Genomic DNA, 144179 nt, shown 5'->3' with positions numbered 1-144179 from the left:
CGTTTTGGGGTAACCCCGACTTTTAGTCCCTATGGGGGTCACCCAGGGAAGTTGCTGGTGCCTCTCTCCCCTTCGTTTTGGCCCGTTTGCTTGTAGCCTGGACCAGGACACTCCGGCAGCTTGCCTCCTGTGAACTATGGGCCCTAACTGTGGCTACGTGGCTGCGGACTCTGTAGTGTGGTCTTGGGGGTGTGAAGTGCCCCCTCAAGCAGGTTTGGCAGAAGAAAGCTGGATCTATCTCCGCACTGGGACCTGCTACCCGTTTGGGCCTGGTAACTCCCTGGCAGTCTCCTTACTTCCCACTCCGTTGCTCTCTCTTTAGCTGTGTGTGGATTTCGGGTAGCACTACTAGGTGACCGTTCTCCCCCGTCGGTAGTCACTGCGCGGACGCTGTTAGACTGCAACAGCTCCAGGGTCTGCTCCTCACGTCTGCTTTCCCTGAGCTGCACACTAAACTGACTCACTGTTCCCTCCTCTCCTGTTCTTGCCTACGTCACCTAGCAACCAGGCTCTCTACCACACCCCTTGAGTGGAGATGGAGGCTTCGCACCGGCTTCGCCCCCTCCTGGGATCCCCAGGGGTCCTCCCAAAGGTACATGTGTGAGACCTGATCACTATGCGCCTGTGTAGTCACACCTCGGTCAGCCTTCTGGATTACCTGTTTGTACTGTCCCCAGCATGGGTGCAGTACTCAGTGGTGCCTGACCAGGTCAGGGGCGCCACAGTAGCACCACCGCTGCTTAATACGGGGATCCCGGGGATGGTGATGTGGAGCAGCCAGGTGTTGTGTTGCCCCTCCGTGGGTAGGGGTTGGTAATCCCGGGGCCCGGTGATGGCTTGTGAGGTGCAGGGCCTGGTGGGCGCAGGGACGCGGGGGCAGCGCTGTGCCTTGCGGCACTGTGGTACTCACTCAGCCTGAGACGTGGACACAGTTTGTACGGTAAACCAAACGGCTGGTAGGACGGTCCCACAGACGGCTGCTTTGCTTTCCCGGTAGGTGACGGTGATGTCCCTCTTCCTTGCACCTGTATGTACGGTTGGTTGCGATGGGTCCCCACCGGTAACCCGCTCCCCGGCTTCAAGCTGGGCCGGAGGAGCACTACACTTTGCCCGCAGGCGCTGGCCCTCAGAGACTGGTGCCCTGGCGGTGGCGGTGCCTCTGTTGTACGGGTTGGGCTGTTGCCTTCAATCGGGACTTGGTTGTTGGGGGAATCTACGTCCCCTTCACTGACGGATTCGGCAAATTTGGCGACTCCTAGCCTTGCCGGGGTCCGAGAGGCCCCTGCCCTGGTGCTGACTGTCCTTCGGAACACTGCTCCAGACCACCGGGCACACAGCCAACGGGGTCCTTCCAGGAACTTCCAAACGGTCCCCCTCCAGACAGTCACCGCCGTCGCTGACCTTGCTGTTCTGGCCCTACACAAAGCTGGGCTCTCAGGCTTGTACACTCTCTGCTCTGTCACCACTTCTTGCTTTCCTCCTTTTCCACTTTGCTTTCCTTCACTTTCACTTCTCTGTTGTTTACTCTAGCCCTTCACTGGACTTCACTCTTCCCCTGCCCGGGGCTATCTGCCTGGTTTTCCCGCCTCCAGAGTTGTGAGCTCCTCAGTGGGCGGAGCCAACCGCCTGGCCCACCCCCTGGTGTGCATCATCAGACTCCTGGAGGAAGGCAACAAGGATTTTTGGTTCAGCTTAGGTGTGCCTACCTGGGATGTGGGGTGTGGTGGTGTTGTGACCTGTGACCCCTGGCTTGCCCAGGGCGACACATTCCCCCTTAGCAAAATGCAGACCGTCCGCGGGCTGCCGTCCTACACCGGTTTTATTTTTCTGAAAAAGGGGTAACAAGGTTAAACAAACATAAGCATTTTTAATAACTTCTTCCCAAGACGGGAGGCACATTTTCCTTTTAACGTTTCAACGGTATACGGTTACGGTTTCCGCTCTCTCCCACCCAAGTAACCTGGCCCTGATGCTGCCCCTAAAGCCCAGGCAGCACCCCTTGACCCACAGTCCAGCACACGGTACCCGAGCGGGATCTGTCCTGCCCTCCAGAGGGTAGCCACCGGTTCCTTTGGCGGCTGGGCCCTGGCCTGCTCTGCTCAGGGCCCTCCCTCCAACCTGCCTCTCCGGAGGCGGCCTGCGGAAACGGTAACGGTAACCAACATATTTACAAGCCACTAACGTCTGTGGTTGCCCTGCAAGTTCACGGGCTTGTCCATGGATAGTTCCCATGCTTAACTTTTTAAACGGTCCCCACGGGGACAACGGTGCCGGCTCCAGCCGGTTGCAAATCAACAAACAAATCTGGTTACTGTTCGGTAATCATTTTTCTTCTTATCATTCAGCTTTTAAACTTTTCAACACAAACAAGCACTCTTTACATTCCCTGACCCCTTTTACTCACAGAACGGTCTCCCTGTACCTAAGTGGAGGTCTACCTAGGTTGGAACGGGTGGACCTTCGGGGCCCGGTGTCAGTGGTGCTAGACAGTGGGGTAGAGGGAACAATCGGTTCCTCCTCCCGGCTATAGTGTGGAGCAGGCAGGGTCGTAGGGGAGCTGGGTACAGGTTCATCCCTGGGCACTGGCACTGGTTCTGGCTCACGGTTAACCACTTCCACTACTCCTTCATCCACGGGTTGTGGGAACAGTATCACTGGAAGAATCACCGCGCCGTTCTGTGTAGGCCAGTTTGCTGGGAAGTCACCCATTACCGTGTGGATTACCTCTGCTGCCTTCTCCGCTGGTGGAGGAACCGGTACTTCAGCCTCTGCCCTCAACGCTGGAGGGCACCTTTTTAGATGGTCCCGGGAAACTGTGGCCAGGGTGCCCCCTTGGTCACGACTGATCTGGTAGGCCTTCCCATCTTCCCATTCTGTGGGTTGTATGACGTAAGGGACTTGCTCCCACTGGTCATCCAGCTTGTGGGCTTTCCTCTTCCGTTTCAGCACTACATCTCCTGGCTGGAAAGGATCTGCGGACGCCTTCTGATTGAACCGGTGCTCCTGCTGTTCTCGACTTCGACTGAGGTTTTTCTCCACATACTCCTGGATTTGCCGGTATTGTGCTCTCCTCCGGCTTTCCCACTCCACCGTCGAAGGGAGTGCTTCGGGGGCCTCCAACCCCATCTCCAGATCCACCGGCAAGCGGCCGGGCCGAGCCCTCATCAGATACGCTGGGGTGCACTTCGTCGAGCTAGATGGGATATTATTGTACATGTCGACCAGGTCGGGTAGCTTTTCCGGCCACAAGTTCCGTTCCTCCAGTGGTAACGTCTTGAGAAGCCCCAGGACCAAGTGGTTCATTTTCTCGCACATGCCATTGGTTTGGGCGTGGTACGGAGTGGTCCGGATTTTCTTGCAGCCGTACAACTGAATTCGTGGAACACCTCTGCTTCAAAGGCCGGGCCCTGGTCAGTCAGCACCTTTTCAGGGTACCCATGGGGTCGGCAAAAATAAGCCTGGAACGCTCGAGCAGCGGTTCGACCAGTCAGGTCCTTAACGGGGACTACCACCATAAATCTTGAGTAGTGGTCCACAATGGTCAATGCATAGGTGTACCCACTTCGGCTAGGGGTGAGCTTGACATGGTCTAAGGCGACCAATTCCAGCGGCTGATGGGTGACTATTGGATGTAAGGGTGCCCTCTGGCTAGTCTCGTCCTTTCTCCTTAGCGTACAAGGACCGCACTCCTGGCACCAGGCTTCCACCGATTCACGCATCCCACTCCAATAGAACCGCTCCCTCAACAGCATCTCCAGCTTCTTCCACCCGAAGTGGCCAGCACCATCATGGTATGCCCGCAGGACAGTGGCGACGTCAGCTTGAGGAATGACCAACTGGCATATTTTCTCATGGGTCTTCGGGTTGATCAGCTCACGGTACAGCCTCCCCTGGTGTAGGTAAAGCCGTTTCCGTTCCTTCCACAAGCGTTGGGCTTCGGCTGGGGCGGCAGGGTCTATTCCCGTAGCACCTTGTTCCACCAGAGTATTGACAAGGCGAACAGCCGGCGCTTGATCCTGAGCTTCCTGCCACTCTTGACTGGGCCGTGGGTCCAGATCCACTCGTTGCTGATGTACCTGTACCCTCTCAGTAGGCGGCTGGTGAAACGCAGGCAACTCAATCTCCTCGAGGTCGTCATCCTCGCACCCCTCTTCTGACAAATGGGGCATCCGGGAGAGTGCATCCGCATTGATGTTGACGCGACCGGCCCGGTACTTTATGGTGAAATCATAATTGGCTAGCCGGGCTACCCACCGCTGCTCCAGCGCGCCCAACTTGGCCATGTTCAGGTGAGTCAGCGGATTGTTGTCCGTAAACGCAGTGAATGTTGCTGCCGCCAAGTAGTGGCGGAACCGCTCCGTAATAGCCCACACCAATGCCAATAGCTCGAGCTTGAAGGAGCTATAGTTCTCAGGGTTCCTTTCGGTCGGCCGGAGTTTTCGGCTAGCATAGGCGATCACCTTCTCCTTTCCATTCTGGACCTGGGATAGGACCGCTCCTAGCCCCACGTTACTGGCGTCCGTGTGGAGGATGAACGGGCGCCCATAATCAGGGTATGCCAGGACCTCTTCTCCGGTCAAGGCCGCCTTCAGCTGGCAAAAGGACTCCTCATGCTTGTCCCCCCACGACAGTGGGGCTCCAACAGGTCTACCACCTTTGGTTTGTCCCACGAGGAGGTCTTGCATGGGGGCCGCCATCTTCGTGTATCCCTTGATAAAGCGCCGGTAGTACCCCACCAGGCCCAAGAACTGCCTTACTTCCCTCACCGTGGTTGGCCTCGGCCAGCTCTGGATGGCAGTAATCTTCTCAGGGTCAGGGGCAACACCATCTGCACTCACCACGTGCCCCAGGTACTGCACTCTGGGTTTCAGCAGGTGACACTTAGAGGGCTTCAATTTCATCCCATACTTGGCAAGGGACGCGAACACCTCGGCCAGGTGCTCCAGATGGGCTTCGTACGTCTGGGAATAAACAATCACATCATCCAAGTACAACAGGACGGTCTCGAAGTTTAGATGTCCCAGACAGCACTCCATCAGCCGTTGGAAGGTTCCTGGGGCGTTGCACAGCCCGAACGGCATACTATTGAATTCGCAGAGCCCCATCGGGGTGGTGAAGGCGGTTTTCTCCCGATCTTCTGGGGCCACGGCCACTTGCCAGTATCCGCTGGTGAGGTCAAGGGTCGAGAAGTAGTTTGCAGTTCTCAGCGCAGCCAAAGACTCTTCAATCCGAGGTAATGGATAGGCATCTTTATGGGTTATCTGGTTGATCTTCCGGTAGTCCACACACATCCGCATGGTACCATCCTTCTTCTTGACCAGTACCAACGGAGCGGCCCAGGGACTACAGCTGTCCCGAATAACCCCTGCCTCCTTCATATTCCTCAACATATCCTTGGCACACTGGTAATGTGCAGGGGGGATAGGTCTATACCTCTCTTTGATAGGGGGATGTTCACCGGTGGGGATGTGGTGTTGGACCCCCTTAATCTGCCCAAAGTCTAGGGGGTGCTTACTAAAAACCTGTTCATACTCCTGCACCACCCTGTATACCCCTGCCCTGTGATGTGTAGGGGTGTCATCAGTGCCTACATGTAGCTGTTGATGCCACTCCTTTGTATCCCCCTGGTGTGGGGAAGTGCTGGTGGTAGGTGGGAGTGTAGATGGACTGGCTTCATGGATAGTGTGAGGGTCCAGGGTGAGCAGCTTGGCAATGGTGGCATACCGGGGAAGCCTGACTTCTTCCTCTCTACAGTTCAGCACTCTCACAGGCACTCTCCCTTTCTTCACATCCACCACCCCTCGGGCGGCCATTACAGTGGGCCAGTGCTCGGAAGGCAGGGGCTCCATCATTGCAGGGTAGTCACGTCCCTGAGACCCTACTGCTGCCCTACACCAGATCATCATCTCACTCCTAGGGGGCACAGTCAATGGAGCAACATCCATCACTCTCACTCCACCAATCTCCCCTCCTGTTGAGCTTACATGCTGGCGGTACATCAAGGCTCGGATCTCACGCTGCACAGCCCTCTGCCGGCTCCCTGCCGCTGTGGCGGCCAGCTGTTGCAATAGGGACAACACATCAGTCATACAGTGCTCCATCACATTGGTTCCCAGCACTATTTTTGGGTTATGATCACTGGGCTCGTTCATAATCACAATCATACCCTGGTGTTGCAGTTCGGCTTGCCCCACTGTCATAGCCACTTGCTTATACCCCACCTGGGTCAATGGGAGTCCATTAGCGGCAATCAATGTTATACTATTGTCTGGGGGCGCCAGTTCGTCTACGGCCCAATACCGCTGGTACAACGTGTACGGTATGGTAGTTACCTGTGATCCAGTGTCCAAGAGAGCCATCACTGGTATGCCGTCCACAGCCACGGGGATGATAGGGCGGGCCCCGATATATCGGTCCCGCCAGTCCGGGGGGCCACGATGTTCTACTCCTGAGGATTGGCCCGGGGCCTCAGGGGTTGCTCGTTTAACGGGCACTGTCGGTAGTAATGACCCGGCTTACGGCACTTGTAGCAGATTGGGGGTCTGCTCCGCGGGTTGTTAGCACTCTTCCGCTGCATCCAGGGAACATCCTCGGGACTGTCAGCAAGCTGGTTCTGTGCTGGAGGCTGAGGTCTGGTCAGAGGTTGTAGTGCAGCCAGGATTTTGGCAAGGTCTCCGTCCATGCGACGGACCTGGGCTGCCAGTTCCTCCACTGTGCTGCTCGGGGCTGCAGATGTTGGAGAGGTTGATTTGGCTGAGGCTGCCACAACGGGAGCCGTCTCAACGGGCCACGGGGCGGGTTCCAGACCTTTGGTTGCTGGGGGCTGTAGTGCTTTAATGGCCCGCTCCTTTAACACAGCAAAGTCCACATCAGGGTGTTCTAGGGCCCACAGCCGGAGTTGTTTACGATCCTCAGGGGACCTCATCCCCTGCGCAAATTGCTCCACTAACATCTTGTTGCTATCCGCCTCCTTGATAGGACTCGCCCGCTTCAGCGTGCGGAGGGCGGTCTGCAGACGTAGAGCATAGTCCCGAATGCTATCCCCAGCTCGTTGCCGGCACTGGTAAAACTGCATCCTCAGCTCAGCTTCAGTCCGGGTCTCGAAGGCAGTCTGTAGCTTCTCAAAGATGGTGGCTACAGAGAGCCGGTCCCCCTCGGCCCAGGTCTCCGCTTCCTGCTCCGCCGCCCCGGTTAACTGGCCTAGCACTATCGCTGCACGTTGCTTATCAGTCAGGGGGTACAGCTCTAGCAACGGGTTAAGCTTTTTCCGGAAGGCCTGTAGGGCATCCGGTTTCCCGTCATACTGCGGTAGCCAGGCAGCTCCGGGCGCATAGGGCAAGGAAAACGGCATGACCTGAGCGAGCGTGGGGGCTGCGGCACCTCCCGCCGGTACGGCCGGGACCTGGGCAGGTCCATTCCCATCCGCGGGTGCCGCTGCGGCTGCGACCACCGCTCCTCCAGCGGCTCCGTCGGGCGCAGACATCTTGTTTCCGTCCCCCTTAGCTCTTTCCGGCCCCTCCTCTCTCGGGGCGGGGTTTTGGCCTTCGCGCCTCTACTGCTCGAGAAGACGCTCGAGCGGGAACTTATCGCGCCAAAGATGGCGGCTTCTGAAATTTTTCTGCCGGATACCTCCGGCGGTAACAAGGCGCACCTCTACCAGACGGCAGAGCGGTAAGATCCTGTTCGTGACACCAAGTTGTCGCGGGCGGGGAGGAGGGTGTCAGCACACCGCGCTCACCCCTTCTGCTCGGGTCCGGCAGCGGCTCAGTGGTGGCTCGAGCGGTGGACCGGATCCCGGGGGTTTCTCGAGCGGCGCTCCTCGCCCGTGAGTGAAAGGGGGGTTGTTTGGGGTGTTGGGATAATGTCCGTGACGCCACCCACGGTTGTGGTGATTGGTAGCACCACCGCTGCTTAATACGGGGATCCCGGGGATGGTGATGTGGAGCAGCCAGGTGTTGTGTTGCCCCTCCGTGGGTAGGGGTTGGTGATCCCGGGGCCCGGTGATGGCTTGTGAGGTGCAGGGCCTGGTGGGCGCAGGGACGCGGGGGCAGCGCTGTGCCTTGCGGCACTGTGGTACTCACTCAGCCTGAGACGTGGACACAGTTTGTACGGTAAACCAAACGGCTGGTAGGACGGTCCCACAGACGGCTGCTTTGCTTTCCCGGTAGGTGACGGTGATGTCCCTCTTCCTTGCACCTGTATGTATGGTTGGTTGCGATGGGTCCCCACCGGTAACCCGCTCCCCGGCTTCAAGCTGGGCCGGAGGAGCACTACACTTTGCCCGCAGGCGCTGGCCCTCAGAGACTGGTGCCCTGGTGGTGGCGGTGCCTCTGTTGTACGGGTTGGGCTGTTGCCTTCAATCGGGACTTGGTTGTTGGGGGATTCTACGTCCCCTTCACTGACGGATTCGGCAAATTTGGCGACTCCTAGCCTTGCCGGGGTCCGAGAGGCCCCTGCCCTGGTGCTGACTGTCCTTCGGAACACTGCTCCAGACCACCGGGCACACAGCCAACGGGGTCCTTCCAGGAACTTCCAAACGGTCCCCCTCCAGACAGTCACCGCCGTCGCTGACCTTGCTGTTCTGGCCCTACACAAAGCTGGGCTCTCAGGCTTGTACACTCTCTGCTCTGTCACCACTTCTTGCTTTCCTCCTTTTCCACTTTGCTTTCCTTCACTTTCACTTCTCTGTTGTTTACTCTAGCCCTTCACTGGACTTCACTCTTCCCCTGCCCGGGGCTATCTGCCTGGTTTTCCCGCCTCCAGAGTTGTGAGCTCCTCGGTGGGCGGAGCCAACCGCCTGGCCCACCCCCTGGTGTGCATCATCAGACTCCTGGAGGAAGGCAACAAGGATTTTTGGTTCAGCTTAGGTGTGCCTACCTGGGATGTGGGGTGTGGTGGTGTTGTGACCTGTGACCCCTGGCTTGCCCAGGGCGACACACCTACACCGCTTAGCGCTGGCTCCTTGCACCGTAACCAGGGTAAATATCGGGTAACCAACCAAAGCTGGTGACGTGTGCAGGGAGCCAGAGAGCATGCGCAGCGAAATCCGACGGATCGCGCTGCTCAAAAAAACGTTACATGCTTCATTCCTCCCGCCCGGCGGTCAGTCGTTCCACAACTGATCAGTCGGGCGGAGGGTGCAACGCAGCATCATCAGTCACAATCCGCTGCTCATACAAGTCTATGGGAGCAACGGAATCCGCTAAACGGATTCCGTTGTTTACAAGAGCAGCAGATTGTGACTGATATATTTTAGCGGAAATGTGAACTTAGCCTAAGGAGGAGAGGGGCAAAGACTGTGAGGGCATAGGTGAACATGGTGGGAGTAAGGTGTTAAGTATGGGATTTAACAAATAAATTGTGACAGTGGCGAACTCAGAAAGAGTAAAATTTTACCTTCTGGTCACTTCTGGGACATTTCTGGTATATTTCTGACACTCCACTTAATAGATCCCACTTATGAGATCACACCAGACCAGGCACTATAGGTGGTTTAATTGCGTAGCGCATGGCTACTTTACTATACCTAGACACCACTTCTATGCCTATAGCTGTCATCGTTCTCAAGTTAATGGCGGTGGACAGGATATGGGTGGACACACTGTATGATGAAATGGTGCTGAGGACAAGAGACCCAAACCCAGTTTGTGCAGTGCAGTCCGAGGCAGGACCAATTTACACAGACATCTGCATGAGCTACAGTTCATTGAGAGCTCTGCTCCTTCTAATCAGTTCTGCACATCTTCCCCTAGTGCTTCATCAAGACTGGTGTGTATAATTCCAATGATAATGAGTCAGGCCCCTATTGTCTGTAGATCCCTATGCGGCATAGGAGAGGCGTACAGTTAAGTCAACTTACTATATTGCAATTGTACAAGTGATAGCAGGTATTAAATAAAAAAAATAATTATATATTATTCCTGTTTAGGCATTTGTTGTACCCAACTGTTACATACCGAGCAATAATATTTTTTTTTGGTTATTGTATTTTCTGGATGAAGAGTGGAGGGTGGAATACACATATTATAATAAATAAATTTGCAAATAAGAACTTTTTAGTCACTTTGCCTAGAAAAAAAAACAAAAAAACAGAAAGTCTTAAAGCCCACCAACTTTAATGAAACCTACAGCTCATACTGCCCAAAAAAAAATAAAAACAAGCCCCGATACGCCAACTACCACTTTTAATAATAAATGAAATTATATAATGTTATATACATACACACAGTGTGTATATAATATAATATAAATATATATATATATATATATATATATCTATATGTATAATTGCCTTATTCTGTCTGTCTGTCTGTCATGCTCCAAAATTGTGTCCTTATGGTGACACAAAGCTGATTGACCGCTGGGCTCGCCATGGCCCCGCCCCCCCCCCACGGATTGGCCTCTCGCCCCGGCTGTCTGCAGGCCCCGCCCCCCTCACGCAATGCACGCTCGCTCTGGCCCAACTGACACGGAGCTCCGACTCCCAGGTGAGTACACACACACACATCAGATCACACTCACTCTCACACACACCTCACACATCACATCCACACACTCACAACATCCTGGGATATCGCTTGCTTCTACACCGGCTCCGTCACGATCCCAGCAGCACCAGACATAACCTTGCGCTGCTGGGATCGTGACGGAGCCGGTGAACGCTGGTAACCATTATACACATCGGGTAACTAAGGTCCCTTGGTTACCCGATGTGTATCATAGTTACCAGTGTACACCGGCTCCGTCACGATCCCAGCAGCGCCAGACATAACCTTGCGATGCTGGGATCTTGACGGAGGCCGTGAACGCTGGTAACCATTATACACATAGGGTAACTAAGGTCCCTTAGTTACCCGATGTGTATCATAGTTACCAGTGTACACCGGCTCCCGGTACACATGTGCAGGGAGCCGGCATTATACTCCTCTCCCCCCAGGACTACTCCTCCTATTACAGTCCTCCTATTATACTCCTCTCTGAGTATAATAGGAGAACTATTATAGCATGGGGGATGTAGCACGATGGGGGGTGCGCAGCATGGGGGATGTAGCACGATGGGGTGCGCAGCATGGGGGATGTAGGACGATGGGGAGTGCGCAGCATGGGGGATGTAGCACGATGGGGAGTGCGCAGCATGGGGGATGTAGCACGATGGGGAGTGCGCAGCATGGGGGATGTAGCACGATGGGGAATGGTTTTTTCTAGTCTTAAGGCTGCAATTCACATGCTTTATGTTGCATGTTTACTGAACATTGTTTCAGCTCAGGTTTTTGTGTTTTTTGTATGGTATCTTGCTTTATTGCAAGTTGGGGGTGCAGCCCTCCTAATACTGAGACTGAACAACTGATTGCGTCTCACTTTGCTGTGTATTTAATCTGGGACACAGCTGACCACTTGCCACCATCCATATTGGAGTTTTGACATGACACAAGTCAGGTATTGATAATGTTTTTAACTTCAGTAGGTTAGGGACTGTCTCAGATGGGTACACCGTGACGAGGTGAGACAGCTTTTTACCTTTTTGCAAAAATGTATACACTAAGTACCCTGTTATTAAGCACTTGCAATTTATTTATTTATAGTCAGGGTATTTTTCATACAATTTTTCTCTTTGTTTTTTTTCTAGTCTTAAGGCTGCAATTCACATGCTTTATGTTGCATGTTTACTGAACATTGTTTCAGCTCAGGTTTTTGTGTTTTACGATGGGGAATGCGCAGCATAGGGGATGGGGCACGATGGGGGGTGCGCAGCATGGGGGATGGGGCACGATGGGGGGTGCGCAGCATGGGGGATGGAGCACGATGGGAGGTGCACACCTCCCCCCAACACACACACACACACACACACACAGGGAACTACAAACACCGCCATACACAGACACCCACACACACAGACAATGCTGCACACACACAACACCCAACACACAAACACCGCGGCATACATAAATATACGCACATACCGCACAACACACACATTGCACAAAACATACCTCCCCCCAAAACACACCACACCCACACAAACCGCGCAACACACACACACACAACGCGACAGACACACAGCGCTCCACAAACAACGCAACACACATACAACATCGCTCTCACCCCCCGCCACACCCAGACAACACCCAGAACATGTACAGCGCCCTACACAAACACTAGGTAACTACACACAACAACATATATATATATATATATATATATATATATATATATATATATATATATATATATATATATATATATATATATATATATATCTCTATATCTATATCTATAACAAAAATCATACATGAACTACACAATACGTAAATGCTAGAATACCCGATGCGTAGAATCGGGCCACCTTCTAGTATATATATATATATATATATATATATATATATATATATATATATATATATATATATATATATATATATATATATATATATATATATAAATTAAAAAAAAATTCAAAAATTATAAATAGGACGACGCTGGGACTTGGCACACGTTGCAATCTCCTGATCAAAGCAGAGGGGAGATGCCTCGTGTTTTCCATCATAACTTGTGGCAATGCCAGGGAGACTATTTTCAATCAGATCTTCAGGTTTTGCTTGTTTTTCAGAAGTTCCAGCATTAGACAGCCCCTAATTCTGCACCCAACGCCCACAAGAAATCACCTTGCATCCTTTGAGACACAACCAAACAATGGCAATTACGTCAATAGAATATAGCCGCTTCCTATGCCCACGCCCTCCGCCTCCAGAATTCCCCTACTGCGTCTTGACCTGCTCTTTGGAGGCGATGGTTCCTGGCATTGGTGATATCATGCATGCATTGTTTAGTGCAATAGCTATAGTTCGCCTTCAATACAGCTCACTAGCGGCCTCTTATGTCTGTTGGTGAGCACTGCAATCTGCATTTGGACCTCACAACTATCGTTTCCTTTTGATATAAAAAAAAAGAAGTGGAAATAAAATGCTAAAAAGGTTAAAATTGAAGAAGGACATCTCAGAAAATGACACTTACGTGCAGACATAGGGTTAAGTGCTGCCCGGTCTCCTGACTACTTGGTGAAAATGAACTTATTTCCTCCTGGGAGCCGCCAGCTTTCAGTCACAGGGGTGGTGCTGGGAACGGCGGCTTTAGACACGCCCCAGCACTTTGACAGATTGCTCCTTAGAGGTGCTCTGCAGTGCCGCTGTCAAAGTGGTGGCGCTCTCTGTACATACCCATCTATAAAAGCTGGGAAGAAATGAATTATTTTCTCCGGTAGCCTCACATGTTGCCAAGAAGGCCCAGTCTTAGGCCTCGCTCACATATCCGTGCAAAACACACATTTTGCACAGCCATGTTGAAGGTGTGTATGGCAATCTGTGTGCCATGATTTTGGCACACGTGTGTTCTCCTTGTCCCGCTGGAAAAACCAGTCCTCAGAGTTGGGGAACATTGCCCGAGCAGAAGGAAGCAACTGTTTTTCCATGATAACCTTGCATGCGGCTTGATTTATATGTCCTTCTCAAACATTAACCTGCCCAATTCCAGCCTTGCTGAAGCATCCCCAGATCATCACCGATCCTCCACCAAATTTCACAGTGGGTGCAAGAGACTATGGCTTGTACGCCTCTCCAGGTCTCAGTCTAACCATTAGACCACCAGGTGTTGGGCAAAGCTTAAAATTAGACTCTTAGACGATTACCTTACTCCAGAAATTGCGCAGATTAAACTTTGCGAAGGACGTATGAATTAAGCCGCATACAGGGTTATCCTGGAAAAACAGTTGCTTCCTTCTGATCAGGCAATATTCCCCAACTCTGAGGACTGGTTTTTCCAGCAGGACAATGCACCATGCCACACAGCTAGGTCAATCAATGTGTGGATGAAGGACCACCACATCAACACCCTGTCATATCCAGCCCAATCCCCAGACCTGAACCCCACTGAAAACCTCTGGATTGTAATAAAGAGGAAGATGGATAGTCACAAGCCATCAAAGAAAAACTGCTTATATTTTTGCACCAGGAGTGGCATAAGGTCACCCAAAGCAGTGTGAAAGCTGTGATTACAAATCATGGTTATTCCCCAAAAAAGAGAATTTTGTTTACTTACCGTAAATTTTTTCTTATAGTTCCGTCTTGGGAGACCCAGACCTTGGGTGTTTAGCTTCTGCCTCCGGAGGACACACAAAGTACTACACTTAAAAGTGTAGCTCCTCCCTCTGAGCTTATACACCCCCTGGTGAGCAGGCCCAGCCAGTTTAGTGCAAAAGCTGAAGGAGAATAGCCACCCACAAGTAGAACAGAGCAAGAGCCGGAACAACCGGAGACTCTGTCCACGACAACAGCCGGTGAAAACACGCGGAACAAGGAAATTGCCAACAGGCAACAGGGAGGGTGCTGGGTCTCCCAAGACGGAACTATAAGAAAAAGAATTTACGGTAAGTAAACAAAATTCTCTTTTTCTTTATGATTCCTTTGGGAGACCCAGACCTTGGGACGTTCCAAAGCAGTCCCTGGGTGGGAAATAAACAGAAAAACTAAGAAGTAGGCAGAACCTAACTTCACAAATGGGCGACCGCCGCCTGAAGGATGCATCTGCCCAAGCTCGCATCTGCCGAAGCATGAGCATGCACATGGTAGTGCTTCGAGAAGGTATGCAGGCTAGCCCAAGCGGCAGCCTGACAGACTTGTTGAGCCGTAGCCTGGTGCCTAAAAGCCCAAGAGGCACCGACAGCTCTGGTCGAGTGTACTTTGATCCCCGGCGGGGGAGGCGCCTGCATACTCTGATAGGCGTCCGAAATGGTCGACCTAATCCAACAGGCTAAGGACGACTTAGAAGCAGGGAGGCCCTTGCGCCGACCTGTGGTTAGCACAAAAAGAGAGGTGCACCGCCTAAGCGCAGCGGTGCGAGACACATAGATCCGGAGAGCACGCACCAGATCTAGAGTATGTAGAGCTTTTTCAAAGCGATGAACAGGGGCCGGACAGAAGGAAGGTAAGGTAATGTCCTGGTTAAGGTGGAAGGGAGAGACCACCTTAGGAAGAAAGTCCGGAGTCGGACGGAGAACCACCTTGTCTTGATGAAAGACTAAAAAAGGTGACTCCGAGGAGAGCGCAGCCAAATCAGAGACTCTCCTGAGAGAAGTTATGGCAACCAGAAAGGCCACTTTCTGTGAAAGACGATACAAAGAAACCTCCCTAAGAGGCTCAAAGGGGGGTTTCTGCAAGACCGTGAGAACCAAGTTAAGGTCCCAGGGGTCCAAGGGCCGCCGGTAAGGCGGAATGATGTGAGACGCGCCCTGCATGTGTCGCGGGCGGGGAGGAGGGTGTCGGCACACTACGCTCACCCCTTCTGCTCGGGTCCGGCAGCTGCTCAGTGGTGGCTCGAGCTGTGGGCCGGATCCCGGGGTTCCTCGAGCGACACTCCTCGCCCGTGAGTGAAAGGGGATTTGTGGTTGGGTGTGGGGATTGTTATAGTTCGTGACGCCACCCACGGTTGTGGTGATTGCACCACCGCTGCTCTGGACGGGGATCCCGGGGATGGTGATGGGGAGCAGCCAGGTGTTGTGTTGCCCCTCCGTGGGTAGGGGTTGGTGATCCCGGGGCCCGGTGATGGTTTGTGAGGTGCGGGGCCTGGTGGGCGCAGGGACGCGGGGGCAGCGCTGTGCCTTGCGGCACTGTGGTACTCACTCAGCCTGAGACTTGGACACAGTTTGTACGGTAAACCAAACGGCTGGTAGGACGGTCCCACAGACGGCTGCACCTGCTCTCCCGGTAGGTGACGGTGATGTCCCTCTTCCTTGCACCTATGTTTGACTGATGGTAGCGGTGGATTCCCTCCGGTTACCCGCTCCCCGACTGCAATCTGGGCCGGAGGAGCTCTACACTTTGCCCGCAGGCGCTGGCCCTGAGAAACTGGTGCCTTGGCGGTGGCGGTGTCTCTCTGCTTCAGGTTGGGCTGTTGCCGTCAATCGGGACTTGGTTGCTGGGGGATCTACGTCCCCTTCACTGACGGATTCGGCAAATTTGGCGACTCCTAGCCTTGCCGGGGTCCGAGAGGCCCCTGCCCTGGTGCTGACTGTCCTTCGGAACACTGCTCCAGACCACCGGGCACACAGCCAACGGGGTCCTTCCAGGAACTTCCAAACGGTCCCCCTCCAGACAGTCACCGCCGTCGCTGACCTTGCTGTTCTGGCCCTCCACAAAGCTGGACCCTTCAGGCTTTGCACACTCTCTGCTCTGCCACCACTTCTTGCTTTCCTCCTTTACTACTCTTCTTTCCTCCACTTTCACTTCTCTGTTGTTTACTCAAGCCCTGCCTGGGCTACTCTGCTGTTTACTCAAGCTCGTCCCTGAGCTGACTGCCTGGTTTCTCCCGCCTCCAGAGCTGTGATATCCTTGGTGGGCGGAGCCAACCGCCTGGCCCAACCCCTGGTGTGAATCATCAGCCTCTGGAGGAAGGCAACAAGGATTTTTGGATCAGCTTAGGTGTGCCTACCTGGGATGTGGGGTGTGGTGGTGTTGTGACCTGTGACCCCTGGCTTGCCCAGGGCGACACACATGAAGGTGCGGACCTGAGCCAGCCGAGCGAGACGCCGCTGGAACAGAACTGACAGAGCCGAAACTTGTCCTTTGAGAGAGTTGAGGGACAGTCCTAGCTGCAGACCGGACTGTAGAAAAGACAGAAGAGTCGGCAAGGAGAATGGCCAAGGGGGATGGCCGGTAGAGCGACACCAGGACAGGAAAATTTTCCAAGTCCTGTGATAGATCTTAGCGGAGGAAGACTTGCGGGCCCGAGACATAGTGGAGATGACTTCAGGGGGAATACCAGAAGCCGTCAAAATCCAGGACTCAAGAGCCACGCCGTCAATTTGAGGGCCGCAGAATTCGGGCGGAAAAACGGACCTTGCGAGAGTAGGTCTGGACGCTGGGCCAGTCCGGTGCAATGAGGATGACTCGACGACCCTCCATTCTGATCTTGCGCAGGACTCTGGGCAAGAGAGCTAGAGGGGGAAACACGTAGGGCAGATGAAACTGGGACCAGTCTTGAACCAGAGCGTCCGCGGCGAAGGCCTGAGGATCGTGGGAGCGAGCCACGTAAACAGGAACTTTGTTGTTGTGACGGGATGCCATTAGGTCCACGTCCGGAGTGCCCCATTTGCGGCAGATCGACTGAAATACTGCCGGGTGCAGGGACCACTCGCCACCGTCCAAGCTTTGACGGCTGAGATAATCTGCCTCCCAGTTGTCCACGCCTGGGATGTGGACTGCGGATATGGTGGACTTGGAGTCCTCCGCCCATTGAAGAATGCGTTGTACCTCCATCATTGCCAGGCGGCTGCGTGTCCCGCCTTGATGGTTGATGTAGGCAACCGCTGTCGCGTTGTCTGACTGGACTCGAATGTGCCTGCCCGCCAGCAGGTGGTGAAATGCTAGGAGAGCTAGAAGCACGGCTCTGGTTTCCAGCACATTGATTGAAAGGGCTGACTCGGACGGAGTCCAAGTGCCCTGTGCTCTGTGGTGGAGACATACCGCTCCCCAGCCAGATAGACTGGCATCCGTGGTGAGAATCACCCAGGACGGGGCCAGGAAGGAGCGCCCTTGGGACAGGGAGAGGGGTCGAAGCCACCACTGAAGAGAGCTCTTGGTCCGTGGTGACAGAGCCACTAACTTGTGTAAGGAGGAAGGCCGCTTGTCCCAACAGCGGAGAATGTCCAGTTGCAGGGTGCAGGGGGCGCAGATGGAACTGGGCAAAGGGAACAGCCTCCATGGACGCCACCATTTGACCCAGCACCTGCATCAGACGCCTGAGGGTATAACGGCGGGGCCTCAGGAGAGAGCGCACCGCCAACTGGAGTGACAGCTGTTTGTTTAAGGGCAACTTCACAAGTGCCGGCAGAGTCTCGAACTGCATCCCTAGGTACGTGAGACTCTGGGTCAGAGTCAGAGTGGATTTGGGAAGATTGACAAGCCACCCGAATTGGGCTAGAGTGGCGAGAGTGAGCGAGACACTCCGCTGACAGTCTGCGCTGGATGGAGCCTTGACTAGAAGGTCGTCCAGGTAAGGGAGCACTGCCAACCCCTGGAGGTGCAGAACCGCAATCAATGCTGCCGTGACCTTGGTGAATACCCGAGGGGCCGTGGCTAACCCGAAGGGGAGAGCCACGAATTGGAAATGATCTTCTCCTATTGCAAAGCGTAGCCAATGCTGGTGTGAAACTGAAATTGGCACATGTAGATAGGCATCTCTGGTGTCGATGGACGCCAGGAAATCCCCTTGGGTCATTGAGGCAATGACTGATCGCAGAGACTCCATGCGAAAGTGCCGCACCCGAACATGCTTGTTGAGAAGCTTGAGATCCAGGATGGGACGGAAGGTACCGTCCTTTTTGGGAACTAGGAAGAGGTTTGAGTAAAAACCTCTGAACCGTTCCCGGGCGGGAACTGGTACAATTACTCCGTTGGCCTGCAAGAAGGCCTGTGAGAAGGCAGCGGCCTTGGAGCAGGGGGGAGTTGAGAGAAAAAATCTGTTTGGCGGGCTGGAAGAGAATTCTATCCTATAGCAGTGAGAGATGATATCCCGCACCCACTGATCGGAGACTTGTTGAAACCAATCGTCGCCGAAGTGGGAGAGCCTGCCACCGACTAAGGACGTTGCTGGAGCGGGCAGAGAGTCACGAGGAGGCTGCCTTAGTGGCAGAACCTCCTGCGGTCTTCTGTGGACGCGCTTTTGAGCGCCAGTTGGATTTCTGGTCCTTAGCTGAGTTAGCGGACGAGGCGGAGGGCTTAGAGGACGACCAGTTGGAGGAACGAAAGGAGCGAAACCTCGACTGAATCCTACCCTGGGCAGGTTTCCTGGTCTTGGTTTGTGGCATGGAAGTACTCTTCCAGCCCGTAGCTTCTTTAATAATTTCATCCAGCTGTTCACCGAACAGCCGGGAACCAGCAAAAAAGAGAATTTTGTTAAATTACCGTAAATTCTTTTTCTTATAGTTCCGTATTGGGAGACCCAGACCATGGGTGTATAGCTTCTGCCTCCGGAGGACACACAAAGTACTAACACTAAAAAGTGTAGCTCCTCCCTCTGAGCTTATACACCCCCTGGAGAACCAGATCTAGCCAGTTTAGTGCAAAAGCTGAAGGAGAATAGCCACCCACAAGTAAAAACAGAGCAAGAACCGGAACAACCGGAGACTCTGTCCACGACAACAGCCGGTGATAACACGCGGAACAAGAAATTGCCAACAGGCAACAGGGAGGGTGCTGGGTCTCTCAATACGGAACTATAAGAAAAAGAATTTACGGTAAGTAAACAAAATTCTCTTTTTCTTTATCGTTCCTATGGGAGACCCAGACAATGGGACGTCTCAAAGCAGTCCATGGGTGGGAATAAACAGAAAAACTAAGAAGTAGGCGGAGCCTAACTTCACAAATGGGCGACAGCCGCCTGAAGGATGCGTCTGCCCAAGCTCGCATCTGCCGAAGCATGAGCATACACTTGGTAGTGCTTTGAAAAGGTATGCAGGCTAGTCCAAGTGGCAGCCTGACAGACTTGCTGAGCCGTAGCCTGGTGCCTGAAAGCCCAAGAGGCACTGACAGCTCTGGTCGAGTGTGCCTTGATCCCCGGCGGGGGAGGCACCTGAGTACTCTGGTAGGCATCCGAAATGGTCGACCTGATCCAACGGGCTAAGGTCGGCTTAGAAGCAGAGAGGCCCTTACGCCGACCTGTGGTTAGCACAAAAAGAGAGGTGCACCGCCTAAGAGCAGCGGTGCGAGACACATAGATCCGGAGAGCACGCACCAGATCCAGAGTATGCAACGCTTTTTCAAAGCGGTGAACAGGAGCCGGACAAAAGGAAGGTAGGGAAATGTCCTGGTTAAGGTGGAAAGGAGAGACCACCTTAGGAAGAAAGTCCGTAGTCGGACGGAGAACCACCTTGTCTTGATGAAAAGCCAAAAAAGGTGACTCCGAAGAGAGCGCAGCCAAATCAGAGACTCTCCTGAGGGAAGTTATGGCCACTAGAAAGACCACTTTCTGTGAATGACGAAAAAAAGAAACCTCCCTAAGAGGCTCAAAGGGGGGTTTCTGCAAAACCGTGAGAACCAAATTGAGATCCCAGGGATCCAAGGGCCGCCGGTAAGGCGGAATGATGTGAGACGCGCCCTGAAAGAAGGTGCGGACCTGAGCCAGCCGGGCGATACGCCGCTGGAACAGCACTGACAGAGCCGAGACTTGTCCCTTGAGAGAGTTGAGGGACAGTCCCAGCTGCAGACCGGACTGTATTAAGGACAGAAGGGTCGGCAAGGAAAAAGGCCAAGGAGGATGGCCGGAAGAACGACACCAGGACAGGAAAATCTTCCAAGTCCTGTGATAGATCTTGGCAGAGGAAGACTTACGGGCCCGAGTCATAGTGGAGATGACCTCAGGGGGATACCAGAAGCCGTCAAGATCCAGGACTCAAGAGCCACGCCGTCAATCTGAGAGCCGCAGAATTCTGGCGGAAAAACGGACCTTGTGAGAGAAGGTCTGGACGGTCTGGAAGATGCCACGGCACGTCTACGGACAGATGGAGCAGGTCTGGGTACCAAGCTCGCCTGGGCCAGTCCGGAGCAATGAGGATGACTCGACGGCCCTCCATTCTGACCTTGCGCAGAACTCTGGGCAAGAGAGCTAGAGGGGGAAACACGTAGGACAGACGAAACTGGGACCAGTCTTGAACCAGAGCATCCGCGGCGAATGCCTGAGGATCGTGGGAGCGAGCCACGTAAACCGGAACCTTGTTGTTGTGACGGGTTGCCATTAGATCCATGTCCGGAGTGCCCCACTTGCGGCAGATTGACTGAAACACTGCCGGATGCAGGGACCACTCGCCACTGTCCACGGTTTGACGGCTGAGATAATCTGCCTCCCAGTTTTCCACGCCTGGCATGTGGACTGCGGATATGGTGGACTTGGAGTCCTCCGCCCATTGAAGGATGCGTTGTACCTCCAACATTGCCAGGCGGCTGCGTGTCCCGCCTTGGTGATTGATGTAGGCAACCGCTGTCGCGTTGTCTGACTGGACTCGGATGTGCTTGCCCGCCAATAGGTGGTGAAAAGCTAGGAGAGCCAGAAGCACGGCTCTGGTTTCCAGCACATTGATCGAAAGGGCTGACTCGGACGGAGTCCAAGTGCCCTGCGCTCGGTGGTGGAGACAAACCGCTCCCCAGCCGGATAGACTGGCATCCGTGGTGAGGATCACCCAGGACGGGGCCAGGAAGGAGCGCCCCTGAGACAGAGAGAGGGGCCGAAGCCACCACTGAAGAGAGCTCCTGGTCTGTGGCGACAGAGCCACTAACCTGTGCAAGGAGGAAGGCGGCTTGTCCCAACAGCGGAGAATGTCCAGCTGCAGAGGACGCAGATGGAACTGGGCAAAGGGAACAGCCTCCATTGACGCCACCATCTGACCCAGCACCTGCATCAGGTGCCTGATGGAATAACAGCGGGGCCTCAGCAGAGAGCACACCGCCAGTTGGAGGGACTGCTGTTTGATTAAGGGCAACTTCACGAGTGCCGGCAGAGTCTCGAACTGCATCCCTAGGTACGTGAGCCTCTGGGTCGGAGTCAGAGTGGATTTGGACAGATTGACAAGCCACCCGAATTGGGCTAGAGTGGCGAGAGTGAGCGAGACACTCCGCTGACAATCTGCGCTGGATGAAGCCTTGACTAGAAGGTTGTCCAGATAAGGAAGCACTGCTAACCCCTGGAGGTGCAGGACCGCAATCACTGCCGCCATGATCTTGGTGAATACCCGAGGGGCCATGGCTAACCCGAAGGGGAGAGCCACGAATTGGAAATGTTCCTCTCCGATTGCAAAACATAGCCAACGCTGGTGTGAAACTGCAATTGGCACATGCAGATAGGCATCTCTGATGTCGATGGATGCCAGGAAATCCCCTTGGGTCATTGAGGCAATGACTGACCGCAGAGACTCCATGCGAAAATGCCGCACCTGAACATGCTTGTTGAGAAGCTTGAGATCCAGGATGGGCCGGAAGGAACCGTCCTTTTTGGGGACTAGGAAGAGATTTGAGTAGAAACCTCTGAACCGTTCCCGGGCGGGAACCGGTACAATTACTCCGTTGGCCTGCAAGGATGCCACGGCCTGAGAGAAGGCGGCGGCCTTGGAGCAGGGGGGAGTTGACAGAAAAAATCTGTCTGGCGGGTTGGAAGAGAATTCTATCCTGTAGCCGTGGGAGATGATATCCCGCACCCACTGATCGGAGACGTGTTGAAACCACACGTCGCCAAAGTGGGAGAGCCTGCCACCGACTAAGGACGTTGCTGGCGCGGACAGATAGTCAAGAGGCGGCTGCCTTAGTGGCAGCAGCTCCTGCGGTCTTCTGTGGACGCGCTTTTGTGCGCCAGTTGGATTTTTGGTCCTTGGCTGAGTTAGTGGACGAGGCCGAGGGCTTAGAGGACGACCAGTTAGAGGAACGAAAGGAACGAAACTTCGACTGATTCCTACCCTGGACAGGTTTCCTGGTTTTGGTTTGTGGCATGGAAGTACTCTTCCCGCCAGTAGCTTCCTTAATAATTTCATCCAGTTGTTCACCGAATAGCCTGGACCCAGCAAAAGGGAGCCCAGCAAGGTACTTCTTTGAAGAAGCATCTGCCTTCCACTCTCGAAGCCACAAGATCCTGCGGATAGCGAGGGAATTAGCCGAAGCCACCGCAGTGCGGTGAGAAGCCTCCAGCATGGCAGACATGGCATAGGATGAAAAAGCTGAAGCTTGGGAAGTTAAGGTAACCATTTCGGGCATAGATTCCCTGGCGAGGTAATGCATCCCCTCCAGAGAAGCAGAGATGGCTTTGAGAGCCCACACTGCTACAAAAGATGGGGAGAACGAGGCCCCAGCCGCCTCATATACACATTTGGCCAGAAGGTCAACCTGGCGGTCAGTGGAATCCTTAAGAGAGGTGCCATCAGCCACTGATACAATGGTCCAGGCTGAGAGTCTAGACACCGGAGGGTCTACCTTTGGTGAATGAGCCCACTCCTTGACCACCTCAGGTGGAAAGGGAAAACGGTCATCAGAACCACGCTTTGGGAAGATTTTGTCAGGACAGGCCCTAGGCTTGGTCACAGCGGCCTGAAAACTGGAGTGGTTAAAGAACACACTCTTTGTCCTCTTAGGCAAGGTAAACTGGTGCTTTTCTGCCAGCGAGGGTTGTTCCTCCGATACTGGCGGATTGAGATCCAGTACAGAATTAATGGACGCAATCAAATCACTAACATCTGAGTCACTTTCGGACAGATCAATGGGGCACATGGAGTTAGCCTCCGAGCCCCCTGTAAAGGCATCCTCCTCGTCCTGCGAGTCAGCTTCTGAAACAGAGCTGCGGGACGAGGAAGGAGAGGGAGCCCTGCGTCTCCTCTTAGAAGGACAGGGTCTGGGACCAGATGATGAATCCTCTGTGAGCTCCGGTCCTGAGAGAGCCCTAGCAGCAGAGGCACCCTGTGAGGGGGGCTGATGCATATTCAGCAAAGTCCTGGACAGAAGTCCCATGGAGTCGGCAAAAGACTGGGAGATAGACCTAGAAAAGGATTCTACCCAAGCCGGGGGTTCAGCCACAGGAGCCGGAGCAGCCTGAGAGACCACTGGGGGTGCGATTCCAGGCTGAGGCATCGTCAGGTTAGAGCAGGCATCACAATGTGGATAGGTGCTCGGTTCAGGCAGTAGGAGCTTACATGCAGCGCATACTGAATACAGCTTTGGAGCCTTGCTCCTCGTGTGAAACATGCTGCTGGAGTGGAGGCTCTGCCAGAATGACCCCCAGAGAGTATATACAGAGGTCCACAACCAGAGGCTGTGGCTTACCAGACCGCTGGAGCGGTGTTGTGTGCCCTCCAGATCCCGAAGCCCGGACCCCCAAGCACCTCAGCAGGGATGCTGCAGACCAGTGCTGATCACAGGGAAAACGCTGAGAAAATGGCCGCCGGAGCGAAGAGAGGGGGCGGGACTTACTCTGGGAGCGGGATCTGGAGGGCCATAGAGACTTACAGGGGAGGAGACATGTACTCAGTGAGGAGTGTCCCTCCCCTGTGCAGAACGGCCGCTGGGCGGAGCCACGCTGTCCCTCTGCATGAATGACATGCGAGGGCAGTGAAACCGAAACTAGGCCTCCGGCGAAGCCGGGGCCTAAATTTGAGCGGTGCGGCCGGCGCGCAGGCACCATCGGCGCGGTTCTCAGGCGACAGCCAGAGAACCCGCCGGAAATGTCATAAAACACACTCAGCACACTCTCCCACAACAATAAAGTACAGGGACCCCCAATATATAAACGTCTCAGGTACTTAGCTTGCTGAGACGCAGGGTTCCAAGTCCCTGGGGATGAGTGCTCCGGTCCAGCAGGATCCTGAAGGGCTGCGGATGGAGACCGGTCTCCTGCCAAGCATGGAGAACCGTGCTGGCTCCCACTTCAAGCCAGAGCCCAGGAGGGATGGTGAAGGAGCACGGCATGTAAGGCTCCAGCCTTGGAATCAACCTTAACAACACCGCCGACACAGTGGGGTGAGAAGGGACATGCCGGGGGTCCAGACTTGGACCCGCTTTTCTTCAAACTCTTTCCAAAAATCAAAAATCAGATGAGAATGCATGTGTGGATGTATGCCTCCTGAACACAAAGCGATAAACTGGCTAGATCTGGTTTTCCAGGGGGTGTATAAGCTCAGAGGGAGGAGCTACACTTTTGAGTGTAGTACTTTGTGTGTCCTCCGGAGGCAGAAGCTATACACCCATTGTCTGGGTCTCCCATAGGATAGATAAAGAAAGGGAGCCCAGCAAGGTACTTCTTTGAAGAAGCATCTGACTTCCACTCTCGAAGCCACAAGATCCTGCGGATAACGAGGGAATTAGCCGAAGCCACCACAGTGCGGTGAGAAGCCTCCAGCATGGCAGACATGGCATAAGAAGAAAAAGCTGAAGCTTGAGAAGTTAAGGCAACCATCTCGGGCATAGATTCTCTGGTGAGGGAATGCATCTCCTCTAGAGAAGCAGAGATGGCTTTGAGGGCCCACACTGCTGCAAATGTTGGGGTAACCGCGGCCCCCGCCGCTTCATACACAGATTTGGCCAGAAGGTCAATCTGACGGTCAGTGGCATCCCTAAGGGAAGTGCCATCAGCCACCGACACAACGGTCCGGGCTGAGAGCCTAGACACCGGAGGGTCTACCTTTGGGGAGTGAGCCCACTCCTTGACCACCTCAGGTGGAAAGGGAAAACGGTCATCAGAACCACGCTTTGGAAAGCGTTTGTCAGGACAGGCCCTGGGTTTGGTCACAACGGTCTGAAAACTGGAGTGGTTAAAGAACACACTCTTTACTCTCTTAGGCGAGGTAAACTGGTGCTTTTCTGCCAGAGAGGGTTGCTCCTCTGATACTGGCGGATTGAGATCCAGTACAGAATTAATGGAAGCAATCAAGTCACTAAGTTCTGAGTCACCCTCAGAAGGATCAATGGGGCACATGGAGTTAGCCTCCGAACCCCCTGTAAAGGCATCCTCCTCATCCTGCGAGTCAGCTATTGAATCAGAGCCGCGGGATGAAGAGGGAGAGGAAACCCTGCGGCGCCTCTTAGGAGGACGGGGTCTGTGCCCTGATGATGAATCCTCTGTGAGCTCCAGAGGACGGAGGTCAGAGGATAGAGATCCTAAAGGACCCTTAGCAAGAGCATTAGAGGCACCCTGTGAAGGGGGCTGATGCATATTCATCAAAGTCCTGGACAGAAGTCCCATGGACTCAGCAAATGACTGGGAGATAGACCTAGAGAAGGACTCTACCCAGGCCGGGGGTTCAGCCACAGGTGCAGAAGCAGCCTGAGAGACCACTGGGGGTGAGACTCCAGGCTGTGGCACCGGCAAGTTAGAGCAGACATCACAATGTGGATAGGTGCTCGGTTCAGGCAGCAGGAGCTTACATGCAGCGCATGCAGTATAAAGCTTTGGAGCCTTGCTCCTCGTGTGAGACATGCTGCTGGAGTGGAAAACAGCTTCTACAAAGAGAATGAACCCCAGGGAGTATATACAGAGGTCCACAACCAGAGACCGGCTGTGGCTTACCAGACCGCTGGAAGCGGTGTTGTGTGCCCTCCAGATCCCTAAGCCCGGACCCCCAGTGCACAGCACCTCAGCAGGGATGCAGAGTGCAGGATGGCCCAGCGCAGAGTGAACCCTGTCCAAGAAAATGGCCGCCGGAGCGAAGAGAGGGGGCGGGGGCGTCCCTGTAGGAAAGCGGGATCTGGAGGGCCATAGAGACCTGCAGAGGAGGAGTCACGCACAAGCAGTGGGGAGTGTCCCTCCCCTGTGCAGGACGGCCGCCGGGAGGAGCCGTGCCTGTCCCTCTGCATGAGTGACATGCGAGGGGCAGGTAGCAGAAACTAGGCCTCCGGCAAAGCCGGGGCCTAAATTTGAGCAGTGAGGCCGACGCGCAGGCACCATCGGCGCGGTTCTCGGGCGAAAGCCAGAGGACCCGCCGGAAATGCCAAAACAAATACAGTAAACACACTCTCCCCATACAATAAAGGACATGGACCCCCAACATATGAACGTCTCAGGTACTTATCTGCTGAGATGCAGGGCCAGGTCCCCGGGGATGAGTGCTCCGGTCCAGCAGAGTCCTCAAGGAGCTGTGGACGGAGACCGGTCTCCTGCCAGGCATGGAGACCGCGCTGGCTCCCACTTCAATCCAGAGCCCAGGAGGGATGGTGAAGGAGCACGGCATGTAAGGCTCCAGCCTTGGAAAATCAACCTTACAACACCGCCGACACAGTGGGGTGAGAAGGGATATGCCGGGAGTCCAGACGTGGACCCGCACTTATTCAATCTTTTTCCAAAAAAAAAATCATATGAGAATGCATGTGTGGATGTATGCCTCCTGAACACAAAGCGATAAACTGGCTGTGACTGGCTCACCAGGGGGTGTATAAGCTCAGAGGGAGGAGCTACACTTTTAGGTGTAGTACTTTGTGTGTCCTCCGGAGGCAGAAGCTAAACACCCAAGGTCTGGGTCTCCCAAAGGAACGATAAAGAAATATTGATTTCTGAATCTTCCTGAGATAAAACATTATTAGTATTGTTGTTTCTAAATGATTATGAACTTATTTTCTTTGCATTATTTGAGATCTGAAAGCACTGTGCATTGTTTTTTGTTATTTTGACCATTTCTCATTTTTAGAAAATACAAAAATGTATTGCTTGAAAATTCGGAGACGTTGTCAGTAGCTTATAGAATAAAACAACAATTAACATTTTACTCAAAAATATAAAAGAGAAAAATCAGAAAAACTGAAAATTTTGCAGTGGTTTCTTAAATTTTTGCCAGAGCTGTATATGGCTTTAGTCAGAGGTGGAACATGCACATTATTAAAGGGAACCTGTCAGGTGCAATATGTGTCACGGGTGGAGGAGGGGACGCCGCGCTCTCCCTTCTGCTCGGGTCCGGCTGGCACTGCGGCCTGCTGCTGCCGCTGCTCGGTGGCTCGAGCGATGGGCCGGATCCCGGGGACTCGAGCGGCGCTCCTCGCCCGTGAGTGAAAGGGGTTGTTTTTGGGTGTGGGGATTGTTTATTGTCCGTGACGCCACCCACGGTTGTGGTGATTTGTTAGCACCACCGCTGCTCTGTATGGGGATCCCGGGAAGGATGGTATGGAGCAGCCAGTTGTTGTGTTGCCCCTCCGTGGGTAGGGGTTGGTGATCCCGGGGCCCAGTGGTGAGGTGGGAGATGCAGGGCTTGGTGGGCGCAGGGACGCGGGGGCAGCGCTGTGCCTTGCGGCACTGTGGTACTCACTCAGCCTGAGACGATGACACAGTTCTCGGTAAAACACACGGCTGGAAAGACGGTTCCCACGGACAGCTGCACTTGCTTTCCCCAGTAGGTGACGGTGACGGTCCCTCTGTCCTGCACCTAAGTTTACAATGGTTGCGATGGGTTCCCACCGGTAACCCGCTCCCCGGCTTGGATATGGGCCGAAGGAGCCCTACTTTGCCCGCAGGCGCTGGCCCTGAGAAACTGGTGCCCTGGCGGTGGCGGTGTCTCTCCTCAATGGTTGGACTGTTGCCTTCAATCGGGACTTGGTTGTTTGGAGACAGACGTCCCCTTCACTGACGGATTTGGCAAATTTACGGCGACTCCAAGCCTTGCCGGGGTCCGAGAGGCCCCTGCCCTGGTGCTGACTGTTCTTCGTATACTGCTCCAGACCGCCGGGCCACTACCCGTCCGCAGTCCTTCCAGCAACCTCCGAGCAGTCCCCCTCCAGACTGTCACCGCCGTTGCTGACCTTGCTGACACTGTCCAGGCACACAGCCGGACCAACTTCAGGCTTTCTTACTGACACTTTTACTCTGTTCTTCAGCTCCTCTACTACTTCACTTCCACTTCACTTAGCTCCTCCAAACTCTATCTTGCTTCCTCTCACTTTCACTTCCCTCACTTCCCTCTTCCTCAGACTCTAGTCTGGCTTCAACTGCCTGGTTTCTCCCGCCTCCAGGGCTGTGTACTCCTCGGTGGGCGGAGCCAACCGCCTGGCCCACCCCCTGGTGTGAACATCAGCCCCTGGAGGAAGGCAACAAGGATTTTGGTAGCTTTGGTGTTCCTAACTGGGGTGTAGGGTGTGGTGGTGTGATGACCTGTGACCCCTGGCTTGCCCAGGGCGTCACATTCCCCCTTAGCAAAATGCAGACCGTCCGCGGGCTGCCCGTCCAACACTGGTTTTATTTTCTGCAAAATATATAAAAAGGTAAACATAACAATTTATGGCATCATCCCACAGCGGGAGGTTCATTGCTTAAACGTTACTAACGGTTTACGGTTACGGTCTCCGCTCTCTCCCACCCAAGCAACCTGGCCCTGATGCTGCCCCTAAAACCCAGGCAGCACCCCTTGACCCAAGTCCAGCACAAGTTACCCGAGCGGGATCTGTCCTTCCCCTCCAGAGGGTAGCCACCGGTTCCTGTGGTGGCTGGGCCCCAGCCTGCTCTGCTGCGGGCCCTCCCTCCAACCTGCCTCTCCGGAGGCGGCAATGCGGAAACGGTAACGGTAAAACAACTTATTTACAAGCCACTAACGTTTGTGGTTGCCCTGCAAGTTCACGGGCTTGTCCATGGAAAGTCCTCCATGCAAAACTTTCAAACGGTCCCCACGGGGACAACGGTGCCAGCAACGGCCGGTTTTCAAATCACAGACAATCTGATGAAACTTCGGTTATTATTTTCATTTCAAACTTTTCAAACTTTCTTAAACATACACACACTGACTTCCTGATCCCCTCTTTAAAGGACGGTCTTCCTGTACCTAAGTGGGGGTCTACCTAGGTTGGAACGGGTGGACCTCCGGGGTCCGGTGTCAGTAGGACTGGGCAGTGGGGTAGAGGGAACAACCGGTTCCTCCTCCCTGCTATCATGTGGGGCAGGCGGAGGCATAGGGGAGCTGGGCTCAGGTTCATCCCTGGGCACTGACACTGGTTCTGGCTCACGGTTGACCGCTTCCACCACTTCTTCATCCACAGGTTGTGGGAACAGTATTACTGGAAGAATCACCGCGCCGTTCTGCGTAGGCCAGTCTGCTGGGAAATCACCCATCACAGTGTGGATCACCTCTTCTGCCTTCTCCGCTGGTGGAGGAACTGGTACTTCAGCCAGCGCCCTCAATGCTGGTGGGCACCTTTTCAAATGGTCCCGGGAAACTGTGGCCAAAGTGCCTCCTTGGTCACGACTAATTTGGTAGGCCTTCCCATCTTCCCATCCGGTGGGCTGTATGACGTACGGGTTCTGTTCCCATTGGTCATCCAGCTTGTGGGTTTTCCTCTTCCGCTTCAGGATGACATCTCCGGGCTGAAAAGGGCCAGCAGACGCCTTTTGATTAAAGCGCTGCTCCTGCAGTTCCCGACTCCGACTCACGTTCTTCTCGACATATTCTTGAATCTGCCGGTATTGTGCTCTCCGCCGAGTTTCCCATTCAGCTGTTGAAGGGAGTGCTTCCGGGGCCTCCAACCCCATCTCCAGGTCCACCGGCAGGCGGCCGGGGCGAGCCCTCATCAGATATGCTGGGGTGCACTTTGTGGAACTGGACGGGATATTGTTGTACATATCGACCAAGTCGGGTAGCTTTTCCGGCCACAGGTTCCGCTCTTCCAGCGGTAACGTCTTGAGGAGTCCCAGGACCAAGTGGTTCATCTTCTCACACATGCCATTGGTCTGGGCATGGTAAGGGGTGGTCCGGATCTTCTTACAGCCGTACAACTGGCAGAACTCGTGGAACACCTCTGCTTCAAAAGCCGGGCCTTGGTCAGTAAGCACCTTTTTGGGATATCCATGCGGTCGGCAGAAATAAGCCTGGAACGCTCGAGCGGCTGTTCGACCAGTTAAGTCCTTGACGGGGACAACCACCATGAATCTTGAATAGTGGTCTACGATGGTCAATGCGTAGGCGTACCCACTTCGGCTGGGGGTGAGCTTGACATGGTCTAAGGTGACCAGTTCCAACGGCTGATGTGTGATGATCGGGTGTAGGGGCGCCCTCTGGCTGGTCTCGTCCTTCCTCCTCAGCGTGCAAGGACCACACTCCCGGCACCAGGCTTCTACCGATTCCCGCATCCCACTCCAGTAGAACCGCTCTCTCAACAGCATCTCTAGCTTTTTCCACCCGAAGTGCCCGGCACCATCATGGTATGCCCGCAAAACAGTAGCTACATCAGCTTGGGGAATAACCAACTGGCATATTTTCTCATGAGTCTTCGGGTTGATCAGCTCACGGTACAGCTTCCCTTGATGTAGGTACAGCCGTTTCCGTTCTTTCCACAAGCGCTGGGCTTCAGCTGGGGCGGCAGGGTCTATTCCAACAGCACCTTGTTCCACCAGGGTCTTGACGAGGCGGACAGCCAGCGCCTGGTTTTGAGCTTCCTGCCACTCTTGACTGGGCCGTGGATCCAAGTCCACCCGTTGTTGGTGTACCTGTACCCTCTCAGTTGATGGCTGGTGAAATGCAGGCAACTCGATCTCCTCGAGGTCGTCATCCTCGCACCCTTCCTCCGACAAATGGGGCATTCGGGAGAGTGCATCAGCATTGATGTTGACACGACCAGCACGGTACTTGATGGTGAAGTCATAGTTGGCTAGCCGGGCCACCCACCGCTGCTCCAACGCGCCCAACTTGGCCGTGTCTAGGTGAGTCAACGGATTGTTGTCCGTGAAAGCGGTGAATTTTGCTGCAGCCAAGTAGTGGCGGAACCTCTCGGTGATAGCCCATACCAATGCCAGGAGCTCGAGCTTGAAGGAGCTGTAGTTCTCAGGGTTCCTTTCAGTTGGCCGAAGCTTCCGGCTAGCATAAGCAATCACTTTCTCCTTCCCATCCTGGACCTGGGACAGGACTGCTCCTAGTCCCACATTGCTGGCGTCGGTGTAGAGGATGAACGGACAGCCATAGTCAGGATACGCTAGGACCTCTTCCCCGGTCAAGGCCGCTTTCAGCTGGCAGAAGGATTCCTCATGCTTTTCTTCCCACACCAGTGGGGCTCCGATGGGTCTACCACCTTTGGTCTGTCCCACGAGGAGATCTTGCATGGGGGCAGCCATCTTCGTGTACCCTTTGATAAAGCGCCGGTAGTACCCCACCAGAACCAGAAACTGCCTTACTTCCCTCACGGTGGTTGGTCTCGGCCAGCCCTGGATGGCAGTTATCTTCTCAGGGTCGGGGGCGACACCTTCTGCACTTACCACGTGCCACAGGTACTGCACTCTGGGTTTCAGCAGGTGACACTTAGAGGGCTTCAGCTTCATCCCATATTTGGCAAGGGACGCGAACACCTCGGCCAGGTGCTCCAGATGGGCTTCATACGTCTGGGAGTAAACAATCACATCATCCAAGTACAATAGGACGGTCTCGAAGTTTAGGTGTCCCAGACAGCACTCCATCAGCCGTTGGAAGGTTCCTGGGGCATTGCACAGCCCGAACGGCATACTATTGAATACACAGAGCCCCATCGGGGTGGTGAAGGCGGTTTTCTCCCGGTCTTCCGGGGCCACGGCCACTTGCCAGTACCCACTGGTGAGGTCAAGGGTAGAGAAGTAATTTGCAGTTCTCAGTGCGGCCAAAGACTCTTCAATACGGGGCAGTGGGTAGGCATCTTTGTGGGTTATCTGATTAATCTTCCGGTAGTCCACACACATCCGCATGGTACCATCCTTCTTCTTGACCAGTACCAACGGAGCGGCCCAGGAACTACAGCTGTCCCGAATAACCCCTGCCTCCTTCATATTCCTCAACATATCTTTGGCACACTGGTAATGTGCAGGGGGAATAGGCCTGTACCTCTCTTTGATAGGGGGGTGTTCCCCGGTGGGGATATGGTGTTGGACCCCCTTGATCTGCCCAAAGTCTAGTGGATGTTTGCTGAAAACCTGTTCATACTCCCGCACCACCCTGTATACCCCTGCTTTGTGATGTGTAGGGGTATCATCAGTGCCCACGTGTAGCTGTTGGTGCCACTCATTTACCTCCCCTTGAGGCGGGGAAGTGCTGGTAGTAGGTGGGGAGACTGAGGGACTGGCTTCGTGGATGGTGTGGGGATCCAGGGTGAGTAGCTTGGCAATGGTGGCATACCGGGGAAGCCTGACTTCTTCCTCCCCACAGTTCAGCACCCTCACGGGCACTCTCCCCTTCTTCACGTCTACCCCCCCTCGGGCAGCCATTACAGTGGGCCAGTGCTCGGAGGGTATGGGCTCCATCATGGCAGGGTAGTCACGCCCCTGAGGCCCTACTGCTGCCCTACACCAAATCATCATCTCACTCCTAGGGGGCACAAGCAACGGAGCAACATCCATCACTCTCACTCCACCAATCTCTCCTCCTTTTAGCTTCAGCCCTCCAGGTGTCCGAGCCAGTGATTCCTACACTGTACCTCCTGCCTAAGGTTCATAAGGATGCTAATCTTCCCCCAGGGAGACCAATTGTTTCTGGCCAAGGGAATTTCCTTGAACATGTAAACCGCTGGATTGACACCAAACTCCAGCCACTTGTGGAGGGATTACCATCTTTCATTAAAGATACTGGCGATTTCCTTAGGAGGGTCGACGGATTGAGTATTGGTGATGATTCTATGCTGGTGACGGGGGATGTAGAATCCCTCTACACCAGCATTAAACATTGTGACGGGCTCCGGGCCACTTGATTCTTTTTAGACATGTCGAATTTATCACCTGACATGGTGGCCCTTATCATGGAGTTATTGGAATTTACTTTAACTCATAATTTTTTCGTCTTCAAGGGGTCCTTTTACCTGAAGCTCCAGGGAACAGCGATGGGGGCCTCTTTTGCCCCCTCCTATGCCAACCTGTTCCTGGGGCTGTGGGAGAGGGACCTCTTCCTGTCAGATCGGCTGCCATCGATGGACCGCGTCCCCTTTTGGACGCGGTACATCGATGATATCTTTTTGATCTGGCAGGGCTCTGAGACGGTGCTCCATGACTTCATGAAGGTCCTGAATCTTAATGATTTAAATATTCATATTACCTACACTCACCATGCTCAGTCCGTCGACTTTCTTGACGTCATCGTCAAAAGAGATGTTCTTTACACCATTCAAACTGACATATTTCGTAAGAAGACTGCGGGAAATGTACTATTGCATGCGTCCTCTTCACATCCTGGCCACATGATCCGATCCGTTCCAGTGGGCCAGTTCCTGCGTCTCCGCAGGATCTGCTCCACTGATTCGGATTTTCAGGCCCGAGCCCTAGACCTCAAGCATAGGTTCTATGATAGGGGTTACAGCAGGCGATGTGTGAAAAGAGCTTTTAATAGGGCGAGACATTCTACCCGCCACTCCCTGCTGTATGCTCCTCAAAGACCTCAATCGCGGGAAACCCTGAGATTTGTCACCAATTATCATGGCCAATTTTCGGCCATGAGATTGTGCCTGCAGAAATTTTGGCCAGTTTTGCAGGCCGATCCGGTTTTGGCTCAGATGATCCCCGATAGGCCAATGCTAAGTATTCGTAGGTCAAAAAATCTTCGCGACCATCTTGTGGCAAGTCACTATGATGAGTGCATTCAGCCACCTCCTTTTGGTCCTGTGGCTCCCCGTACTAGCTGTGTACCTTGCGGGCGTTGTGTGGCCTGCCCGAATGTGGACAGGACAGACACGTTTATGGACTCTACGGGGGGAAAATACTTTTACCATCAAGAAGTTCATTTCCTGCACCACGTCAGCGGTCATTTATTATGCCATTTGCCCCTGTCCCAAAATTTATGTCGGCCTGACAACCAGGCAACTTAAGGTTCGTGTCCGGGAGCACGTTAACGGGATAATTGCAGCGGCCAACTGCTCTGATATCCTATCACTTAAAACCATTCCACGTCATTTCCGACAAGGTCATCAATCGGATCCGACATTATTAAGGGTCAGGGGCATTGACCGCCTCGATCTCAATATTCGTGGGGGAAAGATTAGCCAAAGACTGGCCATGATGGAGACAAGATGGATCTGGACATTAAAAACTCTTCACCCTTTTGGGTCTAAACGAGAATATTTCATATGCCCCATTTTTGTGATAGCCGTGGTGGTCCTCTCACCTTCAGGACGGGGTTTACTGTTCTGGTTTTGTTTTTAAATTTATAAATTATTTATTTTACCTTGTTCTATTTTAGGCATCTTCCTTTCATTTTATGATTCAATATCGATGATGGATGTTGGAGCATTGTACTAGCTGAAGATGTTATCTCATTTATTTTATGATGCAATTGGACAACATCAAGCAAGAAATATAACAGTTATTGTCAATTCATGTCACATGTTAACTGTCATGTTGGATATTATACATGACAGATTCTGTATATGTACTATTTATTCTTGATGTTAAATATCTGTCTTTGCTCTACACCATATATATGCTATTTGCATGTATTTTTTGGCATATCCTTTGATATTCCATATATAAATTGCATTTTAGCTCCGGATATTTGATATCGCATAAGGTATAATAATTCCGGTCTATATCTATATCTGCATCGCTATTGCGATATCTGATAGCCATACTGTGAGATAGATCTATATTCTTACCATCTCCATTCTCTATAGATAATGTTAAACTTCATCTCCCATCGCTGGTTGGAGCGCTAGTGCGCATGTGTCCAGGAGCGGTGGACGTCATTGCGCTGCCGCGCCGCCTTCCCTGTGTGACGCCTGCTCACATGATGGCCACGTGATGCGCACACGTGGCGGTCATGTGACCGGAACTGTCGGGCGGGAGGCGGCGTGGTGAGGCGCTGTGCGTCTCGCGCTGCCCTGGATACTTATTGCGCTACTGGCACGCCAACCGCGTTGATTGGTTGATGCCCCCTTTTAACCCACACTTCCCCTCACTTGCCCACGCCCCCTGACGAAGGCTTCCAGCCGAAACGGCCGTCGGGAAGGACACAGACACCGCTCTCTGACCGCTCCTAGTCTCCCAGGTAAAGTGTGCCACTGTTCTATCTATCCACATGGATTTGTTGGGGTAGTTTCCCTGATCCTGATGTACTACATTCATCAGCTTAGCTATGGCATTGTCCAACCTTAATTAATTTTTTAGCAATTTCTTAGCTTGGATCAGGAATCCACAGTGATAGGATATGAATTAACTGTTTCTCCAATTGTGTGTCACACTTTCCCCTGGTTGATTTATGTGGTCATACATCAACTATATCTACCATCTTTCTTCTCATATTTATGATTGATTTCACATATGTGTAATTGGTTCCAGGGACCCATAGGGTTTTGATGTGAATGAATTTTTTTCCGTCTCTGCCTGGTCTATCAATGTTTTTGTGGCTACATACCCACTATTTTTATGTCACATTTACGATTGAATTATATGTAGATGGTTAGATTATACATTCTCTTTGACACTGTTCATAATCTTTTGGTCAGAGATTGATGGTTTGTGCCGTTACTTGTTTCGTGCCGCCCCGCACCTACCCCTGTGTTAATAAAGATTATCACTTTGCAACTTGGATATTTGGTCGTGTGCTTCTCTTTTATCCAATCTCTCCTCCTGTTGAGTTTACATGCTGGCGGTACATCAAGGCTCGGATCTCACGCTGCACAGCTCTCTGTCGGCTCCCCGCCGCCGTGGCGGCCAGCTGCTGCAGTAGGGCCAACACATCACCCATACAGTGCTCCATTACATTGGTTCCTAGCACTATCTTCGGGTTATGATCACTGGGTTCATTCATGATCACAATCATACCCTGGTGTTGCAGTTCAGCTTGCCCTACTGTCATAGCCACCTGTTTATACCCCACTTGGGTCAATGGGAGTCCATTGGCAGCAATTAGCGTTATACTAGTATCTGAGGGTGCCAGTTCGTCTATCCCCCAATACCGCTGGTACAATGTGTATGGTATGGTGGTTACCGGTGATCCAGTGTCCAAGAGAGCCATCACCGGTATGCCGTCCACAGCCACGGGGATGATGGGCCGGGCCCCGATATACCGGTCCCGCCAGTCCGAGGGGCCACGGGGTTCTACTCCTGAGGATTGGCCCGGGGCCCCAGGGGTTGCTCGTTTAACGGGCACTCTCGGATGTAATGCCCAGGCTTACGGCACTTGTAGCAGGTGGGAGGTCTGCTCCGCGGGTTGTTATTCTCCGCTGCATCCAAGGGACATCCTCAGGGCTGTCGGCAAGCTGTATCTGTGCTGAAGGCTGAGATCTGGTCAAAGGTTGGAGTGCAGCAAGAATCTTGGCGAGGTCTCCGTCCATGCGACGGACCTGTGCTGCCAGTTCCTCCATACTGCTGCTTGGGGCTGCAGGTGTTGGAGAGGTTGGGAGGGCAGGGGCCACCACCACGGGGGCTGTCTCAATGGGCCACGGGGCTGGCTCCAGGACTTCTGAGGCTGGGGGCTGTAGTGCTTTAATGGCCCGTTCCTTTAACACAGCAAAGTCCACATCAGGGTGTTCCAGGGCCCACAGCCGGAGTTGTTTGCGATCCTCAGGGGATCTCATCCCCTGCACAAATTGCTCTACTAACATCTTGTTGCTGTCCGCCTCATTGATAGGATTCACCCGCTTTAGCGTGCGGAGGGCGGTTTGCAGACGTAAAGCATAGTCCCGAATGCTATCCACAGCCCGTTGCCGGCACTGGTAAAACTGCATCCTCAGCTCAGCTTCAGTCCGGGTCTCAAAGGCAGTCTGTAGCTTCTCAAAGATGGTGGCTACAGAGAGCCAGTCCCCCTCGGCCCAGGTCTCCGCCTCCTGCTCAGCCGCACCGGTTAACTGGCCTAGCACTATCGCTGCACGTTGCTTATCGGTCAGGGGGTACAGCTCTAGCAACGGGTGAAGCTTTTTCCGGAAGACCTGTAAGGCATCCGGTTTCCCGTCATACTGTGGTAGCCAGGCAGCTCCGGGCGCATAGGGCAAGGAGAACGGCATCACCTGAGCGAGCGCGGGGGCCGCGGCACCTCCCGCCAGCGCGGCCAGAACCTGGGCAGGCCCATTCCCATCCGCGGGTGCCACTGCGGCTACCGCTCCTCCAGCGGCTCCGTCGGGCGCAGACATCTTGTTTCCGTCCCCCTTAGCTTCTTTCCGGCCCCTCCTCTATTGGGGCGGAGTTTTGGCCTTCGCGCCTCTGCTACTCGAGAAGACGCTCGAGCGGGAACTTTTCGCGACAAAGATGGCGACTTCGGAAATTTTTCAGCCGGATACCTCCGGCGGTCACAAGGCGCACCTCTACCCAACGGCAGAGCGGTAAGATCCTGTTCGTGACGCCAAGTTGTCGCGGGCGGAGGAGGGGACGCCGCGCTCTCCCTTCTGCTCGGGTCCGGCTGGCACTGCGGCCTGCTGCTGCTCGGTGGCTCGAGTGATGGGCCGGATCCCGGGGACTCGAGCGGCGCACCTCGCCCGTGAGTGAAAGGGGTTGTTTTTGGGTGTGGGGATTGTTTATTGTCCGTGACGCCACCCACGGTTGTGGTGATTTGTTAGCACCACCGCTGCTCTGTATGGGGATCCCGGGAAGGATGGTATGGAGCAGCCAGTTGTTGTGTTGCCCCTCCGTGGGTAGGGGTTGGTGATCCCGGGGCCCAGTGGTGAGGTGGGAGATGCAGGGCTTGGTGGGCGCAGGGACGCGGGGGCAGCGCTGTGCCTTGCGGCACTGTGGTACTCACTCAGCCTGAGACGATGACAGTTCTCGGTAAAACACACGGCTGGAAAGACTGTTCCCAGGGACGGTTGCACTTGCTTTCCCCAGTAGGTGACGGTCCCTCTGTCCTGCACCTAAGTTTACAATGGTTGCGATGGGTTCCCACCGGTAACCCGCTCCCCAGCTTGGATATGGGCCGGAGGAGCCCTACTTTGCCCGCAGGCGCTGGCCCTGAGAAACTGGTGCCCTGGCGGTGGCGGTGTCTCTCCTCAATGGTTGGACTGTTGCCTTCAATCGGGACTTAGTCAGTGAAGGGGACGTCTGTCTCCAAACAACAGATTTGGCAAATTTACGGCGACTCCAAGCCTTGCCGGGGTCCGAGAGGCCCCTGCCCTGGTGCTGACTGTTCTTCGTATACTGCTCCAGACCGCCGGGCCACTACCCGTCCGCGGTCCTTCCAGCAACCTCCAGACTGTCACCGCCGTTGCTGACCTTGCTGACACTGTCGAGGCACACAGCCGGACCAACTTCAGGCTTTCTTACTGACACTTTTACTCTGTTCTTCAGCTCCTCTACTACTTCACTTAGCTCCTCCAAACTCTATCTTGCTTCCTCTCACTTTCACTTCCCTCACTTCCCTCTTCCTCAGACTCTAGTCTGGCTTCAACTGCCTGGTTTCTCCCGCCTCCAGGGCTGTGTACTCCTCGGTGGGCGGAGGCAACCGCCTGGCCCACCCCCTGGTGTGAACATCAGCCCCTGGAGGAAGGCAACAAGGATTTTGGTAGCTTTGGTGTTCCTAACTGGGGTGTAGGGTGTGGTGGTGTGATGACCTGTGACCCCTGGCTTGCCCAGGGCGTCACATATGGACCTAGACCCACGAGCAGTTCTGGGTGTATATTACTAATCCCTGCCTAACTGTCCCTGTATCTAGTAGCATGGATAAAGGGATCTTTAGAATAAGTATTTCTAAAGATCCTTTATAATATGCTAATGAGGCCAGGGACTAGTCGCAAGGGCGTTCTTTCCCTTGGCTAGTTGGCCCTCTTAGCATGTAATTACACCCGTTGCCATGCTGTGGTCGCTCTCACCTCTGCTGCTACCGCTGGTTTTCAGCTCTGTGTGCATGATCAGAACATCCCTGCACTTTTGGTCATGCGCACTACACCAGTTTAAAGGCTAGACGCGTACACGCGGCTTCATAGTGCACATGACTGGAAGTCTGGGACTTCTGATGACGCGCACTGAGCTGAAAGCCAGCGACGGGCGTGATGGCAGCAGAGAACGGTGAGAGACCATACCTTTGAAGCTGCACATTCATTAGCAGGTTAGTACACCCACAGGGATGTGCTTACATGTTAAGGGGGCAGACTAGCCAAGAGAAGTAACACCCTTGTGACTAGTGCCTGGCCTCATTAGCATACCGTAAAGGAGCTTTAGAAATCATTTTTCTAAAGATCCCTTTATCTATGCTAGTGTATACAGGGACGGTTAGGCATAGATTATGCACCAGAACTGTTCATGGTTCTGGGTACATATTGCACCCGACAGGTTCCTTTAAGCAGTTGGTTTTAGTGTTGTGGCGAATTGATGCCTATTGTAAGGGGGTGGTTTTTTTGTCGTATTACTGAACTAAAAGTCATAAAACGATCTAATATGATGTAGAACGAATGCAATATACAGGTTTTAGAAAAAAAAAAGCCACAATTTTTTTTAATTTTTTTATTTCTCATTTTATCAAAACATTTTCCGACCGAGACATGGATCCACTTCCACAAAAAAAAATAAAAAATAAAAAAAAAATAGAAAAAGCCTTGACAGGTTGTTATCTTTCTTACGTGCTCACTAGAAGAGCGAACATGAGGGATGTAGACTGATGTCCCCCCAATCATAGCTACACAGGGTGTCACATTAGTGGGCTATCTTTGCACCTCTTCACGTACATCTCAGGGAATAGGGGGAAGAAAGGGGCAGGTGGGGCGTAATCTGTGAAACTAAAAGTTACTTTTGATTAATGATTCAAACATTCCTAACAATGGCTGCAGCCCTGAGAATTATTTACTAGTCATGTTATGTGATCTGCTCACCCCTTCTCCCACAATAAGAGGAGAAGTGGATATTGGAGAGTGTTGTAAGGCAGGTAAAAGGAGAAAAAAATAGTCTCAAATCTGAGAAGAAGTGATCCGGTTTCTAACTGTTAATTGTGACAGTACATGATCCGTATACACACAAACACACACACACACCGTAAGTGCAGCAGGGCAGTACCCAGAAACGTGGTCACACATTCACTCACACTCACACGCAGCGCATTGACACTTCCCCTGGTCTCTTTATTCTCACATTTGGTCCATGAAATATATCCACCTTACAACACCTCATATGTGGGGGGGGGGGGGAAATCACCTGGCCCTTCTTCGCCCGTCCCCCATTTCCCTAAAGACTTGGTAAATTAGTGGTGTTATCGAAGAGACATTGTAAAATCTGAAGCAATGTTGACGCCTGGTTTTCGCACAGTGATCACAGACGTTTGGGCATTGTAGTCAAATTCCAGTTGTACGTCTGAGCCACCTAAGGAAAAAAGAAAAAAGAAACAGTAAGTAATGAGCAAGTGTCTCGGCTGCAGGAATGGGTGGGTACATAATCTGCAATGGCAGCTTCAGCATGTACCCACAAAAGGATTACCGTATTTTCCGTACAAGACAACACCCAACTTTTCCAGTTAAAATATAGAGAGAGTTTGGGATAATATATCGTATATACTCAAGTGTAAGCCAACCAGAGTAATGTCCCCATTGTTTAGTAATGTCCCCTGCTGTAATGTCCCCATTGTTTAGTAATGTCCCCATTGTTTAGTAATGTCCCCTGCTGTAATGTCCCCATTGTTTAGTAATGTCCCCTGCTGTAATGTCCCCATTGTTTAGTAATGTCCCCTGCTGTAATGACCCCTGCTGTAATGCCCCCATTGTTTAGTAATGTCCCCTGCTGTAATGCCCCCATTGTTTAGTAATGTCCCCTGCTGTAATGCCCCCATTGTTTAGTAATGTCCCCTGCTGTAATGCCCCCATTGTTTAGTAATGTCCCCATTGTTTAGTAATGTCCCCTGCTGTAATGTCCCCATTGTTTAGTAATGTCCCCTGCTGTAATGTCCCCATTGTTTAGTAATGTCCCCTGCTGTAATGTCCCCATTGTTTAGTAATGTCCCCTGCTGTAATGTCCCCATTGTTTAGTAATGTCCCCATTGTTTAGTAATGTCCCCTGCTGTAATGTCCCCATTGTTTAGTAATGTCCCCTGCTGTAATGCCCCCATTGTTTAGTAATGTCCCCTGCTGTAATGCCCCCATTGTTTAGTAATGTCCCCTGCTGTAATGCCCCCATTGTTTAGTAATGTCCCCTGCTGTAATGCCCCCATTGTTTAGTAATGTCCCCTGCTGTAATGCCCCCATTGTTTAGTAATGTCCCCTGCTGTAATGCCCCCATTGTTTAGTAATGTCCCCTGCTGTAATGCCCCCATTGTTTAGTAATGTCCCCTGCTGTAATGTCCCCATTGTTTAGTAATGTCCCCTGCTGTAATGTCCCCATTGTTTAGTAATGTCCCCTGCTGTAATGTCCCCATTGTTTAGTAATGTCCCCTGCTGTAATGTCCCCATTGTTTAGTAATGTCCCCATTGTTTAGTAATGTCCCCTGCTGTAATGTCCCCATTGTTTAGTAATGTCCCCTGCTGTAATGACCCCTGCTGTAATGCCCCCATTGTTTAGTAATGTCCCCTGCTGTAATGCCCCCATTGTTTAGTAATGTCCCCTGCTGTAATGCCCCCATTGTTTAGTAATGTCCCCTGCTGTAATGCCCCCATTGTTTAGTAATGTCCCCTGCTGTAATGCCCCCATTGTTTAGTAATGTCCCCTGCTGTAATGCCCCCATTGTTTAGTAATGTCCCCTGCTGTAATGCCCCCATTGTTTAGTAATGTCCCCTGCTGTAATGTCCCCATTGTTTAGTAATGTCCCCTGCTGTAATGCCCCCATTGTTTAGTAATGTCCCCTGCTGTAATGTCCCCATTGTTTAGTAATGTCCCCTGCTGTAATGTCCCCATTGTTTAGTAATGTGCCCATTGTTTAGTAATGTCCCCATTTTGTAGTAATGTCCCCTGCTGTAATGCCCCCATTGTTTAGTAATGTCCCCTGCTGTAATGTCCCCATTGTTTAGTAATGTCCCCTGCTGTAATGTCCCCATTGTTTAGTAATGTCCCCTGCTGTAATGTCCCCATTGTTTAGTAATGTCCCCTGCTGTAATGCCCCCATTGTTTAGTAATGTCCCCTGCTGTAATGTCCCCTGCTGTAATGCCCCCTGCTGTAATGCCCCCTGCTGTAATGCCCCCATTGTTTAGTAATGTCCCCTGCTGTAATGCCCCCATTGTTTAGTAATGTCCCCTGCTGTAATGTCCCCATTGTTTAGTAATGTCCCCATTGTTTAGTAATGTCCCCTGCTGTAATATCCTGTGCAGTAATGAGCCCATTATTTAATAATGCCCTCCTGTTTGTTCCCTTCTGTCCCCCATCATGCAGTTGTTTATACACAAGATATTCTCACCTCTCCTCCGTGTCCACGCAGCCTCCAGCTGTTTTTTGCAGACCGCAGGCACACAGAGCCCTCCGTGATAGCGTGAACGGAGCAACCCCTGCAGGATGTAGTCATGGCTTTACTACAGTTGAATACTTTACGGCGCCACAAAGCATTCAACTGCAGTAAAACGTGTCCAATACAAGGGTAGCCGCTACTGTCAGCGCTTTACTGCAGTTGAATGCTTTGTGGCGCCATAAAGCATTCAACTGTAGTAAAGCCATGGCAACATCCTGCAGCAGTCGCTCCGTACACTGGACGCTATCGCTGAGGGTTCTGTGTGCCTGCGGTCTGCAAGAAAGAGCTGTAGGCAACGTTCCGCATGGAGGAGAGGTGAGAATATCTTTTATTGTGTGTAAAGTGATTACACCCGGCGTATTCTCATCTCAGAATATGCCATTAATGTGTGTGCAGGGCCCATATCCATCTCTAGAACGGGGCACCATCGTGCATAACTGTCAGTGGACAAGTGGTCGGCATTCCCATAGAAATCAATGAGAATTCTGAACACTTATTGACCGCACTGTGTCAAGGCTCTGTCTCACTGTGGGACTTGCACCCGCAATACATTTATGACATGTCCTGTGGATTTGCCATAAACATACAAGATGGAAATACCCCTTTAATACTCATACAACAAAATATCCCACTTGCAGCTTTGCGAATAAGAGATTATACCCTCATTTTTCTGTCCATTACCTCCTACACAATGCAGCAATCAAAGCACGCATACACACCTTGCGGAACTATTTATACACTGAGAACAGGGGAAAAACAAAATATACAGTGGAACCTCTGTTTACGAGTAACTTTGTGTATGAGTATTTCGCTATATGAGCAGAGCTTGCTGTAAATATGTAACTGTGTACGAGCAAGCTTTGCTGTATGAGCAAATACTGCACACACTTCCGGTTCCGTACTTTCACCGCGCTCTGAAGCGCTCTTGCAGTCTGCACAAACACATAATATGCTCACCTACCCTCCGTTCCCTCGGTGGCCTCTTCCCTGGTTCTTGTAGTTTGCAGGTATGTGAATCCGGTAACCATTGCGACCGATGCAGGGGCTGGCGCTGTCAGTGCTTCCCAAAGAGGCTCATGCGTATGACGTCTGCTGCTGAAGCACTGACAGCGGCAGCTCCTGGATCAGTAGCGATTGTTACCGGATCCACATACCTGCGGACTACAACAACCAGGGAAGAGGCCACCGAGGGAACGGAGGATAGGCGAGCATAATAGGTGTGTGTGGAATGGCACAATAGGGGACCAGGATGGGACATTGCACAAGTTGTGGAACGAATTGTCTGAGCTTGCATTATTTCCTATGGGAAATTTTGCTTTGCTAGGCGAGTAACTTTGTTTACAAGCACACTCCCAGAATGGATTGTACTCGTAAACCAAGGCTCCACTGCAGTATTATATACACACAATTTTTATTATATATATATATATATATATATATATATATATATATATATATATATATATATATATATATATATATATATATATATATATATATATATATATATATATATATATATATATATATATATATATATATATATATATATATATATATATATATATATATATATATATATATATATATATATATATATATAATTTTTTTTTTTTTAATGAAGTGATTCCCACAGATGAGCACTCACCTGGATGATGTAGGGTTATGCTGTTTGGCTTTGTAGCTCCAATGATCACAACACGCTCTAACCAACTGGGGGTCTCAAACTTTCCAGTAACATCCAAGGAACTGATAAAAGACAGATAATGTTAGTTAAATCTTACTCAGAAAACGCAACCCATTTCTTCTGATCATGTGCCCATCATCGGGAAGTTCCTCGGCCTCACCTTGATGTCAGTTTTCCGTGGCTATATCTGAATTTTCTATACAAGAACTCATTTTGCTGATAATTGAAGCTATGACCGTCATCCAAGTACAGTTCACCTTGGGCTTCTCCCTAAAAGAAGGAGGTGGAAAGTCAGGGACGATGCTCACATGGAAGTTCAGGAATGGTGTAGCCGTCGAATGAAACGTCACATCCACTGACCTCCAGACTCAGAGCCACATACAGAGTAAAGGGATCATCATGCATACAATCTGAGGAACGTCTTGCTCGATCCTTCCTAGGGATTATAGACCCACCACGCTGAAACACTGGTATCTGGAAAGTCACAAGGGTTGCAGACAAATTATTAGGATATCTGTACGCAAGGAAAGCGCAGAAGTAAATGTGCGAGGGGGAAGGGGGTGGGGGGGAGATTAGGTGAAGCAGTCAAGAAACAAAGTCCCATTCCAATTTTTTTTTTTTTTTTTTTAAACATTGTTTTATTATTATTTTTGTTGCTTCAACAAAATTTTATTATAAAGGGATTTGCAAAATAAACAAGTGTAAAACTTGTTGTTTTTTTTTTTTTTTAAATATTATTTGGCAATAACACACACTGGTAGCAAATATGTGATAATTTTTCTTCCATTTATGTTTAAAAGGAAAAAGAGAATTTTGTTTACTTACCGTAAATTCTTTCTTATAGTTCCGTTTTGGGAGACCCAGACCATGGGTGTTTAGCTTCTGCCTCCGGAGGACACACAAAGTACTACACCTAAAAGTGTAGCTCCTCCCTCTGAGCTTATACACCCCCTGGTGAGCAGACCCAGCCAGTTTAGTGCAAAAGCTGAAGGAGAATAGCCACCCTCAAGTAGAACAGAGCAAGAGCCGGAACAACCGGAGCCTCTGTCCACGACAACAGCCGGTGATAACACGCGGAACAAGAACTTGCCAACAGGCAACAGGGAGGGAGCTGGGTCTCCCAATACGGAACTATAAGAAAAAGAATTTACGGTAAGTAACAAAATTCTCTTTTTCTTTATCGTTCCTTTGGGAGACCCAGACCATGGGACGTTCCAAAGCAGTCCCTGGGTGGGAAATAAACAGAAAGAAGGGAATTTTGTTTACTTACCTTAAATTCCTTTTCTTCTAGCTCCTATTGGGAGACCCAGACAATTGGGTGTATAGCTTCTGCCTCCGGAGGCCACACAAAGTATTACACTTTAAAAAGTGTAACCCCTCCCCTCTGCTATACACCCTCCCGTGCATCACGGGCTCCTCAGTTTTGGTGCAAAAGCAGGAAGGAGGAAACTTATAAATTGGTCTAAGGTAAACTCAATCCGAAGGATGTTCGGAGAACTGAAACCATGAGCCAAAAGAACAATTCAACATGAACAACATGTGTACACAAAAGAACAACAGCCCGAAGGGAACAGGGGCGGGTGCTGGGTCTCCCAATTGGAGCTAGAAGAAAAGGAATTTACGGTAAGTAAACAAAATTCCCTTCTTTGTCGCTCCATTGGGAGACCCAGACAATTGGGACGTCCAAAAGCAGTCCCTGGGTGGGTAAAAGAATACCACGATAAAAAGAGCCGAAAAACGGCCCCCTCTTACAGGTGGGCGACCGCCGCCTGAAGGACTCGCCTACCTAGGCTGGCATCTGCCGAAGCATAGGCATGCACCTGATAGTGTTTCGTGAAAGTGTGCAGACTCGACCAGGTAGCCGCCTGACACACCTGCTGAGCCGTAGCCTGGTGCCGCAATGCCCAGGATGCACCCACGGCTCTGGTAGAATGGGCCTTCAGCCCTGAAGGAATCGGAAGCCCAGAAGAACGGTAGGCTTCAAGAATCGGTTCCTTGATCCACCGAGCCAAGGTTGACTTGGAAGCCTGCGACCCCCTACGCTGGCCAGCGACAAGGACAAAGAGCGCATCCGAACGGCGCAGGGGCGCCGTGCGAGAAATGTAGAGCCGGAGTGCTCACGAGATCTAACAAGTGCAAATCCTTTTCACATTGGTGAACTGGATGAGGGCAAAAAAGAGAATTTTGTTTACTTACCGTAAATTCTTTTCCTTATAGTTCCGTCATGGGAGACCCAGACCATGGGTGTATAGCTACTGCCTCCGGAGGACACACAAAGTTACTACACTCAAAACGTGTAGCTCCTCCCTCCTAGCATATACACCCCCTGCTAGCCAGTCCTAGCCAGTTTAGTGCAAAAGCTGAAGGAGGACATCCACCCACAAGTAGAGATAGAGTAAAACCCGGAATAACCGGAGCCTCTGTCTACAACAACAGCCGGTGAAGACACACGGAACAAGAAACCTGCCAACAGGCAATAGGGAGGGTGCTGGGTCTCCCATGACGGAACTATAAGAAAAAGAATTTACAGTAAGTAAACAAAATTCTCTTTTTCTTTATCGTTCCTATGGGAGACCCAGACCATGGGACGTCCCAAAGCAGTCCATGGGTGGGAATAAACAGACAACTGAGAAGCAGGAAAACCCAACTTCACAAATGGGCGACAGACACCTGAAAGATGCGTCTGCCGAAGCCCGCGTCTGCCAAAGCAAGAGCATGCCTTGGATAGAGCTTCGAAAAGAAGGGAATTTTGTTTACTCACCGTAAATTCCTTTTCTTCTAGCTCTAATTGGGAGACCCAGACAATTGGGTGTATAGGCTATGCCTCCGGAGGCCGCACAAAGTATTACACTCAAAAGTGTTAAGCCCCTCCCCTTCTGCCTATACACTCCCGTGCTCCCACGGGCTCCTCAGTTTTAGTGCAAAAGCAAGATGGAGGAAAAAGATTTATAAACTGGTTTAAAGTAACTTCAATCCGAAGGAATATCGGAGAACTGAAACCATTCAACATGAACAACATGTGTACACAAAAAAACAGGGGCGGGAGCTGGGTCTCCCAATTGGAGCTAGAAGAAAAGGAATTTACGGTAAGTAAACAAAATTCCCTTCTTCTTTGTCGCTCTATTGGGAGACCCAGACAATTGGGACGTCCAAAAGCAGTCCCTGGGTGGGTAAAATAATACCTCGTAAAAGAGCCGTAAAACGGCCTTTTCCTACAGGTGGGCAACCGCCGCCTGAAGGACTCGTCTACCTAGGCTGGCATCCACCGAAGCATAGGTATGCACCTGATAGTGCTTCATGAAAGTGTGCAGGCTCGACCAGGTAGCCGCCTGACACACCTGCTGAGCCGTAGCCTGGTGCCTCAAAGCCCAGGACGCGCCCACGGCTCTGGTAGAATGGGCCTTCAGCCCTGAGGGAACCGGAAGCCCAGCCGAACGGTAAGCTTCGATAATTGGCTCCTTGATCCACCGCGCCAGGGTTGATTTGGAAGCCTGTGACCAAGAGTGCATCCGAGCGGCGCAGGGGCGCCGTACGAGAAATGTAGAGTCTGAGTGCTCTCACCAGATCTAACAAGTGCAAATCCTTTTCACATTGGTGAACTGGATGAGGACAAAAAGAAGGTAAGGAGATATCCTGATTGAGATGAAAAGGGGGATACCACCTTAGGGAGAAATTCCGGAACCGGACGCAGAACCACCTTGTCCTGGCGAAACACCAGGAAAAGGGCTTTGCATGACAGCGCTGCTAGCTCAGACACTCTCCGAAGTGAAGTGACCGCTACTAGAAAAACCACTTTCTGCGAAAGGCGTGAGAGAGAAATATCCGTCATTGGCTCGAATGGTGGTTTCTGAAGAACCGTCAGCACCCTGTTCAGATCCCAGGGTTCTAACGGCCGCTTGTAAGGAGGGACGATGTGACAAACCCCCTGCAGGAACGCGCGTACCTGTGGAAGTCTGGCTAGGCGCTTCTGGAAAAAACACAGAGCGCCGAGACTTGTCCCTTAAGGGAGCTGAGCGACAAACCCTTTTCTAGTCCAGATTGAAGGAAGGACAGAAAAGTGGGCAAAGCAAAAGGCCAGGGAGAAATACCCTGAGCAGAGCACCATGACAGGAAAATTTTCCACGTCCTGTGGTAGATCTTGACGGGCGTTGGTTTCCTAGCTTGTCACATAGTGGCAATGACGTCTTGAGATAACCCTGAAGACGCTAGGATCCAGGACTCAATGGCCACACAGTCAGGTTGAGGGCCGTAGAAACCAGATGGAAAAACGGCCCTTGAGATAACAAGTCTGGTCGGTCTGGTAGTGCCCACAGTTGGCCGACCGTGAGATGCCACAGATCCGGGTACCACGACCGCCTCGGCCAGTCTGGAGCGACGAGGATGACGCGGCGGCAGTCGGTTCTGATCTTGCGTAACACTCTGGGCAACAGTGCCAGCGGAGGAAACACATAAGGGAGCTGAAACTGCGACCAATCCTGAACTAAGGCGTCTGCCGCCAGAGCTCTGGGATCTTGAGACCGTGCCATGAACGCTGGTACCTTGTTGTTGTGCCGGGACGCCATGAGGTCGACGTCCGGCACCCCCCAGCGGCAACAGATCTCCTGAAACACGTCCGGGTGAAGGGACCATTCCCCTGCGTCCATGCCCTGGCGACTGAGATAATCTGCTTCCCAGTTTTCCACGCCTGGAATGTGAACTGCGGAGATGGTGGAGGCCGTGGCTTCCACCCACATCAAAATCCGTCGGACTTCCTGGAAGGCTTGCCGACTGCGTGTCCCGCCTTGGTGGTTGATGTAAGCCACCGCTGTGGAGTTGTCCGATTGAATTCGGATCTGCTTGCCTTCCAGCCACTGCTGGAAAGCCTCCAGGGCAAGATACACTGCTCTGATTTCCAGGACATTGATCTGGAGTGAGGACTCTTGCTGAGTCCACGTACCCTGGGCCCTGTGGTGGAGAAAAACTGCTCCCCACCCTGACAGACTCGCGTCCGTCATGACCACTGCCCAGGATGTAGGTAGAAAGGATTTCCTCTTCGATAGTGAAGTGGGAAGAAGCCACCACCGAAGAGAAACTTTGGTTGCTTGAGAAAGAGAGACGTTTCTGTCGAGAGACGTCGGATTCCTGTCCCATTTGCGTAGGATGTCCCATTGAAGAGGACGCAGATGAAACTGCGCAAAAGGAACTGCCTCCATTGCCGCTACCAACTTCCCTAGGAAGTGCATGAGGCGCCTCAGGGAGTGCGACTGGCCCTGCAGGAGAGATTGCACTCCTGTCTGTAGTGAACGCTGTTTGGTCAGCGGGAGCTTCACTATCGCTGCTAGAGTATGAAACTCAATGCCAAGATATGTTAGCGATTGGGCCGGTGTCAGATTTGACTTTGGAAAATTGATAATCCACCGAAACTCTGGAGAGTTTCTAGAGTAGCGTTGAGGCTGTGCTGGCATGCCTCTTGAGAGGGTGCCTTGACCAGCAGATCGTCCAAGTAAGGTATCACTGAGTGACCCCGAGAGTGGAGTACCGCTACTATTGAAGCCATGACCTTGGTGAAGACCCGTGGGGCTGTCGCCAGGCCGAACGGCAGTGCCACGAACTGCAGGTGCTCGTGTCCTACTGCAAAGCGCAGGAAGCGCTGATGCTCTGCAGCAATCGGTACGTGGAGATAAGCATCTTTGATATCGATCGATGCGAGGAAATCTCCTTGGGACATTGAGGCGATGACGGAGCGGAGGGATTCCATCCGGAACCGCCTGGTCTTCACGTGTTTGTTGAGTAGTTTCAGGTCCAGGACAGGACGGAAAGACCCGTCCTTCTTTGGAACCACAAACAGGTTGGAGTAAAAACCGTGACCCTGTTGCTGAATCGGCACAGGGACCACCACTCCTTCCGCCTTTAGAGTGCCTACCGCCTGCAAAAGAGCATCGGCTCGCTCGGGAGGCGGAGAAGTTTTGAAGAATCGAGCCGGAGGACGAGAGCTGAACTCTATCCTGTAACGCTTTTTGGAAGCAGAATCTGCTTTCCATTCCCGTAGCCACAAGGCCCTGCGGAGTACCACCGAATTCTCGGCTGCAACCGCCGTCCGGCTCGCAGAGTCCAGGACAGCATTAATAGCGTAAGACGCCAAGCCGAGGTCTGAGTGGTAATGGACGCCACTTGTGGTGCGGACGTGCGTGTGGCTGCTTCAATTTGCGCTTGACCTGCTGAGATAGCTTGCAGCGCCAATACAGCTGCGAATGCTGGGGCAAAAGAAGCGCCTATAGCTTCATAGATGGATTTCAACCAGAGCTCCATCTGCCTGTCAGTGGCATCTTTGAGTGAAGCCCCATCTTCCACTGTCTGGAGATTGGAGGATCCACTTTGGGACACTGAGTCCAACTTTTAATCACGTCAGGTGGAAAAGTATAACGTGTATCCTTAAGACGCTTAGAAAAACGCTTATCCGGACAAGCATGGTGATTCTGGACTGCCTCTCTGAAATCAGAGTGGTCCAGAAACATACTCTGTGTACGCTTGGGGAACCTGAAACGGAATTTCTCCTGTTGAGAAGCCGCCTCCTCTGCCGGAGGAGCTGAGGGAGAAATATCCAGCATTTGATTGGTGGACGCAATAAGATCGTTCACTATGGCGTCCCCGTCTGGAGTATTAAGATTGAGAGCGCTCTCAGGATCAGAATCCTGATCAACTGTTTCCGCTTCATCAATCCGAGATTCCCCTCGCTGAGACCCTGAACAATATGATGATGTTGAGGGAAAATCTAAGCGAGCTCGCTTAGCCGGTCTGGGGCTGGGGTCTGTGTCAGAACCCTCAGCCTGGGATCTTTGAGATACCCCGGGAGGACCTTGTTGGTCCAACTGAGGGGGGCCAGGGAACACAGATTCAACAGAGTCCCTGTGCTGAGATATCAGCCTGGACTGCAAGGCTTCTAGTATCTTAGCCATAGTGTCAGAGAGTTTTGCAAACTCTGTCCCTGTCACCTGGACATTGTCAGCAGGTGGCTCCCCCTGGGCCCCTCTTAGCAGAGGCTCTGGCTGAGCAAGTGACACAGGGCCCGAGCACTGTACACAATGAGGGTCAGTGGAACCTGCCGGTCGTACATGCGGCGCAGGCAGCATAATAAGCCTGTGTTTTGGCACCCCTGCCTTTTGTGGGCGCCATGCTATATCTTCCCTAAGCAACACAATAGGGTATATAGCCAGAATCAACTGTGCACCATACAGTGTAAATTGTATAGTTACACTACTGCACAAATGGGGCTAGCACCACAGGTGCTGTTTACCACCCGCTTAAAAGCGGTTGTGAGGCCACCGAAGTCCCTGCCTGGGTCCCTCAGACTTTGTCCCCCTCTGCTGCGTCTAAGGAGCTGACAGGAATGGCTGCCGGCGTCCTGAGGAGAGAGGGGAGTCGTGGGCGTGGCCTAGAAAGTGCGGGAACTGGTGCCTGCACTGTGCCCAGTGAGAGGGGTGGAGTATGCAAAGCATGCTCCAGCCCTCCGTGCTGCTCGTTCTGTGCAGCGTCCCGCCCTTCCCCTGCCTGTCAGGGGTGAGGGCGGGAGGAAAAGGAGACCAGGCCGCAAGTCAAGCCGGGGACTGTAGTAATAAGCGCTGCCGCCGTATAAGCGCGGCCAGCGCGGAAGTCCCCGGCGCACTACAAGTCCCAGCCGCGCCACAGTGTTCTGTGGCAGCGGCGGATAGCGCGGCGGTCCCTATACATAAACACACTCAGCAACGCTGAGTGTGTAATGGCACATTAAACCCTGTCAGCGCCGCGGTCCCCGGCGTACTAGCACACCCAGCAAAGCTGCAGTGTTGCTGTGCGCGGACCCTACAGGGATACAGAGTACCTTACAGTAGCAGGGCCATGTCCCTGAACGGTACCCGGCTCCTATCCAGCAGGCTCCACAGGAGATGTGGATGAAGCACGGTCTCCTGTGCCTGGAGACCGATAGGATCCCACTTCACCCAGAGCCCTGAGGGGGATGGGGAAGGAAAACAGCATGTGGGCTCCAGCCTCCGTACCCGCAATGGATACCTCAACCTTAACAACACCGCCAACAAAAGTGGGGTGAGAAGGGAGCATGCTGGGGGCTCTATATGAGCCCACTTTTCTTCCATCCGACATAGTCAGCAGCTGCTGCTGACTAATCTGTGGAGCTGTGCGTGCATGTCTGCCTCCTTCGCACAAAGCAAAAAACTGAGGAGCCCGTGGGAGCACGGGAGTGTATAGGCAGAAGGGGAGGGGCTTAACACTTTTGAGTGTAATACTTTGTGCGGCCTCCGGAGGCATAGCCTATACACCCAATTGTCTGGGTCTCCCAATAGAGCGACAAAGAAAGTATGCAGACTAATTCGAGCTGCCGTCTGACAGACCTACTGAGCCGTAGCCTGAAAGCCGAAAAGGCACCGACAGGTCTGATCAAATGTGCTCTGATCCCCAGCGGGGAAGGCACTTGAGTACACTTGTAGGCCTCGGAAATGGCCGACCTAAGCTAACGAACAAGGGTCGGCTTAGATGCAGAGAGACCGCTATGCTGACTAGCAGTCAGTACTAGAGAGAGGTGCACCGCCTAATAACGGCGGTGCGATACACGTAGATCCGGGGCGCCCGCACCAGATCCAGGATATGCAACGCTTTCTCAAGCGATGAAGAGGAGCCGGACAAAAGGAAGGCAGGAAAATTGCCCCGGATAAGGTGGAAGCAGTAACCACCTTAGGGAAAAAAGTCCGGAGTCGGACGGAGACCACCTTGTCTTGATGCAAAAGACCAAAAAAGGGGGTGACTCAGAGAGAGTGCCGCCAGAACTCCCTGGCAGGAAATTATAGCCACTAGAAAGACTACTTTCTGTGAAAGATGAAACAAAGAAACCTCCCTAAGAAGCGCAAAGGGGGGTTTCCGGGAACCGGGAGGACCGGATTAAGGTCCCAGGGCTCCATAGACCGCCGGAAAGGCGGAATGATGTGAGACGCGCCCTTAAAGGAGCGCACCGGAGCCAGCCGGACGATACGCCGCTGGCACATACCGACAGAACGGAGACCTGTCCCTTAATGAGGGATAGTCCTAGCTGTAGACCGGACTGTGGAAGGGACAGGAGGGTCGGCAAGGCTAAAAAGGTCCAAGGACACCTTGGAGCTCGAGTCATAGCGGAGATGACTTCAGGAAGGATACCAGAAGTCGCCAAGATCCAGGACTCAATAGCTACGCCGTCAATCCGAGAATCCAGAATTCTGACGGAAAAAGAAGGGAATTTTGTTTACTTACCGTAAATTCCTTTTCTTCTAGCTCCAATTGGGAGACCCAGACAGTGGGTGTATAGCTACTGCCTCTGGAGGCCGCACAAAGAACTACACTTAAAAGTGTAAGGCCCCTCCCCTTCTGGCTATACACCCTCCCGTAGGAGTACGGATTCCTCAGTTTTAGTACCAAGCAAGAAGGAGGAAAGCCAATAACAGTTTCAAAAACAAATTCAATCCGATAACAAGATCGGAGAACTTAAGAAACAACATGAACAACATGTGCACCCGAAAAACGAAACCCTAAGAACAAATAGGGCGGGTGCTGGGTCTCCCAATTGGAGCTAGAAGAAATAAGAATTATTCTTACCGATAATTCGCTTTCTAGGACCTTCCACGACAGCATAGGAGGTTGTCTCTCCACGCCCTAATTGGGACAGGAAGTTCAAGAGGTTTAAAAGGACCCTCCCACCTCCCATAGCCAGTGTCTTACAAAGAATCCATAGCATATGAGAAGTACTACACATTCAGGAATACATGAATACATAGGGGAGGGAATTATCTGCTGTCGTGGAAGGTCCTAGAAAGCGAATTATCGGTAAGAATAATTCTTATTTCTCTAGTCCCTTCCACGACAGCATAGGAGGAATACCAAAGAATTGATACCTAGGGGGGGACCACAGCCTGCAGGACTTTCCTGCCAAAGGCCAAATCCCTGTTGGAATCCAGATCCAGACGATAATGCTTCGTGAAGGTATGGAGCGAAGACCACGTAGCCGCCTTGCAGATCTGCTCAGGGGAGGCCCCTGCCCGTTCGGCCCAGGAGGCAGAGGTAGCCCTGGTGGAGTGCGCCGTGAATCCAGTAGGCGGAGAGAGATGCTGAGCGAGGTATGCATCTCTAATTGCTCGCACAATCCAGTTGGCGACTGTACTCTTAGCCACCTTCTTGCCCTTATTGCGGCCAAAGGGCTGGATGAACAGGTTAGAATCAAGGCGCCAAGAAGCAGTAACCTCTAGGTAGTGCAACACTATCCGACGGACATCCAAAGAATGAAACACTTCCTCACCCGGAGACCGAGGATTCTGACAGAATGAAGGCAGGACGATGGACTGCGAACGGTGAAAATCCGAAACCACCTTGGGAAGGAAGGAAGGGTCCAGCTGAAAAACAATGCTGTCATCTCTGATGGTCAGATAAGGTTCCCTAACAGACAAAGCCTGAAGTTCGCCGACTCTGCGAGCAGATGTAATAGCCACAAGAAAAGCAGTCTTGTGAGAAAGGGAACGAATGTTACAAGAGCACAGAGGTTCAAACGGAGATTGAGATAGTCCTGTAAGGACCACATTGAGATCCCAGCGAGGCGTCAGGACCCTCCGACGTGGACAGAGTCTACCAGCGGACACAAAGAACCGACGGATCCAACGATGATCTGCCAGAGCCGTGTCAAAGACTGCACTGAGTGCTGACACCTGAACTTTCAGGGAGCTGGGCCTAAGACCTAAGTCTAAACCACTTTGGAGAAAGTCCAGAATCTGCGCAATATTAGGCCGAAAAGGGTCAGGAGGCCGAGAACCACACCAGGAGGAAAATCTCTTCCAGATTTTGTTGTATATACTATTAGTCACAGGTTTACGGTTCTTCTGCAGCGTAGCCACAACTTTGTCAGAAAGCCCTTGAGCCTTCAGTGCCCGGGCCTCAGAAGCCAGGCAGCCAAGTTGAGTTTCTGAGGAGCCGGATGGAAAATCGGACCCTGTGACAGTAAGCTGGGGTCCGAACCTAAGAGGACTGGGCCGTCGATTCCTAGCGTCATGACCAAGCTGTACCAACTCCTCCGGGGCCACAGAGGGGCTACCAGTATAGTTGGGACCCCCTCGTCTCTGATCTTCCTCAGGGCCCGTGCGAGAAGAGGAAGAGGGGGGAACGCGTAAGCGAGGCGAAAGGACCAACTGTGGCAGAAAGCGTCTACCCCTAAAGCCTCGTCCCTTGGGTTCAGGGAGAAATATGTTGCGACCTTGCGATTCTCTACTGAGGCAAAGAGGTCCACCTCTGGTGCACCCCACCTTGCCACTAGAGAGCAGAACACTGCCTGATCCAGGCTCCATTCCCCTGGATGAACATCCCGACGACTCAGGAAATCCGCCTGAAGATTGAGGGAGCCCTTCAGATGGACCGCAGAAAGGGAGAGCAGAGATTGTTCTGCCCATTGAAAGATTCGGGAGGATACCGACTTCAGGGCGCCGGAGCGTGTACTGCCCTGATGGCGGAGATGTGCCACTGTTGTGACATTGTCTGAATATACCAGGACGTGAGAGTCCCGGACGAGGTCCTGAGCCGCAAGGAGGGCTTCCCTGACTGCCCTGAGCTCCCGGTAGTTGGAGGATTGGGAGCTGACGTAAGAACTCCAGACCCCTTGAAATGGGGAATTTGCCACCATTGCCCCCCATCCACGTAGGCTGGCATCTGTGGTCAGTGTAACCAGGGGTTTCTGAGTCCAGGCAACCCCCACCTGCAGGTTGGCGGGACTCAGCCACCAGAGAAGGGATGAGGAGACGGACTCCGAGAGGCGAAACCTTCTGTTTAGGGATGACGGGAGTCTGTCCCAGTGTGTCAGGATATGATCCTGGAGATACCGAGAATGGGCCTGAGCCCACCTGACCGAGGGGATGCAGGATGTCATGGAACCCAGGGCCGACATAGCCGCTCGAAGCGTTGGGCGAGCCTGCCTGCGGAGCTTCGAGATTTTGGATAACAGAGCTATCCTGTGGCCCTCTGGGAGAAAAGATGCCTGTCTGTCGGAGTCCAGCAGCACTCCGAGAAACTGCCGTGTGGAGGAGGGGGTTAACTGTGATTTTTTGAGATTGGGAATCCATCCCAGAGACCGAAGGATTCCCAAAGACCTCTCCACATGGCTCCGGAGGGTTGGAGCAGACGGAGCCATGAGAAGAAAGTCGTCCAGATACGGAACTAGACAGATACCCTGCAATCTTATAAAGGCGACCACCTCTGCCATGATCTTGGAAAAGATCCTTGGAGCTGAGGAGATCCCGAAGGGAAGTACATTGAATTGGAAATGAAGTACTTCTTCCCCGTGAAGCACCGCAAACCTGAGGTATTGTCTGTGTCCCGGATGGACGGGTACATGGAAGTAGGCATCTTTCAGATCGATAGAGGCCATCTGGTGGTGTAGACCTATCAGGGGAATAGCTGATCTCACCGACTCCATCTTGAACCGCCGGTACCTGACCTGACGGTTTAGACTTTTTAAATTGATAATTATACGGACGTCGCCGGATGGCTTCTTGACCAGGAAGAGACGGGAGTAGTGTCCTATCCCTTCTTCCCGACTCGGGACTGGGGAAACGACCCCCGAGTGCACTAACTCTAAAATCTTTGTGTACAACAGAGTCTGTGAACCCGGCGATGCCAGCGCAGTGACTCGGAGACCCGGAAGAGGGGGGGAAAGGAATTCTATGAGAAGACCATCCGAGATGATCTTCAGAACCCATTGGCAAGAGGTTATGGACTGCCACTGGGTAAGAAACGCTGAGAGTCTTCCCCCCACCCGGGCCGAGTCACTGCTTGTCCTGCTGAGGACGTTGCTGATGTGGAGGGATGAGGATGTTTCTCCCTCTACCTTTGGGATAGCTCCACCTGCCTGCCTTCCCTTTCCCTCTGGGCTGGGAGGCCTGAGGCATCGAGGGACGAAAGGACCGCTTCCTGGTAGGTCTAGGATCGGGCAAGGCCTTACGATCAGTCGCCTTGTCCAGGATATCATCCAGGGCAGGTCCAAACACCAAATCCCCTTTAAAAGGAAGGGAACAAAGCCTCATTTTAGAGGTGGAGTCTCCACTCCAGGCCTTAAGCCAGAGGGCACGTCGGGCAGAGTTAGAAAGCACCGAGGTCCTGGCTGCCAGGCGGACAGATTCCACCGAGGTATCTGCCAGAAAACAGGTAGCCTTCCTAAGCAAGGGAAGGGATTCCAGTAATTCCTCCCTAGGGGTCCCTTGGGAAATATGAGCCTCCAACTGGTCCAACCACCTAATTAGGGACCTGGATACGCAGGTGGAGGCAATGTTGGCTTGAATAGAGGAAGACGATGCCTCCCAGGACCGCTTCATCAGGCCCTCTACCTTCCTATCCATTTGATCCTTCAGTTGGGAAGTATCCTCAAAGGGAAGAGCCGTTTGCTTAGCTACAGTAGCCACCTGAACGTCTACTCTTGGGATCTCCCAATGTAGTCCCGAAGGTTCCAGAGGAAACCGGCGTCTAAGGTCACTCCGTACCCGCCTCTCAGGACATTCCCATTCCTGAGAAACAATATCCAATATATTGGCATGAACTGGGAATCCCAACTGTTTGACTGACTTCAGGCCAGCAAACATTTCGTCCTGGATTGAAGGAAGAGACTGCACTTCCTCTAAACCCATAGTGCTCCGAACTGCCTCAATAAGATCCCCCAACTCTTCTGAGTGAAAAAGAAAGGACTGGTCAGACCCCCCAGATGGAAATCCTTCATCAGGACCCTCAGAGGTGGAATCAGCGTCCTCCTGATCAGAAGGGGTCGACTGGAGTCTCCTCTTTTTTGGAGGAGAGGGTCCAGTAGCAGGGCCAGGAGCAGGGCCAGGAGCAGGGCCAGGCACAGGGCCAGGAACAGGGCCAGGAACAGGGCCAGGAACAGGGAGAGAAGCCAGTGAGGCCCTAATCTCCTGTTTCATCATGGACCGCAACTCATCTATCAGAGATGGTTGTTCGGCCCTAATAACCTGGTCCGTACATTGCTGGCAAAGCTTTTTATCCCATACTGCAGGGAGCTTCTTTATACAGATGGGACATTTTTTAATTTTGTCCACTCTGTCAGGTCTATCAGGCTTATCGGACTTGTCAGTTTTTTCTGACTTCTCAGGCTTCTCTGATTTCTCATTTCTGTCAGTTTTCTTGGTGGCCTTGTCCTCCTAGAAAACACAGAGCAGAGAGCCATAATCACTGATGAGACCTATGTCCGAGGGACCAGACCCCTCCATACTCACAGTAGCAGGGGGCACACTGGGTTCTGCAGAGGCAGCTGCAGCGGAAGACATGACAGGGAGCACGGTCTTACCATGATCTGATGTCTTCGTGGCAGCCCTTATGGACAAGGGCCTGCCTCCCCAGTGACGGTGCACGTTTCCCCGCCTCCCGCATCCGGTCCTGGGCAGGTCGAGTCGCAGTCGGCGTGCCTCCACGCTGCCTCCGCAAACCGGAAGCGCTCGACCGGAAGTCCGCAAGACCAGAAGTCCCGCCTCCGGGAGCACTTCCGGATCGCTCCGGCAGCGTGCATGCGGGAGGCGGCCGGCGGCTCAGGGAGGACGCCGGCCGGGGAGCTCAACAGCCTGCATCACCCCTCAGGAGGATCCGGAAGGCTGGAGCAGCGGTCCCCCACAGCGTGAGGGAACAGCAAGGGAGGAGCGGTGAAGGCCCGACCGATGCCGTCCGGCTGAAGGTAATAGGGGGGGAAAAAAAAAAAAATATACTGCAGTTCGCCGGCCACCACAGCATAGGAGAAAAAACAAAACCTCTCCATGCCCCATGGGGACAGGAAAGACACTGGCTATGGGAGGTGGGAGGGTCCTTTTAAACCTCTTGAACTTCCTGTCCCAATTAGGGCGTGGAGAGACAACCTCCTATGCTGTCGTGGAAGGGACTAGAGAAAAGGAATTTACGGTAAGTAAACAAAATTCCCTTCTTTTTCGCTCCTAATTGGGAGACCCAGACAGTGGGACGTCCAAAAGCAGTCCCTGGGTGGGTAAAAAGATACCACATGAACGGGCTGTCAGACAGCCTCTTCCTACAGGTGGGCCACCGCCGCCTGAAGGACCTGTCTACCTAGGCTGGCATCTGCCGAAGCGTAGGTATGCACTTGATAGTGTTTGGTAAACGTGTGCAGACTCGACCAGGTAGCCGCCTGGCACACTTGCTGAGCCGTAGCCTGATGCCGCAATGCCCAGGACGCACCCACGGCTCTGGTAGAATGGGCCTTCAGTCCAGATGGAATCGGAAGCCCAGCAGAACGGTATGTGTGAAGAATTGGTTCCTTGATCCACCGCGCCAGGGTGGATTTGGAAGCTTGCGATCCCTTATGCTGACCAGCGACTAGGACAAAGAGCGCATCAGAACGGCGTAGAGACGCCGTGCGAGAAATGTAAATCCTGAGTGCTCTCACCAGGTCCAACAGATGTAAACCCTTTTCAAATTGGTGAACTGGATGCGGACACAAAGATGGTAAAGTGATATCCTGATTGAGATGAAAGGAAGAAACCACCTTGGGAGAAAACTCTGGAATTGGACGCAGTACTACCTTGTCTTGGTGAAACACCAGGAAGGGAGATTTGCAAGATAACGCCGCTAGCTCGGACACTCTTCGAAGAGACGTGACCGCCACAAGAAAAACCACCTTTTGTGAAAGCCGAGAAAGGGGAACCTCTTTCAAAGGCTCGAAAGGCGGCTTCTGGAGAGCAATGAGAACCTTGTTCAGATCCCAGGGTTCCAATGGCCGTCTGTAAGGAGGAACGATATGACAAACTCCTTGGAGAAACGTGCGTACTTTAGAAAGCCGTGCCAAGCGCTTCTGAAAGAATACGGATAGCGCGGAGACTTGACCCTTAAGAGAGCTAAGCGACAAACCTTTTTCCAACCCAGACTGCAGGAAGGAAAGAAAAATTGGCAATGCAAATGGCCAGGGAGAAAACCCTTGAGCCAAGCACCACGCTAAGAATATCTTCCACGTCCTGTGATAGATCTTAGCTGAGGATGGTTTTCTAGCCTGTCTCATTGTGGCAACAACTTCATGAGATAAACCTGAGGCCGCTAGGATCCAGGACTCAATGGCCACACAGTCAGGTTCAGGGCCGCAGAATTCAGATGGAAAAACGGCCCTTGAGACAGCAAATCTGGACGGTCTGGTAGTGTCCACGGTTGGCCTACCGTGAGATGCCACAGATCCGGGTACCACGACCTTCTTGGCCAATCTGGAGCGACGAGTATGGCTCGATGGCAGTCGGACTTGATTTTCCGGAGAACTCTGGGTAACAATGCTAGAGGTGGGAACACATAGGGGAGTCGGAATTGCGACCAATCCTGAACCAAGGCGTCTGCCGCCAGTGCTCGGTGATCGTGAGACCGTGCCATGAAAACTGGGACCTTGTTGTTGTGCCGTGACGCCATCAGATCGACGTCCGGCGTCCCCCAGCGGCAACAGATCTGCTGAAACACGTCCGGGTGAAGGGACCATTCTCCTGCGTCCATGCCCTGGCGACTGAGAAAGTCTGCTTCCCAGTTTTCCACGCCTGGGATGTGAACTGCGGATATGGTGGACGCTCTGCTTTCCACCCACGTCAAAATCCGCTGGACTTCTTGAAAAGCTTGGCGACTGCGTGTTCCCCCTTGGTGGTTGATGTACGCCACCGCCGTGGAATTGTCCGACTGAATCCGAATCTGCTTGCCTTCCAGCCATTGTTGGAAGGCTCGCAGGGCAAGATAGATTGCTCTGATTTCCAGAACATTGATCTGCAGGGTGGACTCTTCCTGAGTCCACGTCCCCTGAGCCCTGTGGTGGAGAAACACCGCTCCCCACCCTGATAGGCTCGCATCCGTCGTGACCACTGCCCAGGACGGGGGAAGGAACGACTTTCCCTGTGACAATGAGGTGGGGAGAAGCCACCAACGCAGAGAGTCCTTGGCAGTCTGAGAGAGGGAGACAGTCCTGTCGAGGGACGTCGATTTCCCATCCCATTGGCGTAGAATGTCCCATTGTAGAGGGCGCAGATGAAACTGCGCGAACGGGACTGCCTCCATTGCTGCTACCATCTTTTCTAGGAAATGCATGAGGCGCCTCAGTGAGTGCGACTGGCTCTGAAGGAGAGATTGCACTCCAGTCCGTAGCGAGCACTGCTTGTCCAGTGGAAGCTTCACTATCGCTGAGAGAGTATGAAACTCCATGCCAAGATAAGTCAGAGATTGGGTCGGGGTTAGATGAGACTTTGGAAAGTTGATAATCCACCCGAAACTCTGGAGAGTGTCTAGTGCCACCTTCAGACTGTGCTGGCATGCCTCTTGAGAGGGTGCCTTTATAAGCAGGTCGTCTAGATACGGGATGACCGAGTGACCCTGCGAGTGCAGAACAGCTACTACTGCTGCCATGACTTTGGTGAAGACCCGGGGGGCTGTTGCCAGACCGAAAGGTAACGCTACGAACTGCAGGTGTTCGTCGTGTATGACGAAGCGTAGGAAACGCTGATGCTCTGGTGCAATCGGCACGTGGAGATACGCATCTTTGATATCTATTGATGCTAGAAAATCTCCTTGAGACATTGAGGCTATGACGGAGCGTAGGGATTCCATCCGGAACCTCCTGACTTTTACGTGTCTGTTGAGCAACTTTAGATCCAGGACGGGTCGATACGATCCGTCCTTTTTTGGGACCACAAACAGATTGGAGTAAAAACCGTGACCTTGTTCCTGAAGAGGGACGGAGGTCACCACTCCTTCCGCCTTTAGAGCGGCCACCGCCTGCAACAGAGCATCGGCTCGGTCTGGTGGTGGAGAAGTTCTGAAGAAACGAGTTGGCGGACGAGAACTGAACTCTATCCTGTACCCGTGAGACAGAATATCCCTCACCCAACGGTCTTTGACGCGTGACAGCCAAATGTCGCCAAAGTGGGAAAGCCTCCCACCGACCGCGGGTGTGGGAATCGGAGACTGCAAGTCAGGAGGACGCCGTCTTGGCAACGGTTCCTCCGGCTGTCCTTTTTGGGCGTGACTGAGACCTCCAAGAATCTGAGCGTCTCTGGTCTTTTTGAGTCGTTTTTGACGAGGCGAATTGGGACCTGCCCGGTCCTCGAAAGGACCGATAACCAGACTGACCCTTCCTCTGTTGGGGTTTGTTTTGTCTGTGTTGCGGTAAGGATGAGTCCTTACCCTTGGAGTGTTTGATGATTTCATCCAAACGCTCTCCAAACAATCGGTCACGAGAAAAAGGCAAATTGGTTAAGCACTTCTTGGAATGAGAATCTGCTTTCCAATGTCTCAACCACAGGGCCCTACGCAAAACAACGGAGTTGGCTGACGCCACTGCCGTGCGGCTTGTAGCGTCAAGAACAGCATTAATCGCGTACGACGCGAATGCCGCCATTTGCGAGGTCAATGGTGCTACCTGCGGGGCAAATGCACGTGTGACTGAGTCGACTTGCGCAAGCCCGGCTGAGATAGCTTGGAGTGCCCATACGGCCGCAAAAGATGGCGCTAATGACGCTCCAATCGCTTCATAGATGGATTTCAGCCAGAGCTCCATCTGCCTGTCAGTGGCATCTTTAAGTGCCGCTCCATCTTCAACTGCAACCAAGGATCTAGCTGCAAGCCTGGAAATTGGAGGATCCACTTTTGGACACTGGGTCCAACCCTTGACCACCTCAGGGGGAAAAGGATAGCGTGTATCTTTAAGCCGTTTAGAAAAACGCCTTTCAGGATAAGCGTGGGGTTTCTGGATTGCGTCTCTAAAGTCAGCGTGGTCCAGAAAAGTGCTTAATGTACGCTTAGGGTATCTGAAATGGATTCTCTCGTGCTGCGAAGCTGACTCCTCTACAAGAGGAGCTGGTGGGGAAATATTTAACATCTTATTGATGTTAAATATAAGATCATTAACTATGGCGTCACCATCTGGTGTATCTAGATTGAGAGCGGTCCCAGGATCAGAATCCTGATCAGTTACGTCCGCCTCATCACCCATAGATTCATCTCGCTGGGATCCTGACCATTGAGATGAATGTGAAGGCCCGTCATAGCGAGCCCGCTTAGGCTGCCCGGGGCCATCGTCCGAGTCAGAGTCTTCACCCTGAGGTGTATGTGCCCGTCCCGGAGCTTGGAGGTAACTCAGCTGAGGGGGACCAGGGGGCAATGATTGCACAGTGTCCGTGGCCTGAAGTACAGGCCTAGCTCGCAATGTGTCAAGAATTTGTGACATAGTGAGAGACATTCTGTCAGCAAAAGCCGCAAACTCAGTTCCTGTCACCTGGACAGCATTCACAGGTGGTACACCCTGGGTCACGTCCAGCAGAGGTCCCGACTGTGCAAGCGCCGCAGGGGCCGAGCACTGCCCACAATGGGGGTCCGTGGAGCCTGCCGGTAGAAAAGTCCCACATGCGGTGCAGGAAGCATATAATGTCTGTGCCTTGGCACCCTTGCGTTTTACGGACGACATGCTGCTGGCTCTCTGCAATGTGAGAGAGTCTATAGCCAAAGGGCGACCAGCGCTATGCAATACAAAGTATTTGTAGAAACAAAATACTAAGAATACTACTGGCACAAGAGGGGGTGAGCCCTGAGGGCTGCTTACCGCCCGCTGAATAGCGGGTAAGAGGCGCAGAATTCCTTGTCTGGGTCTCCCCGGCTCCCCTCTGCAGCTCAGCGTGTCAGCAGGAATGGCTGCCGGCGTCTGTGGAGAGGGGCGGTCCGTGGGAGTTCCTAAACAAAAGTGCGGGAAACAGTGTCCCCTCTGTGCCGATTGTGAGGGCTGGAGTATGTAAAAACGACTCCAGCCCTCGGCGCTGATGCACTGACCAGCGTCCCGCCCCTCTCCTGACTGGCAGGTCTGGGGGCGGGAACGAACGGAAGCAGGCCGCAAAAGCCGGGGACTCGAGTTATCAGCGCGGCCGCCGTAAAAGCGCGGCCCGCGCTGAAGTCCCCGGCGCACCACAAGTGCCAGCCGCGCCGCAGTCCCAGCGGCCGGCGCGACCGATTCCCAGAAGTGTGCCTGCTTCAGCGAAGCTGAATGAGGCCATGGCACAAGCGCCGCAGCGCTGATGTCCCCGGCGCACTACAACACCCAGCATGCTGCGGTGTGAGCGCCAAATGCACGGGGACACAGAGTACCTTGAGGAAGCAGGGCCATGTCCCTGATGTACTCCGCTCCATCCAGCATCTTCTCCAGGGGCTGTAGATGGAGCACGGTCTCAGTGCCTGGAGACCAGTAAATCCCACTTCACCCAGAGCCCTGTAAAAAGGGATGGGGAAGGAATCAGCATGTGGGCTCCTGCCGCCGTACCCGCAATGGGTACCTCAACCTTACAAACACCTCCGACATACAGTGGGGTGAGAAGGGAGCATGCTGGGAGCCCTGTATGGGCCCTCTTTTCTTCCATCCGACATAGTCAGCAGCTGCTGCTGACTAAAAACAATGGAGCTATGCGTGCGTGTCTGACCTCCTGCGCACAAAGCTAAAACTGAGGAATCCGTACTCCTACGGGAGGGTGTATAGCCAGAAGGGGAGGGGCCTTACACTTTTAAGTGTAGTTCTTTGTGCGGCCTCCAGAGGCAGTAGCTATACACCCACTGTCTGGGTCTCCCAATTAGGAGCGAAAAAGAAACGGACCTTCTGAGAAAAGGTCTGGACGGACCGGAAGATGCCATGGCAATCCAACGGACAGAAAGAGCAGGTCAGGATACGAAGCCTGCCTGGGTCAGTCTGTAAGAGAATGACCCGACGGCCCCCTTCCCTGATCTTGTGCAGGGCTCTGGGCAAGAGGTAGAGACGAAGCTGGGATCAAACATGAACCAGTGTGTCTACCGCAAAACCTGAGGATTGTGGACCACGGTTGGACAGCTGAAATAATCTGCCCGCAGTCTTGACATCTAGGATGTGGGCTGCGGATACGGTGGACTAGGAGTCCCTTGTCCAGTGAAGAATGTTGAGGCGCCAAGATTGCCAGGCGGCTGAGTGTCCCGATCTGGAAATTTATGTAGGAAAACGCTGTAACGTTATCCGACTGAACTCGAATGTGCCTAGCCGCCAACAAATGGTGAAGGCTTAGAGAGCTAGAATACAGCTCTGATGTCTAGCCCATTGATCTAGAGGGCTGATTCGGACAGAGTCCAAGCGCCCTGCGCTCCGCGGTGGAGATATAATGCTCCCAAGGCGGAAGGACCAGCACCCTGGTGAGAATCACCTGGGACGGGGCCAGGAAGGAGCGTCCCTGAGACAGAGTGGTCGAAACCACCCCTGAAAACGAGCCCCAGGTCAGTGGCAAAGCCACCACCCCGTGGAAGGAGGGAGTTCGCGTGTACAGCGGACAACATCCAGTCTCAGAGGGCACAGGAGAAACTGGGCAAGGAATCGCTTCCATTGACGCCACCGTCTGACCAGCACCTGTATTTGGTGTCTGATAGAACGACGTCGACCGCCAGCGGAGGGACTACTTATCGACTAAGAGTGGCTTCACAAGAGCCGACAGTCTCGAATTGCGTCCTTGAGAGCCTCTGGTTCGAAGTCAGAGTGGACTTGAACAGAATGACAAGCCACCCGAATAGGTTAGAGTGGCGAGAGTAAGCGAAGTACTCTGCTAAGAGTCTGCACTGGAAGAAGGCCTGAGAAGAAAGCCGTCTAGGGCAAACTATCACTGTCAATCCCTAGGGGTGCAGGACCCTAATCACAGCAGCCCCAATGAGAATACTCGAGGGGCCGTGGCCAACCCCAAGGGAAGAGCCACGAATTGGACCACTCTGATGGCAAAACGCAGTCAACGCTGGTGTGAAACTGCGATTGACCGTTGCAGAAAAGCATCTCTGATGCCGAAGGCTGCGAGGGAATCTCCTTGGGTTCTTGATTGATCCGGTGAAAAAAAACACACGGAACAAGACCGAGACTCCATGTGAAAACGCCACACCTGACCATGCTTGAAAAGCTAAAGATCCAGGTCGGAAGGCACCGCCCTCTTCGGGGCCTAGAAATAGATTTAAACAAAAATCTCAGAACCGTTCCCAGTCGGGATTCGGTACAATTACTCCATTGGCCTGCAAGAAATGCCACGGCTTATGAGAAGGCGGCGGCCTTGGAGCCGGGAGGAGGTAACAGAAAAAATCTGTTTGGCGGGTGGACAGAACTCCATCTTGTAGCCATGGGAGATATAATCCCGCCCCCACTGAACGGAGACGTGTTAGAACCATACGTCGCCAAGTGGAGAGAGCCTGCCACCGACTAGGAGGAGGTTGGCGTGGCTAGATAGCTCGGAGGAAGCTGACTAAGTGGCAGCATCTCCTGCGGTCTTCTGAAGACGCAGCTTCAAGCCAATTGGTTCTATGAACCTAGGCCGAGCTAGAGGACGATCAGATGGAGGAACGGAAACCACCGAAACCTCAACTGATTCCTGCCCTGGACAGGTTCCCTGGTTTAGGTTTGTGGCAAGGAAGAACTCTCCCCGCCAAGAGCTTCCTAAATTTCATCCAGTCGGTTCCGAAGAGACTGGTCCCACCAAAGAGGAGCCCAGCAAGGAACCTCTATAGAGGCATCTGCCCTCCATTTCCGAAGCCACAGGAGCCTGCGGACAGCGAGGAAAGTAGCCAAGACCACCACCGTGCGGTGTCCAGCATGGCAGACCTAGGCAGAGGATGAAAAGACTGAAGTCTGGAAGTTCAGGCAACCGTTTTGGGCATAGGGTCCCTGTGAGGGAATGCATCTCCTCTGAGGAGCCATCAGCCACTGACATAACGGTCCGGGCAGAGCCACCTGAGGTGAATGAGCCCACTTCTTGACCACTATTGGTGGACAGGGGAAACACAGTCCTCAGAATCACGCTTCATGGGAAGCGACTGTCAGAGCGGACCCTGGGCTGGTCACAGGGACCTGAAAACCGGAGTGGTTAAGGAACACACGTTGTGTTCACCTAGATAAGGTAACTCCGGCGGATTGAGGTCCAGTACAAAATTAATGTACCGTGGGATCCTTATAGAGGTGCTGTCAGCCACTGATACAACTATCCGGGCTGAAAGTCTAGACACCGTAGTGGCCACCCTTGGCGAATGAGTACACTCCTTGACCACCTCTGATGGGAGGGGGAGACAGGCAGCAGAACCCCGCTGTGGGGTCTGCAGGACAGGCTGTGGGCTTGGACGCAGCGGGCTGAAAACTGGAGTGGTTAAGGAACACACTCCTCGTCTTGTTAAAGGTATACTGATGCCTTACTGCCAGCGGGGAATACTCCCCTGATACAGGCGGATGGAGGTCCAATACAAGTATAATGGACGCAATCCAATCAGTCGCATCCGCGTCACCTACGGACGGATCAAAGTACCTAAAGTAGCGTCCGTGACATCCTCCTCGTCCAATGAGTCAGCTCGTAATCGGAGCTGCGGGACGGGGAGGACAGGGGACCCTGCGTCTCCCTGTCAGGAGGACGGGGTCTGAGAGCTTTGCTGAGCGAGCAGAAAACGCCCTGAGAAGGGGGCTGCATGCTCAGCAGATGCCGGGACAGGCCGACCCCTGGAAAAAAGATTCCCCCAGGGGTCAGCCATCGACCGGAGCAGCTGGAGGGACCCTGAATGAGCCTCCAAGCTGAGGGGCCACAGTGGTTATGAGCTCGGTACAGCCGTACGAGACTACCAGCAGTGGATACTAAAAACAGCCTGCAGCCTCGCTCTGTGAGACATGCTGCAGAGGTGGGGGGCTATGTCTAGAATGTCTAGAATACCCAAGACAGGGGTCAGCCTGGGGAGACTCCAGGCAGAGGCACCACATAAGGACCATTACAGTGTGGGTCCGTGCCGGTTCAGGCAATATGAGTTTACATGCAGAACATGTAGTATACAGCCTTGGAGCTTTGCTCCTAGTGTGAGACATGCTGCTGAGGAGGTTCTATAATAAAGAATTAACTCCCTCAGAATGCCCTGATAGTATATAAAAGTGCACAACCAGAGGTTGTGACTTATCAGGCCGCTATTGTGAGTGCCCCCTCAGGTTCCAAGCCTGGACCCCCAGCCATATATCCACTCCCTCTGCTGCAGAGCAGCCAGCGCCGATCAGCGTACTAAGAACGCTGAGAAAATGGCGCCAGAGTGAGAGGGGGGGGGCGGGGGTTAACCTAGGAGCGGGAATCGGAGGGCTAAGGCATGTACAGGGGAGGGAATCATCTCCTAAAACGGAGTGTCGTCCCCTGTGCAGAGCGGCCGGCGGGCGGCGCTGCAGGGTCCCCTTGCATGAGTAACATGCAGGGGAACAAAACGAAAATAGGCCGCGGCTGAAGCCGGGGCCTAGAGTTATACATGCGGCCGAAAATCAGGCATCATCGGCACGGTACTCAGTAAAAACTGAGAAACCGGCCGGAAAAACTGTAAAAAGCAGCATTATCAACATAAATCACTGTCCCCTCAATAAATCCACATTGTAGAAGGACCCTTGAACAACGTCTCTATACTTAGCTTTGAGACGCAGGGTCCAATCCCTGGTGGGGTGGGGGTCCAGTGCTCCGTCCAGCAGGGTCCTGCCAAAGGGCTGCGGATGGAGGCCGGTCTCCTGCAAGGCAGTGAGAACCGTGTTGGCTCTAACTTCAAGCCAGAGCCCATAAGGGATGGTGAAGGAGCGCGGCATGAAGGGATTTCTGCCCTGAAGTCAACCTTAACAGCACTGCCGCCAGGGGAGTGTGAAGGGACATGCCGGGGGTCCAGTGGACCCGCTTTTCTTCCAAATCTTTAGAAAAAATGAAAAATCAAAAAAGGATGCATGTGTGTGTGTGTGATCCTCCTGACACAAAGCTTGAAACTGGCTAGGACTGGCTAGCAGGGGGTGTATATGCTAGGAGGGAGGAGCTACACGTTTTGAGTGTAGTAACTTTGTGTGTCCTCCGGAGGCAGTAGCTATACACCCATGGTCTGGGTCTCCCATAGGAACGATAAAGAAAGGAAGGTAAGGAGATATCCTGATTGAGATGAAAAGGGGATACCACCTTAGGGAGAAATTCCGGGACCGGACGCAGAACCACCTTATCCTGGTGAAACACCAGGAAGGGGGCTTTGCATGACAGCGCTGCTAGCTCAGACACTCTCCGAAGTGATGTGACTGCCACTAGGAAGGCCACCTTCTGCGAAAGGCGTGATAGAGAGACATCCCGCATCGGCTCGAAAGGTGGTTTCTGAAGAGCCGTTAGCACCCTGTTAAGATCCCAGGGTTCCAGCGGACGCTTGTAAGGTGGGACTATGTGGCAAACTCCCTGCAGGAACGTGCGGACCTGCGGAAGCCTGGCTAGACGCTTTTGAAAAAACACAGAAAGCGCCGATACTTGTCCCTTGAGAGAGCCGAGAGACAAACCCTTGTCCATTCCGGATTGAAGGAAAGAAAGGAAAGGAAAGTGGGTAAGGCAAACGGCCAGGGGGTAAAACCCCGATCAGAGCACCAGGATAAGAAGATCCTCCAAGCCCTGTGATAGATCTTGGCGGACGTTGGTTTCCTGGCTTGTCTCATAGTGGCAATGACATCTTGAGATAACCCTGAGGACGCTAGGAGCCAGGACTCAATGGCCACACAGTCAGGTTGAGGGCCGCAGAATTCAGATGGAAAAATGGCCCTTGAGACAGCAAGTCTGGTCGGTCTGGGAGTGCCCACGGTTGACCCACCGTGAGGTGCCACAGATACGGGTACCACGACCTCCTCGGCCAGTCTGGAGCGACGAGGATGGCGCGGCGGCAGTCGGACCTGATCTTGCGCAACACTCTGGGCAGCAGTGCCAGAGGAGGAAATACATAAGGCAGTCGAAACTGCGACCAATCCTGAACTAATGCGTCCGCCGCCAGAGCTCTGTGATCTTGAGACCGTGCCATAAATGCCGGGACTTTGTTGTTGTGCCGAGACACCATGAGGTTGACGTCCGGCGTTCCCCAGCGGCAACAGATCTCTTGAAACACGTCCGGGTGAAGAGACCATTCCCCTGCGTCCATGCCCTGGCGACTGAGAAAGTCTGCTTCCCAGTTTTCTACGCCCGGGATGTGAACTGCGGAGATGGTGGAGGCTGTGGCTTCCGCCCACAGCAGAATCCGCCGAACTTCTTGGAAGGCCTGACGACTGCGTGTGCCGCCCTGGTGGTTGATGTACGCGACCGCCGTGGCGTTGTCCGACTGTATGCGGATCTGTCTGCCCTCCAGCCACCGATGGAACGCCTTTAGGGCTAGATACACTGCCCTTATCTCCAGAACATTGATCTGAAGGGAGGACTCTGTCGGAGTCCAGGTTCCCTGAGCCCTGTGGTGGAGGAAGACCGCTCCCCACCCTGACAGACTCGCGTCCGTCGTGACCACAGCCCAGGACGGGGGCAGGAATGATTTTCCCTTCGACAAGGAAGTGGGAAGAAGCCACCACTGAAGAGAGGTTTTGGCTGCCAGTGAAAGAGAGACGTTCCTGTCTAGGGACGTCGACCTCCTGTCCCATTTGCGGAGAATGTCCCATTGAAGTGGACGCAGATGAAACTGCGCAAAGGGAACTGCCTCCATTGCTGCCACCATCTTCCCTAGGAAGTGCATGAGGCGCCTCAAGGGGTGTGACTGGGTCCGAAGGCGAGAGTGCACCCCTGTCTGCAGCGAACGCTGTTTGTCCAGCGGAAGCTTCACTATCGCTGAGAGAGTATGAAACTCCATCCCGAGGTAAGTCAGTGATTGGGTCGGTGTCAATTTTGACTTTGGGAAATTGATGATCCACCCGAACCTCTGGAGAGTCTCCAGAGCAATGGTCAGGCTGTGTTGACATGCCACCCGGGAGGGTGCCTTGACAAGGAGATCGTCTAAGTAAGGGATCACCGAGTGGCCCTGAGAGTGTAGGACCGCCACCACGGATGCCATGACCTTGGTGAAGACCCGTGGGGCTGTCGCCAGGCCGAAAGGCAGTGCCACAAACTGAAGGTGTTCGTCCCCGATGGCGAAACGCAGGAAGCGTTGATGCTCTGGTGCAATCGGCACATGGAGATAAGCATCCCTGATGTCGATTGAGGCTAGGAAGTCTCCTTGGGACATCGAGGCGATGACAGAATGGAGAGATTCCATCCGGAACCGTCTGGTTCTCACGTGTCTGTTGAGCAGTTTGAGGTCCAGAAGAGGGCGGAATGATCCGTCCTTTTTTGGCACCACGAACAAGTTGGAGTAAAAACCGCGACCACGTTCTTGAATGGGAACGGGAATCACAACTCCTTCTGCCTTCAGAGTGTTCACCGCCTGAAAAAGTGCATCGGCTCGCTCGGGGGGCGGAGATGTTCTGAAGAAACGAGTCGGAGGACGAGAGCTGAGCTCTATCCTGTAACCGTGAGACAGAATGTCTCTCACCCATCGGTCTTGGACATGTGGCCACCAGGCGTCGCAAAAGTGGGAGAGCCTGCCACCGACCGAGGATGCGGTTTGGGGAGGCCGAAAGTCATGAGGAGGCCGCCTTGGAGGCGGTTCCTCCGGCGGTCTTTTTAGGACGTGACTTAGACCGCCATGCAGAAGAGTTCCTCTGGCCCTTCTCTGACCTGTTGGACGTGGAGGATTGGGACCTGGCTGAGGGCCGAAAGGACCGAAACCTCGATTGAATTTTTCGTTGCTGAGGTCTGTGTGGTTTGGACTGGGGTAAGGACGAGTCCTTTCCCTTGGATTGTTTAATAATTTCATCCAATTGCTCGCCAAACAAACGGTCGCCAGAAAATGGCAAACCGGTTAAGAACTTCTTGGAAGCAGAGTCTGCCTTCCATTCGCGTAGCCACATGGCCCTGCGGACTGCCACCGAATTGGCGGACGCTACCGCTGTACGGCTCGCTGAGTCCAGGACGGCGTTCATGGCGTAGGACGAAAAGGCCGATGCCTGAGAAGTCAAAGACACAACTTGCGGAGCAGAGGTACGTGTGACTGCATTAATCTCAGACAGACAAGCTGAGATAGCTTGGAGTGCCCACACGGCTGCAAAGGCCGGAGCAAAAGACGCAACTATGGCTTCATAGATGGATTTCATCAGGAGCTCTATTTGCCTGTCAGTGGCATCCTTGAGCGATGAACCATCTGCCACTGATACTACGGATCTAGCCGCCAGTCTAGAGACTGGAGAATCCACCTTGGGACACTGAGCCCAACCCTTAACTACGTCAGGGGGGGAAGGGGTAACGTGTGTCATTAAGGCGCTTAGTAAAGCGCTTGTCCGGAAATGCTCGGTGCTTCTGGACAGCATCTCTGAAGTTAGAGTGATCGAAAAACGCACTCCGTGTACGTTTGGGAAACCTAAACTGGTGCTTCTCCTGCTGTGAAGCCGACTCCTCTATAGGTGGAGTTGGGGGAGAAAGATCTAGCACCTGGTTGATGGACGCTATAAGGTCATTTACTATGGCGTCCCCTTCAGGTGTATCAAGATTGAGAGCAACGTCAGGATCAGAGCCCTGAGCTGCGACCTCCGCCTCATCCTCCAGAGAGTCCTCATGCTGAGACCCCGAACAGCGTGATGAAGCCGGGGAAGGTTCCCAGTGAGCCCGCTTAGCCGGTCTGGGACTGCGGTCCGTGTCGGAGTCCTCCCCGTGGGACCTAGGTGTCACCCCAGGAGCACTCTGCTGCACCGACCGAGAGGGGCCTGGGGGCGATGAACTCACAGTGCCCGGGGCCTGTGTGACCGATCTGGACTGCAAGGCTTCTAGTATCTTAGCAAGACCATCTGTCCATAGACTGAGCCATGGATTGTGAAAGCGACTCAGAGAGTTTCTCAGCCAAAACTGCAAACTCTGTCCCTGCCACCTGGACAGTGGAAGCCGGCGGTTCTACCTGAGCCGAGGGTCCCACCAGTGCCCGAGGCTCCGGCTGAGTGAGTGTCACAGGGGCCGAGCATTGCACACAGTGAGGGTAGGTGGAACCTGCAGGTAACATAGCCGCACAAGAGGTACAGGTTGCAAAGAAGGGAATTTTGTTACTTACCGTAAATTCCTTTTCTTCTAGCTCTTATTGGGAGACCCAGACGATTGGGGTATAGCTACTGCCCTCTGGAGGCCACACAAAGCACTACATTAAAAGTGCAAGGCCCCTCCCCCTCTGGCTATACCCCCCCCGTGGTATCACGGGTTCTCCAGTTTTAGTGCCAAAGCAAGAAGGAGGAAGCCAATAACTGGTTTAAACAAATTAACTCCGAATAACATCGGAGAACTGAAAAACCGTTCAACATGAACAACATGTGTACCCGCAAACAACAAAAAAAACATCCCGAAGGACAACAGGGCGGGTGCTGGGTCTCCCAATAAGAGCTAGAAGAAAAGGAATTTACGGTAAGTAACAAAATTCCCTTCTTCTTCAGCGCTCTATTGGGAGACCCAGACGATTGGGACGTCCAAAAGCTGTCCCTGGGTGGGTAAAGAAATACCTCATGTTAGGGCTGCAAAACAGCCCTCCCCTACGGGGGTGTCACTGCCGCCTGCAGGACTCTTCTACCTAAGCTGGCATCCGCCGAAGCATAGGTATGCACCTGATAATGCTTGGTGAAAGTGTGCAGACTGGACCAGGTAGCTGCCTGGCACACCTGTTGAGCCGAAGCCTGGTGACGTAATGCCCAGGACGCACCCACGGCTCTGGTTGAGTGGGCTTTTAGCCCTGAAGGAACCGGAAGCCCCGCAGAACGGTAGGCCTCTAGAATTGGTTCTTTGATCCATCGAGCCAGGGTGGCTTTAGAAGCCTGCAACCCCTTGCGCGGACCAGCGACAAGGACAAAAAGTGCATCGGCACGGCGCATGGGCGCCGTGCGGGAAATGTAGATTCTGAGTGCTCTCACCAGATCTAGCAAACGTAAGTCCTTTTCATACCGGTGAACCGGATGAGGACAAAAAGAAGGCAAGGATATATCCTGATTAAGATGAAAAGAGGATACAACCTTAGGGAGAAACTCCGGAATAGGGCGCAGCACTACCTTGTCCTGGTGGAACACCAGGAAGAGAGCCTTGGATGACAGAGCTGCCAGCTCAGACACTCGCCGAAGCGATGTGATCGCAACAAGAAACGCCACTTTCTGTGACAGCCGAGAAAAGGAAACTTCCTTCAGAGGCTCGAAGGGCGGCTTCTGGAGAGCAACTAGTACCCTGTTCAGATCCCATGGATCTAACGGCCGCTTGTACGGGGGCACAATATGACAGACCCCCTGCAGGAACGTGCGCACCTTAGAAAGACGTGCTAGACGCTTCTGAAAAAACACGGATAGTGCCGAAACTTGCCCTTTAAGGGAGCTGAGCGACAAGCCCTTTTCTAACCCCGATTGCAGGAAGGAAAGAAACTTGGGCAATGCAAATGGCCAGGGAGACACTCCCTGAGCAGAGCACCAGGATAAGAAAATCTTCCACGTTCTGTGGTAGATCTTAGCCGAATTCGACTTTCTAGCTTGTCTCATTGTGGCAACGACTCCTTGAGATAATCCTGCAGATGCTAGGATCCAGGACTCAATGGCCACACAGTCAGGTTCAGGGCCGCAGAATTCTGATGGAAAAACGGCCCTTGGGACAGTAAGTCTGGTCGGTCTGGCAGTGACCACGGTCGACCGATCGTGAGATGCCACAGATCCGGATACCACGACCTCCTCGGCCAGTCTGGAGCGACGAGTATGATGCGGCTGCACTCGGATCTGATCTTGCGTAGCACTCTGGGCAAGAGCGCCAGAGGCGGAAACACGTATGGGAGCTGAAACTGCGACCAATCTTGAACCAAGGCGTCTGCCGCCAGAGCTCTTTGATCGCGCGACCTCGCCATGAATGCCGGGACCTTGTTGTTGTGCCGAGACGCCATTAGGTCGACGTCCGGCACTCCCCAGCGGCGACAGATTTCCTGAAACACGTCCGGGTGAAGGGACCATTCCCCTGCGTCCATGCCCTGGCGACTGAGGAAGTCTGCTTCCCAGTTTTCTACGCCTGGGATGTGAACCGCGGATATGGTGGATGCTCTGTCCTCCACCCACATTAGAATGCGCCGGACTTCTTGGAAGGCTTGCCGACTGCGCGTCCCTCCTTGGTGGTTGATGTATGCCACCGCTGTGGAGTTGTCCGATTGGATTCGGATCTGCTTTCCTTCCAGCCACTGTTGGAAGGCCAGTAGAGCAAGATACACTGCTCTGATCTCCAGAACATTGATCTGAAGGGTGGACTCCTGCGGAGTCCACGTCCCCTGAGCCCTGTGGTGGAGAAATACTGCTCCCCACCCTGACAGACTCGCATCTGTCGTGACTACTGCCCAGGATGGGGGCAGGAAGGATCTTCCCTGAGACAATGAGGTGGGAAGGAGCCACCATTGTAGGGAGTCCTTGGCCGTCTGGGAAAGCGAGACTTTCCTGTCCAGGGACGTTGACTTCCCGTCCCATTGGCGGAGAATGTCCCATTGAAGTGGACGCAGATGAAACTGCGCAAAGGGAACTGCTTCCATGGCTGCCACCATCTTCCTAGGAAATGCATGAGGCGCCGCAAGGGATGCAACTGGCCCTGCAGAAGAGATTGCACCCCTGTCTGTAGTGACCGCTGCTTGTTCAGCGGAAGCTTCACTATCGCTGCTAGAGTATGAAACTCCATGCCAAGATACGTTAGTGATTGAGTCGGTGATAGGATCGACTTTGGAAAAGTTGATGATCCATCCGAAAGACTGTAGGGTCTCCAGCGTAGCATTCAGGCTGCGCTGACATGCCTCTTGAGAGGGAGCTTTGACCAATAAATCGTCTAGGTAAGGGATCACCGAGTGTCCCTGAGAGTGCAAGACTTGCTACCACCGCCGCATGACCTTGGTGAAGACCCGTGGGGCTGTCGCCAGACCAAATGGCAGAGCTACGAACTGAAAATGGTCGTCTCCTATCACAAAACGTAGAAAACGTTGATGTTCTGTAGCAATTGGCACGTGGAGATAAGCATCTTTGATGTCTATTGAGGCAAGGAAGTCTCCTCTGGACATTGAGGCAATGACAGAACGCCAGGGTTTCCATCCGAACTTCCTGGCGTGCACATGTTTGTTGAGCCGTTTTAGGTCCAGAACAGGACGGAACGAGCCGTCCTTTTTTGGAACCACAAAGAGATTGGAGTAAAACCCTTGCCCTTGTTCCTGAGGAGGGACTGGGATCACCACTCCTTCCGCTCTTAGGGAGTCCACCCGCCTGCAGCAGAGCATCTGCTCGGTCTGGATGTGGGGAGGTTCTGAAGAACCGAGCTGGAGGACGAGAAATTGAACTCGATTCTGTACCCGCGAGACAAAATGTCCGTCACCCACCGGTCTTTGACCTGTGACCAATCCAAATGCCGGAAAAGCGGGAGAGCCTGCCCCCGACCGGCGATGCGGAGGGAGGGGGCTGGAAGTCATGAGGTAGCCGCTTTGAAGTGGTACCTCCATTTGCTTTCTTGGGGCGCGTGTGAGCCCGCCACGAATCTGAGTTTCTTTGCGTCCTCTGAGTCCCTTTGGACGAGGTAAACGGTGTCTTGCCCGAAACCTCGAAAGGACTGAAACCTCTGCTGCCACTTTTTCTGCTGAGGTTTTGGTTGTTCTGGGTTGTGGTAAAGAGGAGTCTTTACCCTTGGACTGCTTAATGATATCAGCCAATGGCTCGCCAAACAGTCTATCTCTAGATAAAGGCAAACTGGTTAAACATTTTTTGGAACCAGCATCTGCTTTCCAGTCCTTTAACCACAAGGCTCTGCGCAAAAACTACCGAATTGGCGGACGCCATTGAGTGCGACTGGTAGATTCTAGGACCGCATTGATAGCGTAAGACGCAAACGCCGACATCTGCGTGGTAAGGTGCGCCACTTGCGGCACTGCTGGATGTATGATAGCATCCACTTTTGCTAAGCCAGCTGAAATAGCCTGGAGTGCCCCATACGGCTGCGAATGCCGGAGCAAACGACGCGCCGATAGCTTCATAGACAGATTTTAACCAAAGGTCCATCTGTCTGTCATTGGCATCTTTAAGTGAAGCGCCATCCTCCACTGCAACTATGGACCTAGCTGCGAGTTTGGAAATCGGGGGGTCTACCTTTGGACACTGTGTCCAGCGCTTGACCACCTCAGGGGGGAAAGGGAAACGCGTATCTTTAGATCGTTTAGAGAAACGCCTTTCTGGGTGAGCGTCGTGCTTCTGGATTGATTCTCTGAAGTCAGCGTGATCCAACAAAGCACTCAATTTACGCTTGGGATAAAGGAAACGAAACTTCTCCTGCTCCGCAGCCGCCTCTTCTGCTGAAGGGGCTGGGGGAGAAATATCCAACAGCCTATTGATGGCTGAGATAAGGTCGTTTACCATGGCATCCCCATCAGGGGTATCCAGGTTGAGAGGGGTTCCAGGAATGGATTCCTGATCACTCTCATCAGACACATCACAGGGAGACTGATTGCGCTGAGACCCTGAGCAGTGTGATGACGTCGAGGGTCTTTCCCAGCGAGCTCGCTTAGGTGGCTGGGGCTATCATCTGAGTCATAATCCTCGGCCTGTGAAGCCGGGGACCCCCCCTGTGGGCTGGATTAATTCCAAGTGAGGGGGACCTGAGGACAGAGGCCTCGCCGTGCCCCAAAGACTGAGCCCCCATGCATAGATTGCAAGGTTTCAAGGATTTTTGCCATAGACACAGACATATTATCAGCAAAAACTGCAAAGTCTGTCCCTGTCACCGGGGCAGAAACTTACAAGCGACTCAGCCTGGGTCACTACCTCTCCTGACTCCGGCTGGCGAAGCAGCACCGGGTCGGAGCATTGCACACAATGGGGGTCATCGGAGCCTGCTGGTAGATTAGCCCCAACATGCAGCACACGCAGTATACACAGCCCTAGCCTTGGCAGCCTTGCGTTTTGAGGATGGCATGTTGTTGCTTCCACAGAGGGATCTGGGAGATGCAGCCAGAAGCGACCTCACAGTGCAAGAAATACAATATCTCTATATCCTACACAGTACACCGATACACCGTGGAGGCACTAGAGGGACCAGCACAGAAAAATCGCTTACCGCCCGCTTAAAAAGCGGGTGTGTGGTCGCCAGATAGCCCTAGTCCAGGTCTCCCAGAGCCTTGCGTCCTTCCTCCAGCCAGACTGCATGTAATGGCTGCCGGCGTCCTGAGAGAGAAGGGGGGCGGGCCCTGGGCGTTCCTGCTAAGAGCGGGAAGCCTGCTTCCCTCTGTGCCTAGTGTGAGGGCTGGAGCATGTTAAATCAGGCTCCAGCCCTCGTCGCTGCTAGCGAACAGCGTCTCTCCCCCTACCCTGATTGACAGGGTGGGGGCGGGAACGAATCGGAGCTGCCGGCGTCCTAGGCCCAAAAAGCCGGGGACTCAATTTATAACCGCCGCCGCCGTAAAAGCGCGGACGGCGGATCCCCGGCGCACCACAAGTCACAGCAGCGCCGCCCGGTCCAGAGGGGGGTCGGCGCTGCGTTCCCATACACAAAAAATCCCCCAGTAATCTGTAGGGACACTAACTCCAACGTTGCGGTCCCCGGCGCACTACAACACCCAGCCAGCCCGGAGTGTGTCTGTGCCTGCCGGGGGACACAGAGTACCTGTATGATGTAGGCCTGTCCCTGATCGTACTCCTGCTCCGTCTCCATCAGGTTCTAATGGGTCTGTGGATGGAGCCCGGCGTCAGAGCTGAGAGGCCGGCAGGATCCCACTTCCACAGAGCCCTACAAGGGGATGTGGAAGGAAAACAGCATGTCAGGCTCCAGCCCTGTACCAGCAATAGGTACCTCAACCTTACAACACCATCCAGGGGTGAGAAGGGAGCATGCTGGGGACACTATATGTGTCCTCTTTTCTTCCATCCGAAATAGTCAGCAGCTACTGCTGACTAAAATCTGTGGAGCTATGCATGGAATGTCTGACCTCCCTTCGCACACAAAGCTAAAACTGGAGAACCCGTGATACCACGGGGGGGTATAGCCAGAGGGGGAGGGGCCTTGCACTTTTAATGTAGTGCTTTGTGTGGCCTCCAGAGGGCAGTAGCTATACCCCAATCGTCTGGGTCTCCCAATAGAGCGCTGAAGAAATAAGCCTGTGCCCTTGGCACCCTTGCTCTTTGCGGACGACATGCTGTAGTCTCCTCTGAGAGTGATCACTGAGGGTATATAGCCAAAAGCAAAACAATGCGGCCGAACAGAGAAAATGTATACAAATATATATATATATATATATATACACACACATATATATACACACACATATACACACACACACACACACACACACACACACACCACACACACACACACACACACACACACACACACACACACACACACACACACACACACACACACACACACACTTCGGCACCCAAGGGGGGCCAGCACCGGGTAACCGGTGTGGCTTACCGGCCCGCCCAAAGCGGTTGTGTGTCCACCAGATTCCCTGCCTGGGCCTCCCAGAGCTGTAGAGCTCGTTCTGAAATCCTCCACCGGCAGAAGTGATTGTAAATATGGCTGCCAGAGCTCTCAGGGGAGGAGGGAGCCGTGGGCGTGACTAATAGAGTGCGGGAATCTCTCTCAGTGAGGGGGGAGGAGAACACCTAAGTATGCTCCAGCCCTCACTGCCGACGTCCAGTCGACCGTCCCGCCCTTACCCCTGACTGGCAGGCCCGGGGGCGGGAGTTATGGTACTAGGCAGCAGAAGCCGGGGACTAAATTTAATAACGCGGCCGGCAAACAGGCGCGGTCCGGCGCGGTAGTCCCGGTCGTCACAAAAAAACAGCAGCCCGCTGCAGCGTCTGTAACACAGGCGCTCCATGCACCGTCCCCAAGGGGACACAGAGTACCTTATAGATGCAGGGCCTGTCCCTGATGATACCCAGTCTCCCTGTCCGTCAGATTCCCCCAGGGGCTGCGGAGGGAGCCCGGTCCCAGTGAATGGTGACCGGTTAGGATCCCACTTCTCCCAGAGCCTCTAAGGGATAGGGAAGGAAAAACGGCATGTGGACTCCAGCCTTTGTACCCGCAATGGGTACCTCAACCTTAACAGCACCGCCGACTTAGTGGGGTGAGAAGGGAGCATGCCGGGGGCCCTGTTAGGGCCCTCTTTTCTTCCATCCGATACAATCAGCAGCTGCTGCTGACTAAAATGGGAGCTTGAGTGAATGTGTGCCTCCTTCAACACAAAGCATAAAACTGAGGAGCCCGTGATGCACGGGAGGGTGTATAGGCAGAGGGGAGGGTTACACTTTTTAAAGTGTAATACTTTGTGTGGCCTCCGGAGGCAGAAGCTATACACCCAATTGTCTGGGTCTCCCAATGGAGCGACAAAGAAAACTAAGAAGTAGGCAGAACCTAACTTCACAAATGGGCGACAGCCGCCTGAAGGATGCGTCTGCCCAAGCTCGCATCTGCCGAAGCATGAGCATGCACTTGGTAGTGCTTCGAAAAGGTATGCAGGCTAGCCCAAGTGGCAGCCTGACAGACTTGTTGAGCCGTAGCCTGGTACCTGAAAGCCCAAGAGGCACCGACAGCTCTGATCGAATGTGCCTTGATCCCGGCGGGGGAGGCACCTGAGTACTCTGGTAGGCGTCTGAAATGGTCTACCTAATCCAACGGGCTAAGGTCGGCTTAGAAGCAGGGAGCCTTTGCGCCGACCTGTGGTTAGCACAAAAAGAGAGGTGCACCGCCTAATCGCAGCGGTGCGAGACACATAGATCCGGAGAGCACGCACCAGATCTAGAGTATGCAGCGATTTTTCAAAGCGATGAACAGGAGCCGGACAGAAGGACGGTAAGGTAATGTCCTGGTTAAGGTGGAAGGGAGAGACCACCTTAGGAAGAAAGTCCGGAGTCGGACGGAGAACCACCTTGTCTTGATGAAAAACTAAAAAAGGTGACTCCGAGGAGAGCGCAGCCAAATCAGAGACTCTCCTGAGAGAAGTTATGGCTACCAGAAAGGCCACCTTCTGTGAAAGCCGAGACAAAGAAACATCCCTAAGAGGTTCAAAGGGGGGTTTCTGCAAAACCGTGACAACCAAGTTAAGGTCCCAGGGATCCAAGGGCCGCCGGTAGGGCGGAATGATGTGAGACGCGCCTTGCATGAAGGTGAGGACCTGAGCCAGCCGAGCGAGACGCCGCTGGAACAGAACTGACAGAGCTGAGACTTGTCCCTTGAGAGAGTTGAGGGACAGTCCTAGCTGCAGACCGGACTGAAGAAAAGACAGAAGGGTCGGCAAGGAGAATGGCCAAGGGAGATGGTCAGTAGAGCGACACCAGGACAGGAAAATCTTCCAAGTCCTGTGATAGATCTTAGCGGAAGAAGACTTACGGGCACGAGTCATAGTGGAGATTACTTCAGGAGGAATACCAGAAGCCGTCAAAATCCAGGACTCAAGAGCCACGCCGTCAATTTGAGTGCCCACTCTCTAAGCACACTCTCCCCAACAATAAAGTACAGGAACCCCCAAAATAGAAACGTCTCAGGTACTTAGCTGCTGAGACGCAGGGCCAGGTCCCTGGGGATGAGTGCTCCGGTCCAGCAGGGTCTTGAAGGGCTGCGGATGGAGACCGGTCTCCTGCCAGGCAGGGAAACCGTGCTGGCTCCCACTTCAAGCCAGAGCCCAGGAGGGATGGTGAAGGAGCGCGGCATGTAAGGCTCCAGCCTTTAAAATCAACCTTACAACACTGCCGACACACTGGGGTGAGAAGGGACATGCCGGGGGTCCAGACGTGGACCCGCACTTCTTCAATCTCATTCCAAAAAGGAAAAAATCATATGAGAATGCATGTGTGGATGTCTCCTGAACACAAAGCGATAAACTGGCTGGGTCTGCTCACCAGGGGGTGTATAAGCTCAGAGGGAGAAGCTACACTTTTAAGTGTAGTACTTTGTGTCCTCCGGAGGCAGAAGCTAAACACCCATGGTCTGGGTCTCCCAAATGAACGATTAAGAAATTTAAATTTTTTTTTATATAACCTCTTTAGAGGACTTAAACGTCCAATCACCTAAACCAATATACACAGACTGGACATATGTGCACTAGAGTGGAAGACATGGGGCAATGGTAACCCATTAAAACCCTCAGATCAGGTTGAATAGGTGCAGAGAACAGACGGCCGCCATGTTTGTGACCTTTTAAACGCCGCTGTCACTGTGGACAATGACATTAAAAGAGGTTAAACCAATATTTCCCCAAATTCCAGTCCTCATGGCTCCCAACAGGTCAGGTTTTCAGGATTACTTAGCATTAAACCGGTGATTGAATTATTCTCAAGGCATCACCTGTGCAATATTAAGGAAATCCTGAAAACATGACCTGTAGGGGTCCGTAAGGACTGGAGTTTGGGAAACACTGGGTTAAACTGTTGTGATCTGAGATAGCTTTCAACGTAGCTGTTACTATAGGGTACCTGCTGTGTAACACAGCCGGCATCCGTGCTCCGTTGAGCAGTCTCAGCTCCTGAGTCTGCTCCATATGAGCGGTGTAAATGTCCAGGTTAAACATACAGAAGAGGTCGTTAAGGGCTTAAGAAGATGCTTCAGCTCATGTTTCACAGTAACGATACTCACTGAACTCATGGTGACCGTCTGGTAGAACTTCTGAGGAGCCTTGTACTTCTGATACGTGTGGACATCATACCAAACCTATCAAAAATGACCAGCGTGAGCAACGGATGGGGACACGTGATAATGGAGGTACCGTATGGGACCGGTGTACTCACTTCTCCAGCCCCAGGAAGATAGATCTGCACTCCGCGAGCACTGCTCTCCGTTACAGGGTGCACCAGAAGACCGGAGCCTGCACAATATGGTTAAAACACAACCGTACATTACAGGGGTTCTGAAATACTAAACTAATAATACGTCTACAATTAATAATGACAAGTAAAACAGCTACACACAGATAGTAGTGACGTCACGACTACAGCTCACATCACCACTGCAAACAATCACAGTGCGGCTTTACTGAAAATAGCTGCTCAGTGATTGATTGTCTGCAGTGGTGATATGTGCTGTAGTGGTGACGACCCTTGTGCAGGCTAAACTGGGACCAGAGCAGCAGTGAAAAACCAGCGATGGACCTGGGGAGGGCAGAGTAAATTGCGTTTGTTGGTTTACAGTTATGCAATCAAACCCCTTTAAGGCTATGTGCGCACGCTGCGAATTTACCGCATATTTTACCGTGGATTTGCTGCAATAAACGGGTCTATCATTTCTGCAGTCAATCCCCAGCAAAACCTATGGGTATATATAAAAAAAAAAAAAAAAAAAAAAAAAAAAAAAAAAGCTATGTGCACAGTGTTTTTGTATACCTGCGGATTTTCCACTGCAGAATTAATGATCATGTCACTTTTCCGCAGGTATCTGCGTTTTTTGCCACAGATAAAAAGGTAAAAATCCGCAGGAACCAATCTGCGGAAAAACTGCAGCAAATCCGCACAAAACCACATGCGAATTGTTTTTTTGCGTTTTGTTTTTTTTTTTACCACGGGTGCGGGATTCTTTAAGAGGATCCGGATTTTCCTTGAGAAAAAAAGTCACTTTCTAGTGCGCACATGGCCTAATAGTCATAACAAAAGATTGAAGCACCTCAGAATTGACAGTGAGGGTCTTAGAGGGGTACTTCAGTGCAAACATGTAGAATTGGCTCACCCAACAAATATTGGTCATCTATTGCAAATGTGGAAACGTCTGATGGAAAGTCAATCCAGAGTGGCCTAAAATATACAAAGCATCAAGCATATTTATAGGAAGGCTCCATCTTTGCGCACAATTGACATCTGTTTTACATGAGGGAAGCGCTGCAGCCACTCAATTATGGAGCTCAGTTGATCTGAAAAGACAAATCTGTGAGCTCAGCGATTAGCTGCAGCACTATTGGCATGATGTTACCGCTGCAGCCCATCAGAGGCGAAGGCTACAGCAGAAACCATAGTCTTAACACTTCTATAAGACAGAACTGTCCTGGCTGGAATGGTGGCAGTCTTATATTGGAACCACTAACATTTCAGAAGGCGATTGACAGTAGTGGACAAGCCCTTTAAACTCCAGATTGCCATTCTATCTTTCCAGTCTCTCACCTCATTACCGGCTCGCCATCACGATGTGCGCTGTAGAACAGAGTATACCAGTATGGCAGGAGAGCATATCTCTGCTGCAGGGCTTCACGTATAATATCTGCATTGGCTTCTCCGTGTAACCAGGGCTCTCGTCGAGGAGTGTCCAAGTGGGCATGGGCGCGGAAAAAAGGCTGATATGCTCCGGCCTGATACCAGCGGACAAGCAGTTCAGTTTCGGGGTTCTTGAAGAAACCACCAACATCGGCTGTAAAAGTTAAGCCAGAAAAGTGTTTTGATGTATAGTCTGATCATGGCAATACTAGTATACCGCTACGATGCTAATGCTCCGACCCCACTGATTGCGAGCGTGACCACACCAGTAGCAAAGTGCAGCACTACTTTGTCGCTTGTAAGATCTGCTTGGCTGTAACTGCACGGCCACATGGACAACGTGGTATGAAACAGGCTTAAGGGTCACAGCAGTCCGACCCCTGGCCAAATCGAACAATGGTGGCATAAACTGCAGAAGAAGAAAATGGTGAAATACCACGAACCTCCGCAGAACGAGATGCCTACTAGAGCCAGACTCAGGCACATGGGGATAGAGATTTTCAAGTGTTCCCATTCCGCAGCATTATCTCCTGTCCACACCGCACCTGGATAACGAGGAAAGCTCAGCTGTAACTACTGTATGTCGGATGTACAGGTCAGCACCATATTGGAGTTAATCTTACCGTAACGCTGAGATCCTGCAAAGAAGGCTCGAGTCAAGACGAATGGTCTCTCCTTCCCACCAGAACGATGGATCAGACCCTCAGCAGTGGCTTTGTGCTGTAGACATTGAGTACAGGAAGGATGGATATATACCATACTAATAAGATATATATATTATATATTTATTACACACATACACACCACATACAACCCATAAAGGTTGTGAACCTCTCGGTGCTCCCAGCCACCCCAATGTACGGCATCTTTGTGCATAGTCACTTCTGGGCCGTTGAAAACAGATGGTTCGTTCATGTCGTTCCAAACAAACAGATTATCCATAGATCCCTGACGAGGAAACAAGAATATTAGCAAAAGCACAAAGGAAAGGGAGGGGGGGGGGATTAAGATGAAGTATGTGCAGTATGTCACCTCATATTGGTCATAGGAGAACATACTGGACCACCAGGCTCGCATGTCCGGATTGGTGAAGTCAGGATAAGCAGCAGAACCTGCAAGAGAAGAGCATGAGAAGACCCGAAAACACAAGATGTGACTCGTAGTGACTGCTGTAGACCAGACCTACCTGGCCAGCACCATCCCTCGTAGTCACTTCCATCTTTGGTTTTAATGTAGAAGTTTTTAGACCGTATCTCATTGTGAATCCGATAAGCGCTGTCTATTTTTATATGAGGGTCAACGATAGCCACCATCTGCAAGACAGTAAAAGCGCAATGTTAAAAAAAAAAAAAAAAAAGACCATGGCTGCAACGTGAACAGCTAAGCTGTGTAAAAGAAGGGAATTTTGTTACTTACCGTACATTCCTTTTCTTCTAGCTCCTATTGGGAGACCCAGACGATTGGGTGTACAGCACTGCCTCCGGAGGCCACACAAAGCATTACACTAAAAAGTGTAAGGCCCCTCCCCTTCTGGCTATACACCCCCAGTGGGATCACTGGCTCACCAGTTTTAGTGCAAAAGCAAGAAGGAGGAAAGCCAAGAACTGGTTTAAACAAATTCACTCCGAAGTAACATCGGAGAACTGAAAACCATTCAACATGAACAACATGTGTACCCGAAAAACAACCAAAAATCCCGAAGGACAACAGGGCGGGTGCTGGGTCTCCCAATAGGAGCTAGAAGAAAAGGAATTTACGGTAAGTAACAAAATTCCCTTCTTCTTCGGCGCTCCATTGGGAGACCCAGACGATTGGGACGTCCAAAAGCTGTCCCTGGGTGGGTAAAGAAATACCTCATGTTAGAGCTGCAAAGACAGCCCTCCCCTACGGGGAGGCAACTGCCGCCTGCAGGACTCTTCTACCTAGGCTGGCGTCCGCCGAAGCATAGGTATGCACCTGATAATGTTTGGTGAAAGTGTGCAGACTCGACCAGGTAGCTGCCTGGCACACCTGTTGAGCCGTAGCCTGGTGTCGTAATGCCCAGGACGCACCCACGGCTCTGGTAGAATGGGCCTTCAGCCCTGATGGAACCGGAAGCCCAGCAGAACGGTAGGCTTCAAGAATTGGTTCTTTGATCCATCGAGCCAGGGTGGCTTTGGAAGCCTGCGACCCTTTGCGCTTACCAGCGACAAGGACAAAGAGTGCATCCGAGCGGCGCAGGGGCGCAGTGCGGGAAATGTAGATTCTGAGTGCTCTCACCAGATCCAACAAATGTAAATCCTTTTCATACCGATGAACTGCATGCGGATAAAAGGAAGGCAAGGAGATATCCTGATTAAGATGAAAAGAGGATACCACCTTAGGGAGAAACTCCTGAATGGGGCGCAGCACTACCTTGTCCTGGTGGAACACCAGGAAAGGAGCTTTGGATGACAGCGCTGCTAGTTCAGACACTCTCCGAAGAGACGTGACCGCTACCAGAAAGGCCACTTTCTGTGAGAGTCGAGAAAGTGACACATCCCTCAAGAGGCTCGAAGGGCGGCTTCTGGAGAGTAACAAGGACCTTGTTTAGATCCCACGGATCTAACGGCCGCCTGTACGGAGGTACGATATGACAAACCCCCTGCAGGAACGTGCGCACCTGAGAAAGTCGTGCTAGACGCTTCTGAAAAAACACGGATAGTGCCGAGACTTGCCCTTTAAGGGAGCCGAGCGACAAGCCCTTTTCCAACCCAGATTGCAGGAAGGAAAGAAAGACAGGTAACGCGAATGGCCAGGGAGATACTCCTTGTGCAGAGCACCAGGATAAGAAAATCTTCCACGTTCTGTGGTAGATCTTAGCAGAAGTGGACTTCCTAGCCTGTCTCATGGTGGCAACGACCCCTTGGGATAATCCTGAAGACGCTAGGATCCAGGACTCAATGGCCACACAGTCAGGTTCAGGGCCGCAGAATTCCGATGGAAAAACGGCCCTTGGGACAGTAAGTCTGGACGGTCTGGTAGTGCCCACGGTTGGCCGACCGTGAGATGCCACAGATCCGGGTACCACGACCTCCTCGGCCAGTCTGGGGCGACGAGTATGACGCGGCCGCAATCGGATCTGATCTTGCGTAACACTCTGGGCAAGAGTGCCAGAGGTGGAAACACATAAGGGAGCCGGAACTGCGACCAATCTTGCACTAAGGCGTCTGCCGCCAGAGCTCTTTGATCGCAAGACCGCGCTATGAAGGTCGGGACCTTGTTGTTGTGCCGAGACGCCATTAGGTCGACGTCCGGCACCCCCCAGCGGCGGCAGATTTCCTGAAACACGTCCGGGTGAAGGGACCATTCCCCTGCGTCCATGCCCTGGCGACTGAGGAAGTCTGCTTCCCAGTTTTCTACGCCCGGGATGTGAACTGCTGATATGGTGGAAGCTTTTTCCTCTACCCACATGAGAATTCGCCTGACTTCCTGGAAGGCTTGCCGACTGCGTGTCCCTCCTTGGTGGTTGATGTATGCCACCGCTGTGGAGTTGTCCGACTGAATTCGGATCTGCTTTCCTTCCAGCCACTGCTGGAAGGCTAATAGGGCAAGATACACTGCCCTGATTTCCAGAACATTGATCTGAAGGGTGGACTCCTGCTGAGTCCACGTCCCTTGAGCCCTGTGGTGGAGAAAAACTGCTCCCCACCCTGACAGACTCGCATCTGTCGTGACCACTGCCCAGGATGGGGGCAGGAATGATCTTCCCTGCGTTAATGAGGTGGGAAGGAGCCACCATAGCAGAGAATCCTTGGCCGCATGAGAAAGGGAGACTTTCCTGTCCAGGGAAGTTGTCTTCCCGTCCCACTGGCGGAGAATGTCCCATTGAAGTGGACGCAGATGAAACTGCGCGAACGGGACTGCCTCCATTGCTGCCACCATCTTCCCTAGGAAGTGCATGAGGCGCCTTAAGGGGTGCGACTGACCCTGAAGAAGAGACTGCACCCCTGTCCGTAGAGACCGCTGCTTGTCCAGCGGAAGCTTCACTATCGCTGAGAGAGTATGAAACTCCATGCCAAGATACGTTAGTGATTGAGTCGGTGCCAGGTTTGACTTTGAAAAGCTGATGATCCACCCGAAAGTCTGGAGAGTCTCCAGCGCAACATTCAGGCTGTGTTGGCATGCCTCTTGAGAGGGTGCTTTGACAAGTAGATCGTCTAAGTAAGGGATCACCGAATGTCCCTGAGAATGCAAGACTGCTACCACTGCCGCCATGACCTTGGTGAAAACCCGTGGGGCTGTCGCCAGACCAAATGGCAGAGCTACGAACTGGAGATGGTCGTCTCCTATCACGAAACGTAGAAAACGTTGGTGCTCTGTAGCAATCGGCACGTGGAGATAAGCATCTTTGATGTCTATTGATGCAAGGAAATCTCCTTGAGACATTGAGGCAATGACAGAGCGGAGGGATTCCATCCGGAACCGCCTGGCGTTCACATGCTTGTTGAGCAGCTTTAGGTCCAGAACAGGACGGAACGAGCCGTCCTTTTTTGGAACCACGAAGAGATTGGAGTAAAAACCTTGCCCTTGTTCCTGTAGAGGAACAGGGATCACCACTCCTTCTGCTTTTAGTGAGCACACCGCCTGCAGAAGGGCATCTGCTCGGTCGGGATGTGGGGAGGTTCTGAAGAACCGAGGCGGAGGACGAGAACTGAATTCTATCCTGTACCCGTGAGACAAAATGTCTGCTACCCACCGGTCTTTGACCTGTGGCAGCCAAATGTCGCAAAAGCGGGAGAGCCTGCCACCGACCGAGGATGCGGAGGGCTGAGGCCGAAAGTCATGAGGCAGCCGCCTTGGAAGCGGTTCCTCCGGTTGCTTTCTTGGGGCGTGACTGAGCCCGCCAGGAATCTGAGCTCCTTTGCTCCTTCTGAGTCCCTTTGGACGAGGAGAATTGGGTCTTGCTGGAGCCTCGAAAGGACCAAAACCTCGACTGCCACTTCCTCTGTTGAGGTTTGCTTGATCTGGGCTGGGGTAAGAAGGAGTCCTTACCCTTGGATTGCTTAATGATTTCAGCCAATTGTTCACCAAACAGTCTATCTACAGATAGCGGCAAGCTGGTTAAACATTTTTTGGAAGCAGAATCCGCTTTCCATTCCTTTAACCACAAGGCTCTGCGCAAGACAACAGTTGGCAGACGCAATTGAGGTACGGCTTGTAGAGTCCAGGACAGCGTCGATAGCGTAAGTCGCAAACGCAGACATTTGCGAGGTTAGGGACGCTACTCGCGGCACTGCTGGACATATGATAGAGTCCACCTGTGCCAGGCCAGCTGAAATAGCTTGGAGTGCCCACACGGCCGCGAATGCTGGAGCAAACGACGCGCCGATAGCTTCATAGACAGACTTTAACCAAAGGTCCATCTGTCTGTCATTGGCATCTTTAAGTGAAGCCCCATCTTCCACTGCAACTATGGATCTAGCTGCAAGCCTGGAGATTGGGGGATCCACCTTTGGACACTGGGTCCAGCGTTTGACCACGTCAGGGGGAAAGGGATAACGTGTATCCTTAAGACGTTTGGAGAAACGCTTATCTGGGTAGGCATGGTGTTTCTGGACTGATTCTCTGAAGTCAGCGTGGTCCAGAAAAGTACTCAGTTTAGGCTTGGGATACCTGAAATGGAACTTCTCCTGCTGTGCAGCTGCCTCCTCTGCAGAAGGGGCAGGGGGAGAAATTTCCAATAGACTATTGATGGCCCCTATAAGGTCATTTACCATGGCGTCACCATCAGGAGTATCCAAATTGAGAGCGGTTTCAGGATTAGACTCCTGATCCCCCTCCTCTGTCTCATCATGTAGAGACTCTTCTCGTTGAGACCCTGATCCGCGTGATGACGTGGAGGGTCTCTCCCAGCGAGCACGCTTAGGCTGCCTGGGACTGTCATCTGAATCAGAGCCGTCAGGCTGAGATGCCTGGGACCCCCTTGAAGCACGGATTAACTCCAACTGAGGGGGACCGGGGAACATTGCCGCAGCAGTGTCCATGGACTGAGTAACTGGCCTGGCCTGCAAGGTCTCTAGGATTTTTGTCATAGTGACAGACATCCTGTCAGCAAAAACAGCAAACTCTGTCCCCGTCACCGGGACAGGGTTCACCGGCGACTCTGCCTGGGCCACTACCACCATAGGCTCCGGCTGACGAAGTGGCACAGGGACCGAACATTGCACACAATGGGGGTCATTGTAACCTGCCAGTAGATCAGCCCCACAAGCGGCACAAGCAGCGTTCACAGCCTGTGTCTTGGCACCCTTGCGTTTTGCAGATGACATGTTGTCGTCTCCTCAGAGCAATAGGGGTATACAGCCAAGAAGCGACCTTACAGTGCAAAATATATATATATATATATGGTACAGAGAAAAAAGTACACAAATATCACACTGTGGCACTAGTGGGGCCAGCACTAATGTGCTGCTTACCGCCCGCTAAACGCGGGTGTGTGGTCGCCAGAAATCCCTTGTCTGGGTCTCCCAGAGCCTATGTCCGTTCTCCAGCCAGACTGCATGTAGGAATGGCTGCCGGCGTCCTGTGGAGAGGGGCGGGCCCTGGGCGTGTGCAGACAAAGAGCGGGAAACCTGCGTCCCACTGTGCTCAGTGAGAGGGCTGGAGCATGTAAATAAGGCTCCAGCCCTCGGCGCTGAATAAACGTACAGCGTCTCTCCCTTGCCCTGAGTGACAGGGTGGGGGCGGGAACGAAGCGGAGCTAGGCCGCAAAAGCCGGGGACTAGATTTATAAGCGCCGCCGTCGTAAAAGCACGGTCGGCGCTAAGTCCCCGGCGCACTACAAGTCGCAGCCGCGCCGCCGCTCCAGGGGCGGCCGGCGCGGCAGTCCCCAACACATAAAGGCACTCAGACAAACTGTAGTGACTGTAACCCCAGCGCGCAGCGCTACTGTCCCCGGCGCACTAGCACACCCAGCAAGCCTGGAGTGTGCGCGGCCTGTACAAGCGGGGACACAGAGTACCTTCGTGTCGCAGGGCCTTGTCCCTGAACGGTACCCAGCTCCGTATCCAGCAGGTTCCATGGGTCTGTGGATGGAGCCCGGCCTCAGGGCTTGGGGGCCGGTAAGATCCCACTTCCTCAGAGCCCCTCAGGGGGATGGGGAAGGAAAACAGCATGTGGGCTCCAGCCTCCGTACCCGCAATGGGTACCTCAACCTTAACAAACACCCGACAAAAGTGGGGTGAGAAGGGAGCATGCTGGGGGCCCCATATGGGCCCACTTTTCTTCCATCCGACATAGTCAGCAGCTGCTGCTGACTAAACAGTGGAGCTAAGCGTGGGTGTCTGACCTCCTTCGCACAAAGCAGAAAACTGGTGAGCCAGTGATCCCACTGGGGGTGTATAGCCAGAAGGGGAGGGGCCTTACACTTTTTAGTGTAATGCTTTGTGTGGCCTCCGGAGGCAGTGCTATACACCCAATCGTCTGGGTCTCCCAATGGAGCGCCGAAGAAATACCACTCTATCATGGCTCAGACGAAAGGACACTTTCCATTTGTGAGTTTTATTTTATTTTTGAAAAACCCATCCCTAGACTATAAAAAAAAAAGAAGGGAATTTTGTTTACTTACCGTAAATTCCTTTTCTTTTTCGCTCCTAATTGGGAGACCCAGACAATTGGGTGTATAGCTACTGCCTCCGGAGGCCGCACAAAGTACTACACTTAAAAGTGTAAGGACCCTCCCCTTCTGGCTATACACCCCCCCGTGGGAGCACGGGTCCTTCAGTTTTTTGCTTTGTGCGAAGGAGGTCAGACACGCACGCATAGCTCCACTTTTTAGTCAGCAGCAGCTGCTGACTATGTCGGATGGAAGAAAAGAGGACCCATACAAGGGTCCCCAGCATGCTCCCTTCTCACCCCACTTTCTGTCGGTGGTGCTTGTTAAGGTTGAGGTACCCATTGCGGGTACGGAGGCTGGAGCCCACATGCTGATTCCTTCCCCATCCCCATTAGGGCTCTGGGCGAGGTGGGATTTTACCGGTCTCCAGGCACAGAGACCGTGCTCCATCCGCAGCCCCTGGAGAAGCCGCTGGATTTGGAGCTGAGTATCGTCAGGGACATGGCCCTGCTCCGTCAAGGTACTCTGTGTCCCCGTGCATACGCGCGCACACCGCAGCATTGCTGGGTGTGTGAGTGCGCCGGGGACAACAGCGCTGCTGCGCTTGTGCCATTTCCTCACTTCAGCTTAGCTGAGTGGGTAGACTCAGGGAGAACGGTCGCGCCGGCCGCTGGGACTGCGACGCGGCTGGGACTTGTGGTGCGCCGGGGACTTCCGCGCTGGCCGTGCATATATCACGGCCGCGCTTATTACTACAGTCCCCGGCTTTTGCGGCCTAGTTCGTTCGTTCCCGCCTCCGCACCTGCCAGTCAGGAGGAGGGCGGGACGCTGTACAGAGCATCAGCGCTGAGGGCTGGAGTCTTTTTTACATACTCCAGCCCTCACACCAGGCACAGTAGGACGCAGTTTCCCGCTCTTTGTTTGTGGCACGCCCACGGTCCGCCCCTCTTCACAGAACGCCGGCAGCCATTCCTGCCTGCACGCTGAGCTGCAGAGGGGAGACGGGGAGACCCAGACACGGGATTCTACGGCCTCATACCCGCTGTTCAGCGGGCGGTAAGCAGCCCTCAAGGGCTCACCCCCACTTGTGCCGTTTGTATACTGAGTATTTTGTGTTTGCAAATACTTGTACTGTACGGTCGCTGGTGATTCTCGGCTATATACCCTCCTAGATTACAAGGAGGCAACAGCATGTCGTCCACAAAACGCAAGGGTGCCAAGGCACAGACATTATATGCTGCCTGTACCGCATGTGGGGCTGCTCTACCGGCAGGTTCCACTGTCCCCCATTGTGTGCAGTGCTCGGCCCCTGTGCAACTTGCACAGCCGGGGCCTCTGCTGGACGTGACCCAGGGTGTACCACCTGTGAATGCTGTCCAGGTGACAGGAACAGAGTTTGCAGCTTTTGCTGACAGATTGTCTATGACCATGTCAAAGATTCTTGAAACATTGCAGTCTAGACCAGTAACTCAGACCATGGACACTGTGGCATCATTGCTCCCTGGTCCCCCTCAGCTGGAACACTTCCAAGCTCCGGGGGTGTCACATTCACCCCAGGGTGACGATTCTGACTCGGACGACAGTCCCAGACAACCTAAGCGGGCTCGTTATGAGGGGCCCTCAACTTCGTCTCACTGGTCAGGATCCCAGCGGGACGAATCTATGGGTGATGAGGCGGATTTAACTGATCAGGATTCTGATCCTGGGTCCGCTCTCAATCTGGATACACCGGATGGTGACGCCATAGTGAATGATCTTATAGCGTCCATCAATAGGATGTTAGATATTTCTCCGCCAGCTCCTACTGAGGAGGAGGCAGCTTCACAGCAGGAGAAATTCCATTTCAGATATCCCAAGCGTAAATTAAGCACTTTTCTGGACCACGCTGACTTTAGAGATGCAATCCAGAAACACCACGCTTATCCTGAGAAGCGGTTTTCTTAACGGCTTAAAGATACACGCTATCCTTTTCCCCCTGACGTGGTCAAGGGTTGGACCCAGTGTCCCAAGGTGGACCCTCCAATCTCCAGGCTTGCAGCTAGATCCTTAGTTGCAGTAGAAGATGGAGCGGCACTTAAAGATGCCACTGACAGGCAGATGGAGCTCTGGCTGAAATCCATCTATGAAGCTATTGGAGCGTCGTTGGCGCCAGCTTTCGCAGCCGTATGGGCACTCCAAGCTATTTCAGCTGGGCTTATACAAGTCGACTCGGTCACACGTACATCTGCCCCGCAGGTGGCACCATTGACCTCTCAAATGTCTGCATTCGCGTCTTACGCGATTAATGCTGTCCTGGACTCTACGAGCCGTACGGCGGTGGCGTCAGCCAACTCCGTGGTTTTGCGCAGAGCCCTGTGGTTGAGAGAATGGAAAGCAGATTCTGCTTCCAAGAAGTGCTTAACCAGTTTGCCCTTTTCTCGTGACCGATTGTTTGGGGAGCGTTTGGATGAAATCATTAAACACTCCAAGGGTAAGGACTCATCCTTACCTCAACACAGACAAAACAAGCCCCAACAAAGGAGGGGTCAGTCTGGTTTTCGGTCCTTTCGAGGCTCAGGCAGGTCCCAATTCTCCTCGTCCAAGAGGACTCAAAAGGATCAGAGAGGCTCAGATTCTTGGCGGACGCAGTCACGCCCAAAAAAGACAGCAGGAAGAACCGTTACCAAGACGGCTTCCTCATGACTTTCAGCCTCCTCTCTCCGCATCCTCGGTCGGTGGCAGGCTCTCCCGCTTTGGCGGCATTTGGCTGTCACAGGTCAAAGACCGTTGGGTGAGGGACATTCTGTCTCACGGGTACAGGATAGAGTTCAGCTCTCGTCCTCCAACTCGTTTCTTCAGAACTTCCCCACCGCCCGACCGAGCCGATGCTCTGCTGCAGGCGGTGGCCGCTCTAGAGGCGGAAGGAGTGGTGACTTCCGTTCCTCTTCAGGAACAAGGTCACGGTTTTTACTCCAATCTGTTTGTGGTGCCAAAGAAGGACGGGTCCTTTCGGCCTGTCCTGGATCTAAAGCTGCTCAACAAACACGTAAAAACCAGGAGGTTCCGGATGGAATCTCTCCGCTCCGTCATAGCCTCAATGTCTCAAGGAGATTTCTTAGCATCAATAGACATCAAGGATGCTTATCTTCACGTGCCGATTGCGCCAGAGCATCAGCGTTTTCTACGCTTCGTTATAGAAAGCGAACACCTGCAGTTCGTAGCGTTACCTTTCGGGCTGGTAACAGCCCCTCGGGTCTTCACCAAGGTCATGGCAGCAGTAGTAGCTGTCCTGCACTCGCAGGGTCACTCCGTGATCCCGTATTTGGACGATCTACTTATAAAGGCACCCTCTCAAGAGGCATGCCAACACAGTCTGAACGTGGCACTGAAGACTCTCCAGAGTTTCGGGTGGATTATCAACTTTTCAAAGTCAAATCTAACCCCGACCCAATCACTAACATATCTTGGCATGGAGTTTCATACTCTCTCAGCGATAGTGAAGCTTCCACTGGACAAGCAGTGCTCTCTGCAGACAGGGGTGCAATCTCTCCTGTAGAACCAGTCCCACTCCTTGAGGCGCCTCATGCATTTCCTAGGGAAGATGGTGGCAGCAATGGAAGCAGTCCCTTTCGCGCAGTTTCATCTGCGCCCTCTACAATGGGACATTCTCCGCCAATGGGACGGGAAGTCGACGTCCCTCGACAGGGATGTCTCCCTCTCTCAGGCAACCAAGGACTCTCTCCGATGGTGGCTTCTTCCCACCTCTTTGTCAAAAGGAAAGTCGTTCCTACCCCCATCCTGGGCGGTGGTCACGACAGATGCGAGCCTATCAGGGTGGGGAGCAGTGTTTCTTCACCACAGGGCTCAGGGTACGTGGACTCGGAAAGAGTCCACCCTTCAGATCAATGTTCTGGAAATCAGAGCAGTCTATCTTGCTCTGCGAGCCTTCCAAAAGTGGCTGGAGGGCAAGCAGATCCGGATTCAGTCGGACAATTCCACAGCGGTGGCGTACATCAACCACCAAGGGGGAACATGCAGTCGACAAGCCTTTCAAGAAGTCCGGCGGATTCTGACGTGGGTGGTAAACACAGCATCCACCATATCCGCAGTTCACATCCCAGGCGTGGAAAACTGGGAAGCAGACTTTCTCAGTCGCCAGGGCATGGACGCAGGGGAATGGTCCCTTCACCCGGACGTGTTTCAGGAGATCTGTCGCCGCTGGGGGATGCCGGACGTCGACCTGATGGCGTCACGGCACAACAACAAGGTCCCGGTTTTCATGGCACGGTCTCACGATCACCGAGCTCTGGCGGCAGACGCCTTAGTTCAGGATTGGTCGCAGTTCCGACTACCTTATGTATTCCCACCTCTGGCATTGTTGCCCAGAGTGATCCGCAAAATCAGGTCCGACTGCCGTTGCGCCATTCTCGTCGCTCCAGACTGGCCAAGGAGGTCGTGGTACCCGGATCTGTGGCATCTCACGGTAGGACAACCGTGGGCGCTACCAGGCCGTCCAGACTTGCTGTCTCAAGGGCCGTTTTTCCATCTGAATTCTGCGGCCCTGAACCTGACTGTGTGGCCATTGAGTCCTGGATCCTAGGGACCTCAGGTTTATCTCATGATGTTGTTGCCACCATGAGACAGGCTAGGAAACCATCCTCCGCCAAGATCTACCACAGAACGTGGAAGATATTCTTATCTTGGTGCTCTGCTCAGGGAGTTTCTCCCTGGCCATTTGCATTGCCTATTTTTCTTTCCTTCCTGCAGTCTGGGTTGGAAAAGAAGGGAATTTTGTTTACTTACCGTAAATTCCTTTTCTTCTAGCTCCAATTGGGAGACCCAGACAATTGGGTGTATAGCTACTGCCTCCGGAGGCCACACAAAGTATTACACTCAAAAGTGTAAGGCCCCTCCCCTTCTGGCTATACACCCCCAGTGGGATCACTGGCTCACCAGTTTAGTGCAAAAGCAAGAAGGAGGAAAGCCAATAACTGGTTTAAAGACCAATTCAATCCGAAGAAACATCGGAGAACTGCAACCATTCACATGAACAACATGTGTACCGAAAAAAACCCTAAGAAAACAGGGCGGGCGCTGGGTCTCCCAATTGGAGCTACAAGAAAAGGAATTTACGGTAAGTAAACAAAATTCCCTTCTTCTTTGTCGCTCCATTGGGAGACCCAGACAATTGGGACGTCCAAAAGCAGTCCCTGGGTGGGTAAAAGAATACCTCGTGGTAGGGCCGTCAAACAGCCCTTTCGTACAGGTGGGCAACCGCCGCCTGAAGGACTTGTCTACCTAGGCTGGCGTCTGCCGAAGCGTAGGTATGCACCTGATAAGCTTGGTAAAAGTGTGCAGACTCGACCAGGTAGGTACCTGGCACACCTGCTGAGCCGTAGCCTGGTGCCGTAATGCCCAGGACGCACCCACGGCTCTGGTAGAATGGGCATTCAGCCCTGAGGGAACCGGGAGCCTAGCAGCACGGTAGGTTTCAAGAATTGGTTCCTTGATCCACCGAGTCAGGGTGGATTTGGAAGCTTGCGACCCTTCACGCTGACCAGCGACAAGGACAAAGAGTGCATCCGGGCGGCACAGGAGCGCTGTGCGGGAATGTAGATCCTGAGTGCTCTCACCAGATCCAACAGATGCAAATCCTTTTCAAATTGATGGACTGGATGAGGACACAAAGAAGGTAAGGTGATATCTTGATTGAGATGAAAGTGGGATACCACCTCAGGGAGAAAGTCCGGAATCGGACGCCGAACCCCCTTGTCCTGGTGAAGACCAGGAATGGAGATTTGCATGACAGCGCTGCTAGCTCGGACACTCTCTGAAGAGACGTGACCGCTACTAGAAAGGCCACTTTCTGTGAAAGACGGAAAAGGGAAACAACTTTCAAAGGCTCGAAAGGTGGCTTCAAGAGAGTCATTAGAACCTTGTTCAGACTCCAGAGCTCTAATGGCCGCTTGTACGGAGTGATGAGAAGACAAACTCCCTGCAGGAACGTGCATACCTGCGGAAGTCGGCTAGGCGTTTCTGAAAAAAATACAGATAGCGCTGAGACTTGTCCTTCAAGGGAGCTGAGCGACCAACCATTTTCCAACCAAGATTGTAGGAAGGAAGGAAAAATAGGCGACGCAAATGGCCAGGGAGAAACTCTTTGAGCAGAGCACCAAGATAAGAATATCTTCCACGATCTGTGGTAGATCTTGGCGGACGTTGGCTTCTTGGCCTGCGTCATGGTGACAACCACTCCTGAGATAATCCTGAAGACGCTATGATCCAGGACTCAATGGCTACACCGTCATGTTCAGGGCCGCAGAGTTCAGATGGAAAAAAGGGGCCCTTGAAACAGCAAGTCTGGTCGGTCTGGCAGTGCCCACGGTTGGCCTACCGTGAGGTACCACAGATCCGGGAACCCCAACCTCCTCGGCCAATCTGGAGCGACGAGGATGGCGCGGCGACAGTCGGACTTGATCTTGCGCAGCACTCTGGGCAACAATGCCAGAGGTGGGACACATAAGGTAGCCGGGACTGCGACCAATGTTGAACTGAGGCGTCCGCCGCCAGAGCTCGATGATCGTGAGACTGTGCTATGAAGCCGGAACAAAGTTGTTGTGCCGTGACGCCATTATGTCGACGTTCGGCATCCCGCAGCGGCGACAGATCTCCTGAAACCCGTCCGGGTGAAGACACCATTCCCCTGCGTCCATACCCTGGCGACTGAGGAAGTCTGCTTCCTAGTTTACCACGCCTGGGATGTGAACTGCGGATATGGTGGATGCTGCGTGTTCTTCCGTGGTGGTTGATGTATGCCACCGCTGTGGAGATATCCGACTGAATTCGGATGTGCTTGCTTTTCAGCTACTGCTGGAAGGCTTGTAGGACAAGATACACTGCTCTGATTTCCAGAACATTGATCTGAAGGGTGGACTCTTGCTGAATCCACGTACCTTGAGCCCTGTGGCAGAGAAAAAACTGCTCCCCACTCTGACAGACTCGTGCCTGTCGTAACTACCGCCCAGGATGGGGGTAGGAAGGACCTTTTCTCTGACCATGAGGTGGGAAGAAGCCACCACCGTAGAGATTCTTTGGCCGCCTGAGAAGGGAGACGTCTCTGCCGATGGGCGTCGACTTCCCGTCTCATTGGCGGAGAATGTCCCATTGTAGTGGACGCAGATGAAACTGCGCGAAAGGGACTGCCGCCATTGCTACCATCTTACGTGAGAAGTGCATGAGGCGTCTCAAAGTGTGCGACTGATCCTAAGGAGAGATTGCAGCCTTGTCTGTAGTGAACGCTGTTTGTCTAGCGGAAGCTTCACTATCGCTGAGAGAGTCTGAAACTCCATGCCTAGATATGTTAGTGATTGGCCCGGGGTCGGATCTGACTTTGAAAAGTTGATGATCCACCCGAAACTCTGGATAGTCTCCAGCGCAACGTTCGGCTGTGTTGGCATGTTCCTTAAGAGGGTGCCTTGACAAGTAGATCTCCCAAACACGGGATCACAGCGTGACCTTGAGATTGCAGGACTGGTACTACTGCTGCCATGACCTTAGCGAAGACCCGTGGGGCTATCGCCAGCCGGAAGGCAGAGTTACGAACTGAAGGTGTTCGCGTGTTATAACAAAGCGTAGAAACGCTGGAGCTCTGGATCAATCGGCACGTGGGGATAAGCATCCTTGACGTCTATCGATGTTAGGAAATTTCCTTGAAACATTGAGGCGATGACGGAGCGGGGGATTACATCCGGAACCGCCTGGTGTTCACGAGCTGGTTGAGCCGTGTTAGATCCAGAACGGGACGGAAATACTCGTCCTTTCTTGGCATCGCAAATAATTCGGAGTAAAACCGTGACCTTGTTCCTGAAGAGGAACGGGGGTCACCACTCGTTGTGCCTTTAGAGTGCCCACCGCCTGCAGAAGAGCATCGGCTCGGTCGGGAGGTGGAGAAGTTCCGAAGAATTGAGTTGGAGGACGAGAACTGAACTCTATCCTGTACCCGTGAGACAGAATGTCTCTCACCCAACGGTCTTTGACCTGTGACAGCGAAATATCGCCAAGGCGGGGGAGCCTGCTACCGACCGAGGATGCGGAGAGAGGAGGCCGCAAGTCATGAGGAAGCCTCTTGGAAGTGGGTTTTCAGGCTGTCTTTTTTGGGCGTGACTGAGCCCGCCAAGAAACTGAGCTCCTCTGATCCTTTTGAGTCCTCTTTGGACGAGGAGAAATGGGACCTGCCCGAGCCTTGAAAAGACCGAAAACCCCGACTGTTATGTTGGGGTTTGTTTTGTCTGGGCTGAGGTAAGGAAGAATCCTTACTCTTGAACTGTTTAATGATTACATCTCACGCACACTAAACAGTCGGTCAGCAGAACAAGGCAAACTGGTTAAGCCCTTTTTTGGAAGCAGAATCTGCCTTCCATTCAGTTAACACCCAGGCCCTGCGTAAAACCACGGAGTGAGCGGACGCCACTGCCGTACGGGTCGTAAAGTCCAGGACAGCATTAATCGCATAAGACGCAAATGCAGACATTTGGGCGGTTAAGGATGACACTTGCGGAACAGATGTACGTGTGACCGTGTCCATCTGTGTAAGACAAGCTGAAGTAGCTTGGGGTGCCTCTACGGCTGCGAATGCTGGAGCTAACAGCGCGCCGATAGCCTCATAGATGGATTTCGACCAGAGATCCCTCTGTCTGTCAGTGGCATCTTTAAGTGCAGCCCCATCTTCCACTGCAACTATGGATCTAGCTGCAAGCTGGAGATTGGAGGATGCCCCTTGGGACACTGGGTCCAGCCATTGCCCACGTCAGGGGGTAGGGATAACGTGTATCCTCAGCCGTTTGGAGAAGCGCTTAACTGAATAAGCGTGGTGTTCCTGGACTGCCTGTGTAAAGTCAGGGTGGCCAAGGAAAGTATTTAATTTACGCTTGGGATACGTGAATGGAATTTCTCCTGCTATGAAGCTGACTCCTCCACTGGAGGAGCTGGGGGAGAAATAACTAACATTCTATTGATGGACGCTATGAGATTATTGACTATGGCGTCACCATCAGGTGTATCCAGATTGAGAGCGGTCTCAGGATTAGATCTTGAGCAGCTACCTCCGCCACATCACACAGAGAGTCCGCTTGCTGGGACCCTGACTAGTGTGATGAAGTCGATGGCCGCTCATAGTGAGCCTCTCAGACTATCTGGGACTGTCGTCCGTGTCAGATCACTCTGGGAAGCACATGACCCCTCGGAGCTCAAAGTTGTTCCCACTGAGGGGGACCATGGATAATGATGAACAGTGGCCATGGGTTTGAGAGACTTGTCTGGACTGCAAGGCTTCTAGTCTCATAGCCATAGTCTCAGAAAATCTGTCAGTAAATACTGCAGGCTCCGTCCCCATGTCCTGGACGGTTAGCAGAGACTCCGTAGTATACAATGGGGGTCTATGTACACTGCCGGCCATATAGCCGTACATGCTGTACCGGCTGCATAGAAAACATGTGCTTCTGCACCTCTGTTTTACACAGACAATATGCTGTTATGTCCTCCGCACAATCAAGGAGGGTATATACAAAAATGCCACCAAACAGTGCAATGCATAGTGAATAAGCATATATGTATATGTGCACTTCGGCACTAGTGGAGTCAGCCCCACAGGTGCTGCTTAACGCCTGGTCACAGCGGTTGTGTGACTATCCGAATCCCTGCCAGGGATTCCTAAACTTGTCTCTTCTGTCGCTACAGAAAAACACTGACAAGAATGGCTGCCGGCGTCCTGTGTAGAGGAGGAAGCCGTGGGCGTGCCTGCGAAAGTGCGGGAATCCGGCTTCACAGTGTACACAGTGAGAGGGGTGGAGTATGCAAAGCATACTCCAGCTCTCAGCGCTGCCGGTTTCACAGTGCACACAGTGAGAGGGGTGGAGTATGCAAAGCATACTCCAGCTCTCAGCGCTGCCGTGCTGTGCAGCGTCACGCCCCTACCCTGACTGGCAGGTCTGTGGGCGGAAACGAAGTGAGACTAGGCCGCGCAAGCCGGGGACTCGAGTGATAAGCGCGGCCGGCATATAAGCCTTGGTCGGCGCGGAAGTCCCCGGCGCACCACAAGTCCCAGCCGCGCCCGAAATAAAAATGGCAACGGCGGTTAGCGCGGTAGTCCCCTAATACACTAACACACCCAGCAAGCTGTAGTGTGCGATGGCACTAGTGCGGGCAGCGCCGCCGTCCCTGGCGCACTAACACACCCAGCAATGCTGCCGTGTGTCTGCGCGGTCCCCACAGGGACACAGAGTACCTTAACGTAGCAGGGCCATGTCCCTGAGGATACTCCGCTCCATGTCCAGCAGATTCCCAGGAGCTGTGGATGGAGCACGGCCTCAGTGCCTGGAGGCCGGTAAGATCCCACTTCACCAGAGCCCTCAGGGGGATGGGGAAGGAAAACAGCATGTGGGCTCCAGCCTCCGTACCCGCAATGGGTACCTCAACCTTAACAAACACCCGACAAGAGTGGGGTGAGAAGGGAGCATGCTGGGGGCCCTTTAGTATGGGCTCTCTTTTCTTCCATCCGATATAGTCAGCAGCTACTGCTGACTAAACAGTGGAGCTATGCGTGGATGTCTGACCTCCTTCGCACAAAACTGGTGAGCCAGTGATCCCACTGGGGGTGTATAGCCAGAAGGGGAGGGGCCTTACACTTTTGAGTGTAATACTTTGTGTGGCCTCCGGAGGCAGTAGCTATACACCCAATTGTCTGGGTCTCCCAATGGAGCGACAAAGAAAGGTTTGTCGCTTAGCTCCCTTAAAGGACAAGTCTCTGCGCTATCCGTATTCTTTCAGAAGCGCCTGGCGCGACTTCCTAAGGTACGCACGTTCCTGCAAGGGGTTTGTCATATCATTCCCCCTTACAAGCGGCCATTGGAACCCTGGGATCTGAACAAGGTTCTGATTGCTCTCCAGAAGCCGCCTTTCGAGCCTATGAAGGAGATTTCCTTTTCTCGGCTTTCACAGAAAGTGGCTTTTCTGGTGGCGGTCACGTCTCTTCGGAGAGTGTCAGAGCTGGCGGCGTTATCTTGCAAATCTCCCTTCCTGGTGTTTCACCAAGACAAGGTAGTACTGCGTCCAATTCCAGAGTTTCTTCCCAAGGTGGTATCTTCCTTTCATCTCAATCAGGATATCACTTTACCATCTTTGTGTCCGCATCCAGTTCACCAATTTGAAAAGGGTTTACATCTGTTGGACCTGGTGAGAGCACTCAGGATCTACATTTCCCGCACGGCGTCTCTGCGCCGTTCGGATGCACTCTATCCTGGTCGCTGGTCAGCATAAAGGGTCGCAAGCTTCCAAATCCACCCTTGCGCGGTGGATCAAGGAACCAATTCTTCACACCTACCGTTCTGCTGGGCTTCCGACTCCTTCTGGACTGAAGGCCCATTCTACCAGAGCCGTGGGTGCGTCCTGGGCATTACGGCATCAGGCTACGGCTCAGCAGGTGTGCCAGGCGGCTACCTGGTCGAGTCTGCACACTTTCACCAAGCATTATCAGGTGCATACCTACGCTTCGGCGGATGCCAGCCTAGGTAGACAAGTCCTGCAGGCGGCGGTGGCCCACCTGTAAGAAAGGGCTGCCTGACAGCCCGATCGCGAGGTATTATTTTACCCACCCAGGGACTGCTTTTGGACGTCCCAATTGTCTGGGTCTCCCAATTAGGAGCGAAAAAGAAGGGAATTTTGTTTACTTACCGTAAATTCCTTTTCTTCTAGCTCCAATTGGGAGACCCAGCACCCGCCCTGTTTTTCTGAGGGTATTTGTTTTTCGGGTGCACATGTTGTTCATGTTAATAACTTACGTTCTCCGATATTGTTTATCGGATTGAATTTGTTTTTGAAACAGTTATTGGCTTTCCTCCTTCTTGCTTTTGCACTAAAACTGAAGGACCCGTGCTCCCACGGGGGGGTGTATAGCCAGAAGGGGAGGGGCCTTACACTTTTAAGTGTAGTACTTTGTGCGGCCTCCGGAGGCAGTAGCTATACACCCAATTGTCTGGGTCTCCCAATTGGAGCTAGAAGAAAAGGAATTTACGGTAAGTAAACAAAATTCCCTTCTTCTAGCTCCTATTGGGAGACCCAGACAATTGGGTGTATAGCTTCTGCCTCCGGAGGCCACACAAAGTATTACACTTTAAAAAGTGTAACCCCTCCCCTCTGCCTATACACCCTCCCGTGCATCACAGGCTCCTCAGTTTTGGTGCAAAAGCAGGAAGGAGAAGACTTATGAATTGGTCTAAGGTAAATTCAATCCGAAGGATGTTCGGAGAACTGAAACCATGACCAAGAACAATTCAATCTGAACAACATGTGTACACAAAAGAACAAACAGCCCGAAGGGAACAGGGGCGGGTGCTGGGTCTCCCAATAGGAGCTAGAAGAAAAGGAATTTACGGTAAGTAAACAAAATTCCCTTCTTTGTCGCTCCATTGGGAGACCCAGATAATTGGGACGTCCAAGAGCAGTCCCTGGGTGGGTAAAAGAATACCTCAATAAAAAGAGCCGAGAACGGCCCCTTCTTACAGGTGGGCAACCGCCGCCTGAAGGACTCGCCTACCTAGACTGGCGTCTGCCGAAGCATAGGTACCGTATATGCCGGCGTATAAGACGACTGGGCGTATAAGACGACCCCCAACTTCTGCCCTAAAAATATAGAATTTGGGATATACTCACTGTATAAGACTACCCCGCTCCCAAATGAAAAAAAGTCAGCTTTGATTGCAACATGTTAATTTTAATTCCGCGAGAGCCGTACAATATGTTTTTAAAGGGCCATCGACAGATCAATCGCTCCAATGTTCACTTAGTACAGCAAGGAATGCTCCTCCCTGCTGTATAAAGCCACAACTGGACTGAAACAATGGTACTACACTCTGCTACAAACAGACACACACAACTCTGCTACAAACAGACAAACACACACAACTCTGCTACATACAAACACACACACACACAACTCTGCTACATACAGACAAACACACACAACTCTGCTACATACAGACAAATACACACAACTCTGCTGCTCTGTGGGGCCTGCACCCGCGGCTCGGCGGGTACAGCACCCACGGCATCGGCGGGGGGGGGGGGGGGGGGGGCTTGGCAGGGCATACATCTGGGGGGTTAGAAGCAGCTCACCGGGGCCCATAATGGGGAGGCGGGGAGGGCATTTACCCGATTAGGTCACGGTGGAGAGGGGGCCCACACAGCGCCGGACAGAAGCTCGCCTCCTTCATCTGTGGGACTGAGAAGGCGGTAGCTCCGCCCACAGATGAAATTCAAAACAGGATGTCTGCGCGCCTTAAAGTGACGGCGCCGCAGATTGCTGCCGAGGACTGCGGTCCCCGGAACTCGGCCGGGGGCAGCAGAACTATAAAGGCGAGTGGGCCCCGGCCAAGGGACAGGAGAACTGACGAGGCCGAGTGGGCCCCCCCGGCTCTCCAGGGCCCCGGCATTTGCCCATAGACAGGTAGGAGCCCTGTCTGCGAGCCAGATACGGCCATCAAAAGAGCCATATCTGGCTCGCGAGCCATAGGTTCCCGACCCCTGCTGTATGATATATACCGTATTTTTCGCTTTATAAGACGCACCTGATTATAAGACGCACCCCCAAATTTGGTGAAGGAAAAGAGAATTTTTTTTTTTAATGTTAAATGGGGTCCATCCTATAATGCCAGTGTCCCTCTAACAAATCATATAGGGTATATGTCCCTCATAGCCCCCCATCCTAAAATTAGCCCCCTTAATCTGGATATGGCCCCCTTATATTGACTATAGCCCCCTTGTGATGGCACATGTTCCCCTGTGCTGCCTATGGTCCCCTATGGATTGCACACGTTCCCGTGTTAGATATCACCCCCATAGTGCTGCCCATGGCTCCTATATAGATCGCACAAGTCCCCCTGTGTTATATATCGCCCCCATAGTGCTGCCCATGGTCCCTATAGATCGCACAAGTCCCCCTGTGTTAGATATCGCCCCCATAGTGCTGCCCATGGCCCCTATATAGATCGCACAAGTCCCCCTGTGTTAGATATCGCCCCCGTAGTGCTGCCCATGGCCCCTATATAGATCGCACAAGTCCCCCTGTGTCAGATATTGCCCCCATAGTGCTGCCCATGGCCCCTATATAGATCGCACAAGTCCCCCTGTGTCAGATATTGCCCCCATAGTGCTGCCCATGGCCCCTATAGATCGCACAAGTCCCCCTGTGTCAGATATGGCCCCTAGGCTGCTGCCCAAAGTAAAATAAAACCCTCTTTCCTTACCTCCTCCAGCGCTGAGCTCCCTCCTGTCTGGCTCCGTGCTTCTGTTCTTCCACTTCCTGGTTCTCAGTGCGGTCATGTGATCGGCACAGCAGGCTGAGCTCTCTGCCTGCCTGATCACAGTGGAAGCAGGGACACGGGGAGAAACGCTGCAGGGGTAAGTAAAGCTTTTTTATTTTAGAATGAGCAGCAGCCTCGGGGCCAAATCTAACACAGGGGTGGGCATGTGCGATCACACTGGGACGCAGGCTCATAATATGCACCGCTGCCCCAGCCCATCACTGCGTGCGATTTCAGCACCATTGGAGATGGACAGCGGCTGTGCATATTATATGAGCGGGTGCAGGAGATCAAAGGCTGCAGCCCGCAGCGTTCCCCTGTGCTCCAGAGCTGCTGCCCCCACCTCCCCTGGACGCTGCAGTGTACATATACACATACACATACATATACATACATACATACATACATACATACATACATACATACATACATACATACATACATACATACATACATATATATATATATATATATATATATATATATATATATATACACACACACACACACACCCCCGTATATCCGGCGTATAAGACGACCCCCCCACTGTAGCCATTATTTTAAGGGGGTAAAAAGTCGTCTTATACGCCAGTATATACGGTATGCACTTGATAGTGTTTCGTGAAAGTGTGCAGACTAGACCACGTCGCTGCCTGACACACCTGCTGAGCCGTAGCCCGGTGCCGCAATGCCCAGGACGCTGCTGAGACGCCGACTCCTCCACAGTAGGAGGCGGGGGAGAGAGATCCAACACCTGGTTGATGGACGAGATAAGATCATTCACTAATGCGTCCCCCTCAGGTGTATCAAGGTTAAGGGCGACGTCAGGGTCAGAACCCTGAGCTGCGACGTCCGCCTCGTCCTCCAGAGAGTCCTCAAGCTGGGAACCCGAGCAGCGTGAAGAAGTCGGGGAAGATTCCCAGCGAGCCCGCTTAGCCTGTCTAGGACTGTGGTCCTGGCAGGAGTCCTCCGCGTGGCACCTAGGGCCCAACCTGGGAGCGCGCTGCGGCTCAGACCGAGAGGGGCCTGGAGGTGATGATCCAACAGGGGCCGGGGCCTGTGTAAGGACCGGTCTGGACTGCAAAGCTTCTAGCAGCTTGGCAGACCATTTGTCCATAGACTGAGCCATGGATTGTGAAAGTGACTCAGAGTTTCTCAGCAAAGAAGGGAATTTTGTTACTTACCGTAAATTCCTTTTCTTCTAGCTCCTATTGGGAGACCCAGACGATTGGGTGTATAGCTACTGCCTCCGGAGGCCACACAAAGCATTACACTAAAAAGTGTAAGGCCCCTCCCCTTCTGGCTATACACCCCCAGTGGGATCACTGGCTCACCAGTTTTAGTGCAAAAGCAAGAAGGAGGAAAGCCAATAACTGGTTTAAACAAATTCACTCCGAAGTAACATCGGAGAACTGAAAACCATTCAACATGAACAACATGTGTACCCGAAAACAACCAAAAATCCCGAAGGACAACAGGGCGGGTGCTGGGTCTCCCAATAGGAGCTAGAAGAAAAGGAATTTACGGTAAGTAACAAAATTCCCTTCTTCTTCGGCGCTCCATTGGGAGACCCAGACGATTGGGACGTCCAAAAGCTGTCCCTGGGTGGGTAAAGAAATACCTCATGTTAGAGCTGCAAGACAGCCTTCCCCTACGGGGAGGCAACTGCCGCCTGCAGGACTCTTCTACCTAGGCTGGCGTCCGCCGAAGCATAGGTATGCACCTGATAATGTTTGGTGAAAGTGTGCAGACTCGACCAGGTAGCTGCCTGGCACACCTGTTGAGCCGTAGCCTGGTGCCGTAATGCCCAGGACGCACCCACGGCTCTGGTAGAATGGGCCTTCAGCCCTGATGAAACCGGAAGCCCAGTAGAACGGTAGGCTTCAAGGATTGGTTCCTTGATCCATTGAGCCAGGGTGGATGTTGCAGCCTGCGATCCCTTGCGCTGACCAGTGACAAGGACAAAGAGTGCATCCGAGCGGCGCAGGAGCGCCGTGCGGGAATGTAGATTCTGGGTGCTCTACACCAGATCCAACAATGCAAAGCCATTACATATCGATGAAATGGAGAAAAGGAAGGTAAGGAGATATCCTGATTGTGATAAAAAGGGGATACCACCTTAGGGAGAAACTCTGGGATCGGACGCAGCACTACCTTATCTTGGTGAACACCAGGAAGGGAGCTCTGGATGACCGCGCTGCTAGTTCTGACACTCTCCGAAGAGACGTGACCGCTACCAGAAAGGCCACTTTCTGTGAAAGTCGAGAAAGTGAAAACAACCCTCAGAGGCTCGAAGGGCGGCTCCAAGAGAGCAATTAATACCCTGTGCAGATCCCATGGGTCTGACGGCCTCTTGTACGGAGGGACAATGTGATAATCCCCCTGCAGGAACGTGCGTACCTGAGGAAGTCGTACTAGGCGCTTCTGAAAGAATACCGACAGCGCTGCGACTTGTCCTTTAAGGGAGCCGAGCGACAAACCTTTTCCCAATCCAGATGCAGGAAGGGGGGAAAAAGGAGACAATGCAAATGGCCAGGGAGACACTCCCTAAGCAGAGCACCAAGATAAGAATAACTTCCACGACTTGTGGGAGATTTTGGCAGACGTCGGCTTCCTAGCCCGTCTCATGGTGGCAATGACGTCTTGAGATAATCCTGAAGACGCTAGGATCTCGGACTCGATGGCCACACAGGCCGGATCAGGGCCGTAGAATTCAGTGGAAAGAACGGCCCTTGGGACAGTAAGTCTGGCCGATCTGAGAGTGCCCACGGTTGGCCGACCGTGAGATGCCACAGATCCGGGACCACGACCTCCTCGGTCAGTCTGGGACGACGAGGATGGCGCGGCGGCAAGCGGAGCTGAGCTTGCGTAGCACTCTGGGCAACAGTGCCAGAGTAGGAAACACATAGGGTAGCTGGAACTGCGACCAATCGTGAACTAGGGCGCCTGCCGCCAGAGCTCTTTGCTCGTGAGACCGCGCCATGAAAATCGGGACCTTGTTGTTGTGCCGAGACGCCATTAGGTCGACGTCCGGCATCCTCCAGTGGCTACAGATTTCCTGACACCATACTGGGTGCAGAGGCCATTCCCCTGCGTCCATGCCCAGGCGACTGAGGAAGTCTGCTTCCCAATTTTCTACGCCCGGGATGTGAACTGCGGATATGGTGGATGCTCTGTCCCCCACCCACATCAGAATCTGCCGGATTGCCTGGTAGGCTTGGCGATGCGTGTTCCGCCTTGGTGGGCGATGTCTGCCACCGCTGTGGAATTGTCCGACTGAATTCGGATCTGTTTTCCTTCCAGCCACTGCTGGAAGGCTTGCAGGGCAAGATGCACTGCCCAGATTTCCAGAACATTGATCTGAAGGATGGACTCCTCTGGAGAGAGTCCTTGACCGTCTGAGAAGGGAAACGTTCCTTTCTAGGGACGTCGACTCCCCAACCCATTGGCAAAGCATGTCCCATTGAAGTGGACGCAGTGAAACTGCGCGAAAGTGACTGCCTCTGCATGAGGCGTCTTAAGGGGTGTGACTGGCCTTGAAGGAGAGACTGCACCCCCGTCTGTAGTGAACGCTGCTTGTCCAGCGGAAGCTTCACTATCGCTGAGGGAGTGTGAAACTCCATGCCCAGATATGTCAGCGATTGGGTCGGTGCCCGATGTAACCTTGAAAAGTTGATGATCCACCCGAAACTCTGGAGAGTCTCCAGCGCCACGTTCAGGCTGTGTCGGCATGCCTCTTGAGAGGGTGCCTTGACAAGTGGATCGTCCAGTAAGGATCACAGAGTGACCCTGAGAGTGCAGGACTGCTCCCACTGCTGCCCTGAACTTGGTGAAAACCCGTAGGGCTGTCGCCAGACCGAAGGGCAGGGCTACGCACTGAAGATGCTCGTCTTCAATAACGAAACGTAGCAAACGCTGGTGCTCTGGAGCAATCGGCACGAGGAGATAAGCATCCTGATGTCTATTGATGCTAGGAAAATCTCCTTGAGACATTGAGGCAATGACGGAGCGGAGGGTTACATCCGGAACCGCCTGGCCTTCACGTGCTTGGTGAGCAGTTTTAGGTCCAGAACGGAACGGAAAAAGCCACCCTTTTTTGGCACCCCAATAAGATTGGAGGAAAAAACCGTGTCTTGTTCCTGAAGAGGAACAGGGATTACCACTCCTTCTGCCTGCAGAAGAGCATCGGCTCGGTGGGGGGGGGGGAAGTTCTGAAGAATCGAGCCGGAGGACGAGAACAGAGCTCTATCCTGTACACGTGAGACACAATGTCTCTCACCCACCGGTCTGTGACCTGTGGCAGCTAAATGTACCCAGAAGCGGGAGATTCTGCCACCAACCGCGGATGCGGGGAGAGAGAGCTGAAATACATGAGGAGATCGCCTTGGCAGCGGTTCCTCCTGCTGCCTTCCTTGGGCGTGAATGAGCCCGGCCGGAATCTGAGCCCCTCTGAGCCTTTTGAGCCCTTTTAGACGAGTACAATTGGGACTTGCCCGAGCCTGGGAAGGACCAACCTCGACTGTCCCCCCAGGACAGCATTACTAGGGTAAGTCGCAATGCAGACATTGCGAGGTTAAGGACACCACCTGCGGCACAGATGTACATGTGCTCAAGACCAGCTGCGCAAGACCAGCTGAAATAGGTTAGGGTGCCCATACGGCTGCGAATGCCGGAGCAACCGACACGCTGATAGCTTCACAGACAGATTTCAACCAGAGGTCTATCTGTCTGTCAATGGCATCTTTAAGTGACGTCCCATCTCCACTGCAACTATGGATCTAGCCGCAAGCCTGGAGATTGGGGGATCCACCTTTGGACCCTGGGTCCAGGGCTGTACCACATCAGGGTAAAGGGATAACGTGCCTCCTTAATACGTTTGGAGAAAACGTTTATCTGGTAAGCGTGGTGTTTCTGAACTGCGTCTCTGAAGTCAGCGTGGTCAGAAAAAGTACTCAATCTACGCATGAGTACTGAAAAAGGATTTCTCCTGCTGTGAAGCTGACTCCTCCACTGGGGGAGCTGAGGGAGAAATATGCAACATTCCATTGATGGACGCTATAAGATCATTCACTATGGCGTCACCATCCGGTGTATCCGGATTGAGAGCGGTGTCAGGACCAAAGCTCTGATCAGCTACGTCTGCCTCATCATACAGAGAGTCGTCCTGCTGGGACCTTGACCAGTGATGAAGCCGAGTGTCGTACCCAGCGAGCTAGCTTAGGCTGTCTGGGACTGCCGTCCGTGTCAGAGCCTTCACCCTGGAATGCCTGGGACCCCCCCGGAGTACTGAGTACGTTCCAAATGAGGGTGGCCAGGGAGCATTAATCAAGATTGCCCATGGCCTTAGTAGAGAATCTCCGTCCCTGTCCCTGGACAGGGTTCACAGGTGGTTTCTTTGGCCACTTCTAGTAGAGACCCCGGCTGACCAAGTGCTACAGGGGAGCATTGCCCACAATGGGGGTCAGTGAAACCTGCCGGTGGAACAGTATCTGCAGGAAAAGCAGCATAGAAAGCCTGTGTTGCTTTTTTGCTGCTGTATTCTAGTCATCTATGCAATGTACAACATACAAGCATAAACACTTCAGCACATGCAGTACAAGCAGCCTATAAAGCCTGTGCCTTGGCACCCATGCTTTTTTGCTGCAGTTGTCCAGCCCTCTAGGAGAATATAGCCAAGAGTAGCGACCGTACAGTGCAATGTATAGCATACAAGCATATATACAAATGAACACTTCAGCCATGTAATACAAGCAGCCTAGAAAACCTGTGCCTTAGCACCCTTGCGTTTTTGCTGCTGTTATCTCACCATCTAGAAGGGCATATAGCCAAAGATAGCGACCTACAGTGCAGTGTATAGCATACAAGCATAAAATACAAATGGACACTTCAGTATTTAGTGGGGTCAGCACTTCAGGTGCTGCTTACCGCCCGCCTATAACGCGGGTGTGTGGTCGCCAGAGCCCTGTGTTGGTTGCCCAGAGCATGTCTCCGTTCCCCAGCTCGGACGGCGTGCAGGAATGGCTGCCGGCGTCCTTCTCCAGCTCGTGTGACGAGGGGCGGGCCGTGGGCGTGCCCCAGACAAGAGCGGGAAACTGGCGTCCCACTGTGTCCAGTGAAGGGGGCTGGAGAATGCAAAGCAGACTCCAGCCCTCGGCGCTGACTGTCTGTACAGCGTCCCGCCTCTCCCCTGACTGGCAGGGCTGGAGGCGGGAACGAAACGAAAACTAGGCCGCAAAGCCGGGGACTCAAGTAATAAGCGCGGCCGTCCATGTGCACGGCCCGCGCGGAAGTCCCCGGCGCACCACAAGTCCCAGCCGCGCCACAGTGTAAAAAACACCCAGCAACGGCCGGCGCGGCAGTTCCCAATACATAAAGTCACTCAGCAAAGCTGTAGTGACTAATAGCACGAGCGCTCTGCGCTGTTGCCCCCGGCGCACTAACACTCCCAGCAATGCTGGTGTGTGTGTGCGCGCTTGCCCGGGGACACAGAGTACCTTAATGTAGCAGGGCCTGTCCCTGACGATACTCAGCTCCATATCCAGCAGGTTCTCTGGGTCTGTGGATGGAGCCCGGTCTCAGTGCCTGGAGACCTGTAAGATCCCACTTCACCCAGAGCCCTGAGGGGGGGATGGGGAAGGAAAACAGCATGTGGGCTCCAGCCTCCGTACCCGCAATGGGTACCTCAACCTTACAAACCGCAAGTGGGGTGAGAAGGGAGCATGCTGGGGACCCCATATGGGCCCACTTTTCTTCCATCCGACATAGTCAGCAGCTGCTGCTGACTAAACAGTGGAGCTATGCGTGGATGTCTGACCTCCTTCGCACAAAGCAGAAAACTGGTGAGCCAGTGATCCCACTGGGGGTGTATAGCCAGAAGGGGAGGGGCCTTACACTTTTTAGTGTAATGCTTTGTGTGGCCTCCGGAGGCAGTAGCTATACACCCAATCGTCTGGGTCTCCCAATGGAGCGCCGAAGAAAGAGGCGAACTCTGTCCCTGCCGCCTGGACAGGGGGAGCAGGGGGGTCTACATGAGCCGAGGGGCCCACCAGTGACCGAGGCTCCGGCTGAGCAAGTGAAACAGGGGTCGAGCATTGCTCACAGTGAGGGTAGGTGGAACCCGCAGGTAACATAGCCCCACAAGAGGTACAGGCCGCAAAAAAACCCTGTGCCTTAACAGCTTTGCTCCTTGTGGACGACATGCTGTTGTCTCCTAGGAGAATGATCACTGAGGGTATATGGGCAAAAAACAGGGTATACAGCCCGACCGAACAGAAATATATATATATAAATACGTATCTATTCCGGCACCCTGGGGGGGGGGGACCAGCACCGGGTGACCGGTGTGGCTGACCGACCGCTAACAAGCGGAGTGTGTCCTCCAGATTCCCAGCTTTAGGGTCCCCTGGAGCTGCAGAGCTGTTCCTGAGAATCCTCCACCGGCAGAATGCCCAAAAAATGGCTGCCGGAGATCTCAGGGGAGGAGTGGAGCCGTGGGCGGCGCCAGGAAAGTGCGGGAATCTGGGGTCCCCACAGTGATCAGTGAGGGGGAAGGAAACATACAGGATGCTCCAGCCCTCACATCCGACGTCAGGTCGGCAGTCCCGCCCTTACCCCTGACAGGCAGGCCCGGGGGCGGGATTTTTGCGACTAGGCCGCGATGAAGCCGGGGACTAAATTTGAGACCGCGCCCGACAAGCAGGCACGGTCAGCGCGGAAGTCCCCCGGCATTCTCAATTCAGCAGCTGCCGCAGCGTCCGGGAAGAAAGTGCGCTCCTGCATATTCCCCAATGGGGACACAGAGTACCTTATAGTTGCAGGGCCCGGTCCCTGAGGTTGAATAGACTCCGGTCCGGCAGATTGCCACAGGGGCTGCGGAGGGAGCACGGTCCCAGCAAATGGCTGACCGTTCAGGATCCCACTTCTCCCAGAGCCGCTAAGGGATGGTGAAGGAGACGGCATGAGGCTCGGGCCTTTGTACCCGCAATGGGTACCTCAACCTTAACAACACCGCCGACGTAGTGGGGTGAGAAGGGAACATGCCGGGGGCCCCGTGGGGGCCCTCTTTTCTTCCAACCGACATAACTAATATGAGAATGCATGAGTGGATGTGTGCCTCCTTCCACACAAAGCATAAAACTGAGGAGCCCGTGATCCACGGGAGGGTGTATAGGCAGAGGGGAGGGGTTACACTTTTTAAAGTGTAATACTTTGTGTGGCCTCCGGAGGCAGAAGCTATACACCCAATTGTCTGGGTCTCCCAATGGAGCGACAAAGAAAAATAAAATAGAAACAAACACCTTAAGGCTATGTGCGCACTAGAAAGGTCCTTTTTCTCAAACTTTGAGAGACATTCTGGGAGTTGAAGATTCTCGCACCTGCGGGAAAACAACGCACCAAATCCGTGGTAAAAACGCATGCGTTTTTACCGCGGATTAGCCGCGATTTCACCGCAGATTTTCAGCAGGTTGTTCCTGACACATGCAAGTATAGACATTCCGGGGGTATTCCGCAGGTAATAATGAACATGCTCATTTTCTCAAGAAAGTTTCTCGAGAAAATTCTCAAGAAATTTTCTTGAGAAAAATCTGCAGGGTGCGCACAGCTATTTTTTTTTAACACATAGGTTTTGATGGGAAATGTCTGCAGAAAGATTTCTAATCTTTCTCAAGAAATTTCCGCGGCAAATCCGCGGGTAAAAACGGTCTAGTGCGCACATAGCCTTAAGGGGTTATCCAGTTTTGTAAAAGGAAGATTTTTGTGTACTCCTCGTAAAATCTTTTTCTCTGAGCCTTCATTGGGGGACACAGGACCATGACCATGCTGTGTCTCCCAATAAGGTGAGAAAAAAAAACCCTGCAGTTTTAATTTTGTTTTAAAGTTGTGCTTTACTCCTCATTCTCGGGTCCATCACACAGTCTCTGCTGCTGCTCCTGGTGTGTTAGGCCGCTTTCACACATCCAGCTTTGATTCACTTTGTCGGATCCGGCACGTTCCCGTACAGTGTATACAGTACAATGGCCGCGCGACAAGCTCTGGTCACAATGTCATGTGACCAGGAAGTTACAGCGCGTCCATAGTACTGTATACACTGTACGCGAACGCGCCGGATCCGACAAATTGAATCAAAGCTGGATGTGTGAAAGCGGCCTTGCTGTCTGCAGTGCTGACGTCAGGTCAACAAGCAGGGCCACGGCTCTGAGCAGCTTGTGCTGTCAACTTGAGCAGAATGGGTGAGCTCAGCGATTGGTTGCAGTGCTGTCGAAGAGAGTTCAGCACTGCAGCCAATAACAAAACAGGAGGAGCAGCGAAGACACCGTAGTGAACCCAGGGATTAAATAATTCCACAGTGCTTTAAAAAGACATCACTTCCCCTATTGGGGCTCACAATATAAAATTCCCTATCAGTGTGTTTTTGCAGTGTGGGAGGAAACCCACACAAGCATGGGAAGAACATGCAAACTCCTTGCAGATCCCGTCCTTGGTGGGATTTGAACACAGAAACCTGTTCTAACCCCTGAGCATCCGTACTGCCATAATAAATGGGGTCAGTCATTACTGAAAACCGTAGCATACCGTACCATCTCTTTGGGTAAAACCAAAGTAGGTCCCAATGTAGATGTGAGCAGAGCCTTATGCCAATTTGATACAAGCTGGCCATCTTACCTTTCTCCTCTTCTCTTTCAATCCAGTCAGCATATTTTTGGGGGTGGGGAACTTGTGAGGGTCCCAGGTGAAATATCTCTTTCCATCAGCATGTTCAATATCTAACCAGATGACGTCATAAGGCATATCATGCTCGTCAAAGCCGGCGTCCACATTCCGCACATCCTCCTCGTCGTTGTAGTTCCATCGGCACTGATGGTATCCCAAGGAGAAGTACGGTGGTAGGGCCTGAGTGCCTGTACACGGGAGGATGCAAGTAAACATTTAGTAAAGACAATGATTGTTTAGGTTCCTGAAAGCAACATGTGCAATTTGTGATGTTAAAAAAGTGGAAATAGTTGACAAGTGCTTCCTACTGGGGTGTAGTGCTGAAATAAAGCAAGTATTTTACCTTTACCAGCTGGGCTCCACCAACGGCGCCCAACACCAGCTGGGCTCCACCAACGGCGCCCAACACCAGCTGGGCTCCACCAACGGCGCCCAACACCAGCTGGGCTCCACCAACGGCGCCCAACACCAGCTGGGCTCCACCAACGGCGCCCAACACCAGCTGGGCTCCACCAACGGCGCCCAACACCAGCTGGGCTCCACTAACGGCGCCCAACACCAGCTGGGCTCCACTAACGGCGCCTAACACCAGCTGGGAGCTCTGGCTGCTGATTACCATCCTCAGCTGCCTGTACCCTTTATAAGGTTCTGGATTCTGAGGCCGAGTGCCGGATATAGCTTCTGCTTCCTCGGTTCCAGTGGTTTTCCTGTTCCATGGTGATCTACAAGTTGCGGTTTCGCGTGGTGTGCAAGTTCTCCAGTTGTGCATATATTTCCTACCCAGTTTTACGTCACTCTCCAGTTTACATAATGTCCCTCCTTTGTGTTTGAGTGCATTGTGCACGTGTTTTTGTTTACCCTTGTTTGTGCCCATTTGTTAGGTTTTGGTAACCGGGTTTCCGGCCCACTCTCAGGTTGGGGTAGTATCAGGGCTCGGACAGGAGATAGCCAGGATCCTGCTCCCAGCGTGGCCCCATCATTGATCTTACCTTCGAGATAAGGGACAGCGCAGGGGCCCCAGTCTTAGGGTCAGCCTAGGCGCTGCTGTTTCATCTGTACATACCCCATGACACACACAGTTGCCTTCATCCTATACCAGTCATTGCACTGGTTGACCCTCCAGCCCAGAATACAATGTAAGGTTATCCCTCTCACACACAGTTCTCCCCAGTGTTGCCCTGTCCTACATCTCCTCCATCTCTATTTTACTCTCCATGCGGATAATGATTCAAGACTAACATATTCCATAATCTGCTCTCACTCCAGTCTCCAAAACTTTTCTTATACTGCAGCAGTTCTCTGGAATGCACTACCCCAGTCAGATTAATTCTGTGTACACAGATTTAATCAGGACCTATCTGCAGGTAGGATGCGTTACTATGCTTCCCAGCCAATGCACTAAAAGTGTGGCTAAAGGGAGAAAAGGAACTTATTTCCTCCCAGGAGCTGCCAGTTTTCAGTCATGGGGCCATGTACGCAGGGGCTCAAGTCACCGCTCACTATACGATGTGAGCACAGCCAGCAGGCACATTGATTGACAGCTCACTCTGCACAAATGCCAGCTGTCAATCAAAGTGCTGAGGAGAGTTTACACCCACCAATCACAGTATAGTGAGTAGTTATTCTAGTCGCTATGTGCACAAAGTTGTATGGTTTTGGAGATAACAGCCATTTGTTCAAGTTTAAACCTTTGAGTACATGAAGTACTTAGTTATATGGTTAGATACCTGTTAGGCTGGCATACTGCTTGAAGATATCGCTTGGTGACGGCCCAAGTAGAATGAAGACGTCGATTATCCCGCTCTCGGACATCCAGCGTACATCAGTCTGTGGCGTCTCGTCACCTCCCTGCATGTACTGCAACATCTTACCGAGAAGAGTCTGCCGGGATTACAAGGAAAGTAGGATCTTAGTAACCAGCCATTCCCCCGATGTGTCTTGTATCACCTTCTGACCAGGGCACTCACCTTGCCAGCCGTGTTGGAGCTGATATCTACCCACGTCTCCGCTGCGTTAAGCCAAAATATACCTAATGTGCGCTGAACGTTGTGAGCCAGCAAGAGGGGCACAGCGCCATACAAAGCCATGGGGTTGTACAGCTCGTACTGAAAGACGTCCAGGTTATAGAGCCGATAAGGTTCTGTGCTCCTACAAAGACAACGGCCATTTATAAATGTGATTACAAATATAGAGGAAAGGGCTATGATAGCAACAGAGACCGAAACACCCCCCTCCACTAATAATTGGAGGGTCATGACTGCTAGAGACCGACCTACAGTATGCTTCCATCACCTCACACAGTGTTTGCAGGCCACGATGGGCAGGATACATTGGTAACAAACAACGAGCAAGGTGATGCTACATCTAAGGTAATGATCTTGAGAAGAAATGCAAGTTCTCACTCTGTTGTCCGTAGTCGGAGGTTGTCGGCGTGTTCTGGAATCCCGTAAACATGTTCAAATCCCGGTAAAGAAAAATCAAGACCCACAGAAGAAGGACCTGCCAAAAACAAAAAAAAAAAAAACGCACAAGTTATAGCACAATCACATTTTGGCCAGTTTCATGTGTCCAACATCCACGGTCCAAGTACAGGCCATGATGTTTGGACCAGCAGCAAGTCTCCTGACCCAAACTTAATACGGCCGATAAGGTAAGAGTCAAGTGACCAGTGGCCGGTACAGACTCCACAGTTCATACTCCGACCACGAATGTATGAAGAAAGCAAACATCCCTATCAAGAAAATAAATGTGAAGATAACAGACAATCCAGTACCAAATATAGTTAGAAGAACAAGCCACCTAAAAACTGTCACCCTTTGCGTTGGGTGTGCGGCCCTCTATAGGTAAATCTAAGATTTGTTAGAATAAAAAAAGTCTACCGGCTGTGGGGCTGGAATCGTTAGAGGTCCCGGACCTTTGCCTTAAAACTAAAGTTTGCTAAAAGTGAATGCAACAAATGTTTTGCAACGTTCTCTTTTTTTCATAGGGTGGTTCCATGCAAAGAAACCACAATTTATGCATCTTTCCTTGCAACACAACATTACAGCCAGATGTAAGTTGGTTACATGTAAAGAAGGGAATTTTGTTTACTTACCGTAAATTCCTTTTCTTCTAGCTCCTATTGGGAGACCCAGACAATTGGGTGTATAGCTTCTGCCTCCGGAGGCCACACAAAGTATTACACTTTAAAAAGTGTAACCCCTCCCCTCTGCCTATACACCCTCCCGTGGACCTCCTCAGTTTTGGTGCAAAAGCAGGAAGGAGAAAACTTATAAATTGGTCTAGGGTAAATTCAATCCGAAGGATGTTCGGAGAACTGAACCATGAACCAAAAGAACAATTCAACATGAACAACATGTGTACACAAAAGAACAACCAGCCCGAAGGGTACAGGGGCGGGTGCTGGGTCTCCCAATAGGAGCTAGAAGAAAAGGAATTTACGGTAAACAAAATTCCCTTCTTCTTTGTCGCTCCATTGGGAGACCCAGACAATTGGGACGTCCAAAAGCAGTCCCTGGGTGGGTAAAAGAATACCTCAATAAAAAGAGCCGAAAAAACGGCCCCCTCTTACAGGTGGGCAACCGCCGCCTGAAGGACTCGCCTACCTAGACTGGCATCTGCCGAAGCATAGGTATGCACTTGATAGTGTTTCGTGAAAGTGTGCAGACTAGACCACGTAGCTGCCTGACACCTGCTGAGCCGTAGCCCGGTGCCGCAATGCCCAGGACGCACCCACGGCTCTGGTAGAAGGGGCTTTCAGCCCTGAAGGAAGCGGAAGCCCAGAAGAACGGTAGGCTTCGAGAATCGGTTCCTTGATCTACCGAGCCAAGGCTGACTTGGAAGCCTGCGAGCCCTTACGCTGGCCAGCGACAAGGACAAAGAGCGCATCTGAACGACGCAGGGGCGCCGTGCGAGACACGTAGAGCCGGAGTGTTCTCACAAGATCCAAAGAGTGCAAATCCTTTTCACACTGGTGAATTGGATTAGGGCAAAATGAAGGCAAGGAGATATCCTGATTGAGATGAAAAGGGGATACCACCTTAGGGAGAAATTCCGGGACCGGACGCAGAACCACCTTATCCTGGTCAAACACCAGGAAGGGGGCTTTGCATGACAGCGCTGCTAGCTCAGACACTCTCCGAAGTGATGTGACTGCCACTAGGAAGGCCACCTTCTGCGAAAGACGTGATAGAGAGCCATCCCGCAGCGGCTCGAAAGGTGGTTTCTGAAGAGCCGTTAGCACCCTGTTAAGATCCCAGGGTTCCAGCGGACGCTTGTAAGGTGGGACTATGTGGCAAACTCCCTGCAGGAACGTGCGGACCTGCGGAAGCCTGGCTAGGCGCTTTTGAAAAAACACGGAGAGCGCCGATACTTGGCCCTTGAGAGAGCCAAGTGACAAACCCTTGTCCATTCCGGATTGAAGGAACGAAAGAAAAGTGGGTAAGGCAAACGGCCATGGAGTAAAACCGTTATTAGCGCACCAGGATAGGAAGATTTGCCAAGACCTATAATAGATCTTGGCGGACGTAGGCTTCCTGGCCTGTCTCATGGTGGCAATGACATCCTGAGATAACCCTGAAGACGCTAGGAGCCAGGACTCAATGGCCACACAGTCAGGTTGAGGGCCACAGAATTCAGATGGAAAAACGGGCCTTGTGACAGCAAGTCTGGGCGGTCTGGAAGCGCCCACGGTTGACCCACCGTGAGATGCCACAGATCCGGGTACCACGACCGCCTCGGCCAGTCTGGAGCGACGAGAATGGAGCGACGAGAATGGCGCGACGGCAGTCGGACCTGATCTTGCGTAACACTCTGGGCAGCATCGCCAGAGGAGGAAACACATAAGGCAGTCGAAACTGCGACCAATCCTGAACTAACGCGTCCGCCGCCAGAGCTCTGTGATCCTGAGACCGTGCCATGAATGCCGGGACCTTGTTGTTGTGCCTTGACGCCATGAGATAGACGTCCGGCGTTCCCCAGCGGCGACAGATCTCTCGAAACACTTCTGGGTGCAGAGACCATTCCCCCGCGTCCATGCCCTGACGACTGAGAAAATCTGCTTACCAGTTTTCTACGCCCGGGATGTGAACTGCGGAGATGGTGGAAGCTGTGGCTTCCACCCACTGCAGAATCCGTCGGACTTCCTGGAAGGCTTGACGACTGCGAGTGCCGCCTTGGTGGTTGATGTATGCGACGGCAGTGGCGTTGTCCGACTGGATACGGATCTGCCTGCCCTCCAGCCACCGATGAAAAGCCAATAGGGCTGGATACACTGCCCTTATCTCCAGAATATTGATCTGAAGGGATGACTATCGGAGTCCAGGTTCCCTGAGCCCTGTGGTGGAGAAAAACCGCTCCCCACCCTGACAGGCTCGCGTCCGTGGTGACCACAGCCCAGGTTGGGGGGAGGAAGGATTTTCCCTGCGACAGAGTTGGGAAGGAGCCACCACTGAAGTGACGTCTTGGTTGCAAGGGAAAGAGAGACGTTCCTGTCGAGGGAAGCCGAACTCCTGTCCCATTTGCGGAGAATGTCCCATTGGAGTGGCCGAAGATGGAATTGCGCGAACGGGACTGCCTCTATAGCTGCCACCATCTTCCCCAGGAAGTGCATGAGGCGCCTTAAGGGGTGTGACTGACTCTGAAGAAGGGATTGCACCCCTGCCTGCAGAAAAAGCTGTTTGTCTCTCGGAAGCTTGACTAACGCTTGCTGGGTATGAAACTCCATCCCAAGGTACGTCAGTGATTGGGTCGGTGTCAACTTGGATTTCGGGAAGTTGATGATCCACCCGAACCGCTGGAGAGTCGCCAGAGCGACAGATAGACTTTGTTGACACGCCACCCGAGACGGGGCCCTCTTCCGCCTGAGACCGAGGGGCCAACCTATGAGCGCGCTGTGGCGCGGACCGAGAGGGGCCTGGAGGCGACGAGCCAACAGGGGCCGGGGCCTGTGAAGGGTCCGGTCTGGACTGCAAAGCCTCTAGCAGCTTAGAAGACCATTTGTCCATAGACTGTGCAATGGATTGAGAAAGTGACTCAGTTTCTCAGCAAAAGAGGCGAACTCTGTCCCTGCAGCCTGGTCAGGAGGAGCAGGAGGGTCTACATGAGCCGAGGGGCCCACCAGTGTCCGAGGCTCCGGCTGAGCAAGCGAAACAGGGGTCGAGCATTGCTCACAGTGAGGGTAGGTGGAACCCGCAGGTAACATAGCCCCACAAGAGGTACAGGCCGCAAAAAAACCCTGTGTCTTAGCAGCTTTGCTCCTTGTGGACGACATGCTGTTGTCTCCTAGGAGAGTGATCACTGAGGGTATATGGGAAAGGGGTATACAGCCCACCGAACAAATAGATATAGATATATACGTATCTAATCCGGCACCCTAATTGGGGGACCAGCACCGGGTGACCGGTGTGGCTGACCGACCGCTAACGAGCGGAGTGTGTCCTCCAGATTCCCTGCCTTGGATCCCTCGGAGCTGCAGAGCTGTTCACTGAGAATCCTCCACCGGCAGAATGCCAAAAAATGGCTGCCGGAGCTCTCAGGGGAGGAGTGGAGCCGTGGGCGGCGCCAGCAAAGTGCAGGAATCTGGGGTCCTCACAGTGATCAGTGAGGGGGGGGGGGGGAGGAAACATGCAGGATGCTCCAGCCCTCACATCCGACGTCAGGTCGGTAATCCCGCCCTTACCCCTGACAGGCAGGCCCGGGGGCGGGATTTTTGCGACTAGGCCGCGATGAAGCCGGGGACTAAATTTGAGACCGCGCCCGACAAGCAGGCACGGTCGGCGCGGAAGTCCACCGGCCTCCTGAATTCAGCAGCCGCCGCGGCTTCCGGGAAGAAGGTGCGCTCCCTGCACAGTCCCCTATGGGGACACAGAGTACCTTTGAGTTGCAGGGCCCGGTCCCTGAGGTTGAAGAGGCTCCGGTCCGGCAGGCTCCCACAGGGGCTGCGGATGGAGCACGGTCCAAGTAAATGGATGACCGCTTAGGATCCCACTTCTCCCAGAGCCGCTTAAGGGATGGTGAAGGAGACGGCATGTGGCTCCAGCCTCTGTACCCGCAATGGGTACCTCAACGTTAACAACACCGCCGACATAGTGGAGTGAGAAGGGAACATGTCGGGGACCCCATCGGGGTCCTCTTTTCTTCCATCCGTCATAACTATGTATGAGAATGCATGAGTGGATGTGTGCCTCCTTCCACACAAAGCATAAAACTGAGGAGCCCGTGATCCACAGGAGGGTGTATAGGCAGAGGGGAGGGGTTACACTTTTTAAAGTGTAATACTTTGTGTGGCCTCCGGAGGCAGAAGCTATACACCCAATTGTCTGGGTCTCCCAATGGAGCGACAAAGTAATAGGAAAAAAATAAATTGGGAGGGGGGCACAAAACCATGGGTGTATCCTGCTGCCACTAGGCAATGAAAAAGTGAGCCCCTCCTCGGCAGAAAGGACCCACCAATCCAGAACCAAGACGATCAGTTTTAGCTTAGTGTCCATATGAGGTTTTTAGCCCCCATTTCTACCTTAGATTTGTTGTTTTTTTATTAATGATTTTCCCTTTTTATTTCAGACTCAGCTTGTGATTGGGCAACAGAGTGGCGTTATGTCACAGTCATCCCCCCCCTACAGACCGAGAGCACAGCGTGGGATTGCGTCACTACTGTATCCTCTCTGGTCTGTTTGGCAGAACCTTAACACGAGTGTTTGGGGGCTCTCCAGTGGTCGCTCCTTGCCTACTGTCTCCTACTGTAGCCAGTTTAACAGGGCAGCCGGTATGTATCACAGATGTGATGTAAACCTGGACATCCGTTCTGGTACTTTTAGTACCACAAGTCTTGGGCCAGGTTTTAAGGTTAGCTGGAGAGACAGGCAGGTCTGGCTATCCACATACCTCACCCATGGGTATATCATCTGTTAAGATGATTATCATCTGTTTGTTTGCCACATGTTCGTGGTGAGAAGACTAATGTCTCCAGAATGGAGTCCTCTGCGAAATGTACGAGTCGCTTGTACTGACCAGGACCATGGATAAGAGCTCAGAAAGGCACATCTGGAGAGTTGTGCGTATGCTGGCTGGAGTCAGTGAGTGGAGGCCGGCATAGCTCCACTGGGGCACTTTAACAGTGTATCCGAACCTGTGCCGGGCGTATCGCGAGGGTAACAGACTGAAATCCATGTTTATGTTGGGATACTTAAATACTGTATCCGAACCTGTGCGAGCGGACAGTGAATGTGACAGACCTGAAATCCGTGTGTGGTATGTGGTGATGAACTTTATGTGCAATAAACCTGATGGACGTGTTCCTGCGTTCTACCTCAAAGAAGCGAGCTAAGTGAGTAACCCCATCACATTAAGTGAGTGAACTGTCAATAATGAAGTGTTAAATGGAGGACCGAAAACAAGACGCTTTGAAGACCCCAGGAATCAGAGCAACCAGGGCATCTCCTACTAAGCTCTCCAGGGCCTCAGAGTCGGAGGATGGCCAAGCAATGGGTTCTCGACCCATCTGAACAAATCTGGGCACATTTGAATTGTACAGGGTGGTCCAAAAGTACGTGGACACTATGTGTAATAGGGTTATCAAACATGGTGTAAAGTGAAACTGACTCAGTTGCCCTTAGCAACCAATCAGATTCCATCTTTCATTTTCCAGAGAGTCTGAAGAATGAAAAGTGGAATCTGATTGGTTGCTAAGGGCAACTGAGTCAGTTTCACTTTACACCATGTTTGATAACCCTGTTACACATACTGTCCACCTACTTTTGGACCACCCTGTATTGTCTACAGGAAATTTAATGTACTTTCCCTCAACTATTGCCCCTTTTTTTTTTTTTAAATCAGATACATTTTTATTAAAGAAGAATATATACAAACAGTGTCACAAGCCAGTATTCATACAGATTTGTCATATCAATTACCCCTTCTCTCGCCCCGTCCCCTTCCCTCCCAGACAGCATTTCTACTCCCAAGATACTGCATCACATTTGGTATACATATAAATAATCCTCCATCTTTAAGAAATAAAATACCGGAACATTCTAAGTTATAAAATAGTTACTTGTAATACAAAGAACGCAAATCATATTTAGAGATCCACCATAGAGTCAGTCACAAGATAGCACATTAGTCCATCACTCCGCCTAACCATATTGTAGCCAGGGAGTCCATAGCTTCTCATACCTTTTAGAATTCCCCCTTCTTTCATACACTCCCTGTTACAGCTGTATAATACATTTCACCTTTTTAATGTATTCTCCCCTAGACGGGGGATCTTCTTAAGGCTGGTTTCACACATCCGGCTTTTCGCCGGTTTGCCGGATCCGGCGCTCTCCCATACAGTGACTACAGTACAGTGACAGCGCAACAAGCGCTGGTCACGTGCTGTCATGTGACCGGCGCATGTGACCCGGAAGTTACAGCGCTGTCACTGTACTGTATTGTCTGTACGGGAGAGCGCCGGATCCGGCAAACCGGCGAAAAGCCGGATGTGTGAAACCGGCCTTAGTCCAAGACCTAGCAATTATCTTCCTTGCCGCATATAGCAGTCTGGCAATGGCAATTTTCATAATATTTTCCACCCCAATCTCCTCAACATCTCTCAATAGACATATCAGTGGTTCAACTATTGCCCTTACATTCTCATTTGCAGTCATCATAGCCCTTACCATTTGGTTTGCTGTCCGTGTGAGTTTTAAAGGTTTCGTCCCACGTTCCTGGCTCATCCTCCTCTTCCTGGCCCAAAAAGAAAAAAGGAACCTGTTATGCTGATAGTCAGGCCACCACCCAAAGTCATCTGTTACTTAAAGGGAATATACAATGGGCCATGTCATGTTTGCATTGCCTGTATTAAGACAATACTACAAACTGCTTGAGGCCTGGCAGATATCGCACAAGTCTGAGATGTGTACGATACCCACCAGGCATCGTAACGTTGCCTGTGCCGGCCGGTGCGCAGCAGGGTCTTTCAATGTCAAATGCAGCAATCTCGTTAGCATCCCGTCTACCATTCCCTTCCCTCGTCCATTATCGCATACAGAAAACTGATAGCATTTTGTTTTCTATTCCCCTTTTCTCACCTTTTTGCTTTCTTCTTCCTTTGCCACTTCCTCCTCTCCTTGGTTTTCATTATCACTTCCAGTGGGTTCATCCGTCTTCTCTGAATCACTACAAGCCGAACAAAGACGAGGGGTGAGGAGTGACGCTTCCAGGAGGATGGGATATATAGAAACAGAGGCAAGGTAGAGAGGAGGGAGAGGGTTAGAAGATGAAAAGGGCATGTGATGATGAAGGGACGTAACGTCTAAGACTATGTGTAGCGGTGACTGTATAGGCAACTACTCTAATATGGCTCCTGCCGTCATCCTCGGACATGAAGCACATAGACCGCTTTATCATCAATCTACCAGTAGCCTAGACTAGAAACCCAGACGTGTCCCTCACTAGTCATCCCAGTAATAGGGGAAAAAAAAAAAAATGGCAGCCAAGGAAAGTGTGTGCAGTAATCATTTTCCTAAATCGCTTGCATTAGCCGCAGGGAGCGGCTGCCGTCTCCAGATTACATTCTGCAGCACTGGAGACAGTGACTCTCCTACGGAGCCCCTGCACACCTTAATGTACATGAAATGATAAAATATGTCAATCATCTCTGTTCCTCTACTGCAATGAAATCCCAGACTTTAAATATTTTTTCCCCTAAATGATATATGTGTCCGACTCTACTCATCCTCAGTTGAGGCCAATACAGGAGTGGATATCGGTAGGACAAATCCCTGAGCATAACAGCTCGGCTGGAGGAGGCTCCACTAGGAAGAGAAACTGGGACAATTGGATGACCCCAAAATACATTATATATAGTTTAAAAATCCTAATCTGAGATTTTGAGCACCTTAAGATAAGGCAACTAACTTCTGCAAAAACATGAAATCCTCTAAACGTGACTCAAAGAGGTTGTTCCCTACTTTTACATTGATTGCTTATCCTTGGGATACGTAGCCAAGCGTAAAAAAGGTTGGCACTCGCCCATTTGTTTGATTTCTTATTCTTTATCTCACCCAAAAACGACAGAGCAGGGGGTGCGGGGCAGCAGGTGGACAATTACTGTTTAGCACGGACAGGAGCGCTTCTATGGGTCTACCCGTAGAATTGCGTTTGTCCACACGAAGCTGCCTTCATCCACCTGCTGCCCTGCAACCCCTCTCCCCACTACTTTTACATTGATGGCCTATCCTTAGTTAGGATAGGTCATCGATTTCTGATCAGCTGGGGTCTGACATCCTGCACCCCGACGATCAGCTGTTAATGTGCCGGCGAACAGAAATGGTCAGTTCCAGAGGTGCTCTGTTTTCGGATAGTGGCCGCGGTCGGGAACTGCACATCCGCTTCCTATTGATTAGAATAGGAGGCGGATGTGCAGGTCACAGCCGCTGCCTCCTACTCTAATCAATAGGAAGCTGATGTGCAGTTCCCGGCCGCGGCCACTATCCGAAAACAGAGCACCTCTGGAACTGACCATTTCAGTTCGCCGGCACAAGAACAGCTGATCGTGGGGGTGCAGGGTGTCAGACTCCAGCCGATCAGACATTGATGACCTATCGTAACTAAGGATAGGCCATCAATGTAAAAGTAGTGGACAACCCCTTTAAAAGGGCTGTTACGGTTTCAGAAAATGCTTGTCTCAGCTGCATATTGTTTAAAAGAAAAATAAAAAAAGTGCTTTACTCGCCCTCCTCAGGTCCGGTGCTGAGTCTCCGCTGCTGCTCTTGGTGTCTGCAGTACCAAAGTCCCGTTGACAGTGCTGAAGCCAATAACTAAGCTCAGCGGATTTGCCCAAGTTCATAGCATGAGCTGTTGAGCGAAGAGATTGGCTACAGCGCTTTCAACGTGATGTCAGTGGTGCAGACGACAACACACACTGGGAGCAGCGGCGGAGACTCAACACTGGACCTGGGGAAAGTGATTAAAGCACAGCAGTTTTTTTTTTTGTTTTTTTTTTTGTTAAATACTGCAACCACGGTACAGAGGTCTTCCAAAACTAGAAAAGCCCTTCAAACCACTCTTTTCTGCCACATGAAAATCATCATAGAAAAACTAACACTTGGTCCTCCACCTGCCTCTCAGTGTCCCTTTAAGTCACACATGTGTTAAGGTTAAGTCAAAGCTCGAGTGTCAGTCGTGTGTGCGTCAGTCAAGTTTGCAAGCGGGATCAATGATTACCTAGAGAAAAGATTCTTCACTTTATGCCACATGTTACCGACAGCGCTACTAACTTTAGCCGAGAGACTGGGAGGTGATGGGGCACGAGAGGAAGGGCAGAAAGAAAAGGGGATGGGGCACAGAGCAAAAAAGAAAGAAAAACACATTTCAGTTTCATTGCCCAGATAAAAAAAAGCCAACCCATTACCCCAATAATTCAATGATTTAGGATTCTGCACCATTATTTATTCCCAGAATTACCCCCCAATCACTAGTGAGCGCCCTCCACCCATCCCACATCACTTACGTGTCTTTCCTTTCTCTGAACTGCTCGAAGTAAAGCAAGCCCCGAGAGTTTACACTCAGGACCAGATCTCGTCCTGCCAGGATGTCCAATCGGAAAGGAGATCCCGTCACTAGAAGCTTGTGCTCCTCGCTTCCCAGGGACAATTCCAGGGTGTTCTCGTCCTGTCCGGTTACCTGCAGGCTGGAGGAATAGTCATTAATACACCTGTCTGCGTAGAGAGGTAAACCCATATCGTACACAACTGAGGGGGGAGGGTCACTTACTTTTCAGGGGTGGGTGTCCCAAGCAGCACATCAGGAACCTCGTAACGGGGTTTTAGAGGCTTGATCTCATTGATCTTAATACGCGTCATGTTTCCATGAAGCCCAAAAACTTCCAGGAGGAGGGACACCTAGGGGGACAAGATGTAGGCCTCACTCAGACATTGGTGCTCATCTTCTACTCAAAAAAAAAATAAATAAATAAATAAAAAAAAAAAAAGGGACTGATTTTCATTACATAGAGTGTATGTAGATCTATCTATATAGACACACACACACACACACACACACACACACACACACACACTTCCTAGCAAACAGCCAGTGAAAATTAGCAACTCGGATGCAGCTAGGCTGTCATCAGTGAGCTGAGATTTTCACAGACCTATAAGTTTGCATGGGGAGTTTGATCCATGACTTAAAAATAATTGACTTTTGTTCCTTCAAAACACAAAATGTGGAAAGCTCCATACACTTTAATGGGCACACGTTCTGTCCGTGAAAAGCATTGATAAGAATTTCCATAAAAAAATGGATGTCTGAATAAAGGTTGCTTTCCCAATGCGTTCCAATCTCCGTTCAGTCGTTCCACCCAACCTCCCCGCAAAACGACATATGCGTCGATAGGGCCACTGACTATAATGGTGCAGATGGTGCCACAGTGTGCTCTGTCGTGCACCATTTTTGGGAGAATACGCTTTCAGGAGGCAGACAATATGCTGGGTGTCCGCCTCCGGAAAGCATATACTCCCGAAAATGGTGCACGACAGAGCACATGGTGACACCATCTGCACCATTATAGTCAATGGCCTGGTCAGTGCATACATCTGAAACCTGTTTTTCAGGGTGGGGGGGGGGGTGAGAATTTGGTTGGAACCACTGAACAGAGATCGGAACGCAGTGTGAAAGTGGCCTAAGGCTTAATACTGACCTGAAGATGACAGCAAAATGAAATGAATGGATGATCAATCCTGCTGTAACCTTACCTGGGTCCTGTCATTAATGAGCTGGATTTCAAGTTTATCCAAAGTGAGTTTCGCACTTCCCAGCAAAGCCCGATACTGAGAGGATCCCGGCTCAAGCTTGCGCTGACGTCTACAAGAACATTGAGAAAAAAAAAAAAAAAAAAAAAGACGTGTTTATACCAACTAAAAAACAATCAATGGACAGCTGCGGCCACTGAGGGAAGGGAAAATTATATATATATATATATATATATATATATATATATAATTAGTACTGTACTATTCCTCAGGTGTTTAAGGAGGACAGCAACTTATCCCAACTGTAGGATTAGAGGATAGATTACTGATCGCTGGGACCCCCTAAATGAGAACAGTATCTGCAGCCCTCTTCAGAGCCTCTTCTTGACTGAGCTCATGTTCAGCTTCCACTCCGTTCAATTGCTATGGGACTGCCGGAACTAGCCAAGTACTACACATTCATAGACAATGAGGTTAAACAGGAGCTCCAGTCAAGAAGGTGCAATGCAGAACCCCTTTATTGGATGTACGTTGCCATTGCTGGGAGTCCCAGTCAACAGAATGTTATACTCTAATCCTATGGCTCGGAGATAAGTTATTATTTTGAGAACACAAAAAAAAAATAAAAAAAAATAAAGAGGGTTAAGCTGCTAATAAGAAAAAAAATAAAACAACGTGCCTAAATAACACTAATCACATCGGTCACTGCCCGCAGCAGTCCTGTGACCACTTAAAGCATAAACCCGATTTGCAGCAGAAATACTTTCTTCCTCAAAGCAAAACTAAAGCTGAGGTCAGTCAAAAGTTTTTACACCCATATGGTGCCCGAACCAGCCAGTCTGGCAGGATGAGATGATTGGTGTCCTAATTAGCTGATCCGCCACGCTGGATTTTGAGCTGCACAATGCTCTGGAAGATAAGCTGCCGCAAGAAAATGTCCAGCAGCTGCTTATTCCTCCTCCCTACAGAGAACATGTGCCCATTTGGTTGAGCTGGCTGTGAATGAGTATAGAGGGTCTGCTGAAGAAGCAGACCCCCTATACATACCGTACATACTGGAAATAATGCCACAATTTGTATAATGTCGAAATCACCAGACTTTCTCCTGTACCAGAGACCCCATTTCTGGGATTTACATAAACCCTTCCCACCTATTACGACTCCAGTATTGCAATAGGTCTCTAACCAGACACTTCTCTCCTATGAGATCAGGAGAGTTAAAAAAAAAAAAAATCAAGTGTGCCTGATGTCTCCAGCAGGGCTGTGGAGTCGGAGTCGGAGTCGTGGAGTCGGAGTCGGAGCTCATTTTGGTGGAGTCGGAGTCGGTATAAAATGCACCGACTCCGACTCCTAAAATATATAATAAATTGGGGACAGGAGTGCAATGCAGAATGTGCTGAATATTTTACTAAATAATAACATTTAGTATAATGCTTATATTTAAGTGAAAAATTTATTGTAGTACAATGTGAACATCAGACATTTAATTGTTTTTATGATACAATAATCAAGATATTTGGATAGAACATAAAATATTTATTGGAATACAACTTTAGAACACAAAAAACTAATAAATTGTAAATATGTAATATATATATATATATATATATATATATATATATATATATATATATATATATATATACACACAGTGTATATACACACACACAAGATATATATGTAATCTACTGTATATTACATAGTGTATTACATATTTACAATTTATTACAGTTTGTGTTCTAAAGTTGTATTCCAATAAATATATTTTATGTTCTATCCAAATATCTTGATTATCGTATCATAAAAATTATTAAATGTCTGATGTTCACATACACATATTCATGTACTACAATAAATTTTTCACCTAACTAAGCAATATATGTAGGAGTCGGAGTCGGAGCCGGAGTCGGAGCCGGTGCAAGAGAATTTGAGGAGTCGGAGTCGGAGTCGAAGGTTTGGCTTACCGACTCCACAGCCCTGGTCTCCAGGGGGACATTTACACTGCAAAATATTTGCAAATTAGCCTCATTAAAAACACTTGTTTCATGATGATCCTGGCATGTAGTCAGGCTGCCGATCCCCTGATCAAGGAGCAAAAAGCTCTAATGCAGCACAAACATTCTCAGAGGTGCATTGTCTTGTGTGAACAGGACTCACTGCCAAGAACACTGGCAGCTTATGTGCACCAAGAGGTCGCATATAGATATATAGACATAGTATAGATCACTCAGTGCGCGCTGTATACGTGCATTTAAACGACTGCTGATTTAAACAGTTTACTAATCAGTGATCGTATCGTGCAAAGACTTTCACTCCTCCCTATTTGCACCAGTGTTGGCTGATCTTGTTTATTTTGTGACTATTGTGATTTCTGGAAACAGACTTTATAGGGAACCTGTCACCAGATTTGGCAACTAAACTGCGGCCACCACCAGTGGGCTCTTATATACAGTTTTTTAGGATGCTGAATATAAGAGCCCAGGCCACTCTGTATAAGGTAAAAAAAAAAAAAAAAAAAAAAAAAAAAAACACAAAACAAAAAAACCTTTTATAATACTCACATAAGGGGCGGTCAGGTCCGATGGGCATCGCTGCTCTCTGGTCCAGCACCTTCTATCTGCAGCGATCGCCGTCCTCCTCCTTCGCAGGCCCGTGTGGATGATGTGTCCTACGCCATCCACACAGACGCCGATACTGCACTATGACCTTTCCTCGCACCTGCACATTACAGTACTTTGACCTACCCTGAGCAGTGCGTCTGTGCAGAACCGCAATGCCGGCCTGTGTGGAGGACGTTGGACGCGTCATCCACATGGAGCTGGGAAGAGGAGCCATCGGACCGGCAAGCAGACACAGCCATCGGACCGGCAAGCAGACACAGCCATCGGACCGGCAAGCAGACACAGCCATCGGACCGGCAAGCAGACACAGCCATCGGACCGGCAAGCAGACACAGCCATCGGACCGGCAAGCAGACACAGCCATCGGACCGGCAAGCAGACACAGCCATCGGACCGGCCCTTAGGTGAGTATTATAAGGTTTTTTTTTTTAATGTTATACAGATTAGCCAGGGCTCTTATATACAGTACCCTGGAATGCTGTATATAAGATCACTGGTAGTACCTGCAGTTCATAAGGGAAAAACCTGGTGACCGGTTCCTTTTAATCCTGAAAAACTTAAAAATTTTGCGCTGTAGACCCTTCTTCCTCAGGATGGGTGCGGATCCCAGACCTTATGATCATTAATTGATGGCATAGCCAAGCTAGAAAGCACTTAATGAGAAGTGAATGTCCATTTTTACATTTCTAATGTCTACTATTTATTAGCGGACCTTTTACTTAAACTCCTGTGGACTCCGTATAACCACAGAGGGAAATCCTTGTGCAGCGGCTCTGTATGAGGCCGGATTGAGTCTACATTAGTGGAATTATTGATACTGCACTTCCAACCTCATCAGTCAGCGGAGGCTAGAAATGGAGAGCAGAGATACAGCCGGCCGCTCATCAGCTCTGCCGTGTGGTTTTAGTCGGTCATATTAGTAAACTCGTGATTAGGTAACTTGTTATTTTACACATCACTTAAACAATCTGGGAACTCGAGGAACAAGACATGAGATGCCACCTGCAAAATAGGGTCTGGTGGATTTTTAATAGAAAGGTCCAAATGGTAGAGCGGATCTTGCACCCCAACCTTTTCCATATGCGTCGGCACTGCCAGTAATTAAGTAGGCACACTAGTGGGTGCAGTCACTGTGCACAGTACATATCCATATTAGGATCACTTTGCAGTCACCAACAAAATGGCTACGCACTGTGATCCTAAATGTCATCTTCCCTTAACCTTTTGGAAACACCCAGATTGGAAGGGGGAGGTGACATTACACACAGGAGAGCAGATTCTGCCCACTTTACTGCAGCTGTAATGTGAGCTAGTTCTACAGTAGGATTTCAGCAGATGCTCCCCTTAGTGTTTAACAGTGGAAAATATCACTATTTTTTTCTATATATTTTTCGCAATTAAATATAATTTTATTTCAAACATAACATTAAAACTTTATATTTTTTCAGTTATTGAAAAAAAAAAATATATATATTTTTGACGACACCTTCCCTTTAAATACTCAGGTCACTTACTTGCAGAACGAGCTCTGTTCACATGTCTTGAAGTTGCTCCTATCGACACTCAGGCCAGGAACAAGACAGACCGAGAACACGAGAGCGAGGCCCAGGAGCCTAGGTGGGAGAGAGGGAGAAGATCATGAGACGCTACATAAATGAGCCAAAAAGACAAATATCACACAATGGGGGAAATTATGGGAAGTAACCGGAAACCAGCAGAGGCCGAGTAAGGATCGGAATGGGAGCGCAGGGGATCGGTGAGGGTGTTAGGTTTAATTCCCCCCATACACTGGCCCCTTAAAAGCGTTTTCCCCAAAAAAACAAAGTTGATTTTAAATCAATAGATCTTGGAATAATAATAATTTCCATAATTGGATGTGATTAATAAAACTGTTCCTGCGCCGAGATAATCTTATATATGTGTCCCTGCTGTGTACTGTGTAATGGCTGTGTCTGACCGTACAGGGACATGGCCTGATTATACCACATCTCCTGAGTCGGGGAGAATGCAAAAGAGTATATAGATATTTCCAGCTGCTATCCCAGGCTGTACTTTCTGTGAGGTAAAACATTTGTTTAAAAAAAAAAAAATGTTTTACCCCAAAGAAAGAATAATTTTTGTGATTCCGTACTATACTCTTTACATCGTCCCCTGCCCAGGAGAGATGGTATGAGCAGACCATGTCCCTGTACAGTCAGACACAGCCATTACACAGTACACAGCACAGACACATATATAAGATTATCTCAGCACAGGAACATTTTTAATAATCACATCCAAATATGGAATTTATTATTATCCCAAGATCTATTGATTGACATGTATTTTGTTGGCGGGAAAATAATTGTAATTGCAAGGAATGCAGAGATATGTCAGCCCTGAAATATGACGAGGTGCATCTATTGTATACATGCAATATATGTACAGTATTAAGACATCCAATATGGCTGACAGCGGCTTCAAGTAGCTAAAAAAAAAAAAATATTCAGCAACAAGGCAAACAGATCTTGCAAAAAACGTGATCTGGAGCCAAGACACACAGCGTTACAATATGCAAACACCTTCCCTGCAGTTACAGAGGATCTGTCATCGCTGCTGACATGTGCAATTTAGTAAATGACAGTAATAGAACATTTTATAACAGCTCTGGATCATTTTCTTATAAACCTGTGTCGAGCGGTTCCTCTGTTATTCCTCCTGGAAATGTATATTTGTAATATGGGTGTCCTAAACTTTACAGGACGATTATTCAACAACCACAGATCAGATTCCCTCACTGCAGGTATCCATTAATCAGAATCACAGCGCCAGTATGGCCCTGGCTTTACTTTATAAAGCTAAATCCTGCAAACAGGTTCTCTTAAGCTTCTGCTGAGAAGGGGACAAAAAGCATACTAAGTTCTGACACTATAGCTTTAAGTTAACCATTTGTGCCACCGCAATGCTCCGCTCCCTAAGAATAAGAGTCAAAGGAAGTGCCCCCAATATAGATAATGGAATTGGAGGCAGAGCTGGAAAAGACCCAGAGGACTTGTGCAGTCTGTTGCCATGGTGATTCATTGGGTAGCACAGGACCTGAGGACACAGAGTGGGCATTTTCGATGCTCGCAGTTCACCAGTCTTTGACAATAAATCACTTAATCCCGTGTTCTACTCAAAGAATGTTTAATGAATAAAAGAAAAATGAGAAACAAGAAGGAATCGCTGATCTGTAACAAAAAAAAGTCATGAACAAAGACACTATGTACTATGGAGGCAGCAGGACAGACTGCAGCGTTACCCACACAGGAAGTGGAGGGAGGACTGGGACCCCAAATTACAGAGGTATCCACCACTACCCTGTTTTCCTGAAAATAAGACACTGCCTTATATTAGTTTTTGCTCCCGGAGATGCGCTAGGTCTTATTTTCAGGGGATGTCTTATTCTTCCATGAAGAAAAAGTCACATTTATTGTTCAACAGAAAAAAAATGAACATTTATTATATACTGTACAGTAGTGGTCACAAACCAGCATAAACAGACAAACTGGGAATCCTATCAAGAATTTCTTGCTACTACCATTATTTCCATGTACAACATGTCCTGGTGTTCTGTTTGGCGGGCATGCTTCCAAACAAAACTTTGGAAGGTCTTAAGGCCCCGTCACACTAAGCAACATCGCTAGCAACATCGCTGCTAACGAACAACTTTTGTGACGTTGCTAGCGATGTTGCTGTGTGTGACATCCAGCAACAACCTGGCCCCTGCTGTGAGGTCGTTGGTTGTTGCTGAATGTCCTGGGCCATTTTTTAGTTGTTGCTGTCCCGCTGTGAAGCACAGATCGCTGTGTGTGACAGCGAGACAGCAACAACGAAATGTGCAGGCAGCAGGAGCCGGCTTCTGCGGAGGCTGGTAACCAATGTAAACATCGGGTAACCAAGAAGCCCTGTCCTTGGTTACCCGATATTTACCTTTGATACCAGCCTCTGCTGCTCTCACTGTCAGTGCCGGCTCCTGCTCTGTGCACATGTAGCTGCAGCACACATCGGGTAATTAACCCGATGTGTGCTGTAACTAGGAGAGCAAGGAGCCAGCACTAAGCAGTGTGCGCTGCTCCCTGCTCTGTGCACATGTAGCTACAGCACACATCGGGAAATTAACCCCATGTGTGCTGTAACTAGGAGAGCAGGGAGCCAGCGCTAAGCAGTGTGCGCTGCTCCCTGCTCTGTGCACATGTAGCTGCAGCACACATCCTGTAATTAACCTGATGTGTGCTGTAACTAGGAGAGCAGGGAGCCAGCGCTCAGTGTTCGCTGCTCCCTGCTCTCTGCACGTGTAGCTCCGTGCGGTGGTAACCAAGGTAAATATCGGGTTGGTTACCCAATATTTACCTTAGTTACCAAGCGCAGCATCTTCCACACTGCGCTGGGGGCTTGTCACTGGTTGCTGGTGAGCTCACCAGCAACTTGTGTAGCCACGCTCCAGCGATCCCTGCCAGGTCAGGTTGCTGGTGGGATCTCTGGAGCGTCACAGTGTGACATCTCACCAGCAACCTCCTAGCAACTTACCAGCGATCCCTATCGTTGTTGGGATCGCTGGTAAGTTGCTTAGTGTGACTGGACCTTTACTTTCGGGGAGGTCTTATATTTAGCAATTCAGTAAAAACTCTACTAGGTCTTATTTTCAGGGAAACCGGGTAGCTCTAGAGACAGATACATTAACATCACACTGTATATGGTGGATGATGGGTGCAGTGATACAGTGATAATGTATGTGGAGGGGACAGTGATACATTACTGTCACAGTATATGGTGGGTGATGGTGGCAGTGATAGGACTGTGCTGCTCCCATGTTCCCGCCCCCCTGCAGTGCTCCCGCGTAACCCCCCCAACCCCTCGCGGCGCTCCCGGTTCCCCCTCTTCCTTCGCGGCGCTCCCGGTCCCCCCCCCTCTTCCCTCGCGGCGCTCCCGGTCCCCCCCCCCCCCCTCTTCCCTCGCGGCGCTCCCGGTCCCCCCCCCCCCTCTTCCCTCGCGGCGCTCCCGGTCCCCCCCCCCCCTCTTCCCTCGCGGCGCTCCCGGTCCCCCCCCCCCCCCTCTTCCCTCGCGGCGCTCCCGGTCCCCCCCCCCCCTCTTCCCTCGCGGCGCTCCCGGTCCCCCCCCCCCTCTTCCCTCGCGGCGCTCCCGGTCCCCCCCCCCCCTCTTCCCTCGCGGCGCTCCCGGTCCCCCCCCCCTCTTCCCTCGCGGCGCTCCCGGTCCCCCCCCCCCTCTTCCCTCGCGGCGCTCCCGGTCCCCCCCCCCTCTTTCCTCGCGGCGCTCCCGGTCCCCCCACCCCTCTTCCCTCGCGGTGCTCCCGGTTCCCCCCTTTTCCTCGCAGTGCTCCCGGTTCCCCCACCCCTCTTCCCTCGCGGTGCTCCCGGTTCCCCCTTTTCCTCGCAGCGCTCCCGGTTCCCCCTTTTCTTCGCAGCGCTCCCGGTTCCCCCTTTTCCTCGCAGCGCTCCCGGTTCCCCCTTTTCCTCGCAGAGCTCCCGGTTCCCCCTTTTCCTCGCAGCGCTCCCGGTTCCCCCTTTTCCTCGCAGCGCTCCCGGTTCCCCCTTTTCCTCGCAGCGCTCCCGGTTCCCCCTTTTCCTCGCAGTGCTCCCGGTTCCCGATTTTCCTCGCAGTGCTCCCGGTTCCCGATTTTCCTCGCAGTGCTCCCGGTTCCCCCTTTTCCTCGCAGTGCTCCCGGTTCCCCCTTTTCCTCGCAGTGCTCCCGGTTCCCCCTTTTCCTCGCAGTGCTCCTGGTTCCCCCTTTTCCTCGCAGTGCTCCTGGTTCCACCTTTTCCTCGCAGTGCTCCTGGTTCCACCTTTTCCTCGCAGTGCTCCTGGTTCCACCTTTTCCTCGCAGTGCTCCCGGTTCCCCCTTTTCCTCGCAGTGCTCCCGGTTCCCCCTTTTCCTCGCAGTGCTCCCGGTTCCCCCTTTTCCTCGCAGTGCTCCCGGTTCCCCCTTTTCCTCGCAGTGCTCCCGGTTCCCCCTTTTCCTCGCAGTGCTCCCGGTTCCCCCTTTTCCTCGCAGTGCTCCCGGTTCCCCCTTTTCCTCGCAGTGCTCCCGGTTCCCCCTTTTCCTCGCAGTGCTCCCGGTTCCCCCTTTTCCTCGCAGTGCTCCCGGTTCCCCCTTTTCCTCGCAGTGCTCCCGGTTCCCCCTTTTCCTCGCAGTGCTCCCGGTTCCCCCTTTTCCTCGCAGTGCTCCCGGTTCCCCCTTTTCCTCGCAGTGCTCCCGGTTCCCCCTTTTCCTCGCAGTGCTCCTGGTTCCACCTTTTCCTCGCAGCGCTCCCGGGTCCTCCTGTTCCTTCCTCTTCCTTGCAATGCTCCCTGATCCCCCGGGTCACCGCCTGTAGTCTGTACCGTGCATTTCTCCACTGACCAATATCTGGGCCATGGCTGACCCGACTACAGTGCGGCCACATCATCCTGCCGCACACCTGCAGTGTGCGCCTGTACATCCGGGCCACGCACAGCTCCCCTGCCCTCCACCTCGCGTACCGACCGCACACACATGTGCTCCCTCCCGCTACACTGGGCCCGCACTCACCTCCGCGCCAGCGCCATCTTGGATCCGCTCTGACCTCCGACCCCTCGGTAGCCGGCTCTCTGACAGAGGCCACGCCCAATGCTCTTACGTCATCCAGACTTCAAGAGCGCAGGCGGGGACACGTCAGCGCTTATCATTGGCCAGGGAATGCCAAGCAGGGAACGCCACACCCATAGAAGCAGCTAGCGATGACGTCACTGCCCGGCAGCGTTTACAGCGAATGGGAATAGAACAAATCCTATCACGTGACTGTTAGGAAAAGGGGGCGGGGAAGGAAAGACAAGAGACAATGAGGGGAGGAGCTACCAGGCGGCGGCGCGGTGTGTACTACTCACCTCGCACCTGTCTGCTGCTCACTGTGCCCTGATTACTGCTGCCACGTCCCGCATAGCGCACCAATGTCATCACTAATAATGACTTATCCATGGCAGCGACAAAAGCTGCAGGAGTTATACAGATCCTCCGGAGGATCTGTATGAGATGAGAATACTCCGGAGGATCTGTATAAGATGAGAATACTCCAGAGGATCTGTATAAAATGAGATTACTCCGGAGGATCTGTATAAGATGAGAATACTCCGGAGGATCTGTATAAGATGAGAATACTCCGGGGGATCTGTATAAGATGAGAATACTCCGGAGGATCTGTATAAGATGAGAATACTCCGGAGGATCTGTATAAGATGAGAATACTCTGGAGGATCTGTATAAGATGAGAATACTCCGGGGGATCTGTATAAGATGAGAATACTCCGGAGGATCTGTATAAGATGAGAATACTCCGGAGGATCTGTATAAGATGAGAATACTCCGGAGGATCTGTATAAGATGAGAATACTCCGGAGGATCTGTATAAGATGAGAATACTCCGGAGGATCTGTATAAGATGAGAATACTCCAGAGGATCTGTATAAAATGAGATTACTCCGGAGGATCTGTATAAGATGAGAATACTCCGGAGGATCTGTATAAGATGAGAATACTCCGGAGGATCTGTATAAGATGAGAATACTCCGGGGGATCTGTATAAGATGAGAATACTCCGGGGGATCTGTATAAGATGAGAATACTCCGGAGGATCTGTATAAGATGAGAATACTCCGGGGGATCTGTATAAGATGAGAATACTCCGGAGGATCTGTATAAGATGAGAATACTCCGGAGGATCTGTATAAGATGAGAGTACTCCGGAGGATCTGTATAAGATGAGAATACTCCGGAGGATCTGTATAAGATGAGAATACTCCAGAGGATCTGTATAAGATGAGAATACTCCGGAGGATCTGTATAAGATGAGAATACTCCAGAGGATCTGTATAACATGAGAATACTCCGGAGGATCTGTATAACATGAGAATACTCCGGAGGATCTGTATAACATGAGAATACTCCGGAGGATCTGTATAACATGAGAATACTCCGGAGGATCTGTATAACATGAGAATACTCCGGAGGATCTGTATAACATGAGAATACTCCGGAGGATCTGTATAAGATGAGAATACTCCGGAGGATCTGTATAAGATGAGAGTACTCCGGAGGATCTGTATAAGATGAGAGTACTCCAGAAGATCTGTATAAGATGAGATTACTGCGGAGGATCTGTATAAGATGAGAATACTCCGGAGGATCTGTATAAGATGAGAATACTCCAGAGGATCTGTATAAGATGAGAATACTCCAGAGGATCTGTATAAGATGAGAATACTCCGGAGGATCTGTATAAGATGAGAATACTCCAGAGGATCTGTATAAAATGAGAATACTCCAGAGGATCTGTATAAGATGAGAATACTCCAGAGGATCTGTATAAAATGAGAATACTCCAGAGGATCTGTATAAGATGAGAATACTCCAGAGGATCTGTATAAAATGAGAATACTCCAGAGGATCTGTATAAGATGAGAATACTCCGGAGGATCTGTATAAGATGAGAATACTCCGGAGGATCTGTATAAGATGAGAATACTCCGGAGGATCTGTATAAGATGAGAATACTTCGAAGGATCTGTATAAGATGAGAATACTCCGGAGGATCTGTATAAGATGAGAATACTCCAGAGGATCTGTATAAGATGAGAATACTCCGGAGGATCTGTATAAGAGGAGAGTACTCTGGAGGATCTGTATAAGATGAGAGTACTCCAGAGGATCTGTATGAGATGAGATTACTCCGGAGGATCTGTATAAGATGACAGTACTCCGGAGGATCTGTATAAGATGAGAATACTCCGGAGGATCTGTATAAGATTAGAATACTCCGGAGGATCTGTATAAGATGAGAATACTCCGGGGGATCTGTATAAGATGAGAATACTCCGGAGGATCTGTATAAGATGAGAATACTCCGGAGGATCTGTATGAGATGAGATTACTCCGGAGGATCTGTATAAGATGAGAATACTCCGGAGGATCTGTATGAGATGAGAATTCTCCGGAGGATCTGTATGAGATGAGATTACTCCGGAGGATCTGTATAAGATGAGAATACTCCAGAGGATCTGTATAAGATGAGAATACTCCGGAGGATCTGTATAAGATGAGAATACTCCGGGGGATCTGTATAAGATGAGAGTACTCCGGAGGATCTGTATAAGATGAGAGTACTCCGGAGGATCTGTATAAGATGAGAGTACTCCGGAGGATCTGTATAAGATGAGAATACTCCAGAGGATCTGTATAGGATGAGAATACTCCGGAGGATCTGTATAAGATGAGAATACTCCGGGGGATCTGTATAAGATGAGAGTACTCCGGAGGATCTGTATAAGATGAGAGTACTCCGAAGGATCTGTATAAGATGAGAATACTCCAGAGGATCTGTATAAGATGAGAATACTCCAGAGGATCTGTATAAGATGAGAGTACTCCGGAGGATCTGTATGAGATGAGAATACTCCGGGGGATCTGTATAAGATGAGAGTACTCCGGAGGATCTGTATGAGATGAGATTACTCCGGGGGATCTGTATAAGATGAGAATACTCCGGAGGCTCTGTATAAGATGAGAATACTCCGGAAGATCTGTATAAGATGAGAATACTCCGGAGGATCTGTATAAGATGAGAATCCTCCGGAGGATCTGTATAACATGAGAATACTCCGGAGGATCTGTATAAGATGAGAGTACTCCGGAGGATCTGTATAAGATGAGAGTACTCCGGAGGATCTGTATAAGATGAGAATACTTCGGAGGATCTGTATAAGATGAGAATACTCCGGAGGATCTGTATAAGATGAGAATACTCCAGAGGATCTGTATAAGATCAGAATACTCCGGAGGATCTGTATGAGATGAGATTACTCTGGAGGATCTGTATAAGATGAGAATACTCCGGAAGATCTGTATAAGATGAGAATACTCCGGAGGATCTGTATAAGATGAGAATCCTCCAGAGGATCTGTATAACATGAGAATACTCCGGAGGATCTGTATAAGATGAGAGTACTCCAGAGGATCTGTATAAGATGAGAGTACTCCGGAGGATCTGTATAAGATGAGAGTACTCCGGAGGATCTGTATAAGATGAGAATACTCCGGAGGATCTGTATAAGATGAGATTACTCCGGAGGATCTGTATAAGATGAGAATACTCCGGAGGATCTGTATAAGATGAGAATACTCCGGAGGATCTGTATGAGATGAGATTACTCCGGAGGATCTGTATAAGATGAGAATACTCCAGAGGATCTGTATAAGATGAGAATACTCCGGAGGATCTGTATAAGATGAGATTACTCCGGAGGATCTGTATAAGATGAGAATACTCCGGAGGATCTGTATAAGATGAGAGTACTCCGGAGGATCTGTATGAGATGAGATTACTCCGGAGGATCTGTATAAGATAAGAACACTCCAGAGGATCTGTATAAGATGAGAATACTCCAGAGGATCTGTATAAGATGATAATACTCCGGAGGATCTGTATAAGATGAGAATACTCCGGAGGATCTGTATAAGATGAGAATACTCCGGAGGATCTGTATAAGATGAGAATACTCCGGGGGATCTGTATAAGATGAGAATACTCCAGAGGATCTGTATAAGATGAGAGTACTCCGGAGGATCTGTATAAGATGAGAATACTCCGGGGATCTGTATAAGATGAGAATACTCCGGAGGATCTGTATAAGATAAGAGTACTCCGGAGGATCTGTATGAGATGAGAATACTCCGGGGGATCTGTATAAGATGAGAGTACTCCGGAGGATCTGTATGAGATGAGATTACTCCGGGGGATCTGTATAAGATGAGAATACTCCGGAGGCTCTGTATAAGATGAGAATACTCCGGAAGATCTGTATAAGATGAGAATACTCCAGAGGATCTGTATAAGATGAGAATCCTCCGGAGGATCTGTATAACATGAGAATACTCCGGAGGATCTGTATAAGATGAGAGTACTCCGGAGGATCTGTATAAGATGAGAGTACTCCGGAGGATCTGTATAAGATGAGAATACTTCGGAGGATCTGTATAAGATGAGAATACTCCGGAGGATCTGTATAAGATGAGAATACTCCAGAGGATCTGTATAAGATCAGAATACTCCGGAGGATCTGTATGAGATGAGATTACTCCGGAGGATCTGTATAAGATGAGAATACTCCGGAAGATCTGTATAAGATGAGAATACTCCGGAAGATCTGTATAAGATGAGAATACTCCGGAGGATCTGTATAAGATGAGAATCCTCCGGAGGATCTGTATAACATGAGAATACTCCGGAGGATCTGTATAAGATGAGAGTACTCCGGAGGATCTGTATAAGATGAGAGTACTCCGGAGGATCTGTATAAGATGAGAATACTTCGGAGGATCTGTATAAGATGAGAATACTCCGGAGGATCTGTATAAGATGAGAATACTCCAGAGGATCTGTATAAGATCAGAATACTCCGGAGGATCTGTATGAGATGAGATTACTCCGGAGGATCTGTATAAGATGAGAATACTCCGGAAGATCTGTATAAGATGAGAATACTCCGGAGGATCTGTATAAGATGAGAATCCTCCAGAGGATCTGTATAACATGAGAATACTCCGGAGGATCTGTATAAGATGAGAGTACTCCAGAGGATCTGTATAAGATGAGAGTACTCCGGAGGATCTGTATAAGATGA

At 51.8% G+C, this 144179-nt stretch overlaps 1 protein-coding gene across 2 annotated transcripts; it reads right to left on the bottom strand.

Annotated features, from left to right (window-relative positions):
• Nucleotides 1-39840: 39840 nt before the first annotated feature.
• On the bottom strand, nucleotides 39841-139163 carry GANAB (glucosidase II alpha subunit). 2 transcript variants are annotated; one of them, XM_075326544.1, is made up of 25 exons: nucleotides 139057-139163; nucleotides 134024-134122; nucleotides 129892-130000; nucleotides 128909-129036; nucleotides 128646-128825; nucleotides 128360-128425; nucleotides 126223-126310; nucleotides 125812-125878; nucleotides 118555-118651; nucleotides 118120-118300; nucleotides 117880-118033; nucleotides 116105-116340; nucleotides 85719-85845; nucleotides 85565-85644; nucleotides 85337-85480; nucleotides 85156-85252; nucleotides 84976-85077; nucleotides 84443-84686; nucleotides 84015-84079; nucleotides 83084-83160; nucleotides 82932-83006; nucleotides 44812-44925; nucleotides 44612-44721; nucleotides 44413-44513; nucleotides 39841-40698 (listed from the first exon to the last, which is right to left on the bottom strand). In XM_075326544.1, the coding sequence occupies exons 1-25, from the start codon at nucleotides 139071-139073 to the stop codon at nucleotides 40589-40591; spliced, it is 2868 nt and encodes a 955-aa protein (XP_075182659.1). In that variant the 5' UTR covers nucleotides 139074-139163; the 3' UTR covers nucleotides 39841-40588. The 2 variants fall into 2 exon arrangements, with proteins under 2 accessions (XP_075182659.1, XP_075182661.1); XM_075326546.1 differs by lacking the exon at nucleotides 128360-128425.
• Nucleotides 139164-144179: the final 5016 nt, after the last annotated feature.

The sequence above is a fragment of the Anomaloglossus baeobatrachus genome, chromosome 10, assembly GCF_048569485.1.
Source record: "Anomaloglossus baeobatrachus isolate aAnoBae1 chromosome 10, aAnoBae1.hap1, whole genome shotgun sequence".
Taxonomy (NCBI): Eukaryota; Metazoa; Chordata; class Amphibia; order Anura; family Aromobatidae; genus Anomaloglossus; species Anomaloglossus baeobatrachus.
This window is presented reverse-complemented; position numbering and strand designations above follow the sequence as displayed.

Coding starts and splice junctions, on each gene's coding strand:
- GANAB (XM_075326544.1), bottom strand. Junction 85,078..85,155: donor TGCAGGATCTCAGCGTTACG/GTAAGATTAACT, acceptor CTCGTTATCCAG/GTGCGGTGTGGACAGGAGAT. Junction 83,007..83,083: donor ATCTTCCTGGGGCTGGAGAA/GTGAGTACACCG, acceptor CATTTTTGATAG/GTTTGGTATGATGTCCACAC.